We start from the raw sequence: 144179 nt of genomic DNA, 5'->3' as shown, positions 1-144179 counted from the left end.
TATGAAACAGGCACTAAAAACTAAATGTTTTTCATTTTGTTTTGTTCTGAGCAGAAACTGTATTTTTTCGTTCTGATTCCAGCATTACGCAGCCTCCTTTACAAATGGTAACTGGTCTAAATGAAATAACATGACAGTTCCCTGTGCTAAGGGTGGGTGAAACAAGCTGAAAATATGTGATTAAATGTTGTCCCATGTGGGGGAATTTTCACAATAGAAATCATAACAAGCAAAGTATACAGTAGCCTATATCCACCTTATTTTTCAGCAAAACTAGGGTGCCACCATTATCAACCTTGAATGTAGACCACTTCTGGTATGAGCCACTTTCAGCTATTTTAGCGATACAAAAATACTATATTATGCTGCTTTATATTACAGGCTGGCAATAAACGTCGACATATTATTATCATTAATTACGATTTTCATAAACTCATTGGTTTTGAGCGCATATAGTTTTACAATTTATCGCATTTTGCCATCGTTTTATCACACACTGTTGCACAGGCAGAATGAATGAAATCAGGCGCTGACAGGACAGTCCTGGGCGCCGCCTGATACGCCTCCACAAACTTTACACAACCAGCATAGAGAAGAAAGATGCTGGGAAAATGCTGCGTCAACTTTCTTTGCACCAAAACTGCATCTTGTTTCATTTGGCAAAATGATAAACGCATTTTACTCTCCGTTGTTGTCAGAGAGCATTCTCTCTTTCTTAGTGGTGCATAGTAAACAATCACGCAGATCTCGCATTCAGCATGGCTTATGAAACATCACCTTTTGAAATAAACAAAGAAAGGCATCATTGGAGGTTATGCAGGTACATATAAATGGAGGTTTACATGAAGACAAGAAACACTGCATCATCACAATCACAGTAAAGAAAGAAGCAGATTTTATTATTGTCTCTTCAATACAACACACAGCAACAAGTGAGTGATTTACTTACTCTTTTACCATAAATGCAACGTTAGAAAATTATAAGACATTATCAGACATAATTCTGCTGTGCATCTTGTGGTTGTGTGATAGTATATAACCCCAGATCACTAACACTGGTATTATAACCTTCTAATTATTTACACTACGGTCAATGCCAGCGGAACTTTCTCACATTCGCCGGAAATGTAGCTGCTGCTTACTTCCGCGTTGCAAAATAAGGTGGATAAAGTAACGTCTTTTCAATTAATGTATGCTTAATATTAAAAATATCCCCTAAAATATTTCAAATATTTATTTGCACACCTAAAATCATTAATAGCCTAAATCTTTCTTTTGCATGCATGCACACTGCGTGGGTGCGTTTGGACTAAGCATCACCTTTTGCTGCCCGATTTTTTTTTTTTTTTAACATTGGTTTTTAAACTAGTGTTGTCCTTCAGAATCAAAGTGCATGCTTATATTCTACTAAAAGGAGAAAATCCCAAATTTTTCAGGCAACAGGAAGTGCTGTAATTCCGAACATTTACTGTGATAAACCCTTTGGTCTTTGGTTTCACGGAAAAAATTTCGGAACAAAATTAACTGGTTATTAACCAGTTGTAAGCATTTAAAAATATTGTTTTCACTCCGGAACAATTGAAAGGAAATTCGTTCCTGTTCTCGGTTACGTTCTGCAAAAAATTCCATTATTTTTCGGTTTTCGTTTTCGTTCCTTGAACCGTTTTTAGTCCCTGATGTGAAATAAAATGTTTAGGACATTTATGAAAACACAATCACTCAAATATTTGTAAGATTTGTTTCCTTGTTCAAATTTGTTTAACAAAGTACACATATATTGAAAAATCCAAAATACTCAACTTTTATTTTAATTACTTCATATATCCTCAACAGAAACTTTAAGTATATGTTTCCTGAGGATAGTTTAGTAGCCAACTAATTTTTAAACTTCAAACAGACACTGTATGTCTTCTGTTTTCAATCAAAAGGCCACTCAGCAAAAGACAATCAAGACAAACTTCAGGGAATTATATTCTGGAATGTGAACAGTTGAGTAAATCAAGGGACATAAGATAACTAATTGATCAACGACCCTTGACTAGTGATGCTTTTGTTTGGATGGCAGTTGATAAGATGGGATTTGGGTCAGGAGGAGAAGGCGGTGGAGATCAAGGTTTGCAACATGTTGGCAAATGCTTTGAGATAACCTCAAAGTCTTGTCATGGTTTCACATAACATTTTATGACAGTGAGATGTAATCACATGGATTTTCTATGTGTTGACTAATATGATCAGACTGCTTAATAACAAACCCATAAATGCTCAAATCACTGCTTAGTCTAATAATTTGCTATGTCTTTACTTATTTGCTTTTTGTGTTTTATTTTTACTTTATGAGAATTTAGAACTCCCTGCTGCTTGATCCAAATGTTGGAGGGTATCTGAATGCTGTCTCACACAATAGATAAGATTGTCCCTACAATTTTACCCCACTGATAGCCAATCTGAACCAATGGAACGAGTCACTGTGGTCTATGCAAATGCAACTAAAAGAATTATTGTGGATGATACATTTTTAAGAAAGTTTGTACTGTATGTAAACACACTATATGTAGTGTATTATATCTTTGTATGTACCTGTTACAATTTTGAAATTATGGGAATTATGTAGACATGTGGTGGTTCATAAGATCTATACAGATCTATAATCTGTATAAAAAAAATACAGATTGAGCATAAAGTCTTCTAAAATTATTTTCTAAAGTGAATGAATGAAATCTTCAAAAATGCCAGCTAAAAGATTTTATCTGACAGAAACTATATAGTTTACATGTAATTTGTGCATTGTTAGACTGACAGGAAAGTGTACAGTATATGCAAGTGAGTGCACTTGTGACGTGTCTACAAGCACAGTTTGTGTGAGTGTTTTATCCTGGCAGATATCTCAAAGCCTTCCCTGATTGCACTTACCCTTTGAACCTGATATGCAGGAGGACAGGGTTCCAATTCCACATCTGCTCACAGACAGTGCTTACCCTCTATAAGCCCTTTACCCCTGCTGTTCGGCCTCAGACACTCAGAGCAGCACCACTCAGGTAAGAGCTCAAACCAGCAGGAGAGGAGAAAATGAGTAAAAGAATGGAAATTAACAAGAATCAAGGGGAGACACGAGAGAGCACAAGTAAAGACAGGAATAGAGGGGAAAACAGTAAGATTAAAAAGGACAGTGAAAAAGACATACAACTATAGACACAATTGAGCGTAACATTAGGATTTTGGTTTTTAATCACCTTTTTTCAGTTTTAAATGTGTGCGTTGGTCAGAAGTCCTTTGCAAATAACCGTTTTCTTTTTCAGGGATTAACCATGAAATTTGTGGCTCTTGCACTGACTCTCCTCCTGGCTGTGGGTAAGTAACTTTTTTTTATTTTTTTTTATAGTACTTTATGTACAAAAAAATAATACAATTTTGTTTTTGTTTTGGTGAGAGCAAAACTTCAGTTTACCTTCCTAAAAACACATGACGCTGACACATTTTGTTAATGCTTTGGTGTTCCATGGTGACAATTTAAATATGTAGATTCACATAATTAAAAGAACTTTAATTATTTTAGTCTTGGCTGTGCTCCCTGAGGTTTTATGGTTTTCTGAAATGTTTCTTTTCCTGTGTCTTCTCAGATTCCCAGGCCCACTTCCTGCAGGCTGATGCTCCCTCTCAGCTGGAGCACTACAAGGCAGCAGCCTTGGTGTACCTGACCCAGGTCAAGGAGCAGGCTCAGAAGACTCTCGACCACTTGGACGGAACTGACTATGAGCACTACAAGTAAGAGACATCTGATCATCATAACCTCCAAAGAACTCAACTCTATATTCTCCTTGCCTTGTACTCTTCCCTGTCTTAATCTTCTGTGTACTTCCTTTCATCTCTTCATTTTGCTTTTCAATTCAATCATTCTTTAAACTGCTGGCTCATATTCATGTGCCACATTTCTTCTCTAGTTATAACAGCAGCTGAATGATGAGTTTGAGTGTCACATTTCACAAATATAAAAATGTTATCTCTCCTTGTTTCTCTTTCTTCAGGTTGAAACTCTCAGAGAGTCTGAACAAGCTGCAGGACTATGCCCAAACCTCCTCCCAGGCTTTGACCCCCTATGCAGAGACCTTCTCCAACCAGTTCTTGGAGACCACCAAGCAGCTGCGTGAGCGCATCATGACCGATGTTGAAGACCTCAGTTCCAAGCTGGAGCCCCACCGTGCTGAGCTGCACGAGGTTCTGCAGAAGCACATGGAGGAGTACCGTGAGAAGCTCGAGCCCCTCTATCAAGAGTACGTGACCATGAACCGTGAAAACGCAGAGCAACTGCGTGCCAAGCTGCAGCCAATAGTTGATGAGATGAGGCAGAAGATCGAGACCAACGTTGAAGAGACCAAGTCTAAGCTGATGCCCATGGTTGAGGCTGTGCGCACCAAGCTGACCGAGCGTCTGGCGGATCTGAGGACCATGTTCGCCCCCTATGCTGAGGAATACAAGGAGCAGCTGGTGAAGGCTGTTGAGGAGGCCAAGGAGAAGATTGCCCCACACACCCAGGACCTGTACACCCGCTTTGAGCCCTACATGGAGGATCTGAAGGTCAAGTGTGCACAGTGGTATGAAACCATCTCCAAGGCCATCCAGGCATAAAAACTGCACAGCAAAGACTATACACACACAAATACTCACAGGCAAAGGACAACAGCAAAGCACAGACATTCTTAATGGATTCTAAGAGTGTTTGGCGGGGGAATGAGTGATGGTGCAAGGCTTGTTTGTTGAATGTTCATTATGTTTAATAAATAAAATCTGATGCCACATAATGCAAAATAAAATCCACATAAAAGACCAAATGATTTGAGTCAGTGTTATTCTATTCAGGCACTCTGAAACTGGTAATGGTGTATGATATAGACCATTTTCATTTTGAACACTTATGTTAATTTATTTTCAGTACGTCTTTATAAAAAAATAAAAAAAAATAAAAAAAAAGAGGTACTGCTGTGAGTACAACTAGCACAAAAAAACAAAAATAATTTTTCCTTTAAAATATATAAACAACATTGTTGTTGTTGTTTTTGTAAAAATAAATAAATAAAAAAATTAAAAAAAAATACCTTTAAAAAAGATCCTCTGTTGATCCTTTTAAAAAAATATAGTAATAAAACAAAATAATTTTCAAACTCAGTTTCAAACAAATGTTGTTACATGGCCTTCAGAAAAAGGTCAATCTGTAATACTTCAGGGTATTCAAAAATCTCTGGAATAATATTAAATACTAGAGAAAAGTACATTCTTATTGAAAGGATTTCCATGGATATGTAAAGTAACATCAATTAGTAGAATTGCACATTGTCTTCACAGAAATAGTTAACTGGCCAGAAACAATTTATTCTTGTCAAAAAACAGATTGAAATTACAGAATTACAAAATCTTAGCTCACCCAAAGTTTACTCAAAAATTTAAATTACTTAAATTATTTATTCACCCTCATGTCATTCCAAAGTCATACGGCTTTCTTTCTTCTGTGAAACAAAATTATATATTTCAAAGAATGTCAACATTGCTGATTTCTATACAATAGCAGCTGATAGTAACTCACTTTAAAGCAACAAAAAAAGAAGCACCCCCAAAGTGTCATAAAAGTAGTCAATGCAGCTTGTGTGTCATATTCTAATTCTTTTAAAGGCATACAATCACTTTGTAAGATGAATGGACTGAAATGTATGTTGTTATTCACCCCTAAATCAAATCATTGATGAACTCAAGTATACAAATTAGAAATCAAAGATCAAATATGGCCTTTGTATACACAAGTTGATCGATGATTTGATTTATGGGTGAATTACGTATTTCACTCCCATTTATAATAAGTGATTGTATGCCTTCAGAAGACGTCAAATATGACGCATGCATGCAACTATAATTGAATGGAAATCAGCAATCGTGGCATTCAAACATTTGAAAAATATCCTTGTGTGTTCTGCAGAAAAAAAAAGTCATATGGGTTTGGAACTACATAAGGGTAAAGACAGAGTTCTCATTTTTGGGTGAACAATTCCTTTAATTTGATCAATCCTACTTCACTGTCTGCAGGTATTGGCTCAAGTATCAGTCTGATTGTTTTCTGGCTAAGTCAGTCCTCATTTGGATGGGCAGAAAGGACAGGAGTTATTCTTGCTGGTATTCAGCCAAACACTGACACACTAAAGAAAAGAAATCAGAGCAACATAATTATTAGTACAAACAGATGAGGAAATAATGTGCCTTAAATATCTTTTAGTGAATGTGATACACTCACATCTTTATGCATCATATGGGAACAGATGTGTTGTACTGGCTTCCAGCATCTACAGGATTCTGGCATATCAAACAAAATTTACAGGCAGAGGACTGAGAGAGAGCGAGAGACAAAGTGTGTCATACATTTCAGTATCTCAAAAACATATTTCCTATTACTAAATAAAATACATTTTGTAAATAAGTAAGTAGCCTAATGTGATTTGAGAAAAGAGATTAAAGTTGACTCCTACCTGTGGAGGTCTTGTGTGAAAGACCTGGGCGACAGGGGCATGGAAATGAAGCCGCATGTGATGCACCGCCTGGGCTATGGGATGCTGTATCGGACCAACTGAACCAGGAAAGGATCTGGCCCCAGATGAAGGTGCTATAGGGCCTAGTGGCTGAAACAGCAGAAATAAAGTTATAAATGATATGAACAATGCATTTGAGATATTAAAAGTACTTTGGTACCACTCATATTGGTATGTGTGTGCACCTGCGGTAATATGGCTGCGCGTATCAAATCTTTGTCAAAATACCCGTCTCATGTTAACACAGTAAGTAAATGTAAATCGGCAAGACAAAAATGTCAAATTTTTGGATCTGTGCAATAGGCCATACTGAGTAAATTCAGCCTAACAGACCACTTGTTGTCTATTGTGTTGTTAATATTAATCAAACAACTTTGTTTGCAAGCAAAAGAGAAAAAACGTATTTTTTTTTTTAAACTTAATTGCTCTTAATTTGTTTCTTTGCTCTTTATTACTGACTATTTAACTGAAAAATTGCTTGAAACCCCTGAAAAGCAATGTTTAATTAACAGACAAATACCTAAAGGCTAGTACATGCCATTAGTATCAAAAGTGTTGTTGAAAATCATGACATTTTACTGGTTTTGGTGTTGACTACTCAAATTTTGATATGCTGACAACCCTACAATGCACAGCATGAGAAAAACAGCATGAGTGAGAGAATCAAGAGTGATTCTCTCACTCATATACAGTATGAATGAGAGACATGAGTGAGAGGCTGTCTGCTCTCACTGGTCTCTGGTTCTGTGCAAGTCTCTGGGAAACCTGCTGAGAAACATCATCTATTGACATGCCAGCCATTGTACCATGCTCACGCTTGATTTGCTGTAGAACCCTTGTTAATTGATCTCTAATATGGACAGAAGCAGTTTGAGAGTGAAGTGAATTTCAAAAGCTCTCATTATCCTTTGACACACAATAACACAATCAACAAACTACAGATTTTCAACAGAATTTACTAATATCATAAAATTATACTGGGTCCCAAAAATACACTGGGTAGAAACTAAACTCATCATATAACAATGTTTAATCTCAGTTCCTTGTGCATCACGGAAATTGAGAGCCCAGTCTCTCCAGCAGCTTGTCCAGTTTACCTACCGGTGCAGGATTGGAGGGGAGGGGGTGGGGGGAGGAATTACGTGTTGACGTGGTCTGCATGAATGCTTGGGGAAGGCGAACTGTGGCTTGAGAATGAAAACTGGCTCTGTGGTTATCTGGTAATCCCACACAGGTGCCCGCTGAGGCTGGAATACCTATGTGCATCTGTGATAAGGTCTGTGTTTCAGGCAGGCAGGTGGGTGGTATGGATATGTAAGGTCCAGCTGCATGGGTTGTCATGGTGATATGAGTGTTTGAGGCATGTGCATGTGAGCTAACAATTAGATTTGGTGTGTTTTGAGGAGATGAGGCACAAGGCGGCGGTGTGGTTATTTGCGGTGGTGTGGCAGAAGGGTGGATATGGGAATTAACTACATGAGGAGTTGCTGTGCTAGCAGGTGGGCCACTGTTGAAAATTGGGTGGGATGCAGGAAGTGGATTCAGTAACAACTCAAACTTCAGAGAAACAAAGATAGAAAAATACATGTCAAAGTAATGATGCACAACAATATATGAAATATACGTATCACGGGGGCGTGGTTATGACTCCGGACTAAGCGCACATCTTTTTGTGAGCTCCTGGCATTATTCTTGTAAAATCCTGTATTCTATCCGATAAATTACAGACACGAAGCTGATTCGACCTTATCAGTTTAACGAGGTGCTAATATGCCATCGAAAAAAGCTAAAAATTAGCATAAATCAGACTTCTCCCCAAATGTGGAACAGGATGAGGGGGATGCTAGCAGAGTAGCTAGCTCAACAGGTATGGCTTGCAATTCCCCACAGCCGGAGGAAACTCTGGCCAATAACAGCCAAAATTCGTATGTGCTTCAAAAATTTGACATGATGAGGAGTGACTTTTCCACAAAGTTCGACGGAGTGCTGAATGCAATTCGTGATGTCAAAAAAGATGTGAGAGATTTCTCTGGGTGTATGGATTTGGCCAAAGAGCGCATTAGCAATGTGGAAGACACAGTTAATTCAGATAAGGGCAAGATGGAAGAGATGACTAAACGTGTGGCTTTCCTCTCACACAAACTTGACGAGCTGGAAAATTATTCACAGAGATCAAACCTTAGGCTGGTTAATTTACCGGAAATGGTGGAAAACCCTGACACCTCCACCTTCTTGGAAAAGTGGCTGCCAGAAGTGTTGGGCCCAGATACGTTTCCCACTCCACCTATCATTGAGAGAGCACACAGGCTTCCTGGCCGGTCACAACGTAATCAATCACCCCCACCAAGAGTGCTAATTATGAAGTTCTTGAACTTTCAAGATAAAGTCCGTGGCCAGGGCTAAAGGAAAGGTTATGTATGGCAAGCATGAGGTCGTGTTTTTCCAGGATCTGTCGGCGGAGTTGCAACGGCAAAGGAGGCGCTTTGACGGGGTGAAGGTAAAATTGCGATCCCTGAACATTAAATATGGAGTAATTTACCCGGCCAAGTTATGCCTGACGATTGATGGACAGATACGCGAGTTTGAAGATCCGGCGGATGCCGAAAAGTTTATACAGGGAATACAAAATGCAGGTGATACATAGAGGGCATAAAGGGAAAATTTTAAATTTCCCTAATCTTCGATGCTAAACGAGAAGTGACAATACCTCCTTGATTAATATGTTGAATGCTCATTTGCTAATGGTAGGGTGACCATACGTCCTTGTAACACATTCAGTTTAAAGGAGGAGGCGAGAACCGGCTTAACAATATAATAGTTTAATAATAAACTTAACCAAAAAGACAAACACACACACAGGTGTCGGACAGCTGTCCGTAACTCTCTCTCTGTCGCACTGCCGTCTCCGGTCAGCCATATCCCTCTTGGGCTTAATCAGCCTAATTAGGGGCCAGGTGTGCGGAATCATGACCCAGCCCCACCCTCCGCCCTGCCACAGTCCTCTTTTTCCCGGACATGTCCTCTTTTTCGGACCTTAAAAAAGCGTCCGGCCGGGATTTCTAAATTTGCAAAAATGTCCGGAATTCGGCTTAAGTTGCATTATGATGTGCATCTGGTCTAATACTTCATTGTGTGTGCACATATATTTGCATTGCTCTTTGTAAGTCCCGCCTTTTCGCACACCAATTGGTCGATTATAAGAGGCTTGCAGCAACTATTGGCCAAATTCCTGCCTGTCAATCTCTCCGCGAACGCGTGAAGCGCTATTGTGTTCAGCATCAAACAGTTGCTTGACAGTAGCAGCAAATGACATCTGAGTGGAAACAATGCCCAAACGAAAGTGCAAATTTACAGAAGATTTGCACAAAAAATTCAATTGTTTTCATCCAGGTCGAGATCCGTGGGAAGCAGAATTTATGGCATGTAAAGCTGGCACTTATGTGTCAGTTGCTAATAAATGTGCAAGTGATTTAAAAGCACACATCAGCTCTGCGAAGCATAAATGGTCAGCAAAAGGTTAAAGTTCATCAGGTAAATTAATGGACTACATTTTGTGACCAGGTAAAATTGTTATCACATTGCTTCATTTTCCATGACCATTCAAAATAATAGTAATAGTAAATGAAGTTACACTCATGGCATCAAATATTTTATTTTAGTACATGGACATTCAAAAGAATGTTGGAAATTTTTATTTATTTATATATATTTATGTTATGCTAATAGAGTGTCTTTTTCACTGTATTAAAGTTTGCATTCATAGTAACACTGTTTTGAACCCTATTATTCTACAACTCGGTGAATAGAAAAGGTGTCCTTTTTTTGGAAAACCAGAATATGGTCACCCTAGCTAATGGACATAACTAATATTGTTATTTTAGAGTTGCGAGTTTGATGTTTATAATTTTTCAATTTTCATTTCTTGCTGTTAATCCTAATGGCTGTTGGTAAGTCTGATATTTTATTTAATGGTTGAGCTCATGTATCGGTTAATAATCTAACTTAAATATTTGGAGTTAGCCTTTAAATGTGTGTTCGTATAACACTGAAATATTGCCAGGAGACTCAAGTCTTTTTTATTTTTATTTTTTTTGGTTTGTTTGTTTCTTTAGTCTTATTCATTTTTGTTTGGATTTAGCTAATTACCAGTTTGGTTTGGTATAACTGCTCCCTTGGTGATATTGGATCAGTGTTGGGACTTAACTATATCCCAAGGAGATAGAGAGGGGACGGGGTGACAGCTAATGAAACTGGGTTGTGGCAGTTCTTTGAGGTGTTATTATTTTGTTCTTGTCTTAAATACGCTAATTCCTTGTGGTGGCAGATCTCCTGGCTAACTTCCACATCGAAATATTTGCTCTATCCACTCGCTCAATATGCTACACAAATTGTTTTAAGGTAAAGTAAAATCACATCGTTCAAGAAGTTAAAAATTACCTCTTGTAATGTAAGGGGGATGATAAAAATGATTAAGCTTAAGCAAGTTATTAATAGGATTATACACCTTCAATCATCCATAGTATTTATACAGGAGTCTCATTTGCTCAAAGAAGAAATCCAGAAGGTGCAAAGGAGATGGCCAGGTCAAGTGTTGTCATCTTGTTTTTCTTCCCATTCTAGGGAGGTTTTGGTGTTGATCCATAAAATCAGTACCCTTTCAAGTAAATAAACCTATCTTGGATAAAGCTGGTAGATATTTGATAGTGCAAGGTACGTTTATGAATAAAAATATTAATTTGGTTAATGTCTATGGCCCGAATGAAGATAATCCCGCATTTTTTGAAAATCTTTTCTTGTTAATTGCCTCTCTCTTGGGTACAGTAATAATAGCAGGTGACTTTAAGTGCACTCTCGATCTGTTGCTGGACTGCTCATCAGTTCTCTAAAAGTAGAAAGAAAATTAGACAATTTATGAAAGAACTGAACTTGTGCTACCCCTGGAGGACACTAAATCCAGTAAAAAAGGAATATTCATGTTTCTCATCTTCTTCTAAAACCTCTTCGCGTATAGATTATTTTGTAATTTCTGCTTCTCTACTTCCAAATATAGACAGCTGTATATAGGATAGTGTGGTATTATCAGATCACTCCCCCACCTCTTTATTCTATTTAGATTTACAATTAACCAAAGGACCCTCTAGATGGCGTTTGCATCCTAAATGGCTGCAAAATTCAGAATTCATTCAATTTGTTGGAGATCAGATAGATGTATATTTTGCAATTAATACAGATCAGACCTCTGTGACAATTAGATGGGAGGCCTTTAAGGCATATATTAGAGGCCAAATTATTAGTTTTACCTGTTCAAAAACTATTTAAAACAAAATATGATTAATCTTGACTCTGAAATCAGAGACTTGGAAAATGTGATAGAAATAGATAATTCCATACACAATAAACAAAAACTGGTACCCCTTAAAGCAGAATATAAGGAGCTGTCCACACAAAAAGCTGAAAATAGTTTAATAAGACTTAAGCAAACCTTTTATGATCAGGGTGAAAAACCCAGTAAACTACTGGCCTGGCAAATCAAGAAATTAAACTCAGAAAGAGCCATTAATGAAATTAAGAGTGGAAAGGGGGAAATTACTACAAATCCTTGTGAAATAAATGATACTTTTGTTTCATTTTATAAAGCTCTATATCAATCTGAATATCCTATAAGCTCATTAGACCAAAACAAGTTCTAAGAGGGTTTAGATATTCCATCTGTTTCTGAAGAGACAAAACTTGGACTAGATAGAGAACTAGAGTTAGAGGTTATATCCAATGCTATTCTTAATATGATGGGCGGTACAGCGGGTCTCGATGGCCTTCCAATTGACATTTATAAAACATTTAAAGATAAATTAATAGATCATTTGATCGAGATGTATACAGAAGCTTTCCAACAAGGATATCTCCCTCCTTCGTTAAGAAAAGCCTTGATTACTCTCATTTTAAAGCTGGGAAAAGAGCAGACAGAATGCGGCTCATATAGGCCAATTTCTTTACTAAATGCGGACGCAAAAATTATTGCTAATGCCTGGGGAATGAGACTTGAAAAGGTTTTGCCCAATGTGATACATACCGATCAAAATGGCTTTGTTAAAAATCGTCAAGGGTTCCATAATGTTAGGAGGGTACTTAACATTATACATGCAGAGGATGGATCTCCAGATGCGGCCATTCTGTCTCTTGATGCCGAAATGTCATTTGATAGACTTGAATGTCCGTATATAATGGAAGTGCTGGGCCGATTTGGGTTTGGTGACTACTTTCGTAGGAGGATAGAAATTTTGTTGATCGACTCTACGGCTGAAGTATTCACTAATAATCTGATCTCTGAACCATTTCATCTAAGTTGTGGCTCAAGGCAGGGTTCACTGCTTTCTCCTTTACTTTTTGTTTTAGCTATGAAACTGTTGGCAATAGCAATAAGATCACACCCTTCAATATGTGGCATTCATGCAGGCATCTTAGAATATCGTATTGCGTTATATGCAGATGATTCCATGGTATTTCTATCAGATCTTGAAAAAGTCAATTCCATCCCTTTTAAAGCTTATTAGCCAGTATGGAGAGTTTTCTGGATTTAAAGTAAATAAAGATAAATCATTGATTATGTTTCTGAATAAACAAGAAAAAACCCATGTTTTTTTGCTTGCAAATGCTACAAATGGCTTTGACTACCTTGGAGTTAAAATAATCCCTCAGATAAACACCCTCAGCTCAGTTTATTATGAACCTTTGTTTGCTAAAGTATCAGAAGAGATAACTAGATGGACAACACTGCCCCTGTCTTTGATGGGAAGAACAAATGTGATTAAGATGAACCGAAATTTTTGTATTTTTTCCAATCATTACCGCTTGCACCTACTCCTGTGTTTTTTCCGAGAGTAAGAAAGCTGCTTTCTAATTGTATATGGAATAATAGGAAGCCGAGACTTAGGCTCTCACTTTTATATTTGCCATTTAATAGGGGAGGACTACAACTTCAAACATGCTATGGTACTATTGGGCCGCGCAATTGAGGATTGCGATATTCTGGTTTTGTAGAAATTCAGATATGCCCTGGGTTCAGGCGGAATGAATGGTTGCAAGAGGTTTAACACTGGGCAGTCTTTTATATTCAGTACCCAGTAAGGAACTAAAGAAAAAGATAATCCATTTGTTAGAAACACTACTGAGGTTTGGCACAAAGTACATCAATATCTTGATGATTCCCCAGTGCTGTCTTGTTTTTCACCAATCTGGGGCAATGAACATTTCAGCCCAGCTAAAAATGATATGGGGTTTAAAATGTGGTTAAATAAGGGCATTGGTAGACTGATGGACTTATATGAAGATAATATTTTATTGCCATTTGACAAGTTATCAGCAAAGTTTGATATACCTCCTAAACATTTTTTCAAATATTTACAATTAAGAAGTTATTTTTTCACGACTAAAGAACTCAGTACAGCTTCCTCCAGTGTCTATATTGGAAACATTTTCTATACAGAATTGTTTCAGTAAGGACTGGGTTACCCAATTATATAATATACTAGTGGAAAATCAAAAAGAAAATTCTGTTGGGCCTCATGTATTCAGATAGAAGACAAATGCAGGTCTAACACAGTCGTAAAGCCTGACTGAGGCCTACACACAAAGTCATAAATCTTACTGATAAAAACCACGCCAAAATCAAACAAAGGGAGTCCAAAACAGACTACAAATCCTATGAAGCCTTGCTCACTAAAGGATCGAACTCTCAACTCCTATTGGATGAGGCACACGACAGAACGCCCCTCAACCATGACGTCATCAGGAGTAGAAATACCTCTGAGATCCTTCTGGGCATTGCTTCCGGCAACTTCGTTTGCCGTGTGTAGACGCAGCTCATTGCTGCTCTTGGGTGTAGCCTCGTGGCACAAGGAAGTAACGTACGACTTGAAACTGTGACCATACAATCTTCATCTCGCTGGACGAGTTGAGATTACTCTGTATTCCACCGAACACTCTAACGGATCCGAAGGAGACCGCCGAGCAATTCGCATCTTCATCCGTTTGCTGCAGAAGTGAAGAAAGAAGATTTCTCTTCCCTCTTCAACCAAGTCGACGTCGCTGATTTCTCCGCCAGCCCGCCGAGAATCAGCAGCCGTACCGCCCGCCGACAGAGTGAGGAAACGGCCTCCCTTCATCACCCGAGACTCGAGGAACCGAGACGGAGTCAAACGACGGATGAACACACATTCTACCTGCGTCCTCATGCGATTCAAGTAAGAGGTTTACATCTGGGCAGAGACAGAATATTATAGTGTGTTATTCTTGTGTATCAAGGTTATTGCTTGTACAGTTTACGGACCGCCGAGTCCGCTCATTGCTACTAATAATACCTAAGGTATTACTGTAACGTACTGTTATCACGAATGAGATATTTGCTGTGTTGTAGTCCAACCACGCTGGACTGTTGTGTTTTTCCGCCATCACGGGTGAGACCGGCACACTGAGTTTATCCATTAAAGAAATAAAGACCGGGGGCCTGGGTAGCTCATTTGTAAAGATGCTGGCTATCACCCCTGGAGTTTGCTAGTTAGAATCCCAGGGTGTGCTGAGTGACTCTAGCCAGGTCTCCTAAGCAACTAAATTGGCCCAGTTGCTAGGGAGGGTAGAGTCACATGGGGTAACCTCCTCGTGGTCTCTATAATGTGGTTCGTTCTCGGTGGGGCACGTGGTGAGTTGAGCATGGTTGCCGCGGTGGATGGCGTGAAGCGCAGTACACCAGCACAGATTAAGAGACACAGTTTCACTCTAATATATTGATCTTGTCATACTTAATTACTATGGTGCATTAGATACATGCAAATACACACAAAGAAAGACACAACTGTGCTATCCATGTAACACACACCTGTGCGCAGGTTACAGTAGAACTGGTCACTGGGTGATACCCAAAAGATATAATAGGACAGATAAAAGCAAGCCAGCAGTAAAGTGAGGAGTGTTAAAACCCGACAAAGGAGATATTTTGCAGCTAAAGCCCATGAAGTTATGTCTTTAGGTACTGCTCTACCAGAGGGTATTTAAAACAACCTTCAGTCAATTCAAAACCACTGAAAGACAGAGAGAGAGAGGAGAGAGAAAAATTAGAGATTAGATTTAGGCTAAGGTTGATAAGGATAGGTTAAGATTTTGGGTTAGTGCTGAGCTTCAAGATAAAAAGAAGATACAAAGTTAGCACGGAATAGCAAAATAGTCAGCATTCAGGCAAGAAAAAACTGGAGAGAGTAATAATATTCTGTTGACAAAACACACTTTATTTTGTTTATTAAGTTTAGAGAATTTAAAGGAATATTCCAGATTCAATACAAACTCAATCAACAGCATAAGAAATAAATCGAGGTTATAATGAGGCACTTACAATGGAAGTGAATGGGGCCCATTTTTGGAGGGTTTAAAGATATGTGAAGCTTATCATTTAAAATCTTAAAAAACATATCACTTATTTGAGCTGTAAAGTTGTTTAAATCTGTTTTTATGGTCTTTTTACAGTTTTAGGGTTTAGAGAGCGTTGCGTCATCATGACAACAAAATTGTAAAATTGGATGTAACTTTACACAGAAAATGTTAGTAAGTGATTTTACATACTAAAATCATGTTAACATTCATATTGTTTACATCTTGTGGCTATACTTTTGAAAAAGTGAGTATTTTAACATTTACGGATTGGCCCCCATTCACTTCTATTATACCGTTTTGCTCAAAAGTTTGCATACCCTGGCAGAAATTGTGAAATTTTGGCATTGATTTTGAAAATATGACTGATCATCTTTTATTTAAGGATAGTGATCATATGAAGCCATTTATTATCACATAGTTGTTTGGCTCCTTTTTAAATCATGATAACAGAAATCACCCAAATTGCCCTGATCAAAAGTTTACATACCCTTGAATGTTTGGCCTTGTTACAGACACACAAGGTGACACACACAGGTTTAAATGGCAATTATAGGTTAATTTCCCACACCTGTGGCTTTTTAAATTGCAATTAGTGTCTGTGTATAAATAGTCAATGAGTTTGTTAGCTCTTACATGGATGCACTGAGCAGGCTAGATACTGAGCCATGGGGAGCAGAATAGAACTGTCAAAAGATCTGTGTAACAAGGTAATGGAACTTTATAAAAGATGGAAAAGGATATAAAAAGATATCCAAAGCCTTGAAAATGCCAGTCAGTACTGTTCAATCACTTATTAAGAAGTGGAAAATTCGGGGATCTCTTGATACGAAGCCAAGGTCAGGTAGACCAAGAAAGATTTCAGCCACAACTGTCAGAAGAATTGTTCGGGATACAAAGAAAAACCCACAGGTAGCCTCAGGAAAAATACAGGCTGCTCTGGAAAAAGATGGTGTGGTTGTTTCAAGGAGGACAATACGACGATACTTGAACATAAATGAGCTGCATGGTCAAGTTGCCAGAAAGAAGCCTTTACTGTGCCAGTGCCACAAATGACAACACCTTGACACGCCTCACAGCTTCTGGCACACTGTAATTTGGTGTGACGAGACCAAAATAGAGCTTTATGGTCACAACCATAAGCGCTATGTTTGGAGAGGGGTCAACAAGGCCTATAGTGAAAAGAATACCATCCCCACTGTGAAGCATGGTGGTGGCTTACTGATGTTTTGGGGGGGTGTGAGCTCTAAAGGCACGGGGAATCTTGTGAAAATTGATGGCAAGATGAATGCAGCATGTTATCAGAAAATACTGGCAGACAATTTGCATTCTTCTGCATGAAAGCTGTGCATGGGACGCTCTTGGACTTTCCAGTATGACAATGACCCTAAGCACAAGGCCAAGTTGACCCTCCAGTGGTTACAGCAGAAAAAGGTGAAGGTTCTGGAGTGGCCATCACAGTCTCCTGACCTTAATATCATTGAGCCAATCTGGGGAGATATCAAACATGCGGTTCATGCAAGACAACCAAAGACTTTGCATGACCTGGAGGCATTTTGCCAAGACGAATGGGCAGCTATACCACCTGCAAGAATTTGGGTGACTTCGTCTTAAGTCTGTGATCAGCCGATCGTGCCAAGAATTGGGGCAATCTTTTTTGCAGCATGCAGGGAATCACACATACACTGCAACTATAATGAATGAGCGCTTTCTCAGCTCTTGATGCGTGACATTGTGGCCTCTGGACATAGGTGTATAACGGACCGGGCCAATGGAGCCAGTACCCAGGGGTCCTTGACTACCAGGGGCCCGAAGGGGCCCTATGCTGCAAGGTCTGGCAGCCCATCAACTTTGAAAACAAATATTTATATACGCTTGAATATGTGGGCCCCACAGCTTATAAAAGGCCCCCTCAATAGGGCCCTGTGACTATGAGGGTCCCTAGCCCTCTTATAGGACCCTTTTGCCTTCTTGTTTCTAATAAAAATTTTAGCCACTCTTTAACCCTATAATGCCGTACATATCATATTTGATACATGACTTTCTAAATCCTCTACATCATCAACATGATCAAAACTTTGCTGAAAACCCGGTTGTATGCAATGCACTAGATGTCTACTGCCTCCTGGTGAAAGTTTCCATGCTCTTCTGGAAGTAGAAGACCTTGTAATTTAATATCCAAAATGGCTACCTTCATATCGTGATGCACTTGTCTTTTTGATGTGAACTCTTTGCAGATTTTGATAAAGTAAAATTAACAATAGCATTTATATTGTTACTGATATTTCAAAATTAGTATTTATTGAATTAAAGCAACATGTGCTTGCTTACAGTTTCATTATTTTATAGAAAAATCATTTTAAATAGGTTTTAAAAAATATAATTTTTTTCATATGTTAGGCTTTATAGGGTTGAGCTTTATGCTTTGTTTGAAAAGTGCTGTTGAACAAAAATATTTATTACAAAAAATAACTGGGCTTAGGTGGTTAGGAAAAAGTAGACATTGATTTTTTTTTAATTTTGTGTTGTGTAAAAAAGTATGATTAAACTAGATATGTAAAGTTTGTTGATACAGACTATAATGTTGATTTGACAAAACCTTGTCTGAAAGTTTAAAATACTTTTAAATGCTTCAAGTTAGAAATGTTTACAGGTGTTACAGTAAGAGAAAGACAGAAAGAGCATCTTACAACAGATTAAAGGGCTTGTGTGTAAGTTTTGACAGCTGAAGTTTGAACTCACGAACATTCAAAAACAGACTTTTAGCTTGTTTGAACATTCTGTCAATGTAATGTAGTCTAGGGGATTTTGGCTTAAATGATGACTTCACAGCATGCGCGGACTGGCCATTGGGAGAACCGGGACTTTTCCCAGTGGGACGGCCGTGAAATGGGCCCACATGCGCCACAAAAGTTTTGGGCCAGTTTCTATGTAAAATCCCGGGCTGAATTTTCTTCCCAGTCTGCCCCTGCTTCACAGGGCTTTTTTGATGGGAGAATAATAATGGTAGCCAAGCTGTAGGGTCGTTCCAAACAGAATCTCCAATAAAATGAACACTATTTTTGAGCACCACACCTTTCAGCCCATCGAAGCTCTTACAATGGAGAGTAAAGTCTTTGAAGGAAATACGGTGTAGGGATGATCACTTCTAAATGGAACACACCATAATTCAGACGAGTTAGAAAAGATATGGCAGTGCGAGCCAGAACTGCCTAAACTCTTTGCCAAGTTTCACCAAACCCATGCATAGATGCTGTAGGTGCCTATTTGTTCAATTCTACAATATGTAAAGTGTTTTATGAAGTTAAAATATTTCATAATGTATTATTGCCCCTTTAAATATATGCACATGTACACATTTAATACACATTTTGTCACATTCTTGTTTTTTGTATGCATAATTTGTACTATTTACAAGCATTTACATTGAGTTTCTCTTTAAGAACATTTCAGCTTACTTTTCGGTTGAGCGGTTTCTTTTCCACATCCGTGCTGTGTGTTTGAATAAGGGTACGTTTACACGACAACGATGTACGAAAAACGGGAAAGTTTTTCCTTTGCGTTTTTGAAAAGTTTCGTGTACAGACGACAACGTTGTCAAAACGATCCCCGTTCACACAGATCCGCGAAAATGACTAAAAATGCTGTATTATGCATGCCAGGCCAGTAGTTGGCGATGTCACTTTGTAAAGAAACACTACGCGCCTGCGCACATAAGCATTCTTCCACAGAGCGGTGAATACAAACAATGAAGATGGCGATCACTGGTCTTAGTAGTGATGCAGTAAATCTACACTTTGCTGGAGAAGCGTCAAACTCAAAATCTTGAGCAGCACAAACACAGTCCTGTAGTCTGCCATTGTAGTTTTGAATGTCTCGCGTGTTGTTTTGAAGTACTCGCGCGCATGCCTATAGACTGAACTCTTAAGATTATTCAATAAACTCTGCTAATTTTTACCATCACTTCCTCTCCTGCCTTCTTCTGTACTCCCCCTGCTGACTCTTGGGATGGTAGGAGAGTATGTTAACATAAGCTGTTGATGTTGACTGGTTTTGGATGCCGTTATCATCTCCATGTAAACATACAAAAACGTATGTTTTGTGAAAACAATGACGTCATGCGCACACGTATTACGTGTTCAGTCTATAGGCATGCGCGCGAGTACTTCAAAACAACGCGTGAGACTTTCAAAACTACAATGGCGGACTACAGGACTGTGTTTGTGCTGCTCAAGATTTTGAGTTTATTGTTGCTTCTCCAGAAAAGTAATTGTAGTAATAAAGAATCCTCATCACCCGTCCAGAAAAAATTGCTCAATGCTTTCGCCATCTTCACTGTTTGTATTCACCGCTCTGTGGAAGAATGCTTATGTGCACAGGCGTGTAGTGTTTCTTTTCAAAGTGACATCGGCAACTACTGGCCTGGCATGCATAATACAGCATTTTTAGTAGTTTTCGCGGATCCGTGTGAGCGGGGATCGTTTTGACAACGTTGTCGTCTGTATGCGAAACTTTTCAAAACTGCAAAGGAAAAACATTTCCATTTTTAGTACATCGTTGTTGTGTAAACGTACCCTAAATCTGATTGTAAATAACAGAATGGATATTTAAGGGAATTAAATCAATCGCTCTCCAGGTTCTCTCAACATCTCATCAGTCACTCATCTCAGAGCTATTCTGTGAGGATCCAAATTTAAATCAGATTAATGTTGGTCACATTACCAATAATCACAGCAATTACATTAGGTGTGTTCGACTTGAACTGAATCTCGATTTGCCAATCGGTGAGATTTGCGGTTGCAGTCGTTGGAGGAGTTGAAAAGAGCCGTCAAGCCGGACACTTTGCGCTTCCAGTCACATGCTGAACCCACACCAGTCACGGAAGATCACGCGATGTTTGCTTTCTTTATTACAGACGAAGTGGAATTCAGACAGACAGATGTTTGAATTTTACATAAACTAACCAGAAACATTGTTCATTTGAAAAGGTTATGTGCTGTTTAATACAGTGCCTGTTGTTTATATAAGAAGAAAGTTATGGGATCAAAATCCTGCCAAATGTATTGCGGTCACGGATTCAAAAATAATAAGCGTGAATAAAAAAATAATAAGCACAGATAAAAACATAAGCATGAATCAAAAATATTTAAAATATGCTGCAAAAAATAAATGAATTAATTAATTAAAGCAAAGTCATAAGAATTGCATACAAAATAATGTTTTCCTTGGTTATATTACAGTTGTTTGTGCTCTCTGACAATTTTGCTCATATTTTAATTTAATTTTTAATTTAATTTTTTATTTTTGTATGCTTATGCTATATTTTTCTTTGCTTTTGTTTCCAAGTTCTGCACTTGGTTTTCCAAAACTTGTGAGTTGAGTTTTATGTAAATCAGGGTGTGTTTTGTGTCCCCATTGGTCCACTAGTTCTTGATCGACAGCTCCTCCTCTATCCAATCATTCGAAGAGGGGATGTGACGTCACTCCAATGCAACTCTGACGACTGCTGCTCAATATTATATTATTTGTGGTTGATAGATGCTGTTTGTATCTATTTTTAGTATTTTCTGCCAGCACTAGGAAACAATGTGTTATCATTATCATCATATTATCATAGTCCATTGACACATGTATCGAGTCTGAATTTAGTTAGTAGAGTCTTTAGTTTAGGCATTATATAAGACTTCCTTCTTTGTAGGTTATTGGCTGCATATTAAAAAAAAAAACAAGGCTGGGTTGGTGTGGATGTTTCATGCATGTTTTTACTAGCTGTACCAATGTAGTCGCGAGTTCAGAACCCAACTTGATCTGCTTTTCCATGTTGCTGAATGTACCGTTATGTACTGATCCTACGTTGGCACAGCTACATGTAGTTTCTTTTTCCACGATACTGCAGTGAAATCAGAAACAAGTGACCAAGCATCCCCACCTCAATAAATAATGCAATTAAGTTGGCTTGAACTTGGACGTTCTTGATTCACAAATAGTCGCAAATGTAGGGCCCGTCTCTAAAGACACAGCAACACTGGAGCATACAAATCCAAAACATTTACAAACATTTCCATAACATAGAGTATACAGCTTCAGTATCATTTGAAGCAAATGACTTGCAGGCATACAGCCATCACCAAAGTGTGCATTTAGGTGTCAGCAATAATGCACACCAGGGGCGGACTGGCCATCGGGAGAACCGGGACTTTTCCCGAAGGAGAACGGGGCCGAATGGGCTGCAATAAGTTGAAATGTGCCGCCGTGTTATGCAGATATGCTGAAGGGGGCAGCATTATACAGAAAGGACAGCGACGGAGTATCTATCAACCACAAATAATATAATATTGAGCAGCAGCTGTCGGAGTTGTATTGGAGTGATGTCACACGCAAAAAAAAAAAAAACATGAAAATATGAGTAAAATTGTCAGAGAGCACAAAAAAACAGTAATATAACCAAGGAAAACATGATTTTGTTTGCAATTCTGATGACTTTGCTTTAATTTTTGTTTTGGTTTTTTTGCAGCATATTTTAAATGTGTTTATATATTTTTGATTCGTGCTTGTTATTTTTTGATCTGTGCCTATTATTTTGATCTGCGCTTTTTATTTATTTTTGCGCTTAGGTCCTCGGAGAACCACCTCTCACATGTGTTACACTGGATCTATAAAACGAAAAGGTGGAAATATCACTGTACTCTCACAAATTTATGCCTGTCAGTATTTTTGAACAAATGTTGCCCACTATGTAACTAGATTACCTGTCTTCATATAAATTTTAATGAATATTAACAATGAAGAAAATTGGTTTACTGTCAATATGTTGGTGTATCTAAATACTCAGTGTCACTGTTTACAATATCTACTGTTTTTGATCTCCAAATTCTGCTTTCACAACACCAGCATAAGCTACTACAAATGCTGCTATCTCAGAGTTTAAAGGCAATGGATCTAATATTATCTGCGGCCTTATCCCAGTTTAATCCAAGCCTGTTTGTCCACCTCTAAAAACCTCAAAGCAGCTAGTCTTGTGACACTCTAATTTCTGTTAATTCTTATTGAACAACAAATATCTATATATTCAGATAATTACTAAAGGCAGCATTTCGAGTTGTTGTGGTAAACATTTAAATCAGCCCTTAAAACAGTGCATTACGTGCTGTGACAATAACAGTGTGGGTAAGTTGTGTCAAGATTTCAAACAGAGTCCGTTAACATCCCCTTCATCGTTGAGATCCCCTTAATCGTTGAGATCCCCTTCATCTCTCGCTCTCTATTTCTGTGTGGTTGCTCTTTGAATCTCGTTAAAGATCTCATTCCTCCAGCCCTTCATGCCTCAGCACAATCATCTGGTTTATCCATTCCCGCTCTGCTATCCTGCTCCACCTCACCTCTGCCTCTATGCACCACTCCCCAGCTAATCATCCATCAGCCTTCTCCATTCACCTGCCACACTTACCTCACAGATCACTTAGTATATATAACTGTCTGTTGTTAGAATTTCCCAGAGTTGTTTACCTGTGTGTAATTCCAGCCTATTTGGACATGTATTACCAATGATTGGTGATCCTTGCCTGCTCTGTGTATTTTTTTTATTTTTGGCTTTTTGTACATTTGCCTGTATTGTTTGTTTTCTCTGGCTTTCACCTAGATTGTGTACTGGGTTTTTGGCTTAGTAAAGACTGTGTAGAAGAGAATGTATTACCTAATAGTTTTAATTCTTTTTTTATCCTAACATTGTCTTTTCTGTTTCCTGATTAATGTTCTGAATTTCTGTAAGACATTACACTCTATGCTGAGACACACTATTTTACATTGATTAACAGATCCCTGTGTGTAAACTCTTTGAGCTAAGAAAGATAGCCTTTGAGAAGCTGTCTTTTTTTTTTTTTTTTAGATTAAATTTTTTTATTGATTCATCTATTAAACAATGAAAAGCAAAACATATACAAAAAGAATAAATATTTAACCCTCACAATTGCCCCCAAAATAATCTCTTAAGAAAAGTTGAAGTTCCATCCCCCAGACTCTGAATTAGCAGGGAGTAATACACTGATGCCACATGACTTTTTCCAAAAGCAGTAATCACCACTCCCAGAGTAGATGCCACTTTATGGCGGGGAGGGTGGGGTGGGGGGGGGGGGGGTTGTAAACTACTCCCAGAAACAGTACAGAGCAAGTGGCACAGCTGTAAATACTTATAGAACTGAGATCTGGGAATCCCAAAATGTTGAACCAAATTTTGAAAAATAGGGGCCAGAAGTTCCTGTTCAATACAAAACCAGGGAGGGGCTCTCTCAGGTGGAAGAGACATATGAGCCAAATGTCTGAGACCGAATGCATAATAATAAAACAAAATCTTGGGTAGCCCTAGCCCACCTTTGTCAATCGGCCTTTGTAACTTATTGAAATGTAATATGGGATGCTTACCACTCCAAATGAAGGACTTCGCTATGCTATCAAATTGCTTGAAATAAGAGAGGGGCACATCTACAGGGAGAGACTGAAGCAGGTAATTCAATTTTGGAATATAATTCATTTTAAAAACATTAACCTTCCCAATCATAGATAAATGTAATGAAGCCCACCTGCCCACATCGCTTGAAAACCTTTTTTATTAAGGGGTCAAAATTAACTCTAACTAAATCACACAAATTTGCTGGGAATAAAATGCCCAAATATTTAATGCTCTGTTTTGGCCACTCAAAGGCGTCCGGCTGGAAAGCCGTTACTGGGCAGTACGCTGTCAGAGCCAAAGCTTTGGATTTACACCAATTGACCCTGTATCCTGAGAACTTAGAAAAGGAATTAATAATTCTGTGGAGGCAAGGCATAGGTCTAGTGGGGTTGGAGACAAATAATAAAATATCATCTGCATAAAGCAAAAGCTTATGCGCCACACCTCCCGCCACCACCCCTGGAAAATCATCTTACCTTCTTATCGTGGCTGCTAATGGTTCCAGTGCAAGACAGAACAATAATGGGGAAAGAGGGCAACCCTGCCGGGTGCCCCTACCCGGAGTAAAATAATCTGAAATTAATCCTTTTGTTTGTACCGCTGCTACCGGGTGTCTATAAAGTAACTTAATCCATCCAATAAAAGTATTCCCGAACCCGTATGTTTCCAAAATCTTAAAAAGATAATCCCATTCTACCATATCAAACGCCTTTTCGGTGTCAAGTGAAATGGCAGAGACCGGTGTCTGATCATTTACCACTGTCCACATGATATTGATGAAACGCCTAATGTTATCAGAAGAGCTGCGACCCTGAATAAACCCCACCTGATCTCATGGTTGGCGGAAACTTTCCATTCTTAAATGATTCCGTATAAACTTCTAGCAAAAGTGTAGCCAATTCTGTAGCATAAGATCTAAAGAATTCAGTGGCAAAGCCATCTGGCCCCGGAGCCTTGCCTGTAGGCAAGGCCTTAATTACCTCGCCAAACTCCTCCAAGTTTATCTCAAAATCAAAAGAATTTTTTTGCTCAGTCGTCAGTTTAGGAAGATCTAATGGTTCCACAAAGTTTCTAATATCTTCATCAGTAGACGAAGAGGTGGAACTATAGAGATCAAGATAGAATTCTTTAAAACATTATTAATATCAATGGCTGAGGTAAAAACTTCACCACCAGCAGATTTCACTGAGGGAATGGTAGAAAAAGACTCTCTCTGTTTTATAGATCTATCCAAAAGCTTCCCTGCTTTGTCCCCTGACTCAATGTATGACTGTCTTGCCCTGAATAGCCAAAACTCCACCTTTCGCGACAAAATAGTATTATATCTGTATTTCAATCGGGTCAATTCTCTGAGGCCATCAGATGAGAGAAGCCGTCTTTAACTTACATGTGAATTAAATTTAGCAGACACCCTCCAACGCAGACAGAGATATTACATTGACCAGCATGTCGAAGGGATTAGCCAAATGGGCCACTGGCAGACTGAACCAGATTGTATTGTTAATTACTGTCCAGAGTTATATTCACCTTTGCTATCACTCATTAACCCAGCCCACAACCCATTGTTTTGGGCTAGCCTTGATGTAATAGTATACAACCTTGCTCTAAATGTTGACCTTCAGAAGACATTTCAAAACTGCTGTGAACTCTCTCTCCGCTGGGCAGTGAAATGCTCATCATAACCATCTGTTTTCCTCTGAAGCTTAAGTAAAGATTATTTTCTTCAATTAGGAACCTGAGTGAAGTTTTCTTCAACAAAAGATTTTTCTACAACTGTTTTACCTTATACATGTCTGCTGCCTTGTGTGTTTGAGTCCTTACAAAGCTGCATTTTGGTTTGTATTCCTCCACACTACAGACAAAGACTTCCTTTACAAACCTGATGCTTTCAGTATCTGGAGAGCCATTGTTTTTCTTGCATGTGCCATTTCCTTTTTGGATGTCCCAAACCTGATGAGTGGAACAGCTGGAAAGGCCTTCATCACTGCCCTTGCCATCTAAACAAACACAAATATTCAAAACATCATATATGCCTGACTCCTGTATAGTGTAGCTGTCCTAAGGCATAACTACATTAACCAAAATAACTTTTATTCACTCATTTAGTACTATACTTGTATCTGATTATTATATAGCAATATATAATTGCACAGGTAAAACTGAGTTTAACGAAGACATGGACTTAATTTACAAAAGACAACTGTGAGCTAACCCACTTGAGAATATCATTACATTTTTAGGTATTACATTACTTCACTTACCATGATGAAAGTGACCCCACAGCTACTGCCATCCCGCTTGATTTGATGGGTCAGAACTCCTCCTTTCCATTTTATGTCTACCCACTCCATTTTCCCATGGCACATTCTTCTCATTTTTAAGTACTCACTGTATGTGATTTATGATGGAAGTTATTTAAATTTGGAACAAAGCAGAGAAAGTTTACTACATCCAAATTATAACTGGAATGTACACACATTTTTATTGATCAGTGATACAAAATTGTACATGTATTTACAAGTGTATTCGCTGAAGTATATTCGCTGAAAATATTTGCTTATTAGAGGACTACAGTGCTTCAAAATTGATTCTAATGAACAAATGTAGTGATTTAAACCCAAATAACCATAATAATAATAAAAAAATAAAAAAACACAAGAAATGTTGTTACCATGATAGAAGTTAAAGTCTTCTACAAAGTCTCAACTGAAGCCCCCACTGGCTCAGCTGACAGTTATTCTCCATGGCAACATGGAATGTAAACAAAGGTTAGCCTATGGGTGTGCTGTCTTACATGTTGGTCTTAAATTAGACCAATATAAGTTTTTATACAACTAACTGAAAAAATAAAGACCAACATTTTAGATGACTAACTAGTAAGACTCGTCCAAAACAGTTTTATGAAACAGGGCCCTGGTCATGAGAGATAGTTCTTCCTGGGCGTCCTCTGTCATCTCCACTGTCTTGAGCGTGTTCAGCTCCATGTTGTTGTGACTGCATCAGACTACTAGCTGCTCAGCCTCTTTATAATTTTGAACTGAAATTGGTCTGTGGAAACAGGGAATTTCCTTTTAATATAATAATTTTTATAATTATATAATAATTTATAATTAATTATAATAATTATAATTATTAATTATAATATCCATCAGAATTTAAGGGGAACACAGCGTATATATATGACATTTTAGAGGACTTTAATTTTGAAATTCAACATCAGCCTGTCCTGATATTGTGTGGAAAGTTTCTCAATGATAGTGTCATTTTAGTGCTTAGAAGTCAGATCGTCTTTGGAAATGTATTCTGTACTATTAAGTTATTATTAAGTTTGCGGGTGTTATTTTAAAATTATCATTATTACTCTTTTAATATTTATTCTTTATGTATTTTTATTCATTCATTTATTAATTTTTTTCATTCAATCATTATTGACAGACTGACTAAATGAATGTGAAATCACATTCTTTTATTTTGAAATTACACGCTTTTACCATAATGACTAGTATAGACGCGTACCACAAAAAAAAAAAAAATAATAAAAAAAAAAAAATTATTCCGTGAACATTTCAGTCAAGGTTCCATTGTTCTATTTATAAGAATGATAAAATTACAATAAAAATATATATCTTATTTTGATATTTGAGAATATCATTTTGATATTAAAAAGGCAGATGTAGCTGTATATCTGAGTTGGTATGGCTTCATGACGTGAAAAGCTTAATGAATATTATCCCGATTGTCGACACGAACATTAACTTTTTCGCACTCAGTTTCATGATGGTGTTAGAAGCAAGTGAATGAGATGAGAGAAGTGTCCCTGTTTATGAACGTGTCCATGGTGCGAGCAATCAGCTGTACAGGGAGGGAAGCAGTCTGCCGAAGCGAGGCCAAGACAGTTTTGTTTTCGATATTCCAGACACATTCAGCTATAAACGGCAATAACTCCTAAATGGCTTAGCAAATACTTTCCAAAATAGTATTACTATAAAACGTGGAAAGCCAATAATATTCCACAAGCTTTTTTTCATTATTTTCTCTCGATATTATGAGCTGTCACGGAATCGGGTGTTTGAAGGGAGGTCCCAAGCGCAGATAGGCAACAATGAACATTTATTAAATAAAAACAGAAAACATACAAAAAACTCTCTCGATGGAGAAAAAAACAAAACAAAAACAAACTAGAATAAACACAAGAATTACAGAACTGAAAGGGACTGCAGACAGCACACACGAGCACACAACGACAGGAATAATGAATGAAGTGAAACAATCCAGCACAAGACAGCATCCATGAGGAACTAATAAAGGGAGAGAAATGAAACAGGTTAACAAGGGACAGGTGAAGCCAATGAACTAATAATGAGGAGACAAGGAGGCAGGGTAACACGCAAGACTGAGAGACACGTGACAATACAGAAACTAAACAAAGCCACGTGCTCTCACAGACACTAACACCAGAATGACACGAGCCCATACCGCCAGAAACAAAAGAAACACGCGCTCATGCCAAACGACAGACAAGACGGGGACATATGTGCCAGCACAACATGACAACGGATTGCGACCCGGAAGCACAGTGCAAAGTGAGCACAACGCGAAGCGCGCCTGAGGTCGCGAGACACACACACAAATATCAAGGATGACATAAGAGCAATGCACTCGTGCCAATAACCATCAAGACAAGATAATGCATGACAATGCCAAAAGGGCGAGCCATGCATTCTCACATAGACTAGACAAAACACTAAACAGGGATGTCAGAGCTCAGCCACAAAGACAACAAAAACACAACCAACATAAGTGGCTGAACTCTGACAATGACCATTGGCCTGCAAAAGCCGTCGCAATGCGAGTTACCTCGGGAAGAGTTCCTCTTCGCGTAGCAGTAAATAAGGGACCGTGGAGAAAGCAGCGGCATAGCTAGACCCTGGCTGATAGGGTTGAAGCCCTGAATCTATTGTTAATAGCCCCAAATGATTATTATTATTATTATTATTTTTTTGTGATGAAAAAAAAAAAAGAAGTAAGGCTTAATGTTCATTACATCAGGGTACAAAAGCAACAAGGCAGGCTGCAATTCTGGCTTCAAATGTAAATAAATTCTAATCAGTCAGCCAAACTTGCATTAATTGACAGTTTGCACTTTGACTTTCACCTGAACATCTCGAGTGGGAGCTTTCTGTTTTCTCTCACAGGGGTGCAGCATTTCTGTATCAGAGGCACTGAGGTGTTATTATGAAAGCCTTATTTCTAAATATATAATCTGTAAACTTCATTTCCAATCTTCATTTTTTTTTATTTTTTATTTATTTATTTATTTATTTATTTTAACAATCCACACACCAAGTAGATTTTAATGCATGCACCAGTCACCTAGTTATTTGGGTTTAGTCGGGAGTCATATGAGGGAATAAAGAATGTTTATTGCAAGGGAATTTCCTCAAATGCAACTCAAAATAGCAGCACAGTGAGCTATAAGCGTAAATAGCACAATACATAGGTCTTAAAATGAGAAATCTCACAAAAGTCAAACAAAAAGTCAAAAAATAAAATAAAATAAAATAAAATAATCAAACTGTCCCTGCCTGTATATGTGCTCTGCCCATGCTGGTTCACATTTCCATGGCATGTGCGTGGAGTTAAAGGCCTGGCCACCATTTACTTGCATTGTTTGGACCTACAGAGCTGAAATATTCATCTAAAATCTTCATTTGTGTTCAGCAGAAGAAGGAAAGTCATACACATCTGGGATGACATGAGGATGAGTAAATGATGAGAGAATTTTCATTCTTGGGTAAACTATCCCTTTAACAGCAGAGCTCATTCCAAGAGAAGCTTAAATTGTGTTTGTTTCTCCTCACAAAACATCAAGAAGAATAGCTTATATAAAGCTAAATGTTTGTTGCGTTTGACATCATGCTTTTGGCTTGGCACCTACTGTACCGTACAAGTTACAGCACAATAAAACCTTTCAACACCCCTGCTGGTGTTGTATTACAAATCAAATCTGCATGGAAAAATTACCACAATGGCTGCGATTGAATACGTTAAAATGCAACACTGAGCTCCTGCTGACACTAGGATCACAACAAATGCAGATGTCCATAAATGCAATTTTGCCTACTATTCAGCAACAAACAAATGTAAGGAACATCACAACCACAACAGGACAGAAAATGTGACTGGACTTCACAGTTAAAGTACTGCCACCTTAAATTCTGGTAATTCTTTGGAAAGTGGCAAACTACTCGTGAGCAACCCATCCGATTAAAGTCCAATAGCAACAGATCTTATTTATTTATTAAAGAAAAATCAAAAACCCTCACCCAACCCATATACAGAACAGACCAGACTTGCAAAGGGATTCGTATGCACCTAAACACTAATTTTTGATACATGACAAGAAGAAAGAAAAAGACAAAAGAAAAGCAAGAAAAAGATACTCCCAAAACAGATACACTAAATAACATAAAACAAGACAGAATACAATACTGTCAAAAATAAACAGGAGTTAACTTAACTTTTGGAAATCTGTTCAAGGAAGGGGCCCCAAATCTCAGAAAATTTACCAAGGGCACCTATTCTAGAAATACGGACTCTCTCCAGTTCAACGGATGACACCACGTCAGAAAGCCAGTTTTTAAAACTGGGAGAAGAGACAGACTTCCAAACCCTTAGTATAATCCTCTTGGCAATTAGCATCCCAAACATTAATGCTGATTGTTGATACTGAGATAACAACCCTGCAAAATTAGAAAAACCAAAAATAGCTAATTCAATATCAGGCAGTAGTTCAGAATTATAAACTATGAATACCAATGAAAAATGTCCTGACAGCTTGGGACAAGTCCAAAACAGACAGTGACCCTTCAGAAACTTTACAATGATCATAGAGAGGTGAAATTGTTGGATAATTATTATGAAGCTTTACTTTTGAGTAATGTAGTCTGTGCATGACCTTGAATTGAATTAACTCTAATCTGGCAATTATAGCACATCCATGTATTATGTGCAATCCCTCTTCCCAGATATTATCCTCAATCTTAGCACCTATGTCCCTCTCCAATGCATCTTTAAGGTGTTTGGAGGAAGTTGAAATATAAGAAGAAAATAAGGACACAAATTGTGAGATCAGATGTTTAGTCTCCAGAGACTGCCACAAAAGACTATGAAAAGGGTGGACACAGGGTTCATAAGCATATTCTTAAAAGGTATTTTTGACAAAATGACGAGCCTGAAGATAGTGGAAAAAATGAGACTGTGATAGATCATACTTAATGTGTACCTGATTGAAAGATGAAAAGTGACCATCAACATAAATGTCTTTTACCGAGGTCAAGGCCTTACTCCTCCAAATTGGAAAAAAAAAAAATGATCTGATCCAGCAGGTGCAAAATTGTGATGATCACAAATGGGTATATTGGTTGAAGGTTGTGAAATTTGTTACACTTTTTTCATTTGCTTCAATATCCTAAGAGAGTTATGAATTACAAAGTTTTTTTGAAAATGACTTTCTAGGGATATCGGCACTGGAAAACAATAAAGCTGGAAGTGAACTACTGGAAATGGAATGCGCCTCCATGGACAGCCATACAGCCATTTGGGATAGCCGTTAGTGATGCAGTCTGAACTAATACTCCCATCCCACCAGTGCATCAAAGCCCTAGCATTGGCTGCCCAATAGTAATGTTGAAAAACTGGCAGGCCTAATCCACCAACTTCTTTAGGCTTTTGTAAGTGGAATTTGGAGATTCGATAGGCCTTGAATTGAATTAACTGTAATCTGGCATTTATAGCACATCCGTGCATTATGTGCAATCCCTCTTCCCAGATATTATCCTCAATCTTAGCACCTGTGTCCCTCTCCCATGCATCTTTAAGGTGTTTGGAGGAAGTTGCATTATAAGAAGAAAATAAGGACACAAATTGTGAGATCAGTTGTTTAGTCTCCAGAGACTGCCACAAAAGACTATGAAAAGGGTAGACACAGGGTTCATAAGCATATTCTGAAAAAGTATTTTTGACATAATGACGAGCCTGAAGATAGTGGAAAAAAAGAGACTGTGATAGATCATACTTAATGTGTAAATGATTGAAAGATGAAAAGTGACCATCAACATAAAGGTCTTTTACAGAGGTCAAGCCCTTACTCCTCCAAATTGAAAAAAAAATAAAAAAATGATCTAATCCAGCAGGATCTGATGGTGGCATAGTGGACTAAAGCACTGACCTAGTAAGTAAAAGGTTGTTGGTTCAATCCCCACAACCATCACCATTATGTCCTTGAGCAAGGCACATTGCTTTAGGGGGATTGTCCCTGTAATAAGGGCACTGTAAGTCACTTTGGATAAAAGTGTCTGCCAAATGCATAAATGTAATGCAGCAGGTGCAAAATTGTGATTATCACAAATGGGTATATTGGTTGAAATTTGTTACACTTTTTTCATTTGCTTCAATATCCTAAGAGAGTTATGAATTACAAAGTTTTTTGAAAATGACTTTCTAGGGATATCGGCACTGGAAACAATAAAGCTGGAAGTGAACTACTGGAAATGGAATGCGCCACCATGGACAGCCATTTGGGATTGCCGTTAGTGATGCAATCTGAATTAATACTCCCATCCCGCCAGTGCATCAAAGCCCTAGCATTGGCTGCCCAATAGTAATGTTGAAAAACTGGCAGGCCTAATCTACCAACTTCTTTAGGCTTTTGTAAGTGGAATTTGTAGATTCGATGGGCCTTGTAGCCCCAGACAAATGGTAAAATTACAGTCTAATTGTTCAAAAAATGAAGATGGCAAAAATATTGGTAAGTTTTGAAAGAGATGAAGAAATCTGGGAAGGGAAACCATTTTGACTGCATTTATATGGCCAACCAAAGATAGTGGGATAATTCTCCACTTTTCATTACATGTTTTCAGTCTCTTAACAGATTCTGTAAAGTAAAGATGAAATAACATTTTAGCATCTTTAAGAATTACCAACCCAAGGTAGGTAAAATGGTCCTCCTGACAGATTTTGAAGGGAAGGGAATTAATAAATGTAGAATTAAGTCCATTCCCCAAGGGGATAAATACGCTCTTCTCCCAGTTAATACAGTAGCCAGAGAAAGCACCAAATGTTTTAATCCACTCCATTAAAGAGGGCAGTGAAGGAGAATCTGCCATATATAACAGCAGGTCATCTGCATACAACGACAGTTTACACTCAACATTCCCGCTATACCTTTTATGTCTGTATGATTACGAATACAAATTGCCAGTGGTTCTAGGGCTAAATCGAACAATAAGGGGCTTAGACAGCAACCTTGCCTTGTACCACGATGCAAAAGAAAAAATCTGATTTTTCAGAATGAATAATTATAGCTGATTTAGGCATGAGATACGACATTTTAATTATTAACTGAAATTTGTCTCTGAAGCCAAACCGATCCAGCACCGCAAACATGTATCTCCATTCAATCTGATCAAAGATGCTTTCTCAGCATCTAAGGAAATAATGGCAGCTTTTGAACTCTTGTTATGTTTATCATAAAAACAGGCAGCATACATTAAAAAATTATAATCTGTTAGGGAGGTCACATGCTTCCCTAGTCGCTTTGCTAGAGCAAAATTTTTGGTCACAATTGAGCAAGCTCAAAGGCCTGTAACTACCAGGGTTCAACAAGGCATTTCTGCCTCTCTTTCTTGCAGGTGGATTCATAGGCTATGATGTTACCTCTTACAACTGCTTTGAGTGAATTAAGTCTGAAACTTCACCAGTATCATTGTTATCTAGGAAGTGGCTCAAAGCAGATGACATATATGATTTAAAGTGTGTGTCAGTTAACAAAGAAGGATTAAAATTCCAAGTATAATGTGATTTGGGTAGAGAAAAGTTGAGCAGCATAGATACAGGACAATGGTCAGATATTAAAATGTTATTATATTTTGACTGAATCACACAAGGAATGAGTTTTGAATTAATAATAAAATCATCAATTTGAGTGTAAGTCTTATGCACATATGAAAAAAGGAATAGTCATGGGCAGTTGAGTGAAGTTACTTCGACACATCTACAAGGTTGGCAGACCTAAGTAAATTATTAAGCATGCCTACAGAGTTAATGGTCAGTGGGACCTGCATTGAAGAATGATATAAATGTGAATCTAAACAACAGTTGAAGTCACCGCCAATTACAAGGTTAGTGGAACCCGGATCTGGAAGAATATAAAAAATCTTACGATAAAAACTTGGATCATCCACATTTGGACCATAAATATACAAACAAGTAATGGGAAAGGAGTTGATTGAGTCAGATACTAAGATATACCTGCCTGCAGGATCGGTCACTATAGAGGACATATGGAAAGGAATCGATTTCATAAACCGTATGGCAACAACGCTGGATTGAGACAAAAATGTTGCTTGATAGACTTGAAAAATCCAATTAGCCCTAAACCTTCTGAGCTCTGTTGGTTTAATGTGCATTTACTGAAGAAATATAATATCGGCCGATAATGATTTTAATTGAGTAACACTTTACCTCGTTTGATCAGGTGCCCCATTCCTCTTACATTCCAACTCACAAACGTAACATTATTTACCCCACCAGCGTTATCATTCATAGCTCCTGCCATACACTATAAATGAGATACATCCTTCCAAAATATCCCACATAGCAATAATATGCGCTGTCTGGTAGAACAAACCCAACTGAGCACCCCCCCCCCACCCCAGAGCTGAATCCCAATACAAAACTCCCCATAAGCTCGGCAACAGCTTATAAGACGTATCACTGTTCCATTATGAGAGTTCTTTGTAAGTGAAATACCCTATACTTTATTTACATGTAGAGCCTACACAAGCATACCATAGAGCACAAATTATGATTAAAACTTGCATAATATTAAGTGTACAATATAAAGATTATGCATAGTGGCAATCTAGCTTCTAGCCATTTTTTTATTATTATTACAGCAATGCAGGCCATGGCATCTTATTTTTTCTTCTGCATTTGGCCCCCGACCGAAGAAGTTTGGACACCCCTGACATAGATGCACAAAGCCAGTGTCATTCAATAGAGGAGGACAGTGCTTGAATAGGGAACTGCATGTCCAAAATTATTTTTCTTTTTGTAATAGCTTTTTTGTTGAAGGAGACAGAAACATGAAACCAGTGTCATTCAATACAGGAGGACAGTGGGCAACTTTCACAACCTTTTTTTTTTTCTATTTCTTTTTACTCCTAGTGGTTGAATAGGGAACTGCATGTCCAAAATGAATTCATTCACAAGGTTAATTTTGGACATGCAGTTCCCTATTCAACCACTAGGAGTAAAAAGAAATAGAAAAAAAGAAAAAGAAAAGGTTGTGAAAGTTGCCCACTGTCCTCCTGTATTGAATGACACTGCTTTCATGTTTCTGTCTCCTTCAACAAAAAAGCTATTACAAAAACAAAAATAATTTTGGATATGCAGTTCACAAAAAACGGGTAACTCACAATGCAATGGCTTTTGCAGGCCAATGCACATAATATCAAGTGAAAATAATGAAAACAAGATTGTGGAATATTAATAGCTTTCCACGTTTTACAGTAATACTATTTTGGAAAGTATTTGCTAAGCCGTTTGGGGGTTATCTCCTGGAATATTGAAAATAAAACGGTCTTAACCTCGCTTGGATGAAGCTGGTGGCAACTGCAAAGAGAACGCACTCGTGAGACGATGCACTGTGAAATGTGGCTGTACGTGATAGCGAAACCCAGTGTTCAGAATATGAAATTCATATAATTTCTCAAAATCAATACAAGTTAAAGGGTTAGTTCACCGAAAAATTATAATTTTCTCATCATTTACTCACCCTCATGCCATCACAGATGTTTATTCTGCTGAACACAATCAAAGATTTTTAGAAGAATATCTCAGCTCTGTAGTTCCATACAATGCAAGTGAGTGGGTGCCAAAATTTTGAAGCTCCAAAATCCACATAAGGGCAACATAAAAGTACTCCAGACAACTCTGGTGGTTAAATCCAAATATTCTGAAGTGATTTGATAGGTGTGGGTGAGAAACAGATCTGAATACATGGATTTAACCACTGGAGTCATATGGATTACTTTTATGCTCCCTGTATGTAGATTTTGGAGTTTCAAAATTTCAATTGACAGCATTTGTGGCATAATGATGATTGGCACAAAATTAATTTTGACTCAACCCTCATTAGGCACTCAATGTAAAGTATGTCAATGGAATTGAATGTGGCCAATTTTTGGAGGGTTTAAATGCAGAAATGTGAAGCTTATATATATATATATAGAGAGAGAGAGAGAGAGAGAGAGAGAGAGAGAGAGAGCACTTAATTTAATTCTTCTGTTAAAACATAATAATATTTAAATATTATTTAATATTATAATATTTTAGCTGTAAAGTTGTTTAAATCGTTATTGTACGGTTGTTTGGGTTTACGGAGTTACGTCGTCATGGCAACAAAGTTGTAAATTTAGATATAAATTTACACAGATATGGTTAATAAGTGATTTTATCACACAAAAATTCTTCAAAAAGTTTATTCAAGACTTCCTAATAATAATAATACATTATTTTACTTTATAAGCATAATCATTAAAATTGATTGCTGGCATTGTAATTATGTGGACACAATTTAAAGAAGGGTAGGCTATAATTCAAAATGAATGTATTTTGTTTGATTAATCATAAGCATCTTTCTATAACAAAAGTTTGAATAAGAAACGTAAAACAATAGGAATGAGAATATCAGATCTTTAAGTTTCCTGTTAGTTAATTTACAGTGATCACTGTATTTCAGCAGAGCAAGGATAAAAAATTATGGTGGGGTTTGACCAGAAATTGTTGATTGCAATGGTCAGGCTAAACTGTACTGTTTGATGAGGGATTTAATGTAAATCACAGAACTAAGAGTTAAAAAAAATACTCGCTCATACAGGACAAGCACAACAAGTACACGAAAAGTTATTATTTTCTCTTCTGCTTAATTTGATATTTTGCTGATTGTGGTACAAAAAAAAAATCTTGGTCATCAAGTAACAGTTATAACTCCTTGTTCTGCTATTCTCTCCTTCCTATTTCTTTGGAACTGAAACTGCATAACTGTATGTATATCCAACCACATCATCATGGTATGACAAAAGAGATGCTTGGAAACTGGCTCTGACTAGGAGAAAAGAGGTGCGTAAGAAAAGGAAACCAACAGCACTGGGTATATGTGGGTTTGTTCAATTTTAATTAATGTTAGTCATGGCAGGACTCTTTCTTTTTTTTCTTCTTTTTTTTGCATCACTAGCTTTTAAGCCTCAGAGAGTATGCCACCTTACTTTCACATTGTGTGTATGTGGCATTACTTGTTTAGTCAGTTTGTGTGCAAGTGAGTTTGATGGAGCTGCAGCAGAGGTTTCCTGTGTCTGCGAATGAATATGAAGATGGTGAAGAGACGCAGAATAGAGATGCTGTTAAAACAGAGGATCTTTATCAATCTCTTCAGTGTCCACCTACTACAGCCCACAGAACTATTAGCTATACAACACTGGCCTCAGGTAAGACAACAGGAATGGATGGATGGATGCATGGAGTGAATGAATAGGAGACAGGGCACAGAGGGAAAAAATAAGCTTTTCATGGATCCTTAATCTATATTAATGTGTGTTTTAGGAGAGCGTAATTGGAGGAAGTATGGATTTTTGCTTTTTGCTGTGAACATTCTGATCTCAACCATAATCCTTGTCATTGTGGGGCTGAACTGTAAGTTTGAGCACTGAAGTTTGGGTCCTGAATGCTATTTGAAAATAAGATAATTTCTGATGTCTCAATATTCCATTGTGTTTTCACTTTCCAGACTCTAACAACAAAGGAACACAACTTATACAAATAGCTGATGGACAGAGAGCAGGAGAAAAAGGTTTCTTTTAAATTTGACTTAATGCTGAGAAGATGTGTCACACACCCAAATGTCTCAAAATGTTCACACGTTTGATTGTGCTGGATAAGTGAGCAGTGTTGCATTGTCCAATTAACTAAACCACTAAACCAAAACTTATTTAAAAAGGATCTCTGTTCTGGCACAGCGGGTGCTTCTCACAAAAATGGATTAAAAGGAATAGTTCACCAAAAAATGAAAATTCTCTCATAATTTACTCACCCTTATGTCATCCCAGATGTGTAGACTTTCTTTCATCTGCTGAACTCAAATGAAGATTTTTAGAAGAATTTCTCAGCTCTTTTGGTCCATCCATACAATGTAAGTGAATGGGTGCAAAAATTGTGAAGCTCCAAAATCAAATAAGTCAGCATTAAAGTGATCCATTAGACTCCAGTGGTTAAATCCATATCTTCAGAAGCAATATAATAGGTGTGGGTGATAAACAGATCAATATTTAAGTCCTTTTTTTACTAAAATTTCTCATCCCTGCTCAGTTAACTTTCACATTCATCTTCTTGTGTTTTTGGTGATTCGCATTCTTCATGCATATCGTCCCCTACTGGACAGGGAGAACAATTTCTATCAAAAAAGGACATGATGGAATAGTTTACCCAAAAATATAAATTATCTCATTATACACTTAGTCTGATGCAGTAGTGGTTCTAGCTTGTATGGCGCCCTGGGTGAAACCCCCATTCAGCCCCACAAACAGAAGTTGGTGGACTTCAGGGCGCCCACTTTTTTGCCGCCTTCATGTCTCCCATACCTAAATCCGCCCCTGGTCTGATGCCAACCCAGATGTGAATGACTGTCTTTCTTCAGCATGAAGATTTTAAGAAGAAGATAGAGCTCTGTCAGTTCCTTATAATGCAAGTAAATGGGTGCCAGCATTTGGACAGTCCAAAAGTCACATTTAGGCAGCATCCATGCAACTCCAGTCGATCAATTAATGTCTTCTGAAGCGAATCGATAGGTTTATGTAAGAAAAACGTAGATAATTAAAATGTTTTTAACTTTAAATCGGCACTTCCGTCCAGGGCTCTGATGCTGTTTGAAATGTCCGAAATCTCGCATGACGTTCGTTCTTCTGTTGCAAATAAGCGCCACTTCCGAATTCTTGTGTGAACTCACAAACGTGCTCACGTGACAGCTATAGGATGCGTCAACTGCTGTCAGGAAGCGCTTTTTAAAAGTTAATAACAGTTTTAATTATCTATATATTTTTTTACACACACATATCGATTTGCTTCAGAAGACATTCATTGATCGACTGGAGTTGCATGGATTAATTTTATGCTGCCTTAATGTGACTTTTCTGATGCCTTTGTGCATTTTGGAGCGTAAAATTTTTGCCACCCATTCACTTGCATTGTGAGGACCTACAGAGCTGAGACATTCTTCTAAAAATCATAATTTGTGTTCTGCAGATGAAAGAAAGTCATACACATCTGAGATGGCATGAGGGTGAGTAAATGAGATAATTTTCATTTTTGGGTCAGCTATCCCTTTAAACAACTTTTTTAATGATTTGCACAAGGTTATCTAAATACTCATAATATCTTTATATTTTTATATTTATGTAAACTAAAACCTGTGTGATACTTACTGTTTAATGTTTGTGTTACTTTCAGAAGTGTGGCTTCTCCATGACAATGTGTTTTATTTGTTTTGGAGTGGCCATGTTGATTGCAGCACTGCTGAGACATTCTGTTCTGAGAGGAATGCCAGCATGGCCATTTTAACAGAGCATAACATGGTACAGTGGCTATTCACCCATTTCTCTCTCCTGCACAAGTAATACAGCAGTCATAAAGTGATCAATATGTGACATGAGTACTACTTTGTCAGATATAACGGAGCAGGTTATTACAGAGCTTAAGAAGTCTGATTATGAGATGATGTAGAACCATGTGAAAGAAATGGAATGAAATGAATTCACATTCTAAATAATGCAGTGTTTCAAATAATTTAATGTGGGTAGTTTTTAACCACACTGCCAGATAGACAGGACAGAACACGGGTTAAACTAACTTTGCAAGCAGACAAGGATGCACATTTATGAAACATATTAGCAATATACTGTATTTTGACCACAATGCTTGGTAAATGTTTCCTTATAAAATGGTTATAATATACATGTTATGTGTGTACATGCATATGGGCAGGTGTGGTTGCAGTCCAAGGCCAATGGAAAACAATTTTTGGTCTCAAGAGCCTCTTTAGAGGAATCTGGAGACACTGATTCAACACATTTGGTAATATGCTTGAAATCTACGATATGAAATATTATAATATATTAATAGAAATTATAATAATTTTTTTTCAACACAAATTAAAAACAATTATATTTATGTACGATTATTATGAACAGGCAATAACCACAGTCAGCGAGTCTAAAAAAGCAACAATTCAATGGTGTTAAGGGATGATTAATTAGAAAGATAATTAAAAAACAAAACAGAGTATGGGTAAAGCTGCAGGAGACAAATGTCTACTTTATACAAAACTGCCTGGGAGAGTAAGAAGAAATGTGTTAGAATAGGAAATGTGGTCTGTGGTTGTGAGTGTGTGAGCAAGTGGAAAATGTTAATACATTATAAAAAGGTATAAATTCATTTAAAGAATAATAATTTAAACCTCCTTAATTTATGGGCTCATTTATATATTTTTATTTATTCAAATTGATAAAACAATTACTGTATACAATATTCCTGATTATACAGGAATGTTATAGCTTTGTGTTGCAATGTTCATTGAACACTTGATCACATGTCATTCTGACTACACTTAGGATGAAGATGTGGATGATTATGTGGGGTGCGGCATCATGACCTCTGATGTTGATACGGATCAAGGAGAAGGATTTGTGTGTGAGAGGGTAGTGAATACCATCAATAGATCTCATACGTTTTTTTAATGCTGTAACAGTACTATTGACAATACCCTAACAATTATAATTAAGGGATTTCACAAGGGTTTGTTGCAATTTGGCTCTGCTTCATATTTTCTACAGGTCAATAATGTTTCTTAAAAATGCCACCTAGAACAATAACATCTTTTTTTGTTTGTTGTTTTTAAATTCACAATGAAGATGAAGTTCCACTGAGGGCTCTGCACTGATCATAAGCAGCTTATATGGTCAAATTACTCATAAACCTGTCAATATTTTGATTTGTGTCTTTCTATTGTTTGTTTTAAATATAGCAAAAATGAACAAAATGACTGAAAATACTTTCTGATATTAAAAGTTTGTTTTGTTTTGTATTTTGTTTTTCAAGTTGCCTATGTCACCATACCAGATTCAATAGCCTACAAATTAAAGGGATAATTCACCCAAAAATGAATATTCTCTCGTCATTTACTCACCCTCATGTCATCCCAGATGTGTATGACTTTCTTTCTTCTGCTGAACACAAATGAAGATTTTAGATGAATATTTCAGCTCTGTAGGTCCATTCAATGCAAGTGAATTGTGTCCAGGCCTTTGAAGCTCCAAAAAAACAATCAAGTCAGTATAAACACAGCACTCCAGTGGTTAAATCATTGTCTTCTATCCCTTTAACAGCAGAGCTCATCCCAAGAGAAGCTTAAATTGTGTTTGTTTCTCCTCACAAAACATCAAGAAGAATAGCTTATGTAAAAAGTTTGTTGCGTTTGACATCATGCTTTTGGCTTGGCACCTACTGTACCGTACCAGTTACAGCACAATAAAACCTTTCAACACCCCTGCTGGTGTTGTATTACAAATCAAATCTGCATGGAAAAATTACCACAATGGCTGCGACTGAATACATTAAAATGCAACATTGAGCTCGTGCTGACACTAGTGTAAGGGGGAAGTCAACCACTGGTCCAATGTGAAATCATGTGCATTGTATGCACAGGTCAGGCTGAAAGCCTTTGGACATGCTGCTGTAAACACCCAATGACTGCAGGCACATATTTACAAGGGTCAAATTTCTGCTCAAGCTGCAGAGCTTTTGCGATTACAATATGAAATTGAATGCAATTTTCTAATTTACTTGGATTAAGATGTCACTAGGTGTATTCTCATGCAAATCTATTGGAATATGAAGAGGGGGCTGGGCAAAGTCAGAGGTGATGCCAGGCGCAAAGAGTATTCTTGAATTTTAAAGGCTTAATGAAGTTCTTCAGTCTTTTTAAAGTTACTGATGGTTAATGCTAACTGTGTAAAACTACTGAGACTTTGGTAATTGTGTAAAACTACTGAGAGTTTGGTAATTGTGTAAAACTACTGGTAGTCACAAGGAATTTTGTACTCTGTATGGTTTAACTGAGGCTATATGGTAAATAGCACAGTGTGCCATATCAGAGACAAACATATCCGACATAGTCACACATTCAGTTTGAAACTGATGAACAATTTCAAGAGAAACGTGATTACAGTTATTTCAACTTTACACAAGACGAAGAGTCTAGAATGCCCGAAGCATTTACAACCTCTATCCTAAGTGTTTCTTGTAAATAAACTGCATTAGCTTATGTGTACATGCAGTATCACAAACAACTATCATCACGTGTGTTCTATGATAACAACAGTGTTTAGCACACTTGCAAATTTAAAAATAGGTTGTTATAGTACTCTTTACTGATTTATAAATTAGTGACATTTCTTTTGTTACAATTATTTTTTTTTTATCACATCACTCTGTTTTGCTCAGCCTTGCTTTTCATACGCAAACACATCGACTTGCAATGTGTATATCTCAATCGCTATTTTTTAGTTGTTTACAGTTGCTACCAGCTCATTCTTCTGAAATGTTGCGAGTTCGTTGTAGCAAAGTAAATAAACAATAGTGACGGTGTTCACTGATTTTAGAATTAAAGTTCCAATTGCAATCCTCCCTTGAATACCAGAATACATTTTTGGATGATGTTATCTCAAGTTTAAGTTTGATCTCTTGTCGCTTGGGCGAACAAAGTTCATTAATTTAAAGAGCAAGAGATTTAGTTTCTCGTATCCTGCCGCTACCACTTCCCTGATACACATGTGGTTTTCTCTCATTTCTTTAGCCCCACCGGATTTTTTCGGTCTCCGTTCTAACAGTGTGTATTTCGACCCGTTCTACAAAATGTGTCTATATGGGGTGTGTCTGTGCTTTCCCTCAACACTTCTAATAGGCAAAAAGAATGGACTTACCACAGCAGATGAAGGCAGAGAAGAAGACCAAACCTCATGTCCTGTGTGGAATGGAACTGAATGTCGCGCTTCGGAAGACGTCACTCGCTTGTGGTTGGGAGATCATGGAGGTCGGTCACCACTTTTGTAGGGGGACAACCTATCGGTTCGGAGTGGATCATCACATCGGGTTCACCACTTTGTAAGGGGGAAGTCACCAACTGGTCCAAGGACGGTATCCAATGGCGTGGCTGAAGGTCTCCTGCGTGTTCTGTCTTATCGTGCGCGACATTAAATAATACTTTGATTATTTGATTTGAGTTCCATGTTTTATTAATCTTATCATTAATTCTTTTCTTTATTTCATCTGACTCCAGTTATGAAAAACCTCGTTGATTAATCTATGCTCTGAATTTTAGTAATTCTCTCTTCTAGACTGCATTTGTTATTTCAATGTTATTTGGGTCCTGTGCCGGCCGGACACAGGTCCTTTAACTACAAATTCATCAGTTTCAGATATTAGTAATTTTAGACTAAGTCCTTATAGGTTCTCGGCTTTATCCGTTTAGTCTTATTTGGCTAAGTTCTATAATAGATTCTCGGTTTACTGTTTAGCCTTTTACATACTTAACTAATGGGTTACTTCTGAAGTAGCTTAATTAAGCCAACTCTGACCATAGATTTGTAGTTAACAAGAAATATACTAGAAAACAGTCCTTCAGAATGAATCATAATAACAATTTATTTACCTGGTAATGGTAATACATTCAAACAATCCAATTAAAATAATAAATCAAACTCAAAGCTATCAGTGAACCAAGCATAATAATATAATTAAAGTTGTATTCCATTCAAACATTTACCAAACATAAGAAATACAAATTGCAATTACCTGGTAGTGAAAAAATTACATGCAAACGACGAAGCATGGGAGATCTGATTTACAGATTCCCAGAGCTTCTCTGCCATCCTTCCTTGAGTACCAAACGATTCCATTGTTATTTCAGATGTGCGTGTTTGATGTTATTTAGGATTTGGTTTCCAATTTAGGGAGTTGTAAGTCGACCTTTGATTGAGTAGGTTGTTTAATGCTTACAAAGAATACACCTAATCTGCATACAGCATCTGGTCTCTGTGTGAGATTTGGGAGGGGCATGCCCCGGATAGGATACTGTATTTTATTAAGTTCTGAAATCTTATTTGTGATTTGACTTTGCTGAAAGGGAATGAGACCATTTTACCAGTTGCACTGAGACCTCTTGAATGATACCAAACATGTATGATCAGAAAACCTTTTACATTACAGAACAGGATAAGTCATAACTTAGTTTTTAGTGTCCTTAAAGTGACCTAAGGTGAGAGAGAGAGAGCAGATGTGAGTGTGATTTGCGTTTTATGGTCCCCAATCAGTGGGGTGTGTTTTCTCAGGTGGAGATGCTCCTCTGTGTGAGAGTTTTATGACGTTGGTTCTCGCAGAGTTCTTTGACTTTCCCGGAAGTGATGCCGATAATTTTTGTGACAGTCTTACACTAGGATCACAACAAATGCAGATGTCCATAAATGCAAGTTTGCCTACTATTCAGCAACAAACAAATGTAAGGGTCATCACAACCACAACAGGACAGAAAATGTGACTGGACTGCCATCTTAAATTCTGGTAATTCTTTGGAAAGAGGCAAACTACTCGTGAGCAACCCATCCGATAAAATTCCAATGGCAACGTATTTTTATTTTTTTATTTTTAAAAAAGAAAAATCAAAAACCCTCACCCAACCCATATACAGAACAGACCAGACTTGCAAAGGGATTCGTATGCACCTAAACACTAATTTTTGATACATGACAAGAAGAAAGAAAAAGACAAAAGAAAAGCAAGAAAAAGATACTCCTAAAACAGATACACTAAATAACATAAAACAAGACAGAATACAATACTGTCAAAAATAAACAGGAGTTAACTTAACTTTTGGAAATCTGTTCAAGGAAGGGGCCCCAAATCTCAGAAAATTTACCAAGAAATCTAGAATTTTATTCTAGAAATACGGACTCTCTCCAGTTCAACGGATGACACCACGTCAGAAAGCCAGTTTTTAAAACTGGGAGAAGAGACAGACTTCCAAACCCTTAGTATAATCCTCTTGGCAATTAGCATCCCAAACATTAATGCTGATTGTTGATACTGAGATAACAACCCTGCAACATTAGAAAAACCAAAAATAGCTAATTCAATATCAGGCAATAGTTCAGCATTATAAACTATGAATACCAATGAAAAATGTCCTGACAGCTTGGGACAAGTCCAAAACAGACAGTGACCCTTCAGAAACTTTACAATGATCATAGAGAGGTGAAATTGTTGGATAATTATTATGAAGCTTTACTTTTGAGTAATGTAGTCTGTGCATGACCTTGAATTGAATTAACTCTAATCTGGCAATTATAGCACATCCATGTATTATGTGCAATCCCTCTTCCCAGATATTATCCTCAATCTTAGCACCTATGTCCCTCTCCAATGCATCTTTAAGGTGTTTGGAGGAAGTTGAAATATAAGAAGAAAATAAGGACACAAATTGTGAGATCAGATGTTTAGTCTCCAGAGACTGCCACAAAAGACTATAAAAAGGGTGGACACAGGGTTCATAAGCATATTCTTAAAAGGTATTTTTGACAAAATGACAAGCCTGAAGATAGCGGAAAAAATGAGACTGTGATAGATCATACTGTAACATTTAAAAGGACGGGCAAGAAGGAGGTGGGAACCGGCTGAACAGTCAACGTAAAGTTTAATGATATAAATGAACCTAAAACAACATAAAACATAAGTACACACAGACACACATGCAGCACGGCCGCGTGCGTCTCTCTCTCTCTCTCTTGAACTGGCATCTCCGGCCCCCCTTTATCTCACTCTCCCGCTGATCATCTGTTTCAGCGCCGGCCGTGCACTCTCATGGCCCGGCCACGCCCTCCTCCTCGCCACACATACTTAATGTGTACCTGATTGAAAGATGAAAAGTGACCATCAACATAAAGGTCTTTTACAGAGGTCAAGCCCTTACTCCTCCAAACTGAAAAAAAAAAATTATCTGATCGAGCAGGTGCAAAATTGTGATTTTCACAAATTGGTATATTGGTTGAAGGTTGTGAAATTTGTAACACTTTTTATATTTGCTTTGATATCCTAAGAGAGTTATGAATTGCAATGTTTTTTGAAAATGACTTTCTAGGGATATCGGCACTGGAAAACAATAAAGCTAGAAATTAACTACTGGAAATGGAATGCACCTTCATAGACAGCCATTTGGGATAGCTGCTAGTGATGCAATCTGAACTAATACTCCCATCCCGCCAGTGCATCAAAGCCCTAGCATTGGCTGCCCAATAGTAATGTTGAAAAACTGGCAGGCCTAATCCACCAACTTCTTTAGGCTTTTGTAAGTGGAATCAGGAGATTCGATGGGCCTTGTAGCCCCAGACAAATGGTAAAATTACAGAGTTAATTGTTTAAATATGAAGATGGCAAAAATATTGTTTTGAAAGAGATAAAGAAATCTGGGAAGGGAAACCATTTTGAATGCATTTATACGGCCAACCAAAGATAATGGGAGAATTCTCCACTTTTCAATACATTTTTTCAGTCTCTTAACAGATTCTGTAAAGTAAAGATGAAATAACATTTTAGCATCTTTAGGAATGACCAACCCAAAGTAGGTTAAATGGTCCTGACAAATTTTGAAGGGAAGGGAATTAATAAATGTAGAATTAAATCCATTCCCCAAGGGGATAAATACGCTCTTCTCCCAGTTAATAGAGTAGCCAAAGAAAGCACCAAATTTTTTAATCCACTCCATTAAAGAGGGCAGTGAAGGAGAATCTGCCATATATAACAGCAGGTCATCTGCATACAACGACAGTTTACACTCAACATTCCCGCTATACCTTTTATGTCTGTATGATTACGAATACAGATTGCCAGTGGTTCTAGGGCTAAATCGAACAATAACGTTCTTAGACAGTAACCTTGCCTTGTACCACTATGAAGAAGAAAAAAATCTGATTTTTCAGAATTAGTAATTATAGCTGATTTAGGGGTGAGATACAACATTTTAATGTTCCGATCCATCACCGCAAACATGTATCTCCATTCAGTCTGATCAAATGCTTTCTCAGCATATAAGGAAATAATGGAAGCTTTTGAATTCTTGTTATGTGTATCATAAAAAAACATTCAACAGGCGGCATACATTAAAAAATCAAAATCTGCCTGGAACAAAGCCTGTTTGATCAGGATGAACTAGGGAGATCACATGCTTCCCTAGTCACTTTGCTAGAACTTTAGAAACTATTTTTTGGTCACAATTGAGCAAGCTCAAAGGCCTGTAACTACAAGGTCAGTGCCATCCCTGTCTTTCTTCTGCAATATTCAAATGTGAGCTTCATACAAGGAAGAGGGTAACGTGTTAATCTCAACTGAGTGATTTAACATCCTAAGTATCAAGGGTGGAAGAATACCTGTGTGTGCTTTATAAAATTCAACCCCAAACCCATCAGGGCCTGTAGCCTTCCCATTTGGGAAGGACCTAATGGCTTCCACAATCTCAGGTTAAGTCATTTCAGCTTCCAATTCATCCCTAGATGTGTCAGTAAGCTCTGGGAAGGGAATGTCCTCGAGGAACCTATTTATGTCTGAATCAGAAAACTGACATTTAGAAGTGTACAGAGATTTTTATTATTCAACAAAACAATTGATTATATCTTTAGGATGTGTTAAAATGGCAACAGAATTGGATTTGACTTGAAATATGGCTCTGCTGGACTGTGAACCACTCAGCTGTCTTGAAAGTAATCTGCCCAGCTGGTCACCTTGCTCAAACTGTTTCTGCTTAAGTTTGAGAAGGTTAGAGATCCAGGAAAATGGAATTGTATTCGTATTTTAATTTGAGGATATTATTGAGGTCATTTTGAGTTTTTGAAGTTCTGTAGGCTTGTTCCATTAAAGGAAGAAGAGCCTTGATTTCAACAAGGCGATTCCACCTCTCTTTCTTGTGGGAGGATTCATAGGATTCTATGATGTTACCTCTTACAACTGCTTTGAGTGTCTCCCATAGAACCATTATCATTGATATCTAGGAAGTGGCTAAAAAAGTTGACATATATGATTTAAAGTGTGTGTCAGTTAACAAAGGATTAAAACGCCAAGAATAATGTGATTTGGGTAGAGAAAGATTGAGCAGCATAGATACAGGACTATGGTCAGATATTAAAATGTTATTATATTTTGACTGAATCATGCAAGGAATACGTTTTGAATTAATAATAAAATCATCAATTTGAGTGTAAGTCTTATGCACATATGAAAAAATGGAATAGTCACGGGCAGTTGAGTGAAGTTACTTCGACACATCTACAAGGTTGGTAGATCTAAGTAAATTATTAAGCATGCCTACAGAGTTAATGGTCGGTGGGACCTGCATTGAAGAATGATCTAAATGTGAATCTAAATAACAGTTGAAGTCACCGCCAATTAAAAAGTTAGTGGATCTGGAAGAATATAAAAAATCTTACAATAAAAACTTGGATCATCCACATTTGGACCACAAACATTCAAACATTCTGATCAGTTGAATGCCACTTTGGTATATATACATATACACTGGCAGCCAAATGTTTGGAATAATGTACATATTGTGATGTTTCAGAAGGAAATTGGTACTTTAATTCACCAAAGTGGCATTCAACTGATCACAAAGTATAGTCAGTATTTTACTGATGTAAAAAAACAGCACCATCACTATTTGGAAAAAAAAAAGTAATTTTTTATCAAATCTAGACAGGCCCCATTTCCAGTAGCCATAACTCCAACACCTTATCCTTGAGTAATCATGCTAAATTGCTAATTTGGTACTAGAAAATCACTTGCCATTATATCAAACACAGCTGAAAGCTATTTGGTTCGTTAAATGAAGCTTAACATTGTCTTTGTGTTTGTTTTTGAGTTGTCATAGTATGCAATAGACTGGCATGTCTTAAGGTCAATATTAGGTCAAATATGGCAGAAAAAAAAGAAACAGCTTTCTCTAGAAACTCATCAGTCACTCATTGTTTTGAGGAATGAAGGCTATACAATGCTTGAAATTGCCAAAAAACTGAAGATTTCATACAAAGGTGTACACTACAGTCTTCAAAGACTAAGGACAACTGGCTCTAACAAGGACAGAAAGAGATGTGGAAGGCCAGATGTACAACTAAACAAGAGGATAAGTACATCAGAGTCTCTAGTTTGAGAACTAGATGTCTCACATGTCCTCAGCTGACAGCTTCATTGAATTCTACCCACTCAACACCAGTTTCATTTACAACAGTAAAGAGAAGACTCAGGGGTGCAGGCCTTATGGGAAGAATTGCAAAGAAAAAGTCACTTTTGAAACAGAAAAACAAAAAGAAAAGGTCAGAGTGGGCCCGTTATCGCCACCATGTTCGGCCCTATGGCCAGTCCGCCCCTGGCTTTAGGTCCTTTTAAGCTCTGTTCACCTTTCCTTTCTGCAGAACATTAAGTGTAACCAACTTATCTGGGATTTATGATAATATTAACCACACCAAACTGTATAATTTACATTTCTTCAGTGTTTTCTTCTGGTGGGGAAAAAATGAAAAGATCAACATGTTTATCAAAACATATAATCACACATTTTGCTACTTTCGTATCAGTTAAAATCAAAAAGTGTCACTCAGATTCCTGCTAAGCTATATAAATCAGGACACACCATAGACTTCTATTGTTTTTTTACAAAGCTAAATGTAATGACTGTAAACTAACCCTCACATTTTATTCCCAGTCTATTGACATAAACACACACACACACACACACACACACACACACACACACACACACACACACATTATTAGAAACTGACACACTAATGCAGGGGTCGGCAACCTATGGCACGTGTGCCAGCATTGGCTCGCGGAGGGGTAATCACTGGCATGCCAACAACGGCGAGAGAGGAGTAGACTATTTTATTTATATAAATTCTGCACCTGCATTCCAATCTACATCTTGATGTAATCCCTCCGCATGATTACGCAGAGAGTTTTCATCAGCTGAATGGGAGACTAAACACTATTGAAGTGTGACGAGATTCGTGCAGTGCGTGCAAGCCATTCGCGCATCACAAGCCGGCAGCACTTCACTTTCGGTTAATCACGCGAGTAAACGCGCCCGCTTTGCTTCGGTCAGACTGCACGGATGACAGCCTACATTCTGTGTTTCATTTGTTTCTTTTTGCTTTCAGAACAACACGTCATGTAATAAGGAAAATGCCACAATTAATCCTAGAGATTTCCAATGCAGCATACAGGTACACCCTCCTTAAACCATGGTCACACTCAAAATTACATTAAACAATTAAAAGAGAAAACATAAACCAACATTGTGTGGTTCAAAAATCTGAGTCTATTCAAAATATAAATTAAACCTGGAAATAAAGTTTAAGTATTTTGCAGGTGCGATTTACCGAAAATGGCTAAATAGTTGATCGGCATGTGATGTGCGAATGTCTTGCACCCGCAGTGCAAGTCTCGTCACACTTTAATAGTGTTTAGTCTCCCATTCAGCTGATGAAAACACTGCGTGAACATGATTACATCAAGATGTAGATTGGAATGCAGGTGTGAAAAACTTCATATAAATAAAACAGCCTGCTCCTCTCTCCCTGTTGCTTGCGTGCTAGCGATTACCCCTCTGTGTGATATTGAAAAAATGTATGACATAATATAAAAAATATTTAAGATTCCACACAATTTCATGATCAGTAATCAAATAAGCAAATTTGTGACATTAACTGTAACTCATTTTGTACAAAATTACAGGTTTTCTTTCATTAAAGCACTTAAGATGCTCTGTGAAAGTTCATATGCAGGATCATGATTATATAATAATAATTGGGGTCTGCACAAAATGTTCACTGTTATGCTGATAATATCATTTGTAATGAAAAATAAATGATTAAAATCAGAAGAATAGACACAACCTTTGAAAAATCACATACATACGCATGTTTGTTTTTTGGGGGAGGGGGTGGGGATCGATTGCCAACCCCTGCTGTAGGGAATCATCAACTGGCTAACGACCTGAATGTGTTTTACTGTAGATTTGAAATGCCCAGTCACACAACCCACACCCGCTCCGACCTTCATAGCACACAAACATTTACACCTCCTGCCACCACACTCCTCCTCTCTCCTGCTACTCAACATGCAGTCAGTATGGGACTGCATTACATACTTCAGCATCTAAGCAGACAATGGGACTTATGCAAGGATTCTATTTGTTGACTTCAGTTCAGCTTTTAACACCATCAACCCCACTCTCCTATGGACTAAATTAACCCAGCTCTCTATTCCCGGCTCTATCTGTCAGTGGATCACCAGCTTTTTGACAGACAGCAGCAGCTAGTGAGAATAGGGAAATTCACCTCTAGCATATGTACAGTCAGCACTGGTGCCCCCCAGGGATGTGTACTCTGCCCACTACTCTTCTCCCTCTACACAAATGGCTGCACCACCAATGACCCCTCTGTCAAGCTCCTGAAGTTCGCAGATGTCACTACAGTCATTGCCCTCATCCAAGATGACGATGAGTCTGTATACAGAAGGGAGGTTGAACAGCTGTCCATCTGGTGCAGTCAAAACAACCTGGAGCTGAATATGCTTAAAACAGTGGAGATTATAGTGGACTTTAGATGGAGCACCCCAACATTAACCCCGCTCACCATTCTAAACAGCACTGTGGCATCAGTGGAGTCATTCAGTTTCCTGGGCTCTACCATCTCACAGGACCTGAAGTGGGAGACACACATTGACTCAATTTTGAAAAAGGCCTGCAGAGGTTGTACTTCCTTTACCAGTTGAAGAAGTTCAACCTGCCACAGGTGCTGCTGATGCAGTTCTACTCATCAGTCACTGAGTCTGTCCTCTGCACTTCAATAACTGTCTGGTTTGTTTCAGTTACCAAGTCAGGCATCAGAACATTTCAAAGGATAGTTCGGACTGCTGAGAGGATTATTGGCACTCCCCTACCCACCCTGATAGAACTGTTCACATCCAGAGTGATGAAAAGGGCTGGTAAAATCACTCTGGACCCCACTCACCCAGCACACTTCCTTTTCGAACTGTTGCCCTCTGGCCGGTGCTAAAGAGCACTGAGCACCAGAACAGCCAGGCACAGGAACAGTTTTTTCCCTCAGGCCATCTACCTCATGAACAGTTAAAACTGCCCCCAAATACTTTCCTTTGGTCAATACAACCATGTGCAATATTCAATCCATCCATTTCTACATATATCCACATTTCATTTATATTCTTTAACATATCCTACCTCTTCTTCAATACATTACATCACCTGCACATAATTGTATATAAAATATTCTAACAACATTTTTGCGCTATTGTATATTTCTCTTTTTTTATGTCACTATATGTACAGGGTTGGGGAGTAACGGAATACATGTAACGGGGATTACGTATTTAAAATATAAAATATAAGTAACTGTATTCCACTACAGTTACAATTTAAATCATTGGTATTTAGAATACAGTTACATTCAAAAAGTATTTTGATTACTGAAGAGATTACTTTGCATTTTATTGTCATTTGTTTCATTTAATGTTTAGTCCTTTCAGATGGAAAACATTTATACATATAAATTATGCGATCCAAAGTGCATTTGAACAGCGGTGAAACACTTTCTTATGATGTGTTACATTCACACGAGCAGACAGAGAAGTAAGTTTGAAGTAAGTTTGGAGCAGAAGAAATAGAAATAAACCTTGTGTAAATTGTCAGCTTTACGCTAAGATAAAATGCTATTTCTAGCCATTTTACATGCACGTTACCAGGCACGATCATATTTTTTATCAAGAAAATTCATGTTGGATCATAATTTCTTTTTTTCTAGTAAGACCTTTGATATTAGAGCAATAATCATATTCTTGATAATAATTTTTGTATTGTTTTCCTGTAAAAAATATCTAAAAATCCTTAAAACAAGATCAGTTTGATTTATCTTGTTTTAGAAACAACACTGCATAAGATATTTAGGTTTTTCAGAGAATGTATTTTTAACATGTGTATTTTGTCTTACTGTACTGGCAGAGTTTTTATAGTCAAAACAAGTGAAAAAATCTATCAGTGCTGAAGAAGTAATCCAAAGTATTTAGAATACGTTACTGACCTTGAGTAATCTAACGGAATGTGTTACAAATTACATTTTACAGCATGTATTCTGTAATCTGTAGTGAAATACATTTCAAAAGTAACCCTCCCAACCCTGTATATGTATATATGTTTAAATGTACACTACCGGTCAAAAGTTTTGAAACACTTATTCATTCTTTATTATAATTTTTTTCACATTTTAAATAATAGTAAAGTCATCACAACTATGGAATAACATAAATGGAACTATGGTAATTATGTTGTGATTAAACAAAATCTCAAATAAATCAAAACTGTGTTATATTTTAGCATCTTCAAAGTAGTCACCCTTTGCCTAGATTTTGCAGAAATGTACTCTTGGCATTTTCTCAACCAACTTCTTGAGGTATCACCCTGGGATGCTTTTTAAACAGTATTGAAGGAGTTCCCATCTATGTTGGCTGCTTTTCTTTATTATTTGGTCCAAGTCATCAATTTAAAAAAAAAAATAATAATTTTTATTTTTTATTACATTTTAGTTTTATAATGAAATAAATTAATATGGTGGCACAATTATATTTTTGTCTACAAAACTAATTTCAAACATTTAAGCATATGCCTTCAGATCAAAAGATTTTTAAGATCATGAGAAACATTTCAGTCAAGTGTTTCAAAACTTTTGACCGGTAGTGTATATGTTTGTATGTATGTATATACGTTGGATTTTCTTGCACTGGAAGCTTCTGTCACCATGACTAATTCCTGTGTGTAAGCATACTTGGCAATAAAGCTCATTCTGATTCTGATGATTGTCAGTTATTGTATATGCAACAGTTTTAAATTCAGGAATGTGATTCAATATGTTCTCATTTCTTACCAGGTACGTTGCTGAGAGCAGCCTGAATGTCGGTTCCAGTGCGAGGAACAATTGGAGAGAAAACTAAATCAATATCACTCTCCTTCTCTCCTTTCACCTTTTAATATAAACGCAACTTCTTTTTAAGGTTTTTCTTGAATGCCTCAGCGATGTGTTTCACACTTTCTGGTGCTTTGATGGAATATTTCACTGTAGGGCAAAAAGCAAATGATAGAGGTGAACTCAGGGCCGGAGTGGGATTCATATTCAGCCCGGGATGTCATGTCCAAGTCAGCCCACACCCAAAAGGGAGGTTGGAGGTGAAGATGATAACAATAAAACAAGATCACAGCAAAAATATGCAATATATGTAATTACTTGAAAATTATTTAAGCTCTCCATGTCATTATACCACATACGGCATTCACTAAGATTTTCACTTTGTCATAAGACATCATTGTATGTGTTGTAAAAATAAGTGAATGTTAAAGGGATATTTGATCATTTCCTCACCCTCATGCCATCCCAGATGTGTATGACTTTCTTTTGCAGAACATGAATGAAGATGTTTAGAAGAACTGTTGGTCCATTCAGTGCAAGTAAATGAGAAGCGGTGATAAACAGATCAATAATTAAGTCATTTTTTACTATAAATCTCCACTTTCACTTTCATAAGCCTACTGGGCAGGGAGGAGAATTTATAGTAAATAAAAAAACTTACAGGTGCATCTCAATAAATTAGAATGTCGTGGAAAAGTTAATTTATTTCAGTAATTCAACTAAAATTGTGAAACTCGTGTATTAAATAAATTCAGTGCACACAGACTGAAGTAGTTTAAGTCTTTGGTTCTTTTAATTGTGATGATTTTGGCTCACATTTAACAAAAACCCACCAATTCACTATCTCAACAAATTAGAATACATCATAAGACCAATAAAAAAAACATTTTTAGTGAATTGTTGGCCTTCTGGAAAGTATGTTCATTTACTGTATATGTACTCAATACTTGGTAGGGGCTCCTATTGCTTTAATTACTGCCTCAATTCGGCGTGGCATGGAGGTGATCAGTTTGTGGCACTGCTGAGGTGGTATGGAAGCCCAGGTTTCTTTGACAGTGGCCTTCAGCTCATCTGCATTTTTTGGTCTCTTGTTTCTCATTTTCCTCTTGACAATACCCCATAGATTCTCTATGAGGTTCAGGTCTGGTGAGTTTGCTGGCCAGTCAAGCACACCAACACCATGGTCATTTAACCAACTTTTGGTGCTTTTGGCAGTGTGGGCAGGTGCCAAATCCTGCTGGAAAATGAAATCAGCATCTTTAAAAAGCTGGTCAGCAGAAGGAAGCATGAAGTGCTCCAAAATTTCTTGGTAAACGGGTGCAGTGACTTTGGTTTTCAAAAAACACAATGGACCAACACCAGCAGATGACATTGCACCCCAAATCATCACAGACTGTGGAAACTTAACAATGGACTTCAAGCAACTTGGGCTATGAGCTTCTCCACCCTTCCTCCAGACTCTAGGACCTTGGTTTCCAAATGAAATACAAAACTTGCTCTCATCTGAAAAGAGGACTTTGGACAACTGGGCAACAGTCCAGTTCTTCTTCTCCTTAGCCCAGGTAAGACGCCTCTGACGTTGTCTGTGGTTCAGGAGTGGCTTAACAAGAGGAATACGACAACTGTAAAAATTCCTTGACATGTCTGTGTGTGGTGGCTCTTGATGCCTTGACCCCAGCCTCAGTCCATTCCTTGTGAAGTTCACCCAAATTCTTGAATCGATTTTGCTTGACAATCATAAGGCTGCGGTTCTCTCGGTTGGTTGTGCATCTTTTTCTTCCACACCTTTTCCTTCCACTCAACTTTCTGTTAACATGCTTGGATACAGCACTCTGTGAACAGCCAGCTTCTTTGGCAATGAATGTTTGTGGCTTACCCTCCTTGTGAAGGGTGTCAATGATTGTCTTCTGGACAACTGTCAGATCAGCAGTCTTCCCCATGATTGTGTAGCCTAGTGAACCAAACTGAGAGACCATTTTGAAGGCTCAGGAAACCTTTGCAGGGGTTTTGAGTTGATTAGCTGATTGGCATGTCACCATATTCTAATTTTTTGAGATAGTGAATTGGTGGGTTTTTGTTAAATGTGAGCCAAAATCATCACAATTAAAAGAACCAAAGACTTAAACTACTTCAGTCTGTGTGCACTGAATTTATTTAATACACGAGTTTCACAATTTGAGTTGAATTACTGAAATAAATGAACTTTTCCACGACATTCTAATTTATTGAGATGCACCTGTAAATATTGATCTGTTTCTCACCCACACCTATCATATCGCTTCTGAAGACATAGATTAAACCACTGGAGTTGTATGGATTACCTTTATGCATTTATGTGATTTCTGATCACCATTCACTTGCATTGAAAGGACCAACAGAACTGAGAAATTCTTCTAAAAAGCTTCATTTGTGTTCAGCAGAAGACAGAAAGTCATACACATCTGGGATGGCATGAGGGTGAGTAAATGATGAGAGAAATTTCATTTGTGGGTAAACTAAGTTTATTTTAAAGACTATCTAGGCACATAATAACACTACAGAGCTGTACATGTTTATAACTCTTTCAAGATGTACAGGCTCACACTTTAAATGGTCAGTGCTTTGTATTTTAGATAATTAAAATAGCAACAGATCCAGTGAAACAATTAAAGTTGAGTGATTGTTTTAAATTTTTACATGCCATTCAAAAGCGTGCCATTTTACAATGATAAGAGTGAAATAAAAGACTAAAAATAACACATTTGTACTTTTCTTTTACTTGGAATGTAAATGTTCAGGACAAAGGCAAAATGGATACTGTCTCTTTAAGAGGGTTTTATCGCATTGAAGGCACTCTGTGCAGTTTGTTTCATTGAGTTTAATCTTTTGATAGCTGTAAAGTCCCATTGTTTTCGTACCGTGTCGTGCTGTTGCATCTGTATTCATTTACTTTTAAGTATTCTGTTATTTTGTGACAAAAAATAATTTTGCTATTATCATTCTGCACTGCTAGGGAGGAGGATTTCAGAGATTAATTGATTGAGATTGTGAGACTGCAGTCAGTATTAAACTTGTGATGATCTTGTACCTGAGGCACGTTCATCCATTCAGCTATTAGTAGCCTATCTGTGCTCGATGGATCTTCCGTGATCCTTCTCGCGCTGTCAAGTGAAGCACATCAGTTTCGTCTCTCACAGGCTACTCTCTCATTTGTTTGGGTGTGAGACGATAAAATACAGACTGCGTCCGCTATAATACGGAACGCAATTCTGATCCTTTAAATACCGGATGTTACGGACTGTTGGCAGTTGTTATGCGACATATGATGAAAGTTTGTCAATCAACATGCGGACCTAACCGACCCAATTTTTGACCGGGGAATGCTCCCGATCTTCCCGACTGCCACTCCGGCCCTGGGTGAACTGCACTATACATCTGTTCTGTTTATAACTGTTTAGAAGTGTTATGTTTAAAAGTATAGCACTTTATACTTTCAAGTATAATTTCAAATTGTAAATTTAATTTAATAGATAGCAAAATACTGTTATTTGACAGGTAGTAAAGTCAGTGAGACTACATAAAATCTACTGTTCAGAGCACACTTACAAAAAAAAAAAAAAAAAAAAAAAAAAAATGCCCCATTATGAATTCCCTCTAAACATCTGATATTTTTTCTAATATTATTCAAGCATATAGCCTAAATCACATAATATGACTTTATGCTGATATAAATTCATAAGTAACAACCTTGATTTAAATCTATAAGTAACAACCTTACCGAATTAATTTGGAATTTATATTAATAAATTAATTGAATTCAAGTATTACATAAAAGGGTGACATAGTAGAAAGGTAGAAAACACCCCTAAAACTTAAATCCAGAGGGCAAAAATTGCCCCATAATTAAGTTAATTTCGGAAGATGAGACTAAATTAGCACAATTTGTGCTCCGCATTTTTAAAAGTCCCCGCTTAATTGCCACGCCCATGAAAACAGTAACACCATCTTTCTTAAAAAAAATTAAAAATAAATAAAATTATTGTTTACATGTTTGCATTCAAATTAGCTACTTGCAATGTTGCAATGACAATTCTCTTTACTTGATTTTCCTCAACTTTCCGTTTACAACTTAGACGAGTGTTAATTGTTAAAGTCGTGTCACCTGAACTGGTTGGACAGACAGAATGCGAAACCAAAAGTATCTCTACAATCTACGACACAATAAGTTTATACAATAGTATCAACTGTGCATCAAAACTAAATTGTATCTGTAAATTACTAGTGTGGTCCACTTCCGATGATGGACGTGGTCCTCAGGACCCTCAAAAAACCTGTGAAGAATCTCCTTTTGTTCACAAGGTGGCGCTCTGATCTCACTGATGTAGGCCTACTCGTGACATACTAAATAATATTATTAAATATTTCCAATTACTTTCTGAGAACACACAGCCTCTTTTGCATGATAATAATATCTATGGTATACAGCGTCAAAATGATGTTAATATATGATGCATCATAATGCTCATATTGTAAAGGCTGTAGAGAAGCAAATGTGTATCGAAAATATCACAGAAGTCTAAAAACAGCTTAAAGGGATAGTTCACCCACAATTGTACATTCTCTCATAATTTACTCACCCTCATGCCATCCCAGATGTGTATGTCTTTCTTTCTTATGCAGAACACAAATGCAGATTTTTAGAAGAATATTTCAGCTCTGTAGGTCCATACAATGTAAGTGAATGGTGACCAGAACTTTGAAGCTCCAAAAAGCAAATTAAGGCAGCATTAAAATAATCCATACAACTCCAGTGGTAAAATCCATGTCTACAGAAGCAATATGATAGGTGTGGGTGAGAAACAGGTCAATATTTAAGTCCTTTTTTAATATAAATCTACACTTTCACCAGCCCTCCTACATGCGCATTCACGAGAGTACCGAGTTCTTCTTCTTCTGCTTTTTAGCGATTCACATTTTTTGTGGGTATCGCCACCTACTGGACAGGGAGGAGAAAAAATGGAGGGATAAAATAAGGGAAAATAATAAATCAGTCATGTGCACAACAGCCCAAGTAGGTGGTGATATGCATGAATAATGTAAATCAGCAAAAAAAAAAAAAAAAAAAAACATAAGAAGAACTCTTGTGAATATGCATAATTATTATTATTTGTTATTTTTTTAAGAAGATTTATAGTAAAAAAATAAAAGAAAAGAAAAGAAAGAAATATTGATCTGTTTCTCACCCACTCCTATCATATCACTTCTGAAGACATTAATTAAATCACAGGAGTTTTATGCTGCCTTCATGTGCTTTTTGGCGCTTCAAAAGTTTTGGTCACCATTCACTTGCATTGTATGTACCTACAGAGCTAGGCTAATGGCTGCTTTGGAGTCTCGGGAGTGGGGACCTGGCTGTAAGATACAAGCAGACGCAATCAGGTTCACACTCATATCTGTTGTTTTCATGAGGCTTGGCAGGTGGCTTATCCTTGGAAGTCATTTTTAAGGCGGTGGGTGTCTGTCTAGACGTCAGTCACACAAACACATGCACAAGCAGGTGAGGACATCTGACAAATGCAGTGCTTCTGATATGGAGGTGATGATGTTTTCTATACCCCAACCCTACCCCTAAATCCTCACATAAACCTGTTAATATCAGTAGATTTAAAGGAAAGCACAATTTGGCAGATTTATAAGCTTTTTTCCTTTTCTTCTTTTTTTTCTTACTAGTGAGGACCTCCTACAATGTCCTCAGTAGTCGGGTTTCTTCGTATTTCACTGTATTTTCAAAAAATTTGGCCCTCACAAGTATAGCCAAATCTTCATGGTGATGACTTTCTATTGATTATTGTTTATATACTGAGCTAATGAAAACCCTAACCCTACCACAAAGCTTTCTGCATTGTTGCATCTTCATTAAAACATTATTTATTGTGTTTATTAAGCTGTTTTCCTTATGGGGACTGTTGGTGTGCCCCCACCGTGTAGGTGATTCCGTACATGTGAGAAAATGTATACATCTTTTCAGCTGATGGCAATGTTGAAAAAAGACACAAGACACTTGTTTCAGTCTCTCATTCTTTTTTATCTTTTTTTTCCATAAATTGGAGTGACATTGTCTTAATCACAGGCAATAATCATTAAGGAATTTCTGAATTTAACAGACATTTCTACTATATCCATACCATACAGTCTCCCCTGCCCACCCGAGCCCAACATTTCCCCTTATTCACAGAACTGTACGGCAGCTCACAGCCAAATAGCTCTCATATTAAACCCCTTTATAAACCATTGTCATTGCATTTTTCATAGCATTAGATATACAGAAGAACAGATCAGTTTAGTAACTTTACACAGACCCGTGATTGTGCATATCAGACCCTTTTTTCCCAGCAGTAGGTACTGTGAGACAAGGATTTCTTTCTTTTTTTTTTTTTTGTCTTGATTACCTTGGCTGTATTTCTACATCACTTAATACTATGTTAATGTTTTCTGCAAAGTAAGTCCGGGTACATACAATTATCTACACCAAACCAGACACCAGATTATAAAATCCTCAATCTGGAAAAAAAATCCCATTACTCTAGAATAAAAAGCATCTTTTTTACAGCTGCTGTGTATTAAATAAGAGCTAATAAAGATAATAAGGCAATCGAAATTTAGTAAAGACATAGAATAAAACAGAATAACCAAAAGCGCTTTACAGAGACAGACTAACAGACACGCGCACACACGCAAAAACACAGTTCATTTTTAAGATGATGTGTTTATTTTTGTCATGATCTTCCCATGAGGTGAATTTAAAAAGGCATATGTCCAGTTCAGGATGAAAAACAAACACTTAGGTTCATTCTCTTAAGGGGACATGATTAAGCCCACCCTACATTACACCATCATAATCACCACCTGTTGTTGTTTTGTTAATTGTAATCCAAAATAGAGATTTTGAGGTATGTGGACAATTGTAATTATTTGACTGGGAGGTGTATGTGTAATCTGTAATAATCACTGATAACCACTGTACTGTATATAAGTAATGTGGATAATGAAGATATTTATAAACACTGTGAAAGCCAAATGTCACCTTTATTAAACACTTTTAAACACTGCATTATGTTGCATGTATTACACATTAAAGAACAGGTAATATGCATAACCTATGATCAAGGAGGCTCTTATTTTTACATGATAGAAAAGGCATTCATTTAATTCTATAAGGCTTCATAATGTTGATTCCTGTTAACTGAAGGCAGCTGATTAACTATGTGAAATATACAATGCATATGAGTGATAGAAAATACGCAGATTGTGCAGGCAAAAGAGAAAAATATCTGTTACTAAAAATCTGGTATTAAAAAGCTGAAATGTTTACTCATTCTTCAGTGCACAACTAGTGTGTGATTTAGGATTTGGCACTAAAACAGGATAATTTCTACACATTATTTTTGCAAGTTACACAACACAAAATTAAACTAGATTATTTGGAAAATTGCAGAAGCCATCAATGTGAATGGTAAAAGTCAAAACAGCTGCTTAAAAATATATTTTAAAATATATTTTTAAAAAACGATCAGCCGTGCTACGTTTCAGCAATATGAAGAGACAGGCACCACTGTCTAGATGGCATAAAAAGACCCTGTTCCCTTGTAACTCATCTTTAAATTGCAATAACAAAACAATAATCAAATGCTGAAAATACAAAGAGCACATTCACTATAACAGGGTGAGTTAGTGTGTGTAAGTGTGAGTGTCTGTGTAAAACTCAGTAAGCTGAAGTGTAAATAGTACATACCAGTCAGAGTAACAACATCAACAGATCAGACAGAAAGAAATTTGATGAAAGATATCTGCTGTCTAGCCAGGTGTGGGTGTGTTTAATTTATAGAGTAGGCTGTAGGTCAGTCTGCTGATATATGAACCGTAGTTGCATTTGAGGGAGGCACAGCTTTAATTCTAAATGTGTGTGTGAGAGGCTGAAGTAAACTGGGGATGGCAAATAACACAATATTACTACCCTGGATATACGACTAAGGACATGGACTATTCTCTCTCTCTCTCTCTCTCTCTCTCTCTCTCACTCACTCACTGTGTATGTAGTTTTATATAAATATGTGTGTACATGTGCATTGAGTAGATCCATTTACCAATAGTGTTTAATAAAAATATAGTATATGCTATCAGTTTTGATCATATTCTCTCTCTCTCTCTCTCTCTCTCTCTCTCTCTCTCTCTCTCTGTGTGTGTGTGTGTGTGTGTGTGTGTGTGTGTGTGTGTGTGAGTCCAGCTCTCTTTAACTGAACTGAGGCACAGCATGGCTGAGGCTTTGACGACTGAAATCACACAATTATATACACACACACACACACACACACACACACACACACGTTGGTGCGGCTATCCTTATGAGGACTTTGCATCGACATAATGATTTTTATACTGTACGAACTGTTCTATCTCCTATCCCTAAACCTAGCCCTCACAATTTTTTTTTAACATTTTTACATTTTCAAAAAAAACATTGTTTAGTATGTTTTTTAAGTGATTTGAATTATGGGAAATGAGAAATGTCCTCATAAGCCACATTTATAGTATAATACCCTTGTAATTACCAGTTTGTAACCTAAAAAATTGTCCTCCCAAACCCGCCCACTCACACACTCTCCACACACACACACACACACACACACACACACACACACACACACACACACACACACACACACACACACACACACTAATACATCCTAATACAGTACAGTAAGACAATCTGATTACAGAAACCATAGCAAATAAAGCTATTCCTCATAACTAATAGTCTTTCTTCTCTCTCTCTCTCTCTCTCTCTCTCTCTCTCCCTCTCTCCAATCTGCCTTTTGACTTTGTTCAGGATACCTTACGCTTAGCAACACAAAGGAATGGGCAAAGCAAGACAAAGAACCAAGTAGTTTTCTTTTACAGAGCACATCAAGACCTATGTAAAAATGGCTACAATAAAAATGAGGCACTTTTTCAAAATAAGTTGTATATATATATATATACTGTATAGATAGATAGATAGATAGATTCTCAATAATATTATGTCTGATGTTTATTTTTCATCTATCTTTAAACTATTTAACATCTTTTTTACAATACTTTAAAGTTTGTGGTAGAGGAAAAAAGGAATATCATTGGCTCCTTTGGCTCCATGTTGGCAGTCAGAGTCGCATTGGCTCTTCATGACTGGCAGAAAGATCTGTCCGTCATTGTGTTCTCTGCTGGACATGACCTATAGTCTTTTGGCACAAATGTTATTTTGATTAAATCAATGGAAACTAATGAGAGTAAATGTTGATGTGAGGCCAGGGCAGTTAAGTGTCCACTGCTGAGGGATTTGGGCAATCACACCATTTTTCACAACACATCAGGTGAACACATACAAACACTCACGCAGGTTGGACAAGCGTTGACTGCTTCTCCATCTTGTTTTTGAATGTGGAAACATTAACAATCTGCAAAAAAATAGAAAAAACAGAGAGATACTTGATTAGGTATCCTTAAAACAATCCCGATGGGATTAAATAATAAATAATCAAACCTTAAATAATCTGGCTCACAAGTTTTTGGTTATATTTGTTACAGTGTCTGCCTTCCTATGAATAAATCTCTGCATTTAGGAGCACATAACATTGACTCCCTAGTATGGTTATGGTAAGGTGTAGGGCTGGTCTTTAGGGGTAGGGACCAATGACTCCTTACTGTGGTTAGGAAAGGGATGGGTGTAGGGTTGGGAATAGAGATAGGGACCAATCAGGTAGAGGGGAGTAATAATCTAGCATGGAGCTGATTTTGGCAAAACACCAGACACACCTGAGCCGCACTAAGCAGAACGCGGAAGCAGTTGTGCAAGTAGTCCATAATAAGGTCATTTTGTCAGCATTGTATGAGCAAAAATGCTGCTCCTTAAAGGGATAGTCCACCCAAAAATGACAATTCTGTCATCATTTACTCACCCTCAAATGGTTTCCATGGAACACAAAAGGAGTTCTTGGCCTCAGTCAGTATTCAATTACATAGCATCTTTTTCTATACAATGAAAGTAAATGGTAACTGAGGCATGAGTCATTTTCATAGTAATTTATTTTCATATCAGTGTCATATCTTTTGTGTGCCACAGAAGAAAGAAAGTCTTACAACTGAGTAAATAATGAAAACTATTTTCATTTTGGGTGATCTATCCCTTCAAGAGCCCATAATGGCATTACAGATGACATTGACATATTTCACACCTTTGACCTGAGTCACTTGAAAACTGAGAAGACAGGAAAAATTATGGTTAAAAAAATAGACAAAAAATATTAAAAATAGCGAATAACCAATGAGGCTGAAGTGGAGTGGCACTGCAGTAACCAGACTGCCAGAAAGTTTTATTTGTTTTGTTTTTTAATCATGTTTGCGTAGATTATTTGTACCATAACTTTTGCATTTGTGCTTTGCTTTAGTTTTTTTCTCTGATATCACAACTGATATGTTAACAAGCTCAAGGAAACAACACAAAATTACATAATGTAATGATACAGAGTCTACAGATTTGCCTTCAGCATTGCCTTCAGAGTTGAGGTGTCTCGTCGTTGGAGGACATTGGTGACAGCATACTGCATGCTATAACGTATGCTCACAGTTTCATACTCTTAGTCGTATTTTTATTACAAACAGCATACCACAGGATAACATAGTCACAGAGGCACCAAGCCACTTTCAGTTTAGTCTACAGAGAGTAGACGGCAGGAGAAGATTCAGATATGCACACACTCAGAGGAACGCGTTAGCAAAATATAAAAAGAAAACTAAACAGACATTAATGATAATAGCGTAATTTGAAACTCATCATCAGTCATTTTTTTTTCTGTTTAGCCAAGAGTCTCTATTCTTCCTCTCTGTTTTTCTTTCTCTCTGTTTTGCCAGCACAAAAGGATCATCGAACAGGTCCCATGGGATCTTCACATGTCTGTTTAGAACCTTTTTTTTTTTTCATTTTCTTCACTACACTCACAGACATGTTTAAGAAACTTCAAAGTATTCTATTTCTGTCCATTTTATTGGCAGTTTGGCTATGTGTGCATTTTCAGTACACAAACCTGCTGTCATATTCCTGGTGCCCGCTCACACATGTCTGTCTATATGCACAAAAAGGCCAGACGGAGTCACAGTCAAAGATGCAGCGCAGAGTGTGAACAGCCGTCACTCTAGTCAGAAGCACTTCACACACACACACACGCTGGTGCAGCTATCATTATGAGGACTCTCCATAGACATAATGATTTTTATACTGTACGAACTATAGATTCTATCCCCTAACCCTAACCTTAACCCTACCCCTAAACCTAACCCTCACAAAAAACTTTCTGCATTTTTACATTTTCAATAAAACATCGTTTAGTATGTTTTTTAAGCGATTTGAATTATGGGGACACTAGAAATGTCCTCATAAACCACATTTATAGCATAATACCTTTGTAATTACCAGTTTGTAACCTAAAAATACTAATAACATATGGTATTACTTATTCAAAACCTACCCTGTTCCATTCAAAATGTTTTGGGATGCAAAAAGCTAATGGCTAATAACAGCCTTAACTTGCAAATAACACTGCACCACACCACATTATTTACAGTCAATAATAACAGTTGTCTTTGAGCCAAAAGCTTTTTTTTTTTTTTTTCCTGTGAAAAATGTATATGAATGATTTTTATTTCCCATAACTGAGTTGAACTATTGAGCTTGATAAGTGTAAATATAATGAAATACTGCTAAAGACTATAAGGGAATCTAAACACAGTTTGAACCATGTGTTTGAACCAAATTATGACTAGAATTAACAGTGATTGTATCAGCCTTCCTGATTAGGCTGTGGATTTTTGCACGCACTTCACTTCTACCAGTCGATTTCACTTTAAAAATGTAAATTTGTTTATTGAAACATGAAAAAAATGTAGTACAAAATATTTGTAATTCAAATTACTCAAAAATATAATCAAAATAATGAAGTAGTCAAACAATCATATATATAACCATCTCCCCACATCCAAATATTTCACCCTCTCCAACTTCTTCCCCTGGCCCATTTTGCAGTGACTAAAACAAAATCACTAAAACAACAGGTGGAAAAAAAAAAACTGAAATAAATTAGATCATAAATGCAATTGTAAAAATAGCCTAAACATAGTAATAATAATTGAAACGGCTACAACAGTGATTGTCAAGGACATAATTGGATGTTCCACTACTGGAAATTTTCATAGTTTGGACATGGACTTTACTACAACCTGCTGGTGAAATTTCTCAGGAAAATAGCAAACTGAGCTTTGCGGCACTTCATGAATATAAAATACACTCACAGTTTGCGTGCATACACCCACAGATAGCGCAAACATGCCCACCCATGCCGTTTGTGAAAAAAATTGCGCTTAGAATTTGTGCTCTCATGAACATTGGATAAGATGTAGCGCATGGTTGTTGCGCATAGCGCAGTCACTTAAATAGAGCCCTACAACAGAATCTATGAAATACATACTTTCTGTATACAAACATACACACAGAGTACAACACCATTTCACTCAGTCTCCAAAGAAAGAAAGAAACATCCACCCTCCCATCTATCTATCCTCATAGGTGCACAGGTGGAATCACTCCACAACTGATCATCAGTCTGTCATTCTGTCCTCTTCTCTCTAACAGACAAACATCACTATGAAGTGACCAGAAGCAGGTAGAGTAGCCGAAAACTGTACTCAATAAAAGTACAATTACTTAAAGAAAAAAAAATTACTCAAGTAGACGTAAAAGTGCTAACTTAAATAATTACTTGAGTACGAGTAAGAAAGTATCCAATTAAAAGAGTACTCATGTAGTAACTCGTTACTTTCACAAATGACATAATGGACATTAACTCCTCTATATTCCATTACATAATATACATTTAACATGTATTACAGAATTATTATTATGATGATTATTATTATTATTAATGGAAATTATGTCATCATTCTCCATCACGTTGTTCCAAACCCCTATGACTTTTTTTCTTCCATGCAACACAATAAGGAGATTTTAGACAGAATGTTAGCCTTGGTCAACATTTACTTTCAGTGAATATGTTTTTTTATATATATATATTTCGAAAGTGAATGAGACTGTCAGTCCCTAACATTCTGTCTAACATCTTTTGTGTTCCACAGAATACAGAAGGTCACATGTGTTTGGAACATAATGAGGGTAGGAAAATGATGACAGAATATTAAATTATGGCTGAGCTATCACTTCAAAGGGGTAGTTCACCCAAAAATGAAAATTCTCTCATCATTTTCTCACCTTTATGCCATCCCAGATGTGTATGACTTCCTTTCATTTGCAGAACACAAATTAAGTTTTTAGAAGAATATTTCAGCTCTGTAGGTCAGTATAATGCAAGTGAATGGGTGCCAACATTTCTATGCTCCAAAAAGCAAATGCAGGCACCATAAAAGTAATCCATACTACTCCAGTGGTTAAATCCATATCTTCAGAAGTAATATGATAGGTGTGGGTGAGAAACAGATCAATATTTAAATCATTTTTTGCTAGAAGTTCTTCTCCCAGCCCAGCAGGAGGTGATATGCAGAGAAGAATGTGAATCACCAAATACACAAGAAGAAGAATGTGAAAGTGATCTGTTTCTCATCCACACCTATCACATCACTTCTGAAGATATGAATTTAACCACTGGAGTCTTATGGATTACTTTTATGGTGACTTAGTGATATCTTTTAGCTTTAAAATGTTGGCACCCATTCACTTGCATTGTATGGACCAAAAGAGCTGAGAAATTCTTCTAAAAATCTTAATTTGTGTTCTGTAGAAGAAAGGAAGTCATATACGTCTGAAATGGCATAAGGGTGAGTAAATTATAAGATAATTTTCATTTCTGGGTGAACAATCCCTTTAAGGGCTCTTGTCAGATCTGGATGAATTTGTCAGTAAGCAGAGAGGTTTGGAAACCTTTCTAGTAATTATTACAGTGAGAACGTAAACAATGTCCCACAGGGAAATATTAACCAAAGAAAGATCATGTTTTATTAATGCCTACTTTTGCTATTTCATAGCTTTTAGTTGTTAGTTCAGTGTAGTTACAATTTTCAGTGTCGAAAGAATTTAGATAATTAGTTCTGTACAGCAGTACCGCCACTCCCTAAATGCAGAGTACGCAGCCTTCGTAGGGCACCACACGCAGAATGCTGTCTGTTCACGCTCCAGTTGTCAGTAATGCGATCGGCAGAGCAAAAGGCATTTACACTTAACGTGGATGTTTACATGGATTTATACAATTAATCAGCCCGAAGTAGCTGCGATAGTTTCCAGTACACCTGTGAGGGCACAGGTTTAATGCGTATATACTGCTTATGACATGCGGGATGCGGGACAAAACTGATATATTGCAGCAGATTTAAAAATTTACGCTTAAAAACTGATGTCACAAGAGCCCATATTTACAGATTCACCCTGAAAATGACCATCACCATGTCACAGGAAAGCCCATATTATCATTAGATCCAAAACTTACCTCAGCGTGCTGCCTTAAGTTGGAGCTGCAATTTTATTATCCACTTGTCTTCATGTTAAATGAAGGCACTGTATGACAAAACTATTCTTTTTTTTACTGTGCAGAGCGAAGAAAGTGTTTCACTTAGTTAGAAGAGCACGATGCTGCAGCAGTGATGAACTTGACTTGAGTGACAGTCTGTGTCAGTGCACGCAGCTGTGTGAACTTCCACTGTCATAAAAGTCCCATTCAATAATTTCTCAATAAATTACACATTAATTAATATTAAACCCAGTAATATAATGACAGGAATGCCGCCCACTGTAATGAAGTAAAAGTACAAAAATTTAATTAGAAATGTACTTGAGTGAGAGTAAAAAGTACCCACTTTTAAACCTACTCTAAAAGTAACATTTTCCCAAAAAGTTACTCAAGTAAATGTAATGGAGTAAATGTAGCGTGTTACTACCCACCTCTGGAAGTGACAGAGAAAGAAAGACAAAGAGACAGAGGAAGGGAGAGATCTGTGTGTATGTGATTCTGGAAAGAAAGTGCCAAGAGCTGTGTCTATGTGTTTGGCTCTGTGTATGTGCTTTGGGAGGTGTATGAAAATAAAATTGTGAAAGAAAATGTTGTATAGATCTGTGAGAGAGTGCTTGCCAAGCAGCGTGTGGCTTTAAAAAAAAAGTTCATGCTGCAACTATAAGATAGTTAGATTTGCCTGTCTAAGGTGGTTTTAACTCTGCAAAGAAGCCGCATCTAAGCAGCCTATATACGGTGCATTAACAGACTATTTATGCCACGCAGAGGCAGCCTAATGGATTTAAACAGCATTCGCAAAAACAATGTATCACTTTCTAATGTTGATTCTAATGCACAGCAGACAGAAAACAAGACATAGTTCGGCAGTGTAAAGACACTGTAGACAAACAGATTTTCTCTGAGGCAAAGAAAGATTTTATAATAGAACTCAATTCTGTGATCTTTGCTACAGCATCGTTTCGTTTTAATTTACATCACAATCAAATGTTTACATAATTACTTCGAAATTTAAATCCCCAGCACAGAAAAGGCAAAATGAATCTAAATTCTCAAAATAACACACCCTAGACACAAATATTTATTTGTGATGTCATTACGGGGCAGGGCCTATTGCATGGTTCACAGGAAGGGGTGGCATATATATTTGCAGTATGCCACTGTACGTGTGTCAGGGTTCCCACCCTTTTTGAGTAATGAAATTAAATGACTTTTCCATGACCTTTTCAGGCAAATCAGATCAATATGCTAATGATTTATTCAGACTGATTTGTGAGTCACTTTGACCCATCATTGACCCAAATTAACAGTTCTCACACTATGGCAGTATGGCTTGCGAAAACGTAGGACCATTCACACTGAACATGTGTTTTAAATCCGTCTGCACTGTTTTTCAATTGATTTTCTATGTAAATGTGTTAGATGGACATCTTTGACCGTTGTGCCATGTCTTGCTGTTTTTTGACCATCTCGTGCAGGAGTGGCACATTTTTTTAGATGCTGTGCCAGGTTAAAAAGAACAGCAACAGCAAAGGATGAGGACAGGTGATGCCATGCGAGAACCAGACGTGTGATTGCGAGCTCTGCGCACTTTGCTAGTTTTTTAAGTATTTTCATGTTATAATCCGGTGAGATTCGATACACCCAGTTACATACCTGCTCTTTGAGGTAAACATGGCAAAGAAGTCAAAATCCTCAGACTCTGGAGACATTAAAAGACACTTACGTGCTCAAGCTGAAACCTCTGACTGGCCTGCGAGCTGGGAACTCGATTTGGACTGCAAGTCGGGAGATGAAATCCAGTGTCAACTGTCCAACATCTCGGTGATGCTGATGAAGGTTGTTGCTGACTTGGAGGATCTTGCTTTATTACATCGATCGATTACGGCAATGGAAACAAAATTCTCTGAGTTGGTTTCAAGAGTGTCGGATGTTGAGAAACGAATCGATTATCTGGAATCATCGGAAAGGGAATTATCCGCTAATCCGCCCACGTCCAAAACAGACTTGGAATACATTTTGGAAAACTTGAATATTTCTAAAATATGAACCGAAGAAATAACATACGAGTTGTTGGAATTCCTGAGCATGAAGAAGGCAGAGATATGGTGAAATTCCTAGACAAGCTCTTCCCGAGTCTGCTCGACATAACAGGCAATAAACTGGAAATCGAGCGAGCTCACAGAGTCCTGGCTCGAAGATCCGCTGAGGGAGACAGGCCCTGATCAATTCTAGCCAAATTTCTGAGATCATCCGATAAAGATCTCGTGTTGCACCAGGTGAGGAGCAAAGGAAAAATTTCTTGGAAGGATCACAATATTTTCTTGTTCCCTGACTTTGCGAATTCGACAAGAGAGAAACACGATCGGTTCAAGGAATGTAAGAAACTCTTACATCAATGGAAGATCGCTTTTGCACTGATGTTCCCAGCCAAAATGAGAATAGACACCAGGGATGATAGCAAAGTATTTACATGTCCAAAATGTGGAGTGAGTAAGCCATTTGATGTTTCTTAAATTAGTGGACTGAGGAAGCTGGGCGCCATTTTTGTTTCTTTTTGTGTTGGCTCCACCTAGTGGCTGGAGTTTGTTTTGTAAAATGACACTTCCTTCAAGAAACTTTTGCATTGAAGGAAGATTGCTTTTACACTGAAGTTCCCGGTCAGATTGAGAATGGACATTATGGATGACCGCAAAATATCTACATGCTCACATAAAGGACGTCTTTTATAAAGTTGACGGGCTGAGTAAGTCATGGTGTATTTATTTATTTATTTATTTTTACACGGCCTCCAAGTGAATTTGACTCTTGATCATCGGAGGAACCGGGATGCCTGTTTGTTTCTTTTCATGCTTGTTCCGCATAGCGGCTGGAGTTTGTTTTGTGGAATAACACTGCTTCGGGACAGTGTTGTGGATGAATCTGTTCGTTCTTTGTGCTTATGTTTCCTGTTGGCTGGAGTTTGTTTTTGTGGAGTATTTTCATGGAACACTGGAATGATTACTTCATCTGCTGCACTCATAACAGCTGGTTCATTGAACACTTGAAACACTTGTTTGTCTGTCCGAGGAAACTAAACGGCTTTATATCAGCTGGAGTTTGTTTTGTGGAGGAACACACCTTCAAGACAGTTCTGTGAATGAATCTACATTTTTTTGTGTGTTTATTCTGCGTGTTGGCTGGGGTCTATTTTACAAAGTATTTTATGTTATGTAATTTTGCCTCACAAAATTTGTATAGAAGCACCGGACTTGAGCAATCCGATGGCAAAGTTGTCGAGGGGGTTCTCGCATGCGTACGTGGACTTTTTGTGTTTAGAGGGATTGACGCCGGTTGGCGCTATCGTGCGCAGGGTTAATGCGCACATTTTTCTTTTTTCTGTTTGTTTTGTTTGGGGGGAAGTTCGGGGTTTGATTGTTGCACTAATGGGGAATGTGGTCCGTATAATCTTGTTTTTGACACACATTTAAAAAACAAAAAATTTATTATATCAATATGTCAAATGTTATTATGAGTAGGTTATCTCTCTCCACATGGAATGTGAATGGGTTGGGTTATTTCTTTTCTTAAGCGTAAGAAATATGATATGGTGTTTCTTCAAGAAACACATCTTTCCTTGCAGGAAGCTGAAAACTTTGGGAAGATATGGGGTGGACATATTTTCTTTAGTGCAGGCTCAAGTAAGAGTAGGGGAGTCATTATACTGATTAATAAACATCTACAATTCAAATGTCTTAAACAGATTAAAGATAAATTAGGAAGTCATTGTTGTTTTAGGAGAAATTCAGGGGCAATGTCTGATTATGGCTAATATTTATGCACCTAACGCTGATGATCAGGGCTTTTTTATAGATCTTGAAGGGATGTTGCAAGCTGCTGGCCCCCTTCATGATATAATATTGGGAGGAGACTTTAATCTTTTGATGGACTCAGTCCTTGATCACAGTGAAGCAAAAGTGTGTAAGCCCCCTAGAGCAACACTGACACTTCACAGGATGTGTAAAAATCTTGGTCTTGCAGATATCTGGCGACTTTTGAACCCATCTGGTAGGGACTATACATTTTTTTCATCAGTTCATAAGATTTATTCTAGAATAGATTTTTTTTTATATATCTAAATCCCTCATTTCATCTGTTGTGGATTGTTCAATTGGAAACATCTTAGTCTCAAATCACGCCCTGGTGAGTTTAGAGATATTGCCACATACGGAGAAAAATAAATCATATAGTTGCCGCTTTAATGTATCCCTGTTGCAAAATACTGATTTCCAACAAATGTTAAAGACTGAAATCAATGTTTATATGGAGACCAACTGGTCCTCAGTATCCTCTGTGGGTGTGATTTGGGAGGCACTTAAGGCGGTTCTTAGGGGTCGGATCATACAGTATGGCTCATTCACCAAAAAATCCAAAGCACGTGAACTCGTGGAGTTGAAAGGGAATATTAAAAGTGCCGGGGCAGAGCTGAAGCGCCGAATGTCGTCCAATGGCCTCAGATAATTGACCCATTTGAAATACAGATATAATACTATTTTGTCGCAGAAAGTGGAGTTTTGGTTATTCAGGGCAAGACAGTCATACTTTGAGTCAGGGGACAAAGCAGGGAAGCTTTTGGCCAGATATATAAAATAGAGAGAGTCTTTTTCTACCATTCCCTCAGAGAAATCTGCTGGTGGTGAAATATTTACCTCAGCCATTGATATTAATAATGCTTTCAAAGAGTTCTATCTTGATCTCTATGGTTCCACGTCTTCGTCTACTGATGAAGGTATTAGAAAATTTGTGGAACCATTAGAACTCCCTAAATTGACAACTGAGCAACAAATTCTCTTGATTCTGAGATAACCTTGGAGGAGCTTGACAAGGTAATTAAGGCCTTGCCTACAGGCAAGACTCCAGGGCCAGACGGTTTTGCAGCTGAATTTTTTAGATCTTATGCTACAGAACTGGCTGCAATTTTGTTGGAAGTTTATAATGAATCATTAAAGAATGGAAAGCTTCCGCCAACCATGACACAAGCCCGGATCAGTCTGATTCTTAAAAAAAGTGAGTGTAAGTGTTACCGTCCAATTTCCCTAATCCAGCTAGATGTAAAAATGTTGTCAAAAATTTTGGCTAACCGATTAAGTAAAGTTATGACATCTCTTATACATATAGATCAGGTGGGGCCGCAGCTCTTCTGATAACATTAGGCGTTTCATCAATATCATGTGGTCAGTGGTGAATGATCAGTCTCCAGTCGCTGCCATCTCACTTGACACCAAAAAGGCATTTGATATGGTAGAATGGGATTATCTTTTTAAGATATTGGTAATGTATGGGTTCGGGAGTACATTTATTGGTTAAGATTAAGTTACTTTATAGACATCCTGTAGCAGCAGTACAAACAAATGTATTAATTTCAGATTATTTTACTCTGGATAGGGGCACCCGGCAGGGTTGCCCTCTTTCCCCATTATTGTTCTGTCTTGCCCTGGAACCATTAACAGCTGCAATAAGAAAGGAGGATGATTTTCCAGGGGTGATGGCGGGAGGCCTGGCGCATAAGCTTCTGCTTTACGCAGATGATATTTTATTATTTGTCTCTGACCCTACTAGATCTATGCCTTGCCTCCACAGAATTATTAATTCTCAGGGTACAAAGTCAATTGGTCTAAATCTGAAGCTTTGGCTCTGTCAGCGTACTGTCCAGTAACGGCTTTCCAGTGGCCCAAACAGGGCATTAAGTATTTGGGGATTTTATTCCCAGCAAATTTGTCTGATTTAGTTAGAGTTAATTTTGACCCTTTAATAAAAAGGTTTTTGAGCGATGTGGACAGGTGGGCTTCATTACATTTATCAATGATTGGGAAGGTTAATGTTATTAAAATGAATTGTATTCCAAAATGTAACTACATGCTAAAGTCTCTCCCTGTAGATGTCCCTCTCTCTTATTTCAAGCAGTTTGATAGCATAGCAAAGTCCTTCATTTGGAATGGTAAGCATCCCAGATTGCATTTCATTAAGTTACATAGGCCGATTGGCAAAGGTGGGCTAGGCCTACCCAAGATTTTGTTTTATTACTATGTGTTCAGTCTCAGACATTTCGCTCATTGGTCTCTTCCACCTGAGAGAGCCCCTCCCTGGATTGGTATTGAACAGGAAATTCTTGCCCCTATTTCGCCATTGCAGAGTCTCTCTATCAAACTAAACGGAGAAGTTAAGTCACACCCCGTTATTTTGCATGTACACTCGGTATGGACAAAAGTGTCCAGAATGTTTAAATCAGACATTTATTTAAATGTTGCCTCGAGCATATGGCAGAACCCAAGATTGTGTATCGGTAAGCCCCTTTCTGCTGGTCGGAGTGGATTGGGAGGGGGGTTACTACACTCGGTGATCTATATGAGAGTGGAGTGTTGAGATTGTTTGAAAATCTGTTTCAGCATTTTGGGATCCCCAGATCTCAGTTTTATAGGTATTTACAACTGCGCCACCTGCCTTGTACTGTCTTTGGTGTAGCACACACCCCCCTAAAGCAGCAGATACTCTAGGAGTGGTGATTACTGCTTTTGGAAAAGGTCATGAGGCATCAGTGTATTACTCCCTGCTAATTCAGAGTTTGGGGGACAGAGCTTTTTCTTAAGAGAGTATGGGAGAAAGACTTCAACTTGTTATTGGAGGAGGGAGTGTGGGCTAGGATTCTTAAAAACGTTAAGTCTGCATTTAGAGATGCAAAGGTGCATCTTATGCATTTCAAACTTTTGCATAGATTCTATTGGACCCCCTCTAGATTGTTTAGGCTTGGTCTTAAAGACACACCCACCTGCTGGCGATGCCAATCGGAGGATGGAGACATGGCCCATATTTGGTGGTGGTGTGTTGAGATCCAGAAATCTCCATGTGTGGACGGTTTGTTAACAGCAGACAGATCAATTGGCTCGGCTCACAGTACACCCACTTGAGTTAACCATAATCTCTCTGCAGACAAGCATCTACCCACACACGCATATCCCTTTGCATACACTCACACACACAAACCTATTCTCTCTCTCAGACAAACCCAAATACGAACATACAGTATATAGTGTACATAAGGATGATGTTTACTTAACATAATTAGTAACACATTTTCCTCAGTCCATCTCCCTCAACAATGTGGAGCTGTCATCTGACCTGTTACAGTCTCATCAGTATTGCTTCTGGCTCTAGACTGAAATTTAACTAAGATTTCAAAAGGTGAATTCAAAAGTTCTTATTCAGAGGAGCACTATATTTTTGACAAAAATGAAAACAAGGCAGTGAGAGATAGAAGTACAGTCTCTTCAGTGGCATGCATTGTGCAAAGCTGTTTAAAGGTCCTAGCTCAAACTTGTGTTTTCTAAAAATCAGGGGTGGTTCTAGTGTGTGGATATTCGGGGCTCAGCCCAGACCTCTTTTGATATGAATGAAATTCATCAAGACCTTTGATGAAACACTGGAATATAATACACTCTATAATACAATTTTAAATGTTACATCTGTGAAGTGTTATTTATATAGTAATTCTTTAAATATAAATAAAACTAATAGGTCCCAATAATTTTGTCTCAGCCTTAGATCTGTTAAAATTGAGTCAGTATTTTGCAGTGTGTGCAGTGAATAAACTGGGTACCCCTTCAATCCTTAACAACCCTTTTATCATCACTACAAGCTTATAAAAACACACAGGGCTTTACTGAAAACATTCAGGGTTCAAGCCCCGACAGCCCACCTCTAGCACCAGCCATGACTATCTTCTGAAATTATTTTGGAAATGTATCATCAGCAGAACAATCAAAATCAATTTAAACAACAGTACAAACCCTTGAACAGACAGTACTTGTATCCCTAAAAGCCTCATTTTCATTCCCTCCAAAAATTAAAAATGGCCCGACTGAGCTCCATGAAGATGAAGATATCTCGAAGCAAGACTGCAAATTAACTACATTGGATGATGCACCTTTTAACATGAATGTTTCATATGAAATATTACAAACATTATATTTTAAATTGAATTTAACCATAGCAGAAAATATAGTAATTTTATTTAATTTAATTTAAATGGCTGGTAAGGGAATAGTAAGCTGCAAGAGGAGCAGGTGGTTTGTTGAGAGGCCCCCTGACTGTCACTATAGATTTTACACCTTTGCTGACCTCGACCCTAATGAGTGTGTGTGTGTATGTGTGTGTGTGTGTGTGTGTGTTATACTGTCAAAGGCAAAGGAAAGGATTGGAACCAAATCTTTGGCTGACAAGCAGAGAGACTGAGAAAGAAAGAAAAAACAAGCAGGGGGGAGAAAAAGAACAACACTCTCATTAGTATCACTAAGGAAACCAAACGGATGAGTCTTGCTTTGACGTAAGAAAAATCTAAAGTCCAAAATAAGCATCAAACCTTTTCACTTGAAGTAGAAAAACATGAGAGGTTTGAGTTTCTTTCTGTCATAGAAAATTGAACTGGTATAAACAAGGCTCAAACATCAGAATATAACTTTCAAAAGGTCAAGGATATTAACAGTACACTCAAAAACAACTTCATTAAGTATAAAGCACACCCAGAGTCCTTTTACTCTTTCAGGACAACCAGAGAGTGGAAAACCAAGACTGGACTCGAATTATCACAGCCACTGCAAGCATACTGTGGCCTAAAAAATAACTAATAATCTGCTAATAATAAATCTCCCCATTACTATGAATTATTAGGACAATTTAATACTTTAATCCATTTAAAATATGAATAATCATATATGCATTTACATTGTGTGTCCCTAAATAATAACTTATAACTGGAAATGAATTAAGCAAGGAAAGCAAGTCATTAAAGGGGTAGTGGTAGTTCAACCAAAAATTAAATCTGCTCACCCTCATGCTTGAATCCTGAACTTTTGAGCTTTTTTTCCTGTGGAAGACAAAAAGAGTTTGCAGAATGTCCAAGGTGCTCTTTTCCATTCAATAATCAGTGTATTGAGTTGGATAGTACTTGTAGCTGTCAATCTTTCCAAAAAAAAAAAAAAAAAGACCCTACTACAAAAGTAGTTAATGTGCGCTATATTTCAAATATTCAACAACAATACAACAGCTTTGTGTGAGGAACAGACCACAATTTAAGTTGCTATTCACTGAATGTTGAGCTTCTGGTTGTATGTAAACAAAATTGTTCTCACATGTACTGTATCATGAACCTACCAGGAAAGAAATGGTAGAAGGCAAGATTACTTTAAATTCACTTTCGTTGTATGGAAAAAAGCAGCCTGGACATTCTGCTGGATAGCTCATTTAGTGTTCCATGGAAAAGGACAATTCAAGTAACATGATCATGACAGGATGTTGTAAAAATGAGAAAAACGAATGATGTTATGAAAACAGAGGTCTTGTAATCAGGGTATTTTTTTTTATTGAAATAGTTTCTGTGTAATACAAAGAAATTAAACTGTTTCCAGTAGATTTTGCTTCATCAGGTCCAATAAGATCAGTGTCAGATGTCCGTATATAAAGACCTTCTAACAGGTGCGGACTGACCATCAGGAACACCAGGCATTTTCCTGGTAGGCCGCTGAGTAATTTGGGCTGGCCCATTGCTGCGCAAGTACTGGCCCATCCTACAGGCGATATGGGCAGCCACCCTGGGCTCCAACATGCCCGCTTGGACCCCATTACAGAGTGAATATTTAAAAAAACTCTGTAAGGTAAAGCCAACAAAATGGTTTTTATTTTGAATAAGTTAAATGACTTTTATTTTAAAATTACTTACACATCATAACCTGTTTCCATATGTACATTCACTTCAACCTTGTGTGGAACTCATTAATTGACATACAAATCACAATAATGGTGACAACCAAAGACAACATGTTAAGTATAAGATGAACTCTGAATAATCACAAAATGACAAATAACTGCAAGTTACAACAAATACATTAACAGCAGCATAAATAAAATTGGTAAACGGTAAAGCTATGAGCAGTACATAGTCATCTGCATAATTTATTTATACCACAAGGACCTGAAGTGCAGCTTGCTGAATAATGCTCACGCCTGATAAAAATGCAGAAAATAAGTGAAAAACATTATTTTGTGGCTATATGAGTCTTTGAGGCTTACTTTGTTTCAAGGAAAGCAGAAACAATACTTGTCAAAGCATAGGGCTTTTCACTTTTTCTCAAGAATAATCTGGGAAAGGAATTAAAACACTGCAGATATAAAGACGCAAAAAATTCACATAGAGTGAAAATATGAGCACTTAATCTGCAAAATATCTGCAAAGTTCTACACTTTAAGGGGTATGTTTCCTATGTTTTATATAAATTTATATTTGTTTATATGTACATATTCTGGCCAACTTTGTTTTCATTGATTTTTTTTTAAATAATGCGGAGAGCCGTCCGTGCCGGAACCAGCGTCGCCCCTGGCAATGATAATGACACGTACCTGGAAGCGCTTCACCCATAACGATTGCACCAAACTCTAAACCAATATCACTGTGTGTGTAATAAATACCCCTCTGGGGACGTCAAGTAATCCCTGCTTGTCTGTGCCTCATTCACAACCCGCCACAGTGGTGGAGAATGCTGGTTTGAGTTACGGACTGAGGGCACATGCAAATCCCGGAAGTAAGACATACAGCCCATCAGGTACTGACTAAGCTCTCCGAGCGGGATGATGTTGAGGCATATCTCCACACCTTTGAGGTTGTGACTGCCAGGGAGGGCTGGCCAATGCCTCAAAGCGGAGATATTGGCCCGGGTGGGTTTGTCTCTGGTGTGTGGTGCCCCAAAATTTTACGAGTGGGCATATGATTCCCAACTTCCGGTCCGGGTCCAGGCCTCCCAACTCGCCCATCTGGTTCAACTGTGGCTGCTCAGTGAGAAACCCAGCGCAGATAAAGTGGCTTAACGAGTCACCGTGGATAAAATTTTGAGGAGCCTACCCCGATCTCTCTGCCGAGCAGTGGGAATGAAAGCCCCGCCACAGTGGCCGAGTTGGTAGAGGCAGTAGAGCTGGCGGAGGCAGCGATTGCCCGGGATGGTGGAGAAAGTGCGGTGGGGTTTTCCCGGAGGGATTGGCCAGAGAGGTGAGTGCCAGAGGGCACCCGATGAAAGAAGACCCCAGTTGCAGGAGGGGGACTGAAGGACGAACTGATGCCGATGGACTCAAACCCCCCGGAAGGCCGTGCTTGGTTTGTGGGGTGCATCCTCCACTGCTCAGTTGCACCCCAAGGAACATACCGGGAGGTACGAATCGATGGCTGGTGTGTTCGGGCCCTCCTGGACACTGGCAGCACTGTCACCTTGGCCCAGCCCGGAGTCCTCCGGGCAAAAACTTCTGATAAGGCTCTCATCCCAGTGATGTGTGTCCACGGGGATACCCGGTACGTCCCCTCAGCCTCCGTTACGGTAGCCGCTGAACCCGGCAGCTAGCGTCTCGATGTGGGAGTACTTAAGGAGTTACTCATACCGCTGCTCCTGGGATGAGATTGGCCGGGCTTGGAGTGTCTACTTAGTTCTGCCCCCACAACCAAGTGGAGGATCGGATGGTCGAGACCCCGGCCCAACACCCTCCCTGCATTGCTGGCAATGGAGAGAGAGAAGGTGAGTTGGAAAATCCCACAAACATCATCTTTGACCTGTTCCATCAGGTTTCAGCAGGAGGTTCCTTTGGCCGGGAACAAAGAGCGTTTGAAAGGCTAAAGCACTGTTGGAAACAAGTCCAAGTGATTGAAGGAGTCCCCCGGCAACCTGCTCCTCACCCTTCTCCTCACTTCATTATTGAGAATGGGCTTCTATATTGTGTGGCGGAAAGGTATGGAGAACAAAAGCGACTGCTGGAAGTGCCCCAAAGCAAAACAGAAACCATCTTGACTCTGGCACACTCACATCCGATGGCTAGACACCTGGGACCCCAAAATGCCGCCCAACGAATCTGCAAGAGGTTCCACTTCCCGGGGCTAGATGGCGAGGTGAAGTGGTTCTGTCAACGATGTGAAGTCTGCCAGAGGACTGCCCCTCAGTGACCGCGACCTAGCCCACTCATTCCGTTGCCAATAATTGATGTGCCCTTTAAGCGCGTCGGCATGGACCTAGTAGGACTGCTGCCTAAGTCCGCCCGAAGTCATGAATATATTCTAGTCACATTGAACTATGCCATCAGATATCCCAAAGTCATCCCTTTGAAAAAAAACACATCCAAGAATATCGCTAAGGAGCTGTTTTTTTATGAGCCATGTAGGAATCCCGAAGGAGATCTTGACTGACCAAGGCACCCCCTTTGTTTTCCAGTTAATGGCGGATTTCTGTAAGCTGCTGCGTGTCACCCACCTCCACACCTCAGTCTACCACCCTCAGATGGATGGCCTGTTAGAGTGATTCATCCAGACGTTGAAGAAGATGCTGCAGCAGGTGGTCACTGAGAATGGGCATGATTGGGACCTTATGATCCCTTACGTACTCTTTGGCATGCAGGAAGTACCTCAGGCCTCAACCGGCTTTACCCCTTTCGAACTACTGTTTGGCAGACAACCCTGGAGTCTTCTGGATGTCACCCGAGAAGCTTAGGAGCAGCAACCGTTGCCCCACCGCACTGTGATCGAGCACATGCAGGACATGTGAAGGAGGATTGAAAAGGTAATGTTGGTGGTGAAGGGGCACATGCAGGAAGCCCAACACACCCAGCAGCACCTTTACAATCACTCGGCCCAGTCACAGGAATTCCACCCAGGAGATCAAGTGCTCATCCTCATACCCCATGCCAACTCAAAGTTCCTGGCCAGCTGGCAGGGCCCCTACACAGTAGTGGAGTGGCTGGGTCCTGTCAACTATCAAGCCCGCCAACCAGGACGTCGAAGAGTCGAACAAGTGTACTACGTCAATCTCCTTAAGAAATGGATCGACCCGGGACCCCACTGACTCACGGCACTGATGGACAGGATGACCCCAGTGGTGGCTTGTGGAGAATATCTGGACCAGAAACAGCAGAAGGACCTTTGAACACCTCCTCCAAGGATTTTCGGACGTGTTTGCAGAGACCCCGGGCAGGACCCCAGTCATCGCCCATGACATCCACACTCCCGGCCACACTATCGTCAGGCAGAACGGCTGGGAAGGACCCAGTTTATCTCCACCCTGGACCTCACAAAGGGCTACTGGTAAGTGCCCCTCACTCCCTCTGCCAAAGAAAAGACTGCCTTCACCACTCCCAGTGGGCACTGGCAATACCGGGTCCTTCCCTTTGGTCTACATGGGGCCCCAGCTACCTTCCAGAGGATGATGGACATCATCCTCTAACCTCATCGAGACTACGCTGTAGCCTACCTGGATGATGTGGTCATCCACGCCGAGAGCTGGGAAGTACATCTGCTCTGCCTGCGGAAGGTGCTGACTGAGTTAAGATGGGCTGGACTTACAGCCAACCCTAAAAAGTGTCATCTTGGGCTTGCAGAAGCACGGTACCTGGGTTACCGAATTGGAAGAGGACTTATCAGACCTCAGGAGGATAAGGTGTTGGCAGTACAGAACTATCCCCAGCCGACAACCAAAACCCAGGTATGTGCCTTCCTAGGGTTGGCCCGATATTACCGCTGTTTTATCCCTAACTTCTCGTCTATAGCTTGTTTCCTCACAGACCTGACCCGGAAAGGACAGCCCAAGAAGGTATACTGCACCCCAGCAGCGGAGCAAGCACTCCAGTCTTTGAAGAAGACCCTAATTTCCAATCCAGTCCTATGTGCTCCCAACTTCTCCCTGCCTTTCATCCTGCAGACAGATGCTTCGGAAACGGGCCTCGGTGCTGTCCTTTCCCAGGAGTCCCAAGGTGAGGAGCACCCAGTCCTCTTCCTTAGCCGCAAACTCTCCCTGGTGTAAACCCGAACGGGAGGCCTTGGCCATCAAGTGGGCAGTCCTGGTACTACAATACTACCTCCTGGGATGTTTGTTCACCCATGTCACTGACCACGCGCCTCTTCAGTGGATGGCAAAAGCGAAAGGGACCAACGCCAGGGTGACACGATGGTTCCTGGACCTCCAGGACTACCACTTCACCATCAAGTACCGGGCCGGCCTGAAGAACGACAATGCTAATGGCCTCTAATTTTCCATAGCGGGTCAGGTCTGGTGAGTAGCCCCCCTCCCCATCATTTCAGCTCACCCACCCTGTTCTCTCATACACCTCGCAGGGCCACCCCTGGCAATGATAATGACATGCACCTGGAAGCGCTTCACCCGTAACGATTGGAACCGGCTGACTCCAATCAAGGGAGCGCTATATAAGCCAGCACCAAACACACACCCGGGGAGTCACAACGAGAAGCCACATGCTAATGTCTCTCTCTCTGTCTCCATATTTCAGAAACGGACTAAACCTCACAAGGGAAGCCGTACTGCTCGAGCTACGTATCGCACTTGCCTTCACCCACGAGGACCGGTTCGGAAACACAAGCACTTGGAGCACGGGAAGCCTGAAGAACACTGTGTGTTGCCTTAGCCTGGCTATACACCCTGCACCAAACTCTAAACCAACATCACTGTGTGTGTAATAAATACCCCTCTGTGGACATTAAGTAATCCCTGCTTGTCTGTGCCTGCAACCCGCCACAATAAACATTTACATATAGTTATGTGGGTGATTGACATGAAATTGACATCTGTATGTTGGAAAAAACATTTCGGACATGTTATTTGTCTGAGCTAAAAAGTGCTTATTTTAATGCTTTCTCTAAAAAAATCCACTCATCCCATATACAATAGTTTTATATGTTTTAAGGTTATGACAGTTTTTGCACTGTGGGGCCCATTGTCATGAATAGCAGTCAACAGAAGTGTCTTCTTTTTTTTTTTTTTAACACAAAAATTTGAAATTGAGCCAGAAAATGAAATCAATGAGCCGATGAGTTATGGTGTGGTGTGTTGCGGGCCGGGTTTGGTGGGCCGCTCTGGGCCAGAATGTCCAGGGTCACTTTTTAGTCCCAGTCCGCCCCTGCCTTCTAATACAATTCATAAAACCGAAGAAAAAAAAACACAGGATGCAAGATCAGCACACAAAAGCAACTTACAAAGATTTGTGCTTTAAAAACAAATATGCATACAGACAAAAATAATTGGGTGGACGTTCCAAAACTTTAGCCCTATGAGAGTTGTGTTACTGGGATGAGATACAGAAGTAATAATAGACTTTATTAACCGATGATAATCCCAATCGGGTTATGTAGAAATTTCCACAATGTTGAGCACAAACACAAAACACACGCATTCACGGCCACACATTAATGCTGGTGTGAGTAAAGGCCCACTTTCAGGTCCACAACAAAGGAATGCATTCTCTGGGCTGCTGATGGGTCAGCTAGATTACAGCTACTCTGACCCACAGCAACTGCTCGTCTAGACAGCTCTGGGATGGAGCAGATTCCCCTCTGTTTAGCACTGCTGTGGTGACTGGGTTTGTATGAGGTAAAGCCTTCAGAGCGTCACTTTGAGTCACACAATACCTGCATTGATGGCATGACTCCTTGTCTGTCTCTCTTCATCTATCTTTCTTATTCCATCTAGTCTCAACCTTACTGTCTTTCAAAGGCCTCATACTGTACTCCCTTAGTCCATCCTTTATTTCTTTGGTATCATCTATCTTTCAACCACAAAAACAAAACAAACAAAAAAACACAATCTCCTGCCCTCGTTCTTCTATCAGCCACACTCCTTTATTTCTCCTGATGGTAATTAGTTACAAATCTGGTTTCCATGATGCTTATCAAGCCTTAAAGCACTGAATTAATTGCACAAGTCAAGGACTCTACCATGACATTTTCCCCCCAGTTTAAGACAGGGCTTAATCTTTGTTCTTTTAATCTGTGCAATGTGAGTTATGGAAGATGGGACATTTTCTCAAAAGTATCAGTAGTGCTTACTCAGGCAAGCATCACTATTACAATTGCTCATACTTAGGGTTAGGAATTTCATCAAAACCTTAACCCTAAGTATTAAACTTTGGTGCATAACCAGACATGCACTTTGTGTGCTACAGACATTAATGACAAACTAACATCATGTAGATTGTTACAAAATGTGCTGTTACTTTTCAAAGTGATCAGATTTACCATATACATTCATTGTATCTAGTGGTTGATAAAACAATCCCATACACTATAGTACATTAAAGGAAGAGTGCAAGCCATATCTAGGTAGAGTTGGGGGCCATTCTAGCAAGACAGTAACACCCAAGTAACCACATAGCAACATGCTAATAACCACTCAGGATACATTCACATCCCCATAACAATGTCCTGGCAACCACAACACCTTAGCATTGTGGCAGCAATCACTCACATTTCCTTCTAAATGTATTAATTTTTAGAATTTAAATTCACCGTGGCTGAGATGCATAGTGCATAGTAGGGTTATAAATAAGAAGTAGGTCATAATGTTATGTAGCATACACTTGAAGTCAGAAGTATACATACATGTAGGTTGAAGTCATTCAAACTAATTTTTTAACCACTCCACAGATTTCATATTAGCAAACTATAGTTTTGTCAAGTCAATTAGGACACTACTTTGTGCATGACACAAGTAATTTTTCCAACAATTGTTTACATACATATTGTTTCACTTCTAATTGACTACATCACAATTCCAGTTGGTCAGAAGTTTACATACACTAAGTTAACTGTGCCTTTAAGCAGCTTGGTTCCAGAAAATTATGTCAAGCCTTTAGGCAATTAGCCAATTAGCTTCTGATAGGCTAAATGGAGTCAATCGGAGGTGTACATGTGGATGTATTTTAAGGTCTACCTTCAAACTCAGTGCCTCATTGCTTGACATCATGGGAAAATCAAAAGTAATCAGCCACAATTGTGGACCTCCACAAGTCTGGTTCATCCTGGGGAGCAATTTCCAAATGCCTGAAGGTAACACGTTCATCTGTACAATCAATAGTACACAAGTATAAACACCATAAGACCACGCAGCCATCATACCGCTCAGGACGGAGATGCATTCTGTCTCCTAGAGATGAACATAGTTTGGGGCGAAAAGTGCAAATCAATCCCAGAACAACAGCAAAGGACCTTGTGAATATGTTGGAGGAAACAGGTAGACAAGTATCTATATCCACAGTAAAATGAGTGCTATATTGACATAACCTGAAAGGCTGCTCAGCAAGGAAGAAGCCACTGCTCCAAAACCGCCATAAAAAGCCAGACTACAGTTTGCAAGTGCACATGGGGATAAAGATCTTACTTTTGGAGAAATGTCCTCTGGTCTGATGAAAAATTGAACTGTTCAGCCATAATGATCATCATTATGTTTGGAGGAAAAAGGGTGAGGCTTGCAAGCCAAAGAACACCATCCCAAACGTGAAGCATGGGGGTGGCAGCATCATATCGTGGGGGTGCTTTGCTGCCAGAGGGACTGGTGCACTTCACAAAATAGATGGCATCATGAGGAAGGAAAATTATGTGGATATATTGAAGCAACATCTCAAGACATCAGCCAGGAAGTTAAAGCTTGGTCACAAATGGGTCTTCCAAATGGACAATGACCCCAAGCATACCTCCAAAATTGTGGAAAAATGGCTTAAGGACAACAAAGTCAAGGTACTGGAGTGGCCATCACAAATCCCTGACCTCAATCCAATAGAAAATTGGTGGGCAGAACTGAAAAAGCATGTGTGAGCAAGGAGGCTTACAAACCTGACTCAATTACACCAGTTCTGTCTGGAGGAATGGGCCAAAATGCCAGCAGTTTAAATGTGAGAAGCTTGTGGAAGGCTACCCAAAATGTTTGACCCAAGTTAAACAATTTAAAGGCAATGCTACCAAATACTAACAAAGTGTATGTAAACATCTGACCCACTGGGAATGTGATGAAAGAAATAAAAGCTGAAATAAATCATTCTCTCTATTATTCTGACATTTCACATTCTTAAAATAAAATAGTGACCTAAGACAGGGAATGTTTTCTATGATTAAATGTCAGGAATTGTGAAAAACTGAGATTAAATGTATTTGGCTAAGGTGTATGTAAACTTCTGACTTCAACTGTATATCTTGTTGAATTGTTTTCTGTTGTCACTATCGTTTATCAGCATGGTTTTCGTATTTAAAAATATTGTGGGAGAACTGCTTGTCATGGACAAAACATAATGATCAAACATATTTTTTAACCAAAGCATCCATGTAATAACTTTACCACTGTTTGATAGTGAGCAAGCATGTAGTTTTAGATAAATAAAGGCAAACTGCATATTAACTGCATGCATATTAAGGGTGCACTCAGTAACGTTTCGCTTGTGTCATCATGGACTTACAGTGAAACCAAGTGGTGTGGATGCAGCATCATTCAAAATCAATAGTTTTCAGTTACAGGTGCCATTGTAGAAATTCACTATCCAAAATCAGCCATGATTAGTTTAATCCAAGTGTGAAAGTGTCCAATAACAAGACGGTTACTGAGATTAAGCGAGTAGTATTCAGTTGGTCATGTGATTCTACAATGGCAGCCCCCATGAGGGTGCCCTGCCCCATGTAGAATAAAACATGTGTTTCATGTGTGTGATCATGATTTTATACATATGTTTCAAAATTACAATTCATTTTTTGTAGGAGTAAAACTTTTTTTAATGGGGAAAAAAATACTGAGTGCACCTTTAATTAGCTTGAGTATTTCTGTAACTACTGATCTCCTGGGGTTTTCACACAAAACAGTCTCTAGAATTTACTCAGAATGGTGCCAAAAACAAAAAACATCCAGCGAGGGGCAGTTCTGTGGACGGAAGTGCCTTGTTGATGAGAGAGGTCAGCAGAGAATGGCCAGACTGGTTCGAACTGACAAAGTCTACGGTAACTCAGATAACCGCTCTGTACAATTGTAATGAGAAGAATAGCATCTCAGAATGCTATTCTGAGATGTGGGTTGGCACTGTTTTGGTGGCACGAGGAGGACCCACACAATATTAGGCAGGTGGTTTTAATGTTGTGGCTGATTGGAGTAAGTTCCTTCAGAAAACAGCGCACTGCTCACTCAGGCGCATTTAAAATTTCCTGATGTAAAATATTATTTATGAAAACTGGGACAGATAATGGACAATGTCGCATTTTCACCACAAACATTTGAAAAGCAGATAAGAGATCAGGTGCATTTGTTGGAAAATACTGAGTTGAATCCTGAGTATATCTTAACAAGGTATCTTAAGAGGCAGCATAACTAAGATATCGACCTTTTGGAACAGCTTTTGTGTCAGAGCATGCCTATTATGTCTTAAAATGCTGCCTCCAGAGGACGCTCACTAGGTTTTGGAACAGATCCGGTCTCTAACCAAATAAAAAGAGAGAGATGTAAAAGGACAAGATGAAAGACTTGAAGGAAAGAAGAGCAAGAGAGACAAGGGAGGAAAGAGATGAGTAGGAGCAAAGCCACATTCAGGAACATTTTCAGCAAGACTAAAGTTAAATAACCTTAATTATCTACAATCACAGTGAGTTAAATATATATGTGGATACATGGCTGCTCAGAGGTATCCCTTCCAAACACTTAGAGAAGCTTCAAATATGCTTCAGTATATTTTCTAACCACACACATAACAGGCACACACAGAGATGCCTTTACTCACATTCCCCTTACCATGCATTCGCAAACTGTAACAATCAAAGCCTACAACCAAAATTATCTGTGGTTAACACTATACAGGAGCTGTCAGATTCTTATTACACTCCACCTCCTCACTAATAGAACCAGGTGCAGAGCAGACCAAATACAGTACTAGGCCTCTTTCAATATTTAGTATTGTTCTTTGACAATAGAGGGGGGGGGGGGTAAGGCCCCCAAATAACTTGAAAAGCCCTTCATTATCATCGTTAGACTCAGCAGGACATACTTTGACTATTGTCAATATGGACACCCATACAGTGGAATTAACAAATAAAAAATTATGGCAGAGCATCTAGGTCTTGAATAAATTTTATAATCATAGGTGGATCTGAGTTATTGTTACTTTACTGATTAATGTTACTCATAATGTAATGTTACACTCTAATAACTTTTAGTCTAAGAAAACAAGGACTAGAGATGTGACATAACTTTCCATTTTAAGTGGTTTATCATGGCATATTGATTAGGATGGAAAAACATCCAGAGATGAATGTTTAGCAAAACAGCCAAATGGTAACAACAAAAGTATAAATTGGGCTTTTGCAATCAACAGTGACAGTATTTGGCGTACAATGTTCTTACCTTTGTTGTCCTTCCTGCTGGTTTTATGAACTTTCATTTCTTGTGACTTTATGAAATCAATGCTGGCATATGTATTGATGCTGGAGGAGGTGCTTCCTCCTGCCCCACCCACCCCTCCTACTACAGGAGAATAAAATGAGTGAGGGCCAGAGGGCCCATCCACACTGGTTTGAGAATTCTCCTTACTGACCAAGTCTAAATCAATGTAGTTAAGGCCTTGCTCCAGAGCCAAGGAAGAAGTCTGAGCAGCAGGTAGATTTGCTACACCAGGGCTGGCACACTGTGGGGAGGGAGGTTGACCACTAGTCCAAAGGTTACTCTCTAATCCTTGCTGTCGTGGTGAAGCACCATGTGGTGTTTCAGGAAAAGGAGAGGGAGAGGCAGAGGGGGAGATGGGGAGAGTTGGAGGGGTCATGAATGTCTCTGAGAGGTGCCGTCTTCTTGCTGATGATTCTGCCCTGACAAGTCGTGCACCCTGATCCACATTTGTAAAAGGGAAATTCATGTTGTGCTCCTGCTCCATGGAGGATGGCTGGGGTGTTTGGCCAGGTTTTGGGGACTTTGGGGATCCAAACTTCATCACAGTATAGTCTGTGAAAGGAGCAGCAGCCACATCTGCAGATGTCAAATCTGTCTCCCTGCTCTTCCTATGTGCCACTTCTTGATCCACTTGAGGAGCTCTGGTGAGCTCCTCTCTGACTTTTGGGGCGGGTTTGAAAGAGGAGAGGTGAGTAAGAGAAGAAGGCGAGTTACCTAAGTCCATGTTCACATATTCAGAGGATAAAGAGATGGAGGTGGAGAGGGGTGCCAAGAAGCTCAGAGGAAGGTTGGCAGTTCCACCCTGACATGGCTGTGGTCTAAGAAGGGCTCTCTGAGGTCCTTGTGCCGTAGGGTTCCCTGGTTCAACTGTACTCCTCCCTTTGTAATGCCCTGCTCGCTCACCCTGGTAAACAATGCTTACGTATTCTCCAGGGCTTGGGGATGCAGTTGGCAGCAAAGTCTCCTTGACCCTTGGCAGCGTGTTGGCTTTGGACATATTGACAAGAAAGCTGGAGGACTTGTCCTTCCTCTGCTGTAATTGACCCTGTTTCTGGACACCTGGTCCACATCTCTGCTGGTGATGGTGGTGGGAGATTTTGGGGTGAGTACCCCCTACTCTGTGTCCTGTGCCCAACCTACTTTCCCTTCCCACTCCACCTACAGACAGAGACAATGATCTGTCTTCAAGGCTTTCACTGCTAGCTGAGCTAGAGGAGAAAGAGGATGAGGACAGAGAGAGTTGGCCGCCACCACATGAGACCCCAGGTGTGTCCCCTCCACAATGGTAACCACTATGCCTGACATTTCCTCCAGCTTCCCTTTCACCTCTACCAATACAAACCCTGTCCAGATCATCCTCAAAGCGGGTTGAGAGGGTTGTGTGTTTGTAAGAACGTGGCAACGAAAAATAAGAATAGACCATTTTTGGTTGCAGTGGTTGATGCTCTGGGTGTGACGGAGGAGTACTGCATGCTGATCTGGCACTTATAGGTGACATGTTCATATAGTCGCTGCCTGCCCGACTCTCCATGCTGCCCCTGCTGCTCCATATGTATCCACTCAGGCCATGCAAGTCTGGTGAACAGCTACTGTTTGGAGACATCATCATGTATCCTTCATTGACGGGGAGGCAGATGTGCTGAGGTGGTGAGACACTACTATTGGGGGTCATTGCCATGTATTCATCTCCACCCTTTGAAATTACATCTGAACCAGAGACTGATAATGACAATGATGCAGGAGGAGCCGTAACACCTGGTAACATGGACATGTAGCCACTGTCTGTTGAGAAGTCCTCAAGTCCCCCTTTAGTACTGACACCTTTATCTGCTGAATTTTCCAGTTGCAACAATGATGTTGTAGCTGAACCTCCTGAACCTCGGCGTGAAGTGAAAGACTCTCTGCTTGCACTGCGTGACATCACTGCATAGTCTTCTTCATCCTCCTCTTCCTCTTCCCTGCAATGAGGGACCAAGCCTTCCTTGACAGAGGTAGGGGGTAAGGAAGCTCGCTTGCTGAGCAACCTGCGCTCAGCTTCACACTCACGTCTAGATGATCGACGAAGAACCCTGCGTCCATGAGCACGTTTGTGAGAACCTTCTCGATGGCCCATCAGGATGTAACTGGCACCGCCTTCAACCAGGGCAGCAGGGAGCCCTGTGGCTAGCAGGGAGTGCTCGCCAGGGCTGGAACCATACTCATCTGAGGAACCATAATCACTCGGTGATCCTGACATGGACACTCTCTGAGGAATTCGGGCATAGGCGCAAATGGGCACTGTTCCAAAGGTAGCTACTCCCAACCCACATTCTGACCCATGTCCAGAGCTGGAAGAGAGGCTAGGAGCTGGGGAAGGTGCAGGGTTAGGGGTGTACCGTGCTAGGCTGAGGGTGATCTTGGCTGGAGTGGGTGCTCGTGTGGGTTTAGGTCGCAGGGTTGGGGTAGTTGAGCGAGATGAACCATTGAGACTCGGGCTGGTGCTGAGTGCTGTTGCTCTGCCCCCTCCATCCTCTGTACGAGCCCCAATACTCGCAGTTCGTGACCTAGAGAATCCATGTCGTGGAGTGGGGGAAGTGTTGGTGCTATGAGGTACTCCTGGTGTTTCTGTTCTAGCACGTCTAGAAAAGCCAACCTGGGAGGGTGGCAGATTTGGGTGGTGCCGTCTAGATGGTACACTAATAGGGTTAGAGGCAGTTCCACCTCCACAAGACACGCCAACAGTCTGGGATTTACTTCTTTGACGGAACTCTTCACTCAGGGCCTTCATGGCCTCAAGAAGGGTCTCATGCATGTTCTGTGCCACCACTGAATCCTCTACTTGCATCCAGAATTCTCCAGGGCCTGTCATGGCAGAACGACCCACTTCAATGAAAAAAAAGTTTTCTGAGTGGCCACAGCGTCGCACATTCATCAGCTGGAGGACTATAGCTGCAACATCAGAGTTGAGTTTGACAAAATTAACTGTTTTGTCAGTCAAGCAAAGTCGGTAGATGCCAACTAGATTCCTGGCCTGGCCCAAACCTTTGGGCCAGACTTTAACCTGCCAGACCTCCTTAAAGGCAGGGCCAGGGGAAGGCATTCCACAGTCTCCTCCACTGCCACAGTCATCAGGAGTCTTACCTACAAATAAAAAAAAAATAGGTAAAAGATGGGAACACAATAGGAAAGAGAAGTAAACATGCATGCAGTTAAGAGAACCTTACAGACAGAGTCATAGGTGTAATTTATGGGTGGGACATGTCCCTACCACATATTGCCTTTGCCAATTTTGTCCCCACCATTTTTTTAAATAGCTTTCACCAGGAAAGTGTCTAATGCAGAAGAAACATCTCCAGTTCTTGAGCAGGATTTTCCATTTAGTTTGTCTGTGTTATAATAAGAGGTCGATCTGACACTGGAGTTTGTTATTTTTAATGTTATAATGAGTGCTTGTTTCGGCTGTTATCAGTGGCACTGAGTGATAGCAGGTGGCAATGTTCTCTCATGAATGCAGACGTGCATTCTTCTCACTTCACTCTTCCGCAGCTTGCGCTGCTTTCCAGTGAAATCGCGAAGCAAAATGCAAAACAGATGTGTCCCCTCTCATGATATACATCCACTGTACAGATTCAATAATCGTTTATCAAAATAAAAAATTAGCATGAACCTTACCTTACCATGAGACCAATCAGCCATTCTGGATAAGCTATGCTAATCAGCAAATGTATTCACTGACTAACAATATCAAAGTACTTACAGTGTTGGGCAAATGGATCAAGTTAATATGTTAATATATATCATAATTATGTGAAATATTTATTGTAGCGCTTAAATTGGTCATCAATAATGACAGTTTTATTTGACAGATTATTTGGCATTATCTGCACATAACCTAATTAAACCTATCAAACTGAAATATTAAATAATATTCTGAAATTTATTTATTTTTAAAATTAAAACATTTTTGTATCATATTTGATACATCAGGCTTTAAAGGTCACTCTCCTCCTGAGACCCAGCAATTCATTTTTGTATAGGACTGATATTAATGTTTTTCTTAGCCTATACACGCAAACTGCAACCTGACGTTAACATCCCGAAGTTAAATTGCAGTTTCCTCTTGAAATTAATACTAGAGGTGCTACAACAATTGTGCGTTTTTTTCAATTTCATACAAATCATGAGTACAGCGACTGATTATGACTTTATAAACGCATATTTTTCACACTATTACTCACACACTGCTATGTTATGACATCAAAACACTTTTACTAGAACGCATCATTTGAAAAACTATTTGTTTTAACACCTGTGTTACAGACTCACCTACATTTACACACTTATTCCAATGTGATTACCTTTCGCTGTAGCTCACTAGATAAAATCTAGAACTTTGCACTCGGAAGACTGCGGTTTGAAGCCAGCTAAGCACACAAGCTAACACGTGAGACCAGTGTCTTAGAAGCGACACAAAATGAAGTGGTTGCTTTAGAAAATGTGCTTTTCATTTCTCATTTTGTTTTTGCACTCTCAGTTAGATTTAGACATTGATGAAGGGTGAGGATGTCTGTTTTGTGTCTATCTCTCATTTGATTTTAGATCACTATTTGTTAGGTTTAGGTTAAAGTTTTAGGTTAGGGAGGTCCGTTTTACTCATTAAAATCTCCATCTAAAAGCACCTTAAAAACCTTGTCTGATTATGACACCATTACACTCGCTTTTGGCATTTAAATGGGAAACTGAAGCCAAAGGTGTCATAAAGCACGTAATTTCGTTTTGCTAAAATGTAGCCATGTCACCTTATGTTCATGAGTCCAGGCTTTAGAAATCTCATATCAAATTTGATACATGGGGTGTTATGTTAATATTCATGAGTTTCACCACTTCATGACATCTCTCCACCCCCACTTGTCCCTTGTACTTCCCACCCCCAAAAAATGCCCCTACCACTTTTTAAAACAAAGTGAGGCCCCTGGATAGAGTGTACATTTAAATTTATTTCTAATAATTCATTATACTATTATAATTCATTATCATTTCTAATATCTGATAGTATTTAAAGTAGTGTGTGCTGTGCAGTACTGGGTTGATGTATCTGGCTTTTGTTTAAAAAAGATACAAAAATAACGAAAGTCAAAATTATACAAAATATGAATCTGAATCTGATTTATTGAAGCAGGTTAAGTTACTTCAAGCAGGATTTATTTACGACCAGTGCTGAATATTTTGCACCGCGCTTGTGCATATAACGGAAAGAGAGATCCTTTAAGTGTGATAGCTGGATACAAAACACGTCAGCCAAATGAATCCATTATAGAGCGCGAATCAGAACCGAGGAAGGGCTATGGAATCGCTTGCTCGGCAACTACTGTCTCCATACGTATCCCCACGCTGATGGCCTGCTGTTCAACCCTGTGATCGGTTCATTCAGCGGCGGGGTTGGGGTAATAGCGGGCTACCAAACCACGAGGGATGGGGCAAGAGGAGACCCGTATTCCAATAAACACGCGCGCCTACTGCTGTTCCCCTCCCTTGCAGAAGCGCAATGACACAAATGTAGGTTACACGCACAACATGCACAAATGTGTAGAAAAACAAAAACAGTCGCGAGCTCCCGCTACTCAATGTGCCACTCTCTCATATTACGCATCATAGTAAAATGAGATGAGAGCATTTGCAATTCATGTCGAATAGCGCTGGCTTACATCTCACTTTTTCATAAACATTTAACACAACTGAAATCAAATTATGAATTCATCCCGAGTCTACGAAAGACCATGTTTTGAACCACGCATGCACAGTAATTAATTGTGACCTTTTAATAACGCGTGCGTCTACATTGCCAGGTGTGGTGGGTACATTAAACAGACGGGTGGGGTAAATGTGCATTTGACTCGTTTGCAATTCTAAACAGCTTCGCAAATACAGATCAGCTAAAGCCAAGGGGCTCCCTCCAAAACGCAAGTTGATAGGCAGATTAGCAACTACAATCACCAAGGTCTGCTGCCTACGTGAATGACAGATGATTTACAAATTAGATCAAAGGGTAAAATCAGAATTGCCTCACATTTACACTGTAGATCTAGCATGGCCTGGTACCATTCGTTTTGGACCTCCTCGGTGTCCGCAGCTATGGCAAAGCTCTCCCCGCGGGAATACAGCACTATCATGTGCTTGTTCTTTGAATCTGCCCGTTTGTTGATGTTAAAGCAGGAGTCCAGGTTAACTGCTTTCTTTGGAACAGGTGACTTGCTTCGGAATTTCTTTTCATTTTCATAATATTCGAGTCTAGCCGGGCCCTGCTCTGAAGCAGCCCGGAGAACGAAAAAGCGCCGGTGCATAGATTTCTGCTTGCGGAGATAACCGCTTTTCCGCACGTCCTCGTAGCTCTGCTGCTCCATCGCCGCCTGGTTCTCCATTGCTGGGCGATTTGCTTGTTTTTTTACCCCCACCAATGCCTGCCTAAAATCGGTGGTATGTTTTACATTCGTTCATGATCGCAGCAGTCCTCTTCTCTCTCATCACGCAATCACGCGCCCTAGATGAGAGCCAAAATAAGCGCTCAAGATTGTTTTCCTCCTGGTTCAGCTTGTATGGTGGTGTGCACCCAGGCTCCACTGACAGGCGTGCACATGCGGCATGCGACGTCTGCGCTAGCATACAGTTCAATTCTAGTGTGTACCAGAATTGTTTATTGTACAGCTCTAGCCCGCACACTCGGATGCCCCTCCGTGCTTAGCATTGCATTCAGTGTTCTCTGGAGATGGATTCGTTGAATGAGACAGTTCAGTTCAGAATCCTCTTGGTTAAATCAACATATTTCGCGTGCCAGATTCTTGAGACGTTTTTAATTCTACATCGACAAAAAATGGGGTTTCGTTTAATTGATTTTGTGAATTTAGATTGGGTAAATTAGAGGGAAGGCGTGTAAAATATTGTTTGTTTTAGATTAATTATTTGACAAGGAAAGGTAACGTGATCCTGTTTTTCACAGAGTAGTACATTTTTTAATTATTAAATGCGGAATCCCCTTCTCTACGGTCATTGGCAAGTCTCTTGCGCTATTGCATCCCTCAAAGCGTGGCGTTTGCGACACCTGTTGGATGGCTTTGGCATTTTCTTTGTGTCAAACCCAAAGAAAAATAATTCCTGTAATCTCTGGACAGTTATCAACTGTATCATGAAATGTAGTTATCAAGAAAAAAAATATATGCTGTGATAAGTATAAAATGAATAGCTTAAACATAAACCTTACTGACTTTAATTATAAATTGTGATGCCTAATTGTGCTTCCTTTATGTAGAAAAACATACACCACATGTGAAACACGATAGAATAATTCGTTTTATTGGATTGTTTTATGGATTACTTTTATGCTTCCTTTATGTGCAGTTTGGAGCTTCAAATATATAGACAAGGATGTCTGTTTTGTGTCTATCTCTCATTTGATTTTAGATCACTATTTGTTAGGTTTAGGTTAAAGTTTTAAGGGAGGTCCGTTTTTATTAAAATCTCCATCTAAAAGCACCTTAAAAACCTAGTCTGATTACGACACCATTACTCTCGTTTTTGGCATCCCCCGCTGGATATTTCACTGGGAAACTGAAGCCAAACGTGTCATAAGGCACGTCATTTGTTACCATGGTCACGTTATGTTCATGAGACCAGGCTGTATACATGCCACAGTAGTAAATCTTGGGATATTATCAAAGGACTCCCTGTGCTTTTCAGAGATACCAAATGTTTGGGAGTTTGGCCATGGCAACTTCCTTCCCTTGGTCTATAAAAATGTATGACATTATAGTTTAGCACTTCAAATATGAATAATATTGAATGGAATGGAATGGTGATTGAGAGATATACCCCAAAAGCCTGTTGTATCATATCTGATACATGGATTTCAATGTGCTTTTTCAATAAAATAATGTAAATTTTTATTTAACCAAACACAAGTTGCTTATATTCAGTAAATTCTCCTTTTAAAATATCAGTAACAATATAATTGTTATTGTCAGTTTTACTATATCAAAATCAGCAAAGATTTCACATCAAAAGGACGAGTGCTTCGCAATACGAAGGCTGATATTTTTATTTTTGAATAATAATAATAATAATAATAATAATAATAATAAATACTTCTACTTCAAGAAATTCACGGAAACGTCCACCAGGTGGCAGTAGGCATCTAGTACAATGCATACAACAGGATTTTCAGCTAAATTTGGATTATGTTAACGAGGCAGACGCTTTAGAAATCACATATCAAATTTGATACATGGGGCGTTATGTTTAACCAATTCGTGACATCTCTCCACCCCCACCTGCCCCCCTAATAATTCATTATACTATTATAATTATAATTTATATTTCAAAAAGTGATTAGATCTAATTGCATTTAAAGTAAAGTAGTGTATACTGTGCAGTACTGGGTTGATTGAGTCTGGCTTTAACATGATAGAATAATTAGTTTTACTAGTCTTGAAAAATCTAGTAATAATAACATGACCATGACCCATTATTTACTCATCCTCATGCCATCCCAGATATGTATGAGTTTCTTTCTTCTGCTGAACACAAAGAATATCTCAGCTATGTAGATCCATTCAGTGCAGGTGAATAGTGACCAAAACAGATAAGTGGGTGAGAAACAGATACATATTTAAGTCCTTTTTTACTATAACTCTCCACTTTCACTTACACATTCTCCTTCTTTTGTTTTTGCCGATTTGCATTCTTCGTGCATATCGCTGCCTATTGGGCAGGGAGGAGAATTTACATAAAATAAATAACTTAAATATTGATCTTTTTCTCACCCACACCTATCATATTGATTTAAAAGACATGGATTAAACCACTGGAGTCGTATGGATAATTTATGCTGACTTTATGTGCTTTTTGGAGTTTCAAAATTTTGGCACCCATTCACTTGCATTGTATGGACCAAAAGAGTTGAGAAAATTCTTCTAAAAATCTTAATTTGAGTTCAGCAGATGAAAGAAAGTCATACACATCTGGGATTTCATGAGGATGAGTAAATGAGGAGAGAATTTTCATTTTTGGGTGAACTATCCCTTTAATGCAGCTGAAGATGACTGACTAATATGAAGAGAAGTGTGAGGTAGGTGTGAAGGAAGCATTGTTTTGTAAAAACGTAAACCTTACAATGTCTGTAAACTAATGAAAAAAAAAATTCTGAAAATCTATCAACTATTTAAAAAAAATAAATAAATAAAAATAATTCTGAAATGTAAGTCTTCGTTCTTCTGTCAACCAATGACAACGTGGGCAACTACGTAGTATTCCGGAGTTTTATTTATCAAAAATTAAAACCTTTGAAACCTATAGAAAATGTTGCCACGTTTGGCGACAGTGATGTATATTTATTTTTAGGGCTTAAAAAATTTAATTGGGCTCCACTAAAACAATAGGAACACACTTTCTGTTGTTTTTGTCTCTATACGCTAGGGAATGATTTTGGTCAGGGAAGGATTTGGTTGGCCAACTGTTAAACGGCTTGATACTTTTGCGTTCCCCAGCGAGAGGAACAGCACTCCTCTTCATACGATACCAAAACATTGCCAAAAAGGATATTTTAAACGAAATTTCCTCGTTAAAATGGATGCAAACGACAGTCATGCGAACCCTTCTCTGACTGCTGAGGTGTCGCTCTCGTTTCAAGACGAACTGACTGCAACCCTTCAAAACGCGCTCGGTGTTGCTGTAGAGATCGCCGTTGTCGAGATCACCAAACTGCTCGACAGAGCGCTCAGAGACGTACAGGACAAGATTCAAGAAGCTCTGCGGGACAACAGTACCCTCAAGTTCAGGCTGCAAACAGCTGAAACACAACTGACGACTGTGCGTGCTCGCCTGGACCAACAGCCTCAAGGGCTTGAAGATTTTCCAATTGGCACTAGAAGTCATTCTGCGAAAAAAACACCTGGTATCAGGTGTAGGCTTCAGCGGGGGCTTCGGCAGTTAAATAACCGTAATGTAGTGCATTCGAGCCCCATACAAGAACCCGAGCCCACTATGGACTCCGAACGTGATTATGAGGTATGTGTCCAGAGAGGATCACCCTCTGAGATCCCATCTGGAGGTGCGAGCGCTCATACTTCGGAAACACTGGAAGAAGCCATCCAACATAGGTTACATGAGACAAATGGTAAGAGGTTATTAAGGTTTGTATTGATTAAAGTGGCCAAGTATCATAAGGGATAGTGCGGTAACCAACTGCTTTTTGTAACAGTGCTCGCAATGTTCAGTGCCATCTGTGTTTAATAGTTGCGTGCGCATTCTAACCCCTATGAGTTGTTATTTGTCATAACTGTGGTGCTGCCTCAGTAGTTGTGCCACTATATGCTACACTAGATGACAGTGTTCAAGTTACACCTGCAAACCATTTTACACACATTAATGCTACTGTGAATGGTTCTGATAATTCCTCTTACATTTCACACTCCCTTTTCAGACATAAAAAATGAGCAGATATGTGCTGGGACAGATGCAGGTGTGCTCAGTGAGGGGTCATCCTTTGAAGTATCTGTAAAGGTAGAGAAAGATGAGGGTTATTGTGACCCAATCCCTGTGTCTCTCTCTGGAGGGGAGGAGCCTAACTCAGACAGCCTCTCTCTGGCTCAGTCTCAATTACTTGAAGACTGGAGACCTGAGCCATTGAATTCAGAAAGCTACCAATCAAACCTGCACTGCCAGTCCACCAACCTCCCTAAAGGTTAGTACTGTATAAGAAAAATACCATTCTAGAGAAGGAAATTAATTTGCTTTGTGTCCACTGATACACTGACAGATGCCAATTACATCCATTTTAGCAAGATTTTTACACATTATTTTCTCATTTTCTCCTTTGTTGCACTCATCTGACTCTTTACTCCAACCCACAGACCTAGATTTCCTGTCGTCTCCGTCCTCTGGCCAGCATGCCCACTTCCCAAAACTCCATAACAACCACCACAAGAGCCCCAAGCGCCATCCGTTTCCCACCGACCGAAGCCAGTATCATTGCAGCCTATGCGGACGAGACTTCAACCGTAAGCACCATCTCAAGATCCATCAAAGGATCCATACAGGAGAGAGGCCATATGCCTGCTCTGTCTGCAGTGCACGCTTCCGCCATGCATTGACACTCACACGGCACTTCCGCCTCCACACAGGGGAGAAACCATATGCTTGTGGACAGTGTGGAAAAACGTTTCGAAATGGTGGTGGGTTGAGGTTCCATCAGTGCTCCATCACAACAGCTGTATAAATCCACCATTGATTTAAGTCAATAGTGATATATGATTACATACCTGCATTATCCTGAAATTCCTCTAGGGGGCCTGTCTTTGGAGTGAGTGTATTTAAAATTTGCTTTAAATGAAAAGCATCTGCCAAATCCATACCCATTATACCTTAATGCCTTTCAAAAGCATGTGCCTGACAATAAGACCCTGAATCTGGACAGTACTCTGGTGTACTTTAATATAAATACTTTAATACAAATGCTTAAAATGAAACAATGTATCTTTCTGTATTGCTCCAATGAGAGCGATCATTGAAATTGAATGATTGCTGGCCTCTTATAAAAGAAGTAAGGGATAATGTAAAGTCTTTCAGTCATTATTGCAAAATAAACTCTGAAAGGTCTTGTATCACCATAAAGCAGGGGTTTTCAAAGTTTTAAACAGTAAGCCCCCCTCTGACAGAGAGACAATTTACAAGACTGCGCCCTTCTTACCCCCCTCCCTTTTTTGGCATATTTATATATAAACATTATAATAATACTCTACACACAACAATGTTGTGTGTAGGCCTATACAATAGCCAAGTAAATATTGAATATTGCTAAATGTAAAAAAAAAAAAAAAAACTTCCACTAAAAACAACAGTAGGCTACTGTTCTGGCCACTTATTTAAAGCTTTATCTTAAAATATATTTTTATTTTTCTCTAGTGTTATATTATCAAAATTCATAATATCAAAATTCATAATAGACTCATTCATTAATGCATCATACACTGATGCGTGATTAACAGCTCTAAGTATTTCTAATAATAATATGAAACTGTATTTTGCATTATTTTTATTACAAATACAAGTTTGTCCTTATGATAATGGCATTATTTAACTGTTTTTAGCCTATATTTGTGATAAACTCGCATCACATGAGCCAGTCTCTGTGAAACTTCATCTGTCAAAAACACGAAGACACGTCGACTCTGTATCATGTTGAATTCGTAATAATGGACACGTCTTGATAAATGAATGAGGCAGAGCTATATGGCTTTATGATTGATTTGCGAGTGCATATGACACGTTTTGAGCATGCACACACACTCTCTGAGCGAGAGCAGGGAGATTTCATAGAGCAGCGTATATGTGAGAGCATGTGTCCAGTTTTGTGCGAGAGCGAAGGAAATCTGTGTGCGAGTGAATTGATTTGCTCTCGTGCAGCCGGTACATGGATGCACTCTCACGTGATATGCATGCGTTCATGACATTTTAACATTATTATAGCGCCATAGAGCTACGGTCTGTTAAGCTGGAGCATTTTAGCATTTTTTTCCTTTATCTTCACTATAAATTTGTATTATATTTATGTGTACTTTGATTTTGCTTGGTGAATTTATCATCAATTTCCACACCTTCCCTGACATGCTCTGGCGCCCCCCTGGGGTGGCGTGCCTCCCCCGTTTGAAAACCGTGGCCCGATTTATTGTGCAATAATGACTGGCTCACTATACATTATGCCTGTTTTTCATGACTATATACTAAATAAATAAATTGACATTTTTTAGTTGACATTGATTTGATTTAAAACTGTTATATTAGAGAGAGGCCTCATGAGTGAAATGAGAAAGGTGAAATTAGCACAGTTATATGAGTAATCTCAGTTGCCTAGGTCAAAAGCCTATTATATAGTTTAGTGAGCAGTAAAAAACTTTTGAAAATTCTGAAATTGATAAATCAGAATTAAGTATTTATAGAGAGCAGTAATAATAAGCATTGTTCTTCTGGTCTTCAGTTTGACAACCCACTAACTGTTGAGCAACAAATTAAGCCAGTGTCAAACTAGCCAATTGTTCCTGCGATTGTCTGGAGTAACCTTCATTTACAATGTACAATTACAATCATTTATAATTTACATAATCGCCAGCCAGTTGGTGAGAGACTGTGCATTAGGTAAGTGTATATTAGCATCTGCCAGCGGTAGGTCGTTAATACTTTGACCGTCGGGACTCCCTGAGTTAATGTCTCCAGAACTGGAAAAGTAAACCAGAACTGTTAGAAAAACGTTCTTTTGCCGAAGCAGACTCTTGCGGGCTCGTCAAGTGACCAGTGAGCTTCTTTTACTGAAGAACTGACGAGATGTCATGCTGTTCTGAACGTTTTCATCAGCGATCAAACTCACAGCTGCATATCATCACAAACACCATTTGTAATAGTGATTCTGTCACAAAGTGTTTTTCTGGAGTTCTCCTACACTAAAAATGACTAATAAAATCAGAGAACGGAGATACAACAGTCTGTTTTTATTGAACATAATTTCTTTACTCAATGAAAGCTGCATATGGAAATACATGTTCTACGGCAAGCCTTTGGGGGATAAGTACTTAGTAACTTCACCTTGTGAATGTGTTTAAATGAATTACATCCTAAATCACTCTTTTATAATTATTTATGTTCATGTGGTACTCCTGTTGTTATTTCGGTGAGCTCCACAGGGTAGGAAATTGGAGAGAGAGTCGGAATCTCTGTCACCCCTCCACTATTTTGAATCGGCAAGTGTGTCATATATTCCGACTTGAGAGTGTGAGATCTCGGCAAGTGTGACACTCTGCCAAAATCGAGTTGTTTGGAGTCAGCTAGTGAGATGCCAACTTTGGTCACTGCTATGATTAAATCACAGAGGCCTTAAACACCAGTAACAGGTCAGGTCAGAGTCCACCCTCAAAGACATCTGACTATGTGTAGTTCTACAATAATAGATGCAGACTTTCCCAGTTTACCATTTTTGTGGTTTATCAGATATGATGGTAAATGTATTTTTAGGATATTTAGACACATAAATGGTGCTTTGTTAGCTGAATCCATGTGTTATTTAACAGAGCGCATCAGTTACTCTTGTGATGAGCACAAGATTGCACACCGATATTCTATGTCAACTAGTGCAAATTTTTTTGTATTGGATGGGATTTGTAGTTTAATCACTAATCATTTTTCATACTTTTGTTGTGCCTGCAAACCATAGTCCAGGTCAGTAAAATAAAAATTTCAGGTCAATCAGATTTTATGCATTTCCTGAATAGACCTTATTCACGCTAGTGCAATCTTTAGATTTTTAGAGATTTTTATGGGAATGACAACAAGGCTGTGAGGGATAGACTTATCATCTATTCAATGGCACGAATGGTATAAAGCTCCTAGATCACATTTGATTTTCCAAAACTCATGTTGTCTGGAGTTCTTTGTATATTGAATGTTCTTGGACAGATATTTTATCAATGTTTTGTCCACTGAATGATCCAAAAACACTTTAAACTGCAGTATAGCCCACTGAAGAGACTGGAAGTCTGTCTCTCACAGCCTCGTTGTCATTCCCATTAAAAATAAAAATAAAACAAAGATAGTGCTAATGTGAATAAGGTCTATAGGCTGTAAATAGAATCGTTCCCATGCCTGAAATGAATCGCTTTTCAGGCTTGTGGTGATAGAAATCTCTGTCTTTCTGCTCTTGGCTTTTTGCAAGTTAGGGACCAATAGTTTTCCTTATCCTTTTTACAGTCATTTTGCAAGCAGATGAAACAGAATTGGTGACGGCATGATGTACATGTGATAAACTTGCATCCTTTTTCATGCATAATTAAATTGTGACACTTGGGACATGCTCTGAACTCGGGACACCCAAGAACTTTACTCTTTTGATCTGACACCACTCCACATGTTAGCAGTGTGGAGACCAGTGGGCACAGAGTGTTGGTGCAGGAAGAAGAATCAGGGTCAGTTGTAGATGTGCAGGGGTAGAGGCAGGATGAACACAGGAACTGAGTGGTAGGGCATCGAGTACATTGAAGCAATGCATTAGAGCATCCTTTTATATCTGCAGGTTTCAGTGGGGAGAAACACTCCGGGCACTGTGGCAAAAAGTATGGCATGAGTGGTATTTAACAAACATTCTTTGCAACTAGTTGATTCATAGGTTTAATGACACAATGCTAGATTTAGTTCAGTCTTTAGTTCATGCAATGAAATAATCTGCTGTGCTCACTGTATTTCTGGGGTCTGGGTTCTTGCCGTCTTGGATATCCATTATTTTCTGTGTTCGAAAGGGAGAAGAAAGCACCTTACACTCACAGAACAGACCAGACAGAACACATAATGAATGATTTGATCAGTATAGTTCAGTGACAGAACCCACAGGGTTTTGTCATAGCACTGCCAGCACTAATACTCTTGAGTATCTACATGAGGGTTAACTGTCTTTAATGCATAACTGCCATTTTTCAACAACTTTAGGAATACTTTTTAAAATACATTAAAATGTTGCAAGTATTGGATATTTTATGATGCAACAATTTAGTAATAACCTCATATTGTAATGTCTTTATCATAAAGGAATGTGTTCTCACATTTGGTGAAGCATTTCTCTCCTGGCTGAGCAGATCAGTCCAATTAGACACCTGTGAATTACCTACAGAATAATAAATGGCATTTTTGGGGGCATTACAACATTTAAAATGTGCAATAAGAGATTGTAGGTTAAATTAGGTATGTTCTGTCGGATTCTAAGGACTAAGTGAAAGTGAAAGTGAAATTCACCCTTTGTTTTGATGGCAATCGAGAATTGTTAGTACAAGTCTGTTAATAATCGGTTTTAAATTTTGAATGTTAAATTAATAAATGGGACAAATACCTGCTCCCATGGTTGTCTTTCCTCCTGCATACCACAGTATACCTGTCCGTCTCACTCTTTTCCTCCTGCAAGTCTGCTTTTCCGTTTTTGTGTTTAAATCCTTGTTTTCAGAGCCTTTTGTATTTTTCACACTAATTCTGATTTTTATAGAAGGTTCCATGTGATCTGTTATTAAATGCTGTAAATGTCTTAGCTGCGATGTCCATCTGTTCTGTGTTGAAATGAAAGTGTTACGGTGACAACCCACAACAGACTACTGGAAAGTCCTGAAATTACTCTGGATATATGCGTTATGAAGATCACATTACCTATACTGCCCCGGAAAGGCTAAATGCATCACAAAATTGAGTTATGACTGAAATTGGGTCTTAGATTATGATCGGTCCTGTTAAACATGGGTTTGGGTCAACTCTGCACAGACAAAATGGAATGAGACAACTGTACTTTATAATCCACATTTGGCTAGATGATTAAACTTTGAAGCCATTTTTCCCAGTTTCAGTGTTGGTATAGTTACTTCGTTTTGGCTTTAAGTATAAAGTGTTATGAAACTTTCAATTGAAATCTTTTGCCTATTATAGAATTACATTTTTATATTCCTTAAGTCGGCAAAAGGTGGGTTGCTTTAACTGTACTGAGATCCATGAAAGAAACGTGATTAACAGATAAACATTAAAATAATGACAGCTGTTTCTATCTGATATTTCTGTTTCTCTTTGACATGTTGACCATAGTAACTCAGATTGACTGTACATTTCTTAACCTTTACTGCAAGTTATGAATGTTTTACCTGAAAAGAAATTAATGCTTTTGCTGTAATCAAAAGGCAATTTTCTCTCCATTGTCCCAACTTTTATAATTTGTAAAAAGCCCTTTAACGTTAAAGTGTACAACTTAAGTGAAGAGCTTTGTAATGATGATGTTGGCTCGTAGGTTTAATGACGCTGTGCTATATTTGGTTCAGTCTGTAGTTAAAGACAATGAAATGAGGTTAATCTGCTGGGTTCACTGTGTTTTTGGGATGTGGGTTCTTCTAATCTTTTGTTTATATAAAGTTTGAAGACTTCATCTGCAAAACCAAGAGACAACCTGTCAAACAGGTTTGGTGCATTTTACATGCCTGTATTGAAAAGAGCAAGCATTAATTTAAGTATTAATAAAAAATAACAATTTTTTTACTCCCAATTAAACACTTGAAAACAAGCAGTACATTTTTGAAATATTTAAATCTACCAGCTTGGAGACTCTATACATTAATTAAAAAAAAATTATATATATATATATATATATATATTATATTATACACACAGAACAATAAAAAGCTGACATAGCAAATCATCATTAACAATTAACAAGCCTGTTTGTTTGTGCAGCATAAACAATAGCCATTACTTTGTAGGCACTCAAAGCTAAATATTTAGCCTGTCACCATGTACACAGTGTGGGGGAACCCATATGTAATAAGTAATTCTCTTGCACACTAGCCCGTACTGCTTTATCCACCCCTCAGGGAACTGTAAACACAATACGTGTAGAAGGTTCTAATCCCCTGCCTTAAGCTGAAACACCATTACGTCTGGTGATCCTTATGTGGGGCAGTAAATATTGACCTCTAATGAATTATAAAAGGAATACTCTGTGTGTCTGTTCTCTCACAAGTATGTGTAAACAAACACATATTGTATGCTTGTGCATTTCTGTCAAATTTTTAGACTTCATTTAATCAATCAAGACAAACGTTACATTCTCCCTAATGTTGGAACCAAAAATGTCTTGTGTTTAACATGATCTCTCCATAGTCCTGCCTGCAATCACTCTTGTAGCCAATCACAACACAAGAAGGCTTGCTGTGGTGTGATCTGTTTGCCCAAAGTGGCTCTCACTCAGCAGGTGAACCTTGAGTTTTGCCCATCAGTTTGGTCTCTGTGATAAAAATAGGACATCGCAATATTTAATTTGTAATCTGGGTGCTAAATTGAGTTGGGAAAAAAAAAAAAAAAATCACTTGAGGCATCTCACTGTTTGTATTTTTTTTTATAAATAGTTAAATGTCACAGTTAGGAATATAGGTTTATAGTCACCTTATCTCTATGGCTCTGCTGGTGAGCTCTAAACTTCTCAGGATTTGTGAACATCTGTTGGCAGAATGGGCATACTAACTCTAGAGTATTCCATGGTACCTGTTCGACTGAATCTGAGGAGTCCCATTGATCTTCCCGGTGATCTGCCTTTGTACAATGCTGCTGCTTCTTTGTGTGCACCATGCTAATAACTGAAGGTCTGTCTTTTCTCATCACCACTGTGTCTGTCTGAGATCCAGAACCAGATTCGAACCTGGAATCACAATCTGGTGCGTTACCTTTCTCTACCCACTCTGGCAATCCTCTCTCCCTGTCTGAGATGAAGGCTCTCTGAGTATTCCCCACAGGACTCTCTTCCTTGCCTGTGACTGAGTTTGTATGTTGGAAAGAAAATACTGTTACTCTACTCCTGTCCTCCATGTTCTGATCTCCAGCCTCATTCATCTGAACCCTTTGGTTGTTTCTTACAGTCCCAGGCTGAGAAGGTCTCTTCTGCAACCCAGACCCTTCCTGTCTTCCCTCTGCATTGAGCCTGACCAGCCCTGCACTCCAGCTTTCTAACGGAGGAACAGACAGCTGCTGAATGCAGTGGTGGAGAGAGGGGTAATCCACATACTTATACTTGGGCACCTTCTCTTTGGGACTGACAGGTCTATGGTTTGGTGCCTTTGCCAACGAGCATGATCCCAGCCAACCATTCAGAGGAGGCACAGAAAACTGTTGGATACACTGATGCAGAGAGGGAAAGTCCACATACTGGAAACGAGGCACCTTGTGAGGCACATCACAGAGATCATCTTTTCTCACACGCATTTGTGAAGAGGTCTCTGGGTCACTTTGCTCCTTCCTGACCGTTCTGATCTCCATTTCACACTCTGATTGGAGGGTTGAGGAGGATAGATTGGGGTTGCCACCACCATCTGGAGGCAGGTGGCTCGTGTCCTCCATTCCTGCAACTGCAGGATGGTGCTCTCTTCTCCTGTGACCACTGAAAGATTTAAAAAGTTTTTATGAATAAAGAAAGGGTCTAAATCAGTTCTGACTAGTTTTGATTAGTTGTTTTTGATACATATCGTAAGATCAACAATGTGTTTATTACATGACTTAAAGGAATATACTTGGTTTAATATAATTAAGTTCAATTAACAGCATTTGTGGCATAATATTGATTACTAGAAGTCCCTCCTGTACAAAAAAGTGCAAAAATGTGTGTAACAGTGAGGCACTTACAATGGAAGTGAATTGGGCCAATCTGAAAAGGTACAAATACCTCACTGATGCCACAAGAAGTAAACAATGTGTGTGTTAACATGATTTTAGTGTGATAAAATCACATATAGGTAATACACAAGTTTTAACAGAACAATTATTGTAAGTGCTTTTATAAGTATAAGCTTCACATTTCTGCCTTTAAACCCTCAAAACATTAATGTAAATGAGAAAAGTAGGTCAGCTCGAGACTGATCGCCTTCTCCAGGGGGGCCAAAACAAAATATCTGTCAAACACACACAGCACTACAATCTTCTCTTTCTTTCTGTATATTCACTATGGCCAAAACCAAGAACACCTAATACTTCTACACAAAAGCCTTGGAGCAGCCCAGCCAACCCTGGCTTCAGACCACTACACACACCTATTGAAACAGACACTGGCTTGCCCCCCAGGTGTAATCTACAGGTGAAGAGATATGGTTTCCCACCTGGTCAGCCCACAGGCTATGGGTAATTATTATGGGTGTGTATATATAGAGAGAGACAGTGTTCAGCTGTAATCAGTAAAGGAAATATTCATGTTTATTGAAAGACATGGTTAACAGAGACATTGATGAGTGTAGGCTTAAGACAAAAAACAATTGTAAAATAAATCAAAAGAATAATTTAAAAACACAGTATACATTACTTCTTTTATGGACTGTGTATGATGTTTCAAAAATGTATTTACGTAAAAATGTAACTAGAAAGCTTACACAGTTGCAATTGTAAAAAAACAAATGGAATGAATGCAACATTTCATTCAATATATTTCTTCCCTTTCTTATTTCTAAAAGCCTCTGAAAGACTGTCAGGCATGCAGTGAAAAACACACAGTACAACCCGCCCTGGAACCGTGCCAGCGTGGGGGATAATAACCGTGCTCCACATTCACACTCGCTATGTTGAGCATGAGGAACTGGGTCACGCGCCGTGGCCTACATTTTTAAGGTTTGTTGTCTATTTTTTTTTTCCCCCCACATTCATTTGGGCTGGACCCTCCTTCGCTGCATGAGTAGTGGAACGGAGGTTGGGGTAGAGCTGAGAACGACAGAGCTGCCAAGCAGTTAGATGCTCCCTCGCAACATGTAGACAAACAGAGCATTCACGCGCGCGATAGCAGAACACGCGCGTGCAGATACCCATATAAACACTACACCTGTCACGCATAGCTCAGTAGAAATTAGGCTAATTCAGACAAATGTTGTCTGGGTGAACGCCTTTATACAGTCATAATATGTGACGACAACAATTCAAATATCAGGTTTTATCAAAATGTGTCACTGAATGTATCTGGTATCATTTACCCATTTCATGTTCCTAGAATTTTACCTTATATTACCGTAGTTGTCCGTTGAAGTCCATGAAGTGCATGTCAAGTGAGTTTTCCGTTGTGTTCGTCTTAATTGAAAGTAGACGGATATCTATCATCTACACATTATTCTGCGCTCTGACGCACTGGACAAAATAAAAGAGAAGGAAATTATTTCGCTCTGGTGAAATTAAGGTGTTTGGCGTTCCTGAATGCTCATTTAAACTTCTCAAATTTGAAAACAATGACGCAGTATTACTTATCCTATGCTGATATCAACGGCACTTTACCAGAATCAGTTGCTTAATGTGTTAAATGTGGTTTGGCTCTGGGAGCCGCTATTCGGATTGTGATAGAGGGAGACGAAAGCCAATCATAGTTCGGTCAAACTTCACGCCACACCCATGGACTCCGCCTCAATCACGAATCTTTGTCCAATCAGCGACCCGGTTTTTAGAAGTGGGCGGAGACACCATGTCCTAGTTCTAGACGAATTATAATTCAGCTCAGATTCCGTTTAGTATTTACTCGAGTCACCCGAGCGCAAATTGACACCCTATCCTCTCTGCACGTCTTTATCAATCAGTCATATTAGCCCTGACATATGCGAGATATGAGAGATGTCTTTCCTTCTTTAACATCACACATATATAAATATATAAAATAACACACCGTGGTAGAATTAACACTATACTCAAGGATAAAGCTTTTTCTTTAGCTCACATGTGCTGACCATTGTCTCATACCTGCAACTCTTTAGTGTGCATTTGTGTTGAAATGCTATCTAACGACTTAAACTGCCCCAGAAAACAAATATATAATGACTGAGAAGTCTTTATGACCCTTTTTTGTTGTTATAGTTGTTTAAAAAAAATGATAGATTTTTAAAGGTATAGTGGAAGTGCTTTGGTTACCTTTCTTGTGTAGTTTTAACCATATAGATTTCAGATATTTCAGAAATATTTTCATATTTCTAGGAGGGTTGGAAGCAGAGTAATGTAGATCAAAGGGAGAGTTCACACCAAAAAAAAAAATTGCATAATTTACTCACGTTCATGTTGTTCCAAACCCATATGACTATCTTTATTCCATGGAACATAAAAAGAGATGAGTGATTGTAAGAGATGCTATGAACGTGAATGGTGACTAAGCGTGTCAGACCCTAACATTCTGCTGAACATGTCTATGTGATCCATGGTAGAAAGACAGTCATATGGGTTTGTTTAGAACATGACAACATGAGAGCAAATAAATGGTGACAGAATTATAATTTTTGGGTGAACTATTCCTTCAAGGATTCACGTACTGACATCAGCTAAATTAACATTTGTATGTTATAAATACAAGAATGATTCACATTTGAAATCTAAACTGACAACACTGCTTTCTCGCTAAAATCAGCCTTTATTTACACATTCACAGACAACAAAATAAAACTGTGAGATTTACAGTTGAAATGCAGATACATACTGTGACTGTGACTCTGTGAGTGTTTCATCTGGTAATCTACAGATTGTGGTTGAGGTATCAGGTGACAGGGCATCATCCTGGAGAGCCGCATGTTAGGACTGCAGGGTTTGACATCAGCATAATACTCATGGAATGAGCCGAGAATCAGTAACAATGTGCCATTCCATTTTGAACATGACAATTTTAGTTTACTCAAATGGTTTTTGACTTAGATCACTTGAGTTTCCTTTTAATGTATCTGTCACTCTTAACTCAAAGGGAAATTGAAGCTACCCAATTGTCTGAAATAGAATCTTGGGTTTTTGAAGAATGTTAGCTTGGCCATGACAAATGTTTTGAATGTATTTCACATGCATTACTGAAAATGAAAAAAACCATTTTCAAAAAGAGAATGTGAAGAAGTTATTTTTTGGAAACTAACGCCAACTTTTAACGTCTGACATTCTAGAAAAAAAACAAACAAACAAAAAAACAGTAGTTTAATCATTTCAATACATGGATATTATTGGCATTATTCCACTGAATTATAACTAAATTGTCAGGTGCCCATGAATTACAAACAAGCACCATTTGTTTCATTTTTGTTTTATAAACAAAGGACTGTCTGAAAGAAACAACTGCAGAGATGGAAGAGGGGTGTGCTGTTGTCCTCATTTTCTCGTATGTCTCAATGATCTGTTATCTCAGCACTGTCTTTAGTTTGCATTTAATTTTGGGATAAATTGCAGTATAAACTCTACACAGCTTAAAGAAGTCCTCTGTAACAATCCATAGCAGTTGGTATGCTGTCTTGTTGAGCTGATGGTTTTGATGGACTGGCCCGCAACAAGTGTTTATGGTGCTTGTCAGATGTCCTGGTGTGGTTTTCCTCTCTTTTGGGGAATAATTCAAATGGAAAAAGGGTATTCGAGAGGTCTTTTAACACCTCAGTTGAACCCTCTCATCTCCCTTCCCCAATTGCTGAGATTTCCTGAATTTGATAGGTTGGTGCAGAAACATCAGCATGACAACCTGCTAGAAGACACAGAAACACAATATGATGAGTACAAGAGTTGCCATCAATTCAAGACAACCCTGTTGAAAAGACCAGCATTGCTGATCACCAGCATGTGTTGTGTTTTTGAAGGCTGGTATGCTGGTGTCCCTACCAGGCCTAGCTTAACTAGCTTAACCAGCAAGATTTCCTTGGTTTGTCAGATGATGCTGGTTGACCAGCATTTTTCCCTCGTGAACAGCATGACTATGCTGGTCCACCATTTAGACCAGTCACAAAAACACACTAACCAGTATAAACTAAGCATGTCTTTTTTTTTTTTGTTGTTGCTTTGATGTTAGTTTTAAGAAAGGCTTTTAACCCCTTAAATGGATAGTTCACCCAAAAATCAAAATCCTTTCATTATTTAAACACCTCAATGTTTCTCCAAAGCCATATGACTTCCTTTCTAATGTGGGACACAAAAGATGAATTTTTAAAAAGTATTTACTTATTTAAAAAGTGAACTTATTCATATTTTGAAAGTGAACAGTGACTGTCAAGCTCCAAAAGGGACAAAGAAGATAACATAAACCCACAGTAATTGCAATATGATTCATGAGCTATTTTCCAAATCTATTTTCCATCACTTTGTGTGATGAACATAATGAAAGTTGTTATTCACTTTCAAATCGAATCAGTGAAAAAGCACTGAAATCAAACATGGCAGCTACATCAAACCTCACCACTTTTGGTCACGAGATGCGATGAGAATGAGGTTTGATGTTATCGATGTAGCCACCATATTACATTTAGGGAGTTTATTAATTATTAGATTTTAAGTGTGAATAGCAACTTAAAGGGATAGTTCACCCAAATTCTCTCATCATTTACTCACCTTCATGCCATCCCAGATGTGTATGACTTTTTTCTGCAGAACACAAACAAAGATTTTTAGAATGATTTCTCAGCTCTGTTGGTCCTTACAATGCAAGTGAATGGTGATTAGACCTTTGTAGCCCCAAAAATCACATAAAACCAACATAAAAGTAATCCAGATGTGAAAGTGAAACTAAACAGGCACCACATGTGACTTTCAGATGTAAAAGTGAAAGTGAAAGTGGAGATTTTGCATAAAAAAGTATTGTATTTAGGAAATATTTACAATAATGTTTTTCCAGTTTGAACTGAGACAGACACCGAAGAATGGTCTGTACACGCTTGTTTGTGAAGTGCGCACGTATGATCACGAAGTCGAGACGAATTCCTAAAAAGGAGATTTACGGGTTGGGGAAAAGTGCGCTTTTTGGCCAGTTGACATTAGACCAGATTTTCAATATGGCAAAGCAGCAAGTCTCTGTGTTCGCTCAGTAGTGAATCTGATTGGCTAGTAATAACTAATCGTCGAGGTAATTCAAAACACGCACACCGTTCATTTTCAATGGGGCGAGCGCCGCATCGATACATTTCGTGAACGTGCAGGGAGCCAGAGACAGACTGAAATGAAGGACTTTAAATTGATACACTGTTCCCTCAAACGCAAATTTTAAAAAGCCGCCTGTAATGCAGTGCAATTGGTACATGAAGAACGCATCCAGTCCTGAGGACAGATGTGCGATAAGATCTGTTTCTGAGTTAACATTTTGAATGGGCGCATTGCGAGCGCGCGATTCAAACATCTCAGAACTAGAATGGGCTGAAGCCTGCTGTCCTTCTCCAGAACGAGGATATAACGGCTGTAAATCCACTGTATGTGTCGCAGTCTGGGGCAGTCTCTATCGCGTTTTTTGCGAGGAGACTGTGAATCTCTGCGCGCAACACCGACACATCCTGTGGTCAGACCACAGATCACAAAGTGCTGGTGAAGCGAGATGGCCGGCGTACAAACTGAATCGTATGACTGTGCTCAATCTTTTTAAACACCCAGTCTGACACACCCGTGAGGGCTTGCCACGCATTCGCACAGTGGAAAGCTGGCTTATTAATTCATCTGAAACAACCTCTATCACGTTCTTTGTGAGAAGATTGTGTATTTCAGCTTGTAACACTGGCATGTCTTGGGATGGAACCATAGATGACAGAACACCATTGAAACGTGGCGGCCGATGTGCAAATTGGATTGTATAACCATGTTCAATCCTTTTTAGCACCCAGTCGGAAATGCCCATATGGGCTCACCACGCAGCTGCGTAACGGAACAGAGGGCAATTTGGTTTGTTCATTGTATGATATAATGCGCCACTCACCATGGGAAGCTGTTGTGCATAATGTGTGGGCATTGAAGTGGGAAAGAGCTCTTTATTGAAAAAGCGTGAGCGTCTCGTGCATGTGCAACTAGCACTGTACTCTTTTTTGCATTCTTTATTGCATGTGATTGAATGTGTGACATGTGTGACAACATATTCGTGACGTACATAGTCAAAATAGTCGTGACGTAGCACTCAGCAAATCTATCCACAGAGCCACCAAAAAGGCCGGCTGGAGACACCGGAGCATCAAATAGAGCAGCTTTTTCTGCGTTGCACATTTCCGTGAGGGTCAGCCAGATGTGACGATCCAAAACCACCAGGTTGCTCATTGACTTGCCAGTGGCCTGTGAAGTGACTTTCGTGGCTCGCAGCACTAAGTCCATAGCTGTGCGGAGCTCTTTGAACGTCTCCGGATCGTAGCCTTGTTCGTCTATTTGCTTGAGGAAAGACCACTTGAGACTAAGCTTTTCAACTGCCCTTGAAAGGACGTGAAGCATCTCCTTGTCAGTGGTGCGTGCACACTCCTCACCCTCGCTGGGGGAAGGAGTGGCAATGTCCTCCAAAAGCAGTGAGAGACATACATCATCCCCAGCATCAGAACCACCAAATGTGACGTGGTCGTGCGCTCCTGCAGAGGGCCGAAGCTGAATCGTCCGATTCGTGAGCGAAGTGTCTTGAGACTCATGCCCTCACAGTGAGGGCAGTCTGTCTCTATGAGAGTTGTCTCTGCGTGGCCGTGGCCCAGACAGTGAATGCAGCTCTCATGCTGATCTGAAGGCGGGATGTGTCCCTCACATAAGGAGCACTTAAGGAACAAACACGTAAGCAGATCTTTTAGTTTATATATATATATATATATATATATATATATATATATATATATATATATATATATATATATATATATATATATACACACACACACACACACACACACACAATATCAACAATAGCTTATAAGGATACAAAACTCCTGCCGAATCGCTGCAGGGAATCAGGATGCTGAAGCGGCCTGTTCACCAGCGAAGCATCAAGCGGCAAGGTGGAGTAAATGTTTGCCGGAACACTGCAGGGGAGCTCGTTGCCATGAAGATCCTGCCCGCTGACTCATGTATGTCAACGCCGAAGTAGTAGAAGGCTTCTAGACGAGAGATAAATCGCTGTCTTGAAGGAAGAAAATCCTGAGGTATGGTGTTTGCGCACCCGCTTTTATACCAGACAGCTTTGCACATAAAAGGGCGGGGCTTAAACACCATAGCCAATAATGCCGTTATTGTAGAAAGGTTTCAACTAGGTCATGTAGAAGGACACACGCCATAGCGTCAGCTTAGTGATGCAATGTCAGGTGTACTGAATCGTAGGGAACTTCAAGCAATCGCAGAATGGTCCCATCAGTATACACTTCAGAAAATTGTGCATCATTCATTGAGAGCATGAGTTGCACTACTACTTCTGGGCTTGAAAGATACTATGCAGAACTTTTTATCTTCTCTCTTCCATGTTAAACATAACGGCTGATGTGGACCCTGTACCAAAATAATTGCACACCCCTGCTCAATTGAATATGTAAGACTAATACTGCAAATTGACAAGCAGATATCCTTGAATCCCAGCAAGCACACACAAATCCCTGCATTTTGTGAACACATGCTGCATCAAAACTTATAAACGTGTATGATTTTGCAAATAAGTATGTCCTAATCTGCAGGCGCAACATTTTGCTGTCATTTTCAGTGACAGATCATGTGGGAAAAAAATGAAGCAATAAATATTTTGTACATAAAAAAAAATAAAAAATGTTTTTCTTTACGTTGTTTTAGTAGTATTTAAACCTGATTTAATCTATTAGAAAATTTGTAATTACAATACATCTCCACTTTATACAGAGCACCCCCACTATTTTCAGAAGCACCCTCATAGCCCTTTTCCACCGAAATTGCGATGGTTCTCGTGCCGAGCCTGTGCTCCGCTGGTTCACGGCTGGGGCAATCTGGAGCCTATTGTAAACCAGCCGTGCTTTTCCACTGACCTGAGAGCCGAACGGTGACATAACGGGTTACTGTCTACGTGGTAGTTTCACGTGACTACCTCAAACATAAACAAATATTGCGCGTCACAGTGTGTTTGTATACAGCTTTTACTCTTGTTTTTGAGGACATATTTAAACATATGGATTAATGCAATCCATCATTATTACATTGCTCAACAAGACTGTCAGAGACGACATCTACACTAAAGGTAATGTAATTACATTAAATTGTATGAACTATGGCTTAACTTGCTAAGTTCTGTAAACTGTTTCAGTGGAATCATTATTAACATTGGTGTAGCAGATGGTTGTTTTTGTATTTTTGCCATAGCATATAATATTATTGATTGAGAATCCCACCGTTTTACTTAACAGATAGCCGCGATCTTCTAAACTCTGTGACTTAGTCCCCTTACAGAACAAAACAATGCACAAAATAAGATGTAAGAAACAGTGTAAGAAAAGCTAACAAAGTTGGCAAATATAACAACTTACTGAGATCAGCTGCAGAGGACACTGGTGATTCCCTGTTTATCACGAGCGTTACTGGCTAAATTCAATGCCCCGGTTAGTTAGCAGGCTAGTTAGTCTCAGAGTCCAAAACATTGTTGCTCCGTCTACTGTCGCTTTTGATCATGTCCTTCTTATGGACCCTGTACTCCCTTTAGTGTTTTTCAATTTGTTTTTGATTTGGCCAATTGAAGGCGGCGTGCATCATTTCATGCTGCATCTTTATTCTCGTAGAGTATTTTTTTTCCTTTGCGATCTCTCTAGTTTATCTCGGATCTTCGTATATACCATATCAAGTACAGCACTTGTTTCGTCATGTTACCTGAACACTTTTGATGTCTGATAATTTTCTGGGTTTTTATTGTTATAGAGCAAAGAAGTACTCCTTGCTGCAGACAGAAGCTACTGTTGTTGTTTGGGAAAACTTTACCATGATGACGAAACATTATCCCACCCTCCGTCCCCTGATGTAATCAGTTCCTGTGTAGAGACCAGAAAGCTTTTTGGGGTGTAGAACCGGTGCGGAACAGTCTTTTCTGTGGTGGAAATGTGCGGAACAGTTCGAGAATTCGCACTGGCCCAAGAACCCGCACCTGAACCATGTCGGTGGAAAAGGGCTAATGGAACCGGGCCTGAGTGCTAGTCACCATCCACTTGCATTGTATGTACTGTACCTATAGAGCTGAGATATTCTTCTAAAAATCTTTGTTTGTGTTCTGCTGATGAAAGAAAGTCATACACATCTGGGATGGCATGCAGGTGAGTACTGTAAAGTGACTACATTTTCATTTTTGGGTGAACTATCCCTTTAAGTTGCAGAGTTTAGTCTGTGTGTTTGAATTGCTGAAGACCAAACTTGTCGGTATAGTTGTTAGAACAAAAACAACTACTTTCTTAGATTATTTGGGCTGAATGCTAAAATCCACCAAAAAGAAATGGAAAATGTAATCCTTCCTTACCTCAGTCCCTCATCCTCTTTTGCCTATCAAGGAACTTCTGCCGCCTGTCCACTGGAATCTCATCTAAGCTGATACCATGGTTGCTTGCCCTTTGTGGCATCATACAGAAAAGATATCACCATTAGAATAATGGCAACTATATTTGCCTCATGTTTTCTTAAATATGTACATAATGCAACAAAGATAGCAATAGATAGGATTGGTTTCTTTCTTACCCAGGAGTAAGGTCTGGTGGTATAGGTAGTGGCTTCTCGAATCCATCCCTCCCAACCAGCCAATATGTTTCCTCTACACCTTTACCCTGATAAAGAGTGATAGACAGAGTTATAGAGAAAAAGAAAAGGGTACTCATACAGTGTCTTTCGTGGATATAATGAATATAGTCCCAGGCAGGCCTGTAGCCAGGAATTCTGAGCCCCCTGACTGTATATTGTTCTGGGCCCCTTACATCAAAACTGCTGAAATAGTTGTGGTTCCCCCTAGACCTTTGGGCCCCTTGAATCTATCCCATATTTCACCCCAGTAGATACAGCCCTGCTCCCAGGCCTCAAGACATTTGTGAAGTCTTGGCAAATACAGTTTTTCTGAATAGCACTTAACCCCATTCTCTGAACCAAACGGTCAATTGCCTGAACCCATCTGTCGAATCAAACACTCTTTTGGCAAAACCTTAAACCATGTTGGCCTGCTTAGACACAATTTGCAGAACTCAGAAACACTTTTTTCAAAACTCTAAGCACATTCTCATACTTTAAAGCTAATATTGCATGGAGATGCATTTGTGATGCAAAATGATAAACACAGGCTACAAAAGTTAAACACAATTTCAATACAGTGTCATCATTTAAACACAACGACTCAAAATTGTTAGCACTGTTTCTAATGATGAAACCAATAAGTGAATGTCATATAAGCCAGTGCAAGTGGCAAGGGCCAGTTGAATGTTGATACCAAAAATGAATGGCAACTATCGATGAGGCAGAGGAGAAAGAGTTCACCTCAGAGGTGGTGGATGAGGAGGAAAAGGACAAGGATTTCCAAGAGCACCAATTTCTGATTAAATTCGTGCCACCATCATTGATCATGTCATTGTTCATGGGATGACGACGAGGGAAGCTGGATAACAGATTCAGCCAAACCTGAGCAGGTTCTCAGTGTCCATCATAGTGAGGACTTTCAGATAACATGACAGGTACAGTACAGTAATTGAGTTCTTGGTCCTTGAATATTTACTGTATGCAAACATTTCAGTACAGTACATCACTTTTCCAATAGTAAAGCAACTGGAGAACAACATGTATCATCTATGTATTGAAGTCAATTCCATTACTGTTCTATCTTCACAGTACTGTATGTGTATGTAATTCCATCTTTGCTTTTTGTAAAACTGCAAGACTGCCTCGAGGAGGTGGCAGACGTTCCATGTTTACGCTACAGCAAGAGGCTCACATCGTTGATATGGTCCTTCAAAATAATGCCATTCATCCTAGAGAAATACGAGACCAAGTAATCGAAGATGATGCCAGTTCTGAAGGTATCAACTGCGTGAGCCTCTCCACTATTGATGGTATCTTGCAGAGGAACAGAGTACGCGTGAAAAAAGTGTACTGGGTACCCTTTGAGCGCAACTCTGAAAGAGTGAAAGAGCTACATTTTTTTTTTTTTTTTTTTTTGTGCAAGTAAGTGTACATTCCAACAGAGTTTTGGTTCTTACAGTACCTTACTACATACAGTACTGTAAAACTGTCAAACATCTGCACTATAATGTAGTACTGTAAAGCAGTGTCTTTACAGATCCAAAGAACATAAGAGGTCTGTCATTCTGTAGCACTCATACTATTACTGTTAACCTACAAAACCTTTTGTATATATTTTACCTACAGAGAATATTTGACCTGGATTCAATGTAAAGGCCCCATGAGTATATTTATATTGATGAGGCTGGATTCAATCTGATGAAAAGAAGACAAGGAATGAAAATAATTGGCCAGCAGACCATTGTGGAAGTCCCCTGTCAGCGTGGAGGCAATGTGACCCTATATGCGGCCATCAGTAACAGAGGGGTTCTCCACTGCCATGCGACCTTGGGCCTTATAACACTTAATACCACCTCACATTCCTGGGTGGTCTTCGGGATCTCCTGTTTGACCATGAGCTCCAGAATCATGGCCAGGCAGAGTGTCCAGTCTATGTGGTTGTTTAGGACAACGTGAGTTTTCACTGCGGTGCCCAGGACCGGGAGTGGTTCAACATCAAGCAACGTTTCTTTAATGTTTTCTTTCCACCCTACTCTCCTTTTTCAAATCCAGTTGAAGAGTTCTTCTCAACATGGAGATGGAAGGTCTATGACCGGAACCCCTACACCAGGGAAAATCTTCAGCAGGCCTTGGAAATGTCAGGGTTTGATTCGGCACACAAGAGGACTCTTCCCCCGTTGCCTGGGATGAGAGAATGTGGCATGTGATGTTGACGAAGTCTTCTGGCCTGACCCAGCACAGAGGCGTGATGCTGAGGCACAGTAAAATCCCGAATTTTGACCTTTTGCAGTTTTTTCACGCGTGCTATGTTCTGAATGTGCACTACTGTAGTTGCCCCTTGCTGTATACAATGCTGTAAATATTTTTTGTGAAAACAATAAAATGTGTATTTGTTGCAATTGGTCTTATATTTGTTTTTATGCACTTGACAATGGAGAATGCAAAACACAAAAGACATTATGCACAACAAATCATTATTTCTGTACCTATATGTCCAGAACACACTGTTTTAAATTTTTTGGTGTAGTTTCTAATGGTTGCTCAGTAGTGTTAACATTTTGACTGGCTGTGTTTATGATCCGAGAGAATTTTTTGGTTTTGGCCAAAGTTAAAATGGTTTTGAGGCAATTGTTTGATTTAGCCAGAAGTGTCAGGGGTTTTGTGAATGTAGTTTGAAGATTTGGTTTTGTGTTTACAGTTGTGAGAAAATGGGTGAACGTTTCAAGAAATGTGTCTTAGCAATTGTGAAAAATTGTAACACTGTATGGTGTAATGTGTGCTCCGACATGACTGTGTAGGTGTGTTTGTGTACCTTGAGCTCTGTCCTGCCCCTAGTAGTTATTTTGTAGCCAAGTTTGAGGCTGTTCAAGACATCAACAGTACTCTGGTTGACATGAATTCTGTAAGCTGTGGAAAGAGAGAAAGAAGAAAAAAACACTCAATTTGATGTTACACCAAACTGGAAAATTCTTAGTCATTGTCCATATTGGGATCCTGTGAGTTCACTTAACAGACCAAGGACATCAAGAACAATTTGTTGCCTTTCACATCAAGGTAGTGGTGCTCTCTTAGTAGCTGAGACTTAACCACTAGATGGCAGCATGTCCCAAAATGCTAAAAACGCCTTGAAAGCGGACTCCAAGCCCTTTAAATCTGATGTACTGAACACGTTACATTACTTTAGACATTCTGCACTCTTCTGTTCACTACAAATTATCTAGAAAACACAATATATATGAGCGAATTCATTATGTACATGTTGAGACCTCAAAGTGAACAGATGACACAGCAGTCACAGCACAGGATGCGTGTGTGACCTTGAAGGCCTGATCAACTAAACAGTATACATTTGAAACTGACCCTTGTTCCACTACATGATAGAATTAAAAAAATTTGGAACATATTCTGAAGGCTTGTGCATGTCTTTGATCATGTTTCACACATTTTTTTAAACATTCTTCAGCATGAAATATGTTCTAAAGGTGAAGTAAATGCTCAGGGAAAAATGTGGCAGAAGGTCTGATTAAAGGTGAGACAGTTCAGGGTGAAGTTCTATGAGGACATTAGCTTTAAAGCAGAATTTTCTTTCTAATTGGCTTATACTCTTAAGAGTTTACAGGGCACTCTGCACTTAAGCCCTCGGAGCTTCTCACTGACATGCACTCACTGATCAGCACAGACACAAAGTACTAACTACTGAGTCTTCGAACTGATCCTCAGCCATAGACACACACAGTAAATTCCTGGAATCATGGCTTCAGAGACAGTTACTTATATTGTTCCTATCAGATACATACAGATGTACAGTATTTACACATACACAGTTTGAAGAAGACATGAAAAGTGTGTGGTGTACTCACGCAACCCTGTGGATTCCATTCGGGAAGCTGTGTTTACTGTGTCCCCGAACAGACAGTACCGAGGCATCTTCAACCCTACTACACCTGCTACAACTGGACCTAATATACACAGATACACATACATAGTTAAGAAAGCATGGTAGAGTGCAGCAGCTATTGCAGACACAGATTTTCAAGAATTATATATAATTTGGTTACATACAGTTGAAGTCAGAAGTTTACACACACCTTAGCCAAATACATTTAAACTCAGTTTTTCACAATTCCTGACATTTAATCATAGAAAACATTACCTGTCTTAGGTCAGTTTGGATCACTATTTTAAGAATGTGAAATGTCAGAATAATAGTAGAGAGAATTATTTATTTCAGCTTTTATTTATTTCTTCACATTCCCAGTAGGTCAGAAGTTTAAATACAACTTGTTAGTATTTGGTAGCATTGCCTTTAAATTGTTTAACTTGGGTCAAACTTTTTGGGTAGCCTTCCACAAGCTTCTCACAATAAGTTGCTGGAATTTTTGGCCCATTCCTCCAGACAGAACTGGTGTAACCGAGTCAGGTTTGTAAGCCTCCTTGCTCGCACACGCTTTTTCAGTTCTGCCCACAAATTTTCTATTGAGGTCAGGGCTTCGTGTTGGCCACTCCAATACCTTGGCTTCGTTGTCCTTAAGCCATTTTGACACAACTTTGGAGGTATGCTTGGGGTCATTATCCATTTGGAAAACCCATTTGTAACCGAGCTTTAACTTCATGGCTGATATCTTGAGATGTTGCTTCAGTATATCCACATCATTTTCCTTCCTCATGATGCTATCTATTTTGTGAAGTGCACCAGTCCCTCCTGCAGCAAAGCACCCCCACAACGTGATGCTGCCACCCCCATGCTTCACGGTTGGGATGGTGTTCTTCGGCTTGCAAGCCTCACCCTTTTTCCTCCAAACATAACGATGGTCATTATGGCTGAACAGTTCAATTTTTGTTTCATCAAACCAGAGGACATTTCTCCAAAAAGTAAGATCTTTATCCCCATGTGCACTTGCAAACTGTAGTCTGGATTATTTATGGCGGTTTTGGAGCAGTGGCTTCTTCCTTGCTGAGCAGCCTTTCCGGTTATGTCGATATATGACTCGTTTTCCTGTGGATATAGATACTTGTCTACCTGTTTCCTCCAGCATCTTCACAAGGTCCTGCTGTTGTTCTGGGATTGATTTGCACTTTTTGCACCAAACTACATTCATCTCTAGGAGACAGAATGCATCTCCTTCCTGAGTGGTATGATGGCTGCGTGGTCCCATGGTGTTTATACTTGTGTACTATTGTTTGTACAGATGAATGTGGTACCTTTAGGCATTTGGAAATTGCTCCCAAGGATGAACCAGACTTGTGGAGGTCTACAATTTTTTTTCTGAGGTTTTGGCTGATTTCTTTTGATTTTCCCATGATGTCACGCAAAGAGGCACTGAGTTTGAAGGTAAGCCTTAAAATACATCCACAGGTACACCTCCAGTTCAGTACACCTCCTATCAGAAGCTAATTGTCTAATTGTCTAAAGGTTTGACATCATTTTCTGGAATTTTGCAAGCTGCTTTAAGGCACAGTTAACTTAGTGTATGTAAACTTCTGACCTACTGGAATTGTGATATAGTCCATTAAAAGTGAAACAATCTGTCTGTAAACAATTGTTGGAAAAATTACTTGTGTCATGCACAAAGTAAATGTCCTAAACAACTTGCAAAACTATAGTTTGCTAATATGAAATCTGTGGAGTGGTTAAAAAATGAGTTTTAATGACTTTAAACTAAGTGTATGTAAACTTCTGACTTCAGCTATACTTTTGTACCAGTGTTGGGTAGTAATGGACTATGTGTAATCTCTATTATGTAATCAGATTGCAAAAATCATGTACTTGTAATTAGATAACATTTGTTAACAAAAATGTTGTTAAATGGTGTTACAATTCCTTTTTATGGATTACATGATTACATATGGATTACATTACATATCCTTCTTGATTTGAAAAGGGGGGGGGGGGTGTTATGATTTAGATTTTATGTTTACTGATGTTTAATGAAAGGAGTGCAAACTGGTATTTAATACACTTAAAATTTAAATTTCATAGAAACATACAATAAGTATTCCAAAAGTAGATTAGATGATCTACAATACTGCCTGCACTCAATGGTCACATCTTTCCCTATGGAAAGGTGAGGGGTTATCAGGCTGTAATGCTGGCCTGACAAAAAATTGTCAAGATGCCGTATGAGGGAACTACCAAAATTCAGAAGGAAAGACAGCACCTTACAAATGTGAGTTTAATGCTTTACCATAACCCCACATTGTGTGATTCCTTGAAATATGAAAAAATACATTTTGGCACTTATATCGAACTTGTAATCAGGTTAGCTAAGATGCTAAAGCTAGCGGCAATCTCAAATGTGTTTTAAATGTAATTTCCCCTCAACTGAAAAACAGTGTGTGCTTCCATGTAGCAAAAAAAGTGTTCCATCTGAGATGATACTACCCTTTGAAAATTAATTTACTAGATGGCCAAGTACATAAGTGTATAGTACATAATTTGAGACACAACTTTTGTGTCAGCCACACCTGTGTGAGCACGTGTTTTCTACAATATGTTGCATTGTAGGGTGGGGAGAGGGCCAACGATGTGGTAACTAATTGGATAAATCTGTTAACTGGATGATGTCAGAGATTATCATTTCACTCGTCCTTGAAATACACAGTCTTCAGGGGATCAAGTGTAAATACGTATTTACATTTAGCACTCTATGTTCAGTTCAGTGATGTAAGGATAGAACATCAATTAAATGTCAATGAGTTTGATTTTTAACCTCATGAGATGATGCATTTAATTTAGTGGAAGAAAAATAGTGGAGCGACTGGGTTAACTGCATTCTCAACCCAGTCTGAATTTTCTGTCTCTCCTATGTCAGCTTTGCATAGAGTTAAGTACTGCCACTCACTGTATGCAATTACGCTTATTATGCAGTCTGCGTAAGGAACCAACTCCCTAGGGGGGCACCAGAAACTCCTCTGGCTACCTTTCCTCGCATGTTATATAGTACGTTATTCAAAGTCCCGATAGCAGTCGCGGAACACAGACGATCTCTTTGCAGCTCGCACCACGTCAGATTATCACCTAGCACCGCCATTCCAGTTATATTTACTGTGACCAAATATTTGGTATTTGGTGTGACTTCATCTATGGTGGTGTGCTAGAACAGTAAACTGGCAAACACTATGTGGCTGCAAGTGAAGGCATACTGTATTTGTGTGTAGTATGTTATTCTTACCAGAATGGAGTCCAATACGGATTTTGACTTTGACGTCAGGCATGTGCCTCATTTGAAATGTTCCAATACAGTGCAGAATATCCAGAGACATGTTGGCCATCTCTGCTGCATGTCGGGTACCATTACGGTTCGGGACCCCTGATGCCACCATGTACGCATCACCAATAGTCTCTACCTGTTGAGATTATGTCGTATTATACATGAAAACTGTATTTTACCAAAATATCAAAAACTTAAGCACCAAAGATATAACTATTTTGATTCCCTCTGATGAAATTAATGGTTTGAAGCTGTCTGATCTGCAGGAAATACACTCTAAATCCAGTAATATGAGATCAGCTTTAAAAGGGATAGTTCAACCAAAAATGAAAATTCTGTCATCATTTACTCACCCTTAAGTAGTTCCAAACCCCTATGACTTTCTTTCTTCCATGGAACAAAAAAAGGGATGAGGCAGAATGACAGCCTCAGTCACCATTCATTTTCATTGCAGTTTTTTTTTTTTTATATATACGTACTTCATTTTACGTAATCTCTTTTTGTGCTCCACGGCAGTGGCGTAGCTAGAAACAAGATTTTGGGTGTGCCAAGAGAGAACTGGGTGTGCAAGAACTAAATCACAATTAAGCGAAATATAATAAAATGACCATTAACTTAATTAAATGGTCGACCGATATGGGTTTTTTAATGGCCGATGCCGATATCCAGAGATTCAAAGATTCAAAACCTTTTTTGAACAGAGTACAGGGAAGTTTGGTTCATGATAAAAAACAAAAAAAACAATACTGTTGCAGTTGCACACCCTGGTACACCCGTGGCTATGCCACTGTTCCACGGAAGAAAGAAAGTCATAAGGTTTTGGAACAACATGGTGAGTAAATGATGACAGAATTTTTTATTTTAGGGGAAATATCCGTTTAAGCATTGTAAAAGCATCCAAACTCCTCAGATTCCTCAACAGCATTCAAGTCTTACAAGGGGGTCAGTGAAACATAAATAAAGCTCTGGAAAACCTTATAGACATCATGGATGGCGATGATTCCATCAAAGAGTATGTAAAGGTCGTTAAGGAGGTCGACCACCTCAATAGGTTCACTCAGAGCAGAAATGGTTGTGAAACCCACTATATCACTGAAATACAGTGTCACATCTGAAAAGTGCTCCGGTTTCACTGGCTTCCCTGTCTTTAATGCCAAGGCCACAGACCTAAAAGACAGCAAAAGAGATAGGATGAGAAAATGGCATAGTAAGAAAAGAGTGGAAGTAAGGGGGTAGAAATTTAAAAAAAGAGACTGATCTCTGAGTGGGACTCACTTGGGCAGCATCTGTGCTAAGAGAGCATCAGTTTTCTGACGCTCTACCTCTAGTTCTTCGGTCCTCTCTCGGATCAGATCCTCCAGGTTAGAGGAGTACTGCTCCAGCATCCGTAACATTGAGTCAATTATATTTGTCTTCTTTCCCTTGTTCACGTTCTTGAACTGCAGGTTAGAGAGAAAAAGACAGACAACAGGATTGAGTTTACTCTGCAGTGTTACTTTACTTCATTTTATTACTTAATTTTTATTATATTTTGCACTACTGTTATTTTTATATTTAAAGTTACTTGTTTATTTGCACTATTTTAATTTGTATTTATTTTACACCGCATAATTTCTCATTGTATGCAGTACAACAAACGCATTGGCAACAAAAATATATAGTTTTTGTCACACCAATAAAGCACAGTAAAATAGAAAATTGAAATTGATAGAGAAAGAGAGGTGGTGAGGACTAATCACCAGAGTGTGAGAAAGTACAGTGGACAGAGCAAACAAGAAAATAAGAGTTGAGGGAAAATCTTGAGAAATTGACTGAAGAATGACTGAAAGAGGCCAATGAAAGGACTTGTATTAACTGTATCTGATATGGCTAAGGAGATTTTAAAGCAGCACTAAGTCACATGCCATTGATACAATTCATATAAGTCCTTTCATTGGCCTCTTTCAGTCATTCTTCAGTCAATTTCTCAAAATTTTATGTTTGTGTATTTGTGTGTAAGTTTGTATCTACCTGTTCCTGACATCTACACAGGTGTCAGGAACGTTTGTGGTATATGAGTTTATGAGTTTGTATGTGTGTGGGTGTGTGTGTGTGTGTGTGGAATAGAGAGAGAGAGACAGAACGAATGCGAGAGAGTGTACCTGTCTGAAGATCTCCTCAAACGTGGGTCGCTTATCAGGCTCTTCACTCCAGGCCTGCTTCATTATCTGAATCACCTCCAACGGAGCTTCATCCACAGACACATTGGGTCGACACAATGGAGGAGGTGAGCGCACTTTATCTATGATCTCTGCGATCAAAAATAGACAACTTGTGTATTCATAACTCAATACACAGCTGTATTCAGATCTAAATTAATCAGAACAAACTCCATTAGGGTCTAAATTCCCCTGCTGTGCCCCCCAGAGTGAATTAATTTATGTGACTCTACACAGCCGGCACTAGAAGGAGGCGGAGTTTAAACGAGTAGTTTACCATGGTAAACATATGAACAAACTGGTTATGCCTACTGTACTGTATTTGATTTATTTCTTTCGTTTATATATAGCTATAAAAATAAATGGACAAAAAATACAGTTTGCCTGTGCACTGTTTGAAATCAAACAGTGTGTGTGTGTGTATGTGTGTGTGTGTGGGCGGGTTTGGGTGGTATGTGAGGACATTTTTTTAGGTTACAAACTGGTAATAACAAGGGTATTATAATATAAATGTGGTTTATGAGAACATTTCTAGTGTCCTCATAATTCAAATTGCTTAAAACAATGTTTTTTGGAAAATTAAAAAATGCAGAAAGTTTTTTGTGAGGGTCAGTATAAAAATCATTATGTCTATGGAGAGTCCTCATAAGGATAGCCACACCAATATGTGTGTGTGTGTGTGTGTGTGTGTGTGACAAGCACCTAATGTAAACAGACGTGGCTGCATGCAACGGATGATAGTGCTCAGAGATGTGTTGACTGTGAGTACACAAGTTATAAACTGTTATCGTGGTGCTTTTGTGATAGTTTGGCTGTCAAACATCATATGCTTGAAAACACTGTTTGAGTTGCTGTTTGTGTGAATGACAACCGCATGTCCACCTAATAAAGAGACAGCTGCATGCAAAGGATGATGGCCTTGTGCTGACTGGGAGTACACTGATATCGTGGTACTTTGGTGACAGTTTGGCTGTCTGTTATGTAAAATAAATGTATCATATGCTTGAAAAGACTGTTTGTGTGACGAATGACAACCGCATAACCACTAATGTAAACAAATATCAGCTGATCACGCTTGATGTGTTGACTGTGCATAAATGAGCTGTACATTTTTTATCGTGATACTCTGGTGACCATTTGGATGTATGAGTATAAAATAAACGTATCATGTGCTTTAAAAGACTGCATGATTCAATATTTGTGCGAAAATGAATTATAGACGCTCGGCCAGCGCAGCTCTGTGTGTCGGCGTGATTTGAATCTGGCAGCTTGTAATGTACCTGGATGTTGCAGAAACATATATGTGTGATGCTGCTCTGTGGGGATCAGTTATTAACCATCACACATGTGTGACTGTACGTATGAGAGGGTTAAGTCATTTCATCTCCATTCATTCATAATAATTTAAGTATATATATTGTTGTATAGTAGTTTATAATTTACTGTCTCTATTTGAGTCGAAATAGAGAGTAGAAATCTTCATGGAAAAACAGCCTTAGCATAACACAGTCCCCTGGGTGCTTACTAAATAAACTAAAAGAAAAAAATTAAGTTTACTATTAGGACCCTAAATATTTTTTTGCATTGTGACATTATTTTCAGAACATTTAAGCTCATTTTACCCCCCAGTTCTCATTACTGTATCATGAAAAAAAAAAAGAAGATAAAAAAATACATTTTATAAAAGTATTCATTTATACATCATGGCAACATTTGTTGTACTGCCTTTAATTAAAAATTAACTGATTTTAATTTTTAAAAAAAATTGACATTTTTACTGTACAATTATGAGAATAATCATTACAATACCAGATACATTATAGTAATAAGAATTGTGGGGGCAGTTTTTGCATTTAGACTGCATTTTCTTTATGCAAAATATTATTTATTTATTTTATTATTATTATTGTTATTATTATTATTATTATTATTTTGGGATGACCTGGATGTGACCTGGACATTTCATGATATGTTTTGTGAGATTCACTCATGTAGAGAAGTGAGTGGTGTTTGATTGTGTAGTGATTTAAGCATGTCTAACCTTGAGGGGGCATGTCCAACATGCAGAAAGGTGCACAGCGAGAGATCACCTCCTGCATGATAATAGAAAAGCTGTAAACATCTGCTGTATATGTGCCCTTCTTCTGCAGCCGAGGATCCCGTAGGATCTCTGGAGCTGTCCAAAACTGATCTGTACCAATGAGAGAGGCAGACAAACAGAAAAAGGAAGACTGAGAAATAGAAAAGAGTGAAACAGAGTGATTATCTCGGAGAGGAGAGGATAAGTAAGGGAATTGTATGCTAATTCACACATTAGGATTTTTATTATTTCATTACAGTGTTTGGAGCAAAATAACCATATAATATTTCATGAGTTCACTGGTTCATATAGTCCTGTAAGTCACTGCAAAAGGTACCAGTGGAAGAAGTTGGAGAGGGTAAAATATTTGGATTTGGTATGATTTTTTTTGACCACTTCATTATTTCAATTATATTTTTATTTCGTTTGAAGTGTAATTTGAATTTAGAAATATTTTTGGTGTAATTTTTTCGTGTTTTAATAAATTAATAAAGCATTTCAAAATCGGCCGGTAGAAGTGAAGTGCTTGCTGATACAATCACTGTTAATACTAGCCATGATTTATTTGTCAGCAGACGAAAATGATTCATAATAATTACATTCTCTATAATGTAACGGAACGTACATCCAAATTCTGATGAGAATCTAATTTTCCATGCCTATAAAAGGAGCGTGTCACTGTCATAGAAATATGCCGACATTCAAGGATGCAGTTAATGCACAAAAGAATGTAATTTTCAATTCTTCTTATTCATTGCACGTGACTCAACCCATTAGCGTGTCACGCACTCGATTTCGCCAAACCCACTTGTGCCTAGACTTAGTGCATGCTTGCACAAAAATAACAAAACTTCATGACCATGCCTATTGACTTTGCACTTATGGTGTAGCGCTATGCTCACTGTTGGGGAGTAACGGAATACATGTAACGGGATTACGTATTTAAAATACAAAATATAAGTAACTGTATTCCACTACAGTTACAATTTAAATCATTGGTATTTAGAATACAGTTACATTCAAAAAGTATTTTGATTACTGAAGAGATTACTTTGCATTTTATTGTCATTTGTTTCATTTAATATTTAGTCCTTTCAGATGGAAAACATTTATACATATAAATGATACGATCCAAAGTGCATTTGAACAGCGGTGAAACACTTTCTTATGATGTGTAACATTCATATGAGCAGACAGAGAAGTTTGAAATAAGTTTGGAGCAGAAGAAATAGAAATAAACCTTGTGTAAATTGTCAGCTTTACGCTAAGATAAAATGCTATTTCTAGCCATTTTACATGCACGTTACCAGGCACAATCATATTTTTTTATCAAGAAAATTCATGTTGGATCATAATTTCTTTTTTTTAGTAAGACCTTTGATATTAGGGCAAAAATCATATTCATATTCAACACTGCATAAGATATTTAGGTTTTTCAGAGAATGTATGTTTAACATGTGTATTTTGTCTTACTGTACTGGCAGAGTTTTTATAGTCAAAACAAGTGAAAAAATCTACCAGTGCTGAAGAAGTAATCCAAAGTATTTAGAATACGTTACTGACCTTGAGTAATCTAACGGAATACATTACAAATTACATTTTACAGCATGTATTCTGTAATCTGTAGTTGAATACATTTCAAAAGTAACCCTCCCAACCCTGGCTACACTTAGCACTAGTGCTCTTAAAATAGGGCCCTAGGACTTAAAACTGTACTATGTATGGTCTCCACATGTATTTGATGTACCCTCAGGTTTGCTGTCCTCCATGATGATGTTTTGACTGTGGATGATCTCATTGAAGCCATAATCTGTAACCTTCAGAACAAACCGTCCATCTACCACACAGTTCCTTGACTTCAGACGTCCATGAATAATTCCACGATTGTGCAAGTACTTCATTCCCTGAAAAGGAAGGATAGAGAAGACATTGAGAGGAAAGTCAGAATACAGAAGTAGTATGAAGAGATGTGACCAGCTGCTAACCAGGCATTGTTCAATGGCCAAAGTATATCATTAGCACATATTCATCCACCCATCCATTTCATCTTCATCTTCATGCTGAGTTCTTTTTACTTACTTATCTATACCAGGGATCTCAAACTACTTGCCCCCAAGCAAAATTAGGCCCACAAGACATTTCATACACCATCTTAAGTGTTAATGGTTACAACTTAGCATTAAGTTGTATGCTAACTGTACAGTATAACTGCAACAATTACATCATGCATATATACTGCAAAAACTATATTGTGTAAAAAATCATGGCTGTAAAAACACTTGTGTTTGTTGCATCTGTTCAACTGGCCACTGATGGAGAATACCACCTGGCTAGTGGCCACCACGTAATTTCAGTTAAAAAATCTTGATCTATACATTCATTCAGCTCTTTATTTTTAATTGTGCTATTCTTCAAATTGCTCAATATCTCACCCTAATCAGGTCAAGGAGGAGAGAGGATTTGAACATCCAATCCAGTCTCATTTCCTCGTTGCTGAGCAGGTCTTCCAGGCTGCCTCTTGTGCAGTGCTCAGTAACAATGCCAAATATCCCAGAATCCATGAAAAGACCCAGAAACAGGTTCAGATTCTCATGACGCATGTCTCTCAACTGGGGACAGACAGAGAGAGCGAGAGAGAGAGAGAGAGAGAGAGGAAGAAAAATAGAAGCAAAAAGAAGCCAAAGAAAGAGAGAAAATGTGAGAATATGAAAATAAGTAGTTACGTGTACTTTCAAGAGTCAGAAGCTAACACATTTTTTGAAAGTTGATAATTTATTCATTAATTCTCATTCATTGCAGTCACTTTCATGCTCTCTTTTACCTTGATAAAGATGGCTTGTGTGCTGTCACTGATTTCTGATACAGATCCTGCACAGGAACATTTCTTTAGCCAAACCCAATCACCCTGAAAACACAGAAAAATATTAACGCAACATTTAGTACGCTAAAATGAATCACCATACTACTTCACTAATTCATTACCACAAGATATGATTTACAAATAACTTTTGCATGGAAGTAAAATAATTCACAATTTCACAAGTTCATGCACATTTATACTGTATAATTCTTGAGTGGAATAAGGGTAAACAGATTTGCCTTGATGTTCATGATGGGAGGCTTGAGCATGGGACTAAGCAGAACCCCTGGACTTCATAAAATAAAATAAGTAATAAATAAGCAAAAGGTGGAGCTGGGGTGGTCAAGAGATTCCAAAAGAACTGTCACAAGAGTGAGGTAAGCATGTGTGTATTGCGTTTGGCAGGATAAGATGAACATGCTCCTCCCGATTCCCAAACATTTATTTAAAACTACATATAGAATCAAAACTATTTATTAAGGCGCATATATGTCTGTACACATAACACATTCTGTATACGTATGTTTCACACACCTCGAATACAGCAACGTTGGACGTTTCAGGAGTTGACGGAATGTAACTGCGGCCTGAAACTGAGTGACATGGGGTTTTAACATCTAGCTGACTCTTCACCATACTCTCCTCGTTCAGCTTCTACAGAGTGAGATAAGAAAAGCAAATGGATAGAAAAACATAGACAAAGGCTATGAACAAGAGAGAGAGAGAGAGATCATTTGACTGACCCTCCTGCTGAGTGTGGTGTTGATGAAGACTAGGTCATCCAATGTCAGCACTATCTTAGTGGCGTTTCCTCCTCCTAATATCCCCACCTGCCCATGTTTCCTGTAAACACATATACATACTCATTTGTTTATTAGTGATACATTAAACTTGTTCAACTCAAGGTGAACAAGCAAGCCAATTCATACCTTATATAGAGAAAACAGGCACCTGCCCCACACAGCAACACACAGAACAACAGAAAGAGAAAGAAGAGGGTCACCCCATTCAGGCCTGCAACAGAAATAAAGAACAAGAGAGATGGAGGAATCAGTGGGAATGCTAATTAAAAAAATAAATGTTTAATGAAATCCACACGTAACCCTTATGTGTTCCTTTCTCACCTCCACTACAAGCCACATAAGGGCTGAACCAGCAGTTGGAGTCACTGCTCGGAGATGCTCCGGCAAAATGAATGGATTTCCCCAAGTACTTCAGCCCTCCATATTTCCCATATGTGTGTGGTGCTTCTAGTGCATGTGTACAGTGCAGTATTGACCCAGAGCCATCTGTATCCAGGACGACGTAGCGTGCCTGCATCCCCTCACCATCAGTACCTGCCGATATCCTCTGGTTAAAACCATTAAATTCAAATCCACCCTCATTCTGAGCCAGAACTTCACCCGATACCCAGCGGCCTCCACTCGCAGCTCGACTCTGCTCTGCAGCCATGGCTGTATAATAGATCATGTTATAGATGGTCCCAAAAAATGGAGAAACCTGCCAAGAAGGAAAAAAAAAATCCACAAAACCAATAAATAAATAACATCATAAGTCTTCAACTGAAATGCCGTATTTTTTTAAAATGTATTATTATTTATTTATTGTCTCCAAATCAGTTTAGTCTTTAATTTTGGGAACATTGGGATTTTATAGATGATAAACTCACTGTCCATACAGGAAGTAGCAGTGCATCTGTGTTACCACATAGCCTACATATCAGTAAATCAGGGTTAGGGTGTAATGGAATACATACATACAAAATAATACTAACTGTATTTCATTATAGTTGCAGTTCAAATAGTTGATCATCAGATTACAGTTACATTAAAAATGGTAACTGAAGGGATTACTTTGAATTTTTATTTTTAATTATTGGTAACACTTTACAATAAAGTTCCATGTTAACAACATTAGTTAACATGAACTAACAATGAGCAATACTTTTAAAGCATTTGTTAATCTTAGTTAATGTTAATTTCAACATAGTACGCTTTTCAAATCAAAAGTTGTATTTGTTAACATTAGTTAATGCGCTATGTACTAACATGAATGAACAATGAACAATTGTATTTTTATTAACTAACATTAACAAATATTAATAAATGCTTTAAAAAATACCGTATATTGTTAATTGTTTGTTCATGATACCTATAATGTTAACAAACGAAACCTCATTGTGTGTTACCAAATGATCTAATGAGGCAATTCTGTGAAGGATTTTAACAATGAGCAACGTACTCACAATACACGAGAATGGGGTAGGATACAGAAAGCCAAAAATGCAGTGTGTTATATCATGGAAATACAGAGACTGTTTCACTTTCAAATTCTGAAAATTCACAACAAACTGGTGCAATGTAAGCTGTGTTTGCCAGCAAATAAACTTCTACTTCAAAAGAAACTTCTAACCTGAAGAACCATCTTAGGTAAGTATTTCTCAGTATGGAGTGGTTAACATTAAAATGGAAATTATGTTATCATCTGCTAACCCTTTTGAAGTCTTTTGAAGTCATACCATGGTTTTGTTTGAGGAACAGATTGAAATTTAAGTGGTTATTCACTTGGCGCATTCACAAGTTAATGACAGAAGACACAACGACTGATTCGTGAACGAATCATTCTTTTGAGTTGGATCTTTTAAATGAATCAGTTGATCCAGTTCACCAAAAGAGTCTGAATGATTAATTCACAAATCAAAATGATCAGTTTTTCAAGTACAACTCAATTCAGTCACAGCAGTTAAAATGATAAGATTATGATTATGATAAGGTTATCAGTTATTAATAATGACGAAAATTTCAGTCCGTTCCTCACACAAAGCTATTGTATGGCTTCAGAAGACTTACATGACTCACAAGTCGTATGGATTCCTTTTATGATACATATACAATCCTTTATAAAGATAACTGGCAACGTTCTTAGAACTTTGGCTAATGTTCTCTCAAAGTTATCCACAAGTGTTCTTGCAGTAATATTTTTATTTTATTTTATTTTTTTATCCCCTTTTCTCCCAATTTGGAATGCCCAATTCCCACTACTTAGTAGGTCCTCATGGTGGCGCGGTTACTCACCTCAATCCGGGTGGCGGAGGACAAGTCTCACTTGCCTCTGCTTCTGAGGCCGCAAATCCACGCATCTTATCACATGGCTCGTTGTGCATGACACCATGGAGAATCCGCATGTGGAGACTCATGCTACTCTCAGTGATCCACGCACAAATTAACACGCACCCCATTGAGAGCAGAACCACTAAATCGCGACCACGAGGAGGTTACCCCATGTGATTCTACCCTCCCTAGCAAGCGGGCCAATTTGGTTGCTTAGGAGATCTGGCTGGAGTCACTCAGCACAGCCTGAATTTGAACTCGCGACTCCAGGGGTGGTCGTCAGCATCAATACTCGCTGAGCTACCCAGGCCCCCAATTCTTGCAGTAATATTAATAGAATGTTCTTTCAAGGTTTTCTGTCATTTATATGTTTTCAAAATGTTAGCATGAAATTGTTATTCATACATCATTAGTGGTATGTATTTTAGAAGTTTCTACATTGTGAATTAAAAAAAAAAAAAATTCAAATGTTTTCCAGAATGTTCCTATAACCAAGAAAAAACATTAAACATTTAAAAAACTGGACGTTCTGGGGGGCCTGGGTAGCTCAGCGAGTACTGACGCTGACTACCACCCCTTGAGTCATGAGTTCGAATCCATGGCATGCTGAGTGACTCCAGCCAGGTCTCCTAAGCAACCAAACTGGCCCGGTTGCTAGGGAGAGTAGAGTCACATGGGGTAACCTCCTCATGGTCGTGATTAGGGGTTCTCACTCTCAACGGGGCACATGGTAAATTGTGCGTGGATCGCGGAGAGTAGCATGAGCCTCCATGCTGTGAGTCTCTGCGGTGTCATGCACAGCGAGCCACGTGATAAAATGGACTGCTGCCCTGATTGAGGTGAGTAACCATGCTACCACGAGGGTAGTGGGAATTGGGCATTCCAAATTGGGAGAAAAAGGGGATAAAAAAAAAAAAAGGACGTTCTGAACATTCCCAGAACAGAACAACCCAATGGGAATGTTAGAAAAATGTTCTTAGAACATAACAATCATGATGCTTGAAAGCTCAGGTCCCTATCTTTTTAATTTTATGGAAAAAAGTGAAATAAGTAATCCAAAGTGTTTGGATGTTACATAAATTACCTATAGTAATCTAACACTCAAAATTACAAATAACATGTTACCACACATATTCTTTAACCACTCTAACCCTATTAGTAATAATGAAGCATGATAAAAAGTAATAGTAAGTAAGCATGAATTTCCATGCTGGTCCTAGAGGGTTTATGATGGTTAGTGGTAAACCAGGATATCTGTCCAAGATAGCACACGTCTCTGAGATGTCTTTTTTTTTTAATCTTTTTATCTGGAAAGCATTGCATTCTAATTAATATTTGCTAAACATCTTAAAAAGATCAGATTTACAAACATTTTAAGTCATAAATGTCTTAAAGACATCTGCTGAATATCTTATTGACAATGGAGAGGAAATGTTTTACAGATATTTTGCAGATGAACAAACAACCTAAAAAAATCAGTCTTCCAGATGTAAACACATCAAATAGACATCTGGGTGATGTGTGTGCACTATCAGGGGTGTTTTTCACCTGCAAAACTTCATTCAGAAGCTGGTTGACCAACATGGTCTTTCTGGTGAAGCTGGCTGATCTAGAAATTCTTGCAGGGGAAGTTTACTAGTGAGCCTGGTGGGGACACCAGCATTCAAAACATAACACTTGCTAGTGATCAGCTATGCTGGTCTTTTCAGCAGGATGATGTTCATGTCATGCAAACCATTTAGAGAGAAAATACCACTGAACGAACTGAACATCAGCCTGAAAAAAATCTCAAGAAACACAAATTGTGTATATTAAATACACAATGCTAAAAGCCAATTTGTACATGTTTAGGAGTGATACAAAACGCATTGTTGTGGCAAACCATCTTCTATGACTGAGTACTTATGTTATTCAGGCACAAGCTAAAAATTAGGATATGCTTTCTAAATAACTGTGGTTTAGGTTTTTAAAAAATTATATCACTAGACCTAAATCCCTTTGGTAAGACCAGTTTAGACCCACTGTACCTGTTCAGCTGGTGTACTGCTCCGGATGTCATAGGATTCCTGTGCTTTATTAAAGGCCTCATAGAAGTTTTGTTCCCCTTGGTCAATGGTTATCGTTAAGACCCCATCGTACGCCCGTCGTAGTTTAGTGTCATTGGCCAGGATTGCATGGTTCACATCTTTGTATGGCAATGAATACAGCAGTGTGTCATATGGAATAAAAATGTATCCTCTGTCAATCATTCTCATGTCCATTGCTGTGGTTAGCAAATTATACTGTTCTTCTCCACCAATCAGAACAGAGTGCATGCACATGATGACAACTGTAGACAATGAGGAGTAAAAAAATGAATAAGGAGGGGGGAATGTGATGAGAGGGTTGAAGAATCAATGAAAGCGTGAGCTAGTGTCAATGACTATTCCACAAGATAAGAGGGTCCCTCGGCAGAGAATGATATGGCAAACCATTACATTGACAATTTGTAATACAGTAATTACCATTTACAAATGATAGATTATGATATACTACCCTACAAAGCCAAAAAGCATGAACTATGACAACTGTCATTTAGTCATAAGGGGGTGGGGTAAACAGCTAAAACCAGCCATAGCTGGTCATAGTTGGTTTAAGCTGGTCTTAGCTGGTTTAAAACTGGTCAACAAGACTGGCCAGCTGGTCTAGCTCGTTTCCCCATCTAGCCAGGCTTGTGCTCAGCCTGACCAGATATAAAGTGCCCAAATCCCTTCTAAAACCAGCCAACTGACAAGCCTGACCAGGTTGAGCGACCAGCTAAGACCAGCCTACCAGACTTGGCTGGTTTTAGATGTTGTTGTTTTTTCTTCAGCAGAGCTCACTCAGTTTTCTCTTAATCTGAGTAGTTGAGCCAAACATGCCTGTCAGGATTGATCATAGTCTAAAAGTCTAAGAGAACCAATTTTAGTTATAACTTAATTTTGGTTAAATGTGCAGCAACTCTTTTTGCTTTTTATGGCAGTTTAGATGATAGATTGCAAACATTTTTTATTAAAATAAATTATAGATAACATCATCTAGCACAGATTTCATTCTGTTTCAATATCTGCGGATATGGAAGTATCTTATAATTTCATGTGAAACCACTATTCAGTCATTCTAATTTAATTCTAATTTGAGTAAAAAGAGGTACTTGCTAAACATAAAAATTCAAACATAACTCACCCCTCACACGATCTGCCTCCCGTATTGCTTTTAGGGCTCGCCATGGTCCGTCCTTGTCCATTTCCATAGTAGCAACTGTGCCAACTGGCAGACCAAGAGCACGTAGGGACGATGCAAGTTCATGTCCTGTTGCTTCCCACATGTCGCTCTCTGCTGTTATAATCCCAACATGTGCCCAGCGGAAAAAGCGCAGTACAGAGAAAAGAACACGAGAAGACAATGGGAGTGGGTGAAGAAACGTGGGATACATTCCCTCATTCATTTCAGCCTTCAGGCAAGCCCAGGACAGGATGCCCTTGTTCCAATTCTTTGCCAGCAGTGCAGCAGAGGTGCAGTAGCTGGGGTTTGCAGGTCCAAGAAAGGCCGAGCCATATCCCTCCAGCTCAGCAAAGCGAGCCAGGCCTCTAGAGCTTGTGCAATCCTCATTAATGAGAGCATAATCATACCAGTAGCCTTTGTTGAGGTCGGGGTCTTTGTTGATGCGACTGGTGGCTAATCGGGCAGCCAGGTCTGGCAGGGCTTTAGAGTACATAGGGTCACACGCCCATGGTCCTACAATGGCGATTTTAAAGGTGGTGCCCCAGGCCTCACAGGGCAAGTATGATATCATGACTAGAGGAAGGAGAAGCCAGTTACCCCACCAGCTTTGGCTGCGTATTACTGGAGTGGAGGACACAGAGCTCACTGGGCCATGTGTGCTTTTGGCTTTGTGCTTTGTGGTTTGTTTTCGTCTTATTTTTACAGCAGAACATTGTGGTTGCCATCGTGGGTGGTAGGACTGGCAAAGAAAACTAGAGTTTCTGTGGTCAGCCATTTCCATTTGATTCTTTGTTCAAACTGTTAAATGGCAGTGACAATGAGACAAAAGGTGGCACAGAGAAATGCTGTGAATATTTTGCCAGCGACAGTTTGATGGCTGTTAAAAAACACTGCTCTTGCTTTAGGTTGTACCCTCTGAGGGGCACTACCCCAAAACTATTGCACAGTACCCAGCCATCGCTGTCTGCAGTAGAGATTGATTGAATGTGTGTACATGTGCATGGTTGTGTTTGAGAGAGAAAGGACAAGGTTGTGATGACAGAGAGGGAGAGAAAGAAATAAAAAAAGGAGAGGGACAAAAAACAGAAAAAGACTAAAGTTAGTTTTTCTTCTCAAAACTAGAATATGAATACAATTAGTATATACAATATATCATATTCACCACAGCTTAATATGTAAGAGTGGCTAAAATACTGAAACAGCATCAGTGTCAGATAGTTCATTATAGGTATCAAGGATGTGGCTTATGGATTAATGGATGCTGCTCATAGCACATGGCCAACTAAGGAGACAAGGCTTTTGGATATATATATTGCATAATATAATCATGATGTAATCATGAGCAATTTTCCATTGATTCCCTCTTTTACATCTATTGCCCATTTGATATATTTATCCAATTTCTGGAGTATTCATCATTCCCAGGCTTTCTCACTTTCTCACAAAGTTAAATCTGAATCACTACACAACCTGTTTTAAATATACAGAAAACAGCCTTGATGAAAGTTTTAAATAAATCTATTTATTTATGATCACTTTAATAGAATGATAGTCATATATTACATTGCTTTGAACTTTTCAGAAAGGCAAGCTTCAAATAAACACTAACAGCTAATGAGAGCTTTGTGGTGACCATAGCGACATTGAGGAGCAGAAAGCAGGATATGGTAAGAGTGTTCTTCAACCCTCTTACCATATTGTCCTTTCCACTGTGATCCGAGAGGCCTGATCTCTGATTTCAGGCTTTGGTGGAATCAGCTGAACAGCCACTACCTCACCTGACTCATGTGCCATCTGCCTGTGATGTTTAAAGGTGGAGGTGGGGTGAAGTGTTACACGACTTGTACCAGGCTGTCTGCCCAATCCTCACTCTCTTTCTATATCCATTGCTCAGCAAGCAGCAAGCAGATTACAGTTAAAGAGCTCTACTTTCATTAGCCATAGTCATGATAACTGCCAAATAACGTGAGGCTTAATCAATCTTAATCTTAATCAACCTTATCTCTTTATACCAGCATCACTCTGTCTTCCATGGCCTGTTAATAACTCTCTATTCCTTTATTTATTCTTTACTCTCTACCCTATAAACCATGTCTTTAATATTCTTCCGTATTGTTACTTCTCTGGTTGTCAGCCTCTCACCCTCACTCCTTAACCATGAGGCCTGGCTTGCTCTTTCTAGCCAACACTGAAATAACTCAGGATTATTGAGGATTGCACGGGACCTTGCTATGAGACTCACGCTACTTTGAGTGTTCCACAGTCTGTGATTATAGATATCTGGCACACAAAACCACAGTCCTTCATTTATTCAGTCCAATCTTAATGAGCTGTATGAAAGCTGAGTTGTTTCATCAGATACTGGAATTTCACATTCTTGGGCCTTAATACAGTTTGCTTAAATATTGTTTTTATTAAATTAATATGTAATTTTAGATAAAACAGCTATTGTGGAATGACAATATGGCCATGTTGGCTATATATAGTCTACAGGCTGCCATAATGATATTTGTATAAAATAATTTTTAGTAAAATAAATAAATAAAAGCATACTGTATAATTATAAGGTTTAGAGTGTTTTAGAGGATACCTCCTGATATATATATATATATACAACAATGAGTTATCAATCTGAATCTGCTTGAACTTCTCGTGACCTGAAACTACATCTGTCAATTTCCTAGACTTTTAAAGGCTGATTTATACTTCTGCGATGAACCTAAGCCGTCACCTGACGTGCGCCTCTTCAAAAATTTAACTGCGAGTCGCGTCGACGTCGATTATTTTAATATCTATGCTTTATACTACATTGTATTTATTTGGACCCATGACCATTAAAGCAATTGTCTCAGTCGGGAGCTTCTGTTGTTGTTTTTTTTACATTTTTTTGTTTGTGTTTAATGAAGTGACAAACAAAATGCGACAAAACATATCTGTGTACAGCTTATAAACTCTAAAAATCTTTTTTCTCCAGGGTTTTACTTAATAATAATTTTATATGTGAGTGAAATAATGTGTGTTGAATTCTACATACGAACTTTCCGATCGATACAATGATTTGACCTTATGTTTAACAGCATATTGACCTTATTCACGTAAGTGCCATCTTTGATTTTTAATGGGAATGACAACGAGGCTGTGAGATAGACTTCCCATCTCGCCTAGTTTCCATCCACTTTTCGCACTATTTTGTTATCGACAAAGTGAAAATGCTTAAAAAAAAGTTTGGGAAATTTGCCGCTTTCTGCCTCTTTCCATTCTAATAGCCTTTTATCGATAAAAATGGTGTGCGTGATGTGAAATTTTAACGATAATTTGCATTTCCATCAGCTTTATTTTGATGCACTAAAACTTTTTCCGCAAAAATTCCTTGGATGGAAACGTAGGCTAGTTAGCAAGAATGGTATAAAGCTGTAAAAAGCTTCTAGATCACATCTGATTTTCCAAAACTCATGTTGTCTGGAGTTCTTTGTATATTGAATGTTCTTGGACAGATATTTTATCAATGTTTTGTCCACTGAATGATCCAAAAACACTTTAAACTGCAGTATAGCCCACTGAAGAGACTGGAAGTCTGTCTCTCACAGCCTCGTTGTCATTAAAAATCAAAGATGGTGCTAATGTGAATAAGGTCTATGTGTATAGTAAATAATCATATTTCAGGTTATGAAGTGGAACACTTCTAATTTGTCAGCAAATTAAAAAGCACCTGGTAAGAATTGGTTATAGGCTATTGCCTATATGCATTGTAAATTCTTTAAATAAAACTATACCCATTTTGTGTTATTCAGGCCAGTAGTTAATTAATTAATTTGATGATTTCTTTTTCAGCACGGAACGTCAAATGTATGCCAAAATATTTATGTATTATTATTTAAACGACTCAAGAGCAAGCATACAGTAATTTCGTCATTTTTTTCTGCCTGCAGTACAGGCAACATATATAATATGGACCTAAATTTCAACATGCTGTACTAATTTTCACATACTGTACTTTGAACTCATTTTTGATGCTACAATAATTTAATAAATACTTCTGAATCCAGAAATTACATTGCTTGCATTGCTTTTGTTTATTTATGAAACATGACCTATAGTTAGCATTTTGGCTGTGTACTCACAGAACAAAGATGAACACACCGCAGACACACCAACGCTATAAATGCAAACCAATGTGTTGGTCACTGCGTGGAGCCTACGCCGTAGGTTTGATGTAGGTTTGGCCTCTACACATGGGTCATATTTTATTATCTTTTTGGTAGACCTTTTTCTGCACTTAATATTTATTTATAGCCTAGCTATCTTCATATTAAAAAAATATATATTTATATTTTATTTCAATGTTTTAATCATAGCTGAAATTTGGTAATGAGGCTGTGGTCGTTCCTTTTCTTATCTTTATAGTCAAGTATTAAATATAAATGTAAATGGCTTAACAAATGGAGGTGACATAATTTACTTTCAGCATTAGCACTCCAGACCAGATCACTAGCTATTTTTGGCATTTGTAACCTGGATATGAATATAGTAATTAATGGTAATGTAATGTATATGTGAATGTAAGATGTGAAGTGACTCGACATTAGAGAACAAGCAACTGTATTCGTTAATAGCAATTTAATATATCTCTTTTGCAATCAGCACCTAAGAACCATGACATTGAATGTTAATGAATGTTAGCTGATTTAGCATAGAGTACTACAAATTACATGTACCTAGTTTTTAAACATACTTCCAATTGTGAAACTTGTGATAAATGTTACTTATTGAGAATTGTGAATTTTGGTACTGGGAATACTCTTGAACAACAATGCACACTGAAACAAAAAGATTTTTGCTAAATATATTCCTAAAAAGCACAAAGGCATGAAATTGAAACTACTTTTGGAGTCATGCTGTAACAATTTAAGATTACATTAACATCCCGTAGGGACAATCCAATTCTCTAAGCCTTTGGGACTACCCAAGCACACTTTAAATTAATTTTTATTTATTTAATAAAGGACTGCTACATAGAAGACCAAAAGACTGGCTAACCTGGTGTGTGTG

The 144179-nt window shown here is 38.7% G+C and overlaps 7 protein-coding genes across 16 annotated transcripts; 3 read left to right on the top strand and 4 right to left on the bottom strand.

Annotated features, from left to right (window-relative positions):
• The first annotated feature begins 2651 nt into the window (after positions 1 to 2651).
• On the top strand, positions 2652 to 6165 carry LOC127435147 (apolipoprotein A-I-like). Its single transcript, XM_051688366.1, has 4 exons — positions 2652 to 3035; positions 3297 to 3348; positions 3618 to 3762; positions 4023 to 6165. The coding sequence occupies exons 2-4, from the start codon at positions 3306 to 3308 to the stop codon at positions 4621 to 4623; spliced, it is 789 nt and encodes a 262-aa protein (XP_051544326.1). The 5' UTR covers positions 2652 to 3035; positions 3297 to 3305; the 3' UTR covers positions 4624 to 6165.
• Positions 5344 to 54674, bottom strand: wu:fc27b11 (uncharacterized). Of its 3 annotated transcripts, XM_051688451.1 has the most exons (7): positions 54579 to 54674; positions 27101 to 27477; positions 26691 to 26817; positions 26309 to 26426; positions 6507 to 6656; positions 6275 to 6333; positions 5344 to 6179 (listed from the first exon to the last, which is right to left on the bottom strand). In XM_051688451.1, the coding sequence occupies exons 3-7, from the start codon at positions 26802 to 26804 to the stop codon at positions 6117 to 6119; spliced, it is 504 nt and encodes a 167-aa protein (XP_051544411.1). In that variant the 5' UTR covers positions 26805 to 26817; positions 27101 to 27477; positions 54579 to 54674; the 3' UTR covers positions 5344 to 6116. The 3 variants fall into 3 exon arrangements, 2 of the variants coding, with proteins under 2 accessions (XP_051544411.1, XP_051544401.1); XR_007896140.1 differs by lacking the exon at positions 54579 to 54674 and having other exon boundaries at positions 6275 to 6366; positions 27101 to 27602; XM_051688441.1 differs by lacking the exon at positions 54579 to 54674 and having other exon boundaries at positions 27101 to 27602.
• LOC127435159 (uncharacterized) lies at positions 37510 to 41716 on the top strand. Of its 4 annotated transcripts, none has more exons than XM_051688393.1 (7): positions 37510 to 37614; positions 37730 to 37979; positions 38095 to 38184; positions 38279 to 38341; positions 39994 to 40118; positions 40528 to 40617; positions 41154 to 41715. In XM_051688393.1, the coding sequence occupies exons 2-7, from the start codon at positions 37820 to 37822 to the stop codon at positions 41277 to 41279; spliced, it is 654 nt and encodes a 217-aa protein (XP_051544353.1). In that variant the 5' UTR covers positions 37510 to 37614; positions 37730 to 37819; the 3' UTR covers positions 41280 to 41715. The 4 variants fall into 4 exon arrangements, 3 of the variants coding, with proteins under 3 accessions (XP_051544353.1, XP_051544362.1, XP_051544371.1); XM_051688402.1 differs by having other exon boundaries at positions 37522 to 37614; positions 37796 to 37979; XM_051688411.1 differs by having other exon boundaries at positions 37523 to 37645; positions 37796 to 37979.
• A 6008-nt stretch (positions 54675 to 60682) lies between the features above and the next one.
• Positions 60683 to 96055, bottom strand: LOC127439591 (insulin receptor substrate 1-B-like). Its single transcript, XM_051695774.1, has 3 exons — positions 95492 to 96055; positions 89407 to 92565; positions 60683 to 64087 (listed from the first exon to the last, which is right to left on the bottom strand). Exons 1-3 carry the CDS (start codon positions 95841 to 95843, stop codon positions 64080 to 64082), a joined length of 3519 nt encoding a protein of 1172 aa, XP_051551734.1. The 5' UTR covers positions 95844 to 96055; the 3' UTR covers positions 60683 to 64079.
• Positions 96056 to 98950: 2895 nt separating this feature from the next.
• Positions 98951 to 100703, top strand: LOC127439592 (zinc finger protein 37-like). Its single transcript, XM_051695775.1, has 3 exons — positions 98951 to 99589; positions 99896 to 100156; positions 100326 to 100703. Exons 1-3 carry the CDS (start codon positions 99040 to 99042, stop codon positions 100688 to 100690), a joined length of 1176 nt encoding a protein of 391 aa, XP_051551735.1. The 5' UTR covers positions 98951 to 99039; the 3' UTR covers positions 100691 to 100703.
• Positions 100704 to 100718: 15 nt separating this feature from the next.
• Positions 100719 to 110531, bottom strand: LOC127439593 (uncharacterized). 4 transcript variants are annotated; one of them, XM_051695777.1, is made up of 5 exons: positions 109977 to 110531; positions 107419 to 108406; positions 105054 to 105115; positions 104693 to 104740; positions 100719 to 104558 (listed from the first exon to the last, which is right to left on the bottom strand). In XM_051695777.1, exons 2-4 carry the CDS (start codon positions 108364 to 108366, stop codon positions 104734 to 104736), a joined length of 1017 nt encoding a protein of 338 aa, XP_051551737.1. In that variant the 5' UTR covers positions 108367 to 108406; positions 109977 to 110531; the 3' UTR covers positions 100719 to 104558; positions 104693 to 104733. The 4 variants fall into 4 exon arrangements, 3 of the variants coding, with proteins under 3 accessions (XP_051551737.1, XP_051551736.1, XP_051551738.1); XM_051695776.1 differs by having other exon boundaries at positions 100721 to 104558; positions 110002 to 110528; XR_007896994.1 differs by lacking the exons at positions 100719 to 104558; positions 104693 to 104740 and adding an exon at positions 105338 to 107260 and having other exon boundaries at positions 110002 to 110515.
• An 842-nt stretch (positions 110532 to 111373) lies between these two features.
• On the bottom strand, positions 111374 to 139905 carry LOC127439204 (retinal guanylyl cyclase 2-like). 2 transcript variants are annotated; one of them, XR_007896883.1, is made up of 20 exons: positions 139092 to 139905; positions 137915 to 138216; positions 133902 to 134277; positions 133707 to 133791; positions 133521 to 133620; positions 133312 to 133431; positions 132739 to 132822; positions 132350 to 132526; positions 131665 to 131821; positions 129879 to 130028; positions 127781 to 127929; positions 126915 to 127078; positions 126614 to 126806; positions 125601 to 125775; positions 122289 to 122387; positions 121241 to 121335; positions 118387 to 118472; positions 118172 to 118260; positions 115640 to 115814; positions 114845 to 115478 (listed from the first exon to the last, which is right to left on the bottom strand). XR_007896883.1 is itself a non-coding variant. In XM_051695357.1 (19 exons), exons 1-18 carry the CDS (start codon positions 139903 to 139905, stop codon positions 118173 to 118175), a joined length of 3414 nt encoding a protein of 1137 aa, XP_051551317.1. In that variant the 3' UTR covers positions 111374 to 112465; position 118172. The 2 variants fall into 2 exon arrangements, 1 of the variants encoding a protein (XP_051551317.1); XM_051695357.1 differs by lacking the exons at positions 114845 to 115478; positions 115640 to 115814 and adding an exon at positions 111374 to 112465.
• Positions 139906 to 144179: the final 4274 nt, after the last annotated feature.

Source organism: Myxocyprinus asiaticus, chromosome 4 (genome assembly GCF_019703515.2).
Source record: "Myxocyprinus asiaticus isolate MX2 ecotype Aquarium Trade chromosome 4, UBuf_Myxa_2, whole genome shotgun sequence".
Taxonomy (NCBI): Eukaryota; Metazoa; Chordata; class Actinopteri; order Cypriniformes; family Catostomidae; genus Myxocyprinus; species Myxocyprinus asiaticus.
Note: the sequence above shows the minus strand (reverse complement) of the source record. Positions and strands in the feature narration are given on the sequence as shown.

Coding starts and splice junctions, on each gene's coding strand:
- LOC127435147 (XM_051688366.1), top strand. CDS start 3,306: ATGAAATTTGTGGCTCTTGCACTGACTCTCCTCCTGGCTGTGG. Junction 3,349..3,617: donor GACTCTCCTCCTGGCTGTGG/GTAAGTAACTTT, acceptor GTGTCTTCTCAG/ATTCCCAGGCCCACTTCCTG. Junction 3,763..4,022: donor ACTGACTATGAGCACTACAA/GTAAGAGACATC, acceptor CTCTTTCTTCAG/GTTGAAACTCTCAGAGAGTC.
- wu:fc27b11 (XM_051688451.1), bottom strand. CDS start 26,804: ATGAGAAGAATGTGCCATGGGAAAATGGAGTGGGTAGACATAAAATGG. Junction 26,427..26,690: donor GTGGGGTCACTTTCATCATG/GTAAGTGAAGTA, acceptor GTGTTTGTTTAG/ATGGCAAGGGCAGTGATGAA. Junction 6,657..26,308: donor CCAGATACTGAAAGCATCAG/GTTTGTAAAGGA, acceptor CTGCTGTTTCAG/CCACTAGGCCCTATAGCACC.
- LOC127435159 (XM_051688393.1), top strand. CDS start 37,820: ATGGAGCTGCAGCAGAGGTTTCCTGTGTCTGCGAATGAATATGAAGAT. Junction 40,119..40,527: donor TTTTAACAGAGCATAACATG/GTACAGTGGCTA, acceptor GCATATGGGCAG/GTGTGGTTGCAGTCCAAGGC. Junction 40,618..41,153: donor ACACTGATTCAACACATTTG/GTAATATGCTTG, acceptor GACTACACTTAG/GATGAAGATGTGGATGATTA.
- LOC127439591 (XM_051695774.1), bottom strand. CDS start 95,843: ATGGAGAACCAGGCGGCGATGGAGCAGCAGAGCTACGAGGACGTGCGG. Junction 92,566..95,491: donor GCTAGATCTACAGTGTAAAT/GTGAGGCAATTC, acceptor TTTTATTTGTAG/GTAAGACTCCTGATGACTGT.
- LOC127439592 (XM_051695775.1), top strand. CDS start 99,040: ATGGATGCAAACGACAGTCATGCGAACCCTTCTCTGACTGCTGAGGTG. Junction 99,590..99,895: donor TAGGTTACATGAGACAAATG/GTAAGAGGTTAT, acceptor CTCCCTTTTCAG/ACATAAAAAATGAGCAGATA. Junction 100,157..100,325: donor GTCCACCAACCTCCCTAAAG/GTTAGTACTGTA, acceptor TCCAACCCACAG/ACCTAGATTTCCTGTCGTCT.
- LOC127439593 (XM_051695777.1), bottom strand. CDS start 108,366: ATGGAGGACACGAGCCACCTGCCTCCAGATGGTGGTGGCAACCCCAAT. Junction 105,116..107,418: donor AGCAGAGCCATAGAGATAAG/GTGACTATAAAC, acceptor ATTATTCTGTAG/GTAATTCACAGGTGTCTAAT.
- LOC127439204 (XM_051695357.1), bottom strand. CDS start 139,905: ATGGCTGACCACAGAAACTCTAGTTTTCTTTGCCAGTCCTACCACCCA. Junction 133,792..133,901: donor TTATGTGGCTTGTAGTGGAG/GTGAGAAAGGAA, acceptor TTTCTGTTGCAG/GCCTGAATGGGGTGACCCTC. Junction 127,930..129,878: donor GTTGGACATGCCCCCTCAAG/GTTAGACATGCT, acceptor TTTTGATCGCAG/AGATCATAGATAAAGTGCGC.